The sequence below is a fragment of the Mixophyes fleayi genome, chromosome 5 (assembly GCF_038048845.1).
Source record: "Mixophyes fleayi isolate aMixFle1 chromosome 5, aMixFle1.hap1, whole genome shotgun sequence".
Taxonomy (NCBI): Eukaryota; Metazoa; Chordata; class Amphibia; order Anura; family Limnodynastidae; genus Mixophyes; species Mixophyes fleayi.
Window position 1 is genome coordinate 279,038,625 of NC_134406.1, and position 144,179 is coordinate 279,182,803.

Below are 144,179 nucleotides of genomic sequence, written 5' to 3' on the forward strand. Positions count from 1 at the left end.
GAGTGGGGGGAGGGGCTATAGATTAGTCCAGGACTTAAGGGGAATTAATAAAGTTGTTGAGAGCCAATTCCCCGTAGTGCCCAATCCAGCTATCACCCTCATGCAGATTCCACCGTCTGCTAGTCATTTCACTGTCATTGAGCTGTGTTCTGCTTTCTTCTCAGTCCCTCTTCACCCTGACTGCCAATACCTTTTTGCATTCTCCTACCGGGGGGTGCAATATACCTGGACTAGACTACCCCAGGAGTTCATTGACAGCCCCAGTATTTTCTCCCAAGCCTTACATGACTGTTTACAATCCTTTCAACCTAGCAATGGGTCTGTTCTGATTCAATATGTGGACGATTTGTTGTTGTGCTCTGATTCTTTTATGTCATGTTTACATGATACTAAATTGCTGTTGCTCCATCTCTTGCAAACAGGGCACAAGGTGGTAAAGGACAAGTTACAGCCATGTCAGACTAAGATCAAATAATTAGGACACTGTCTCACCCAAGGGCTAAGACACTTGACGACCAACAGAATTGAGGCCATACAACACATGACTCTGCCGCAGAGCCAGAAGCAAATCCGTAACTTCTTGGGGATGTGTGGATACTGTAGATCCTGGATCCCAGGTTTTTCTATTCTGGCATTACCATTGCAGAAGCTAGTCTCTTTCTCAAAACCAGAATGTGTCGTACACACTTAGGAGTCAGAGCAAGCGTTCTTTAATCTTAAAGATAGTCTGACTAAAGCACCTGCATTGGGAATACCTGATTATGAAAAGCCTTTTGAGCTATACTGTACGGAAGCTGATGGTTGTGCAGCAGGTGTCCTCACTCAGAAACATGGTGACGCTAACAGACCGGTAGCATACTACAGTGCACAATTGGACACTGTGGCAAGATCACTCCCAACATGTCTCAGAAGTGTAGCAGCAACTGCTCTTCTGGTAAGTAAGAGCGAGGACGTAGTATTATAACATGATTCAACGTCAATACACCCCATGCAGTATCAGCTCTGTTAAATTCAGCTCAAACCAGACATGTCTCTTCAGCTAGATTCACATAATGGGAACTAGCTTTGATGGCACCCTCATCACCATCAAACGATGTAGCACCTTAAATCCAGCTACATACCTTCCATATGTGTCTCAAGAGACACAAAGGGTGGGAGGTGAGGAGACCCTGGCCCTGAGTGGTGATGAGTTTGGCAAGACTACTGATATGCATGACTGTATGGAATACCTGAACCAGACCTTTACTGCAAGGCCCGACATACGTGACATCCCCTTAGAAAATGTAGATTTTACGCTTTATACAGATGGGAGTTATCATAGACAGATGGAGACGGGAGAACTATGTACTGGTTATGCTGTTGTAGATGATCAGGACGTTGTAGAACCTGAACCCCTTGGCCCACCTCACTCAGCTCAAGTGGCCGAACTAGTAGCATTAAGGAGAGCTTGTGAGTTGGCAGAGGGTAAGTCAGCTAATATATATATTGACTCTAGGTACGCCTTTGGGGTAGTGCATGATATTGGGGCCCTTTGGCGTCTTAGAAATTTTACAACAGCAGCAGGCACACCAGTGGCACATTCACAACACTTAAAAAGGATATTTGACAGCGATACAGTTACCCAGGACAGTAGCCATCATAAAATGTAAAGCCCATACCTCTGAAGAAGACCCCGTGTCATGGGGCAAAAATAGGGCGGACAAAGCTGCCTCAAAGGGCAGCAGGGCAACCTATGACTGTATCGACCGAGACTATGATGGTTTTTCAGACATAGACATGCAGAAATTAACTGAAATGCAAGATTTGTGTTCCCTCCAGGAAAAGGCAGTCTGGAAGGCAAAGGGATGTGGTCAAGAGTCCTCAGGACTCTGGAGAGATGGACAAGGTAAGCCTGTAGCTCCCAGAACATACTATCCAAACCTGGCTGAAGTAGCACACGGTCTGACTCACCTGGGTAAAGAAGGTTTGTGCAAACTGGTGAGAGCATACTGGTGTGCACCTGGATTTTACTCTCAAGCTGGTAAGAAGGCAATGTCATGTCTTACTCGTTTGAGGAAAAATGTCGGGAAAACTATTCCAATTGAGCCATCCCATATCTCTCCTACAGACGGACCTCTTCAGGTAATACAAATTGACTATATCCAATTACCACCTTGCAGGAATCTAAAGTATGTGTTAGTATTGATGTGTTTTCTGGTTGGGTAGAAGCATATCCAGCAGCCACTAATACTGCTGTGTTCACTGCAAAGAAAGTTGTACAATAGTTTGTGTGTAGATTCGGTATCCCTGGAATCAACGAAAGTGATAGGGGTACCCACTTTACTGGTGATATCTTCTAGAACATGTGTAAGCTCATGGGAATCAGTAGCAGACTTCACACCCCTTACCGACCACAAGCCAGTGGTAAGGTGGAAAGAGTAAACGGTACTATTAAGAACAAGCTTGGTAAGATAATGGCTGAAACTGGGTTGGCGTGGCCTGAAGCTTTGCCTCTAGTCCTCCATAGCATCCAAACCACTCCTAGACCTCCTCTTAATCTGTCCCCCTTTGAGATTCTGTTTGGCCGACAGCCTCATTTTATCGTGAGTCCACAAGACGACTTGAAGTGTAACAATGAAGTCACTGTACAATATCTTATAAAAATGAGCAGAAAGCTAAAGCAACAACAGCAAAAACTAAAAATGCTGTCACCTGGTATGCCAGAGACGAACTGTCATGATGTTGAACCTGGGGACTATGTTATGATCCGCAATTTCTTACACTCAGGTTGTTTAACAGACCGTTGGGAAGGCCCCTACCAAGTGCTGCTGACCAGTACTACATCACTGAAGGTTGCAGAGAGAGACACTTGGGTCCATTCCACCCACTGCAGGAAAGTCAGTAACCCGGAGAAAGTGCGAGATACTGAGACTGACGACACCGATCTGTCACTCGTAAACCTGTTCCGGGAGACCTAAAACCTGCAGTCAAGACACCTGAGCCAGAGACGTTGCCCCAAAACTATCTTTCCAGCGATGGAGTGGCGGTTTTTGTTTTTCTTTTGTTCCAGGATTTTTCTTGTTTTACGTTTTATAGGACACTCTATTTTTGTGAAGGAGGATGGAAAACAGAAGCAGGATCTGGTAGTCATACCGATGAGATGGATGTCGAGGAAAAGTTATTAGAATACCCAAAGCAGCCCATTACCAAGCTTGGTCCAGGGGTTATGAAAAGGTCTGCTAGCCCTGGAACTCGGAGACAGTGTGAGGGGCTATTGTCTGATGAATATTGTACTTGTAAGTACTGTGACTCCCTAGTTGAAGATAAATGCATCCAGCGATGCCAGTCTACTGGTAATCTGGATTGGGGCGGACATCCTCTGGAGGATTATCACTCCTTAGTGGCTAAGGTTCTAAACCAAACTGAATTTGGGGTGTGCTCTTATGTGCCTCAGGGACAGCATAACATAGGAACAGTGCCGTTCCCACTAAACATCTCTGAGGTGCTCGAATTAAGGGGAGGGAGGTCCATAGAAGGGAAGTACAATAACACTAGGTCCCCTAGTTTGAAGCTTCGACAATACTCCTTAGACAGATCTTTACAGTGCCTAAATATCTCTCATGCAAAACGTCTGGAGAATTGGGAAGCTGATCTATCATCAGATCAGACAATGGCTCGCCACACTCATTTTGGAGGGAGAATTACAAGGTCACCAATAGGCAGGAATGTTGATGGACACCATAAATTAGGACGTGTAACCAAACATAAGACAGTATCCATTAGGAAGGTCTCCATAGGTAATTGTAAGAATGTTATCCATGCTGACACGTGTCTTGAACAAATGAAGACACTAGGCATGCGTAGTTTTGTCAAAACCCTATGTGATATAATTAATGGTCATACTGTTCCTTATGTTCTCCCTGTGTACTGTTTGTGGGAAAAAAGCTTATTCCTGGGTGACTCCGAGTTCCAAGGGTCTGTGTTTCTTAGGTAAACTGGTTCCTGAAATCATGACTATTACTCATGAAGAAATAGTTGGTATTCACAAGACTACATCCCCACCATACATACACACACACAGTATGAACACCAGGGCAAGAGAAATATGATTCCTGGTTTTCAAGTTATGGTTGCTCTAGATCTCACCAGGACCGCTCGGGGAACTTTACATTTTAAATATATTCAAAACCTACCTAAATTGATGGACAATATTACTGAGATGTATGGTGACACTTTCAGGTATACGGGAAGGGAGCTACAAGCGTACAAGAAGGAGTTGGTGCAACATAGGCTGGTACTGAATTATCTCACCTCTATTACTGGTGGATACTGTGTGACTTTGGCCACCCAGTTCGGTGTCAAATGTTGCACGTACATCACCAATAATACAGATGACCCCAATGAAGTTATAGACTGGAAGATGGATGAAATTCTGCAACTTAAATGGGAATTTCGAAGGAACCATAATTCTTCGTTACATGAGGTCGGGGAACAGGTGGCAGTTTGGTTCTCATGGTTGAACCCTGTAAAATGGTTCTCTGGTCTGGGGGAGTGGGTACAAGAAATGGTTGCTAGTGTAGGTAAGCTCCTTCTCCTTATACTTGGTGTCATCTTAGCAATTGGTTTATGTGTCAAATGTGTTCCTACTGTGTTGAGATGTGGAAAGCAGTCGTCTGAGGGAAACACTGCAAACGAGACTGAAATGGTGGTGAGGGATACCGAGATCATGGTCTGTGAAGAAGTGTTGTACAATCCTGAACTTGAAACGGTGATTTTGTGATAGTCTATTACACTATCAAAGGGTGGAGCTGTCGAAGTCAGCAAATTGGATAAAGTCATTTCAATTAATATCGAGCAAACTTGGTTGTCTTTGTCTGAAAATATGCGTAGAGCACGCTACGGCGTGGAAGGGCGTACCCAGCCGCAACCCGTGGCAGTAACAGTTTTGTTACACTTTTACACACAATCCCACAAACGCACACATTTGTAAATAGTACACCTTAATTGTAGTTGCAACACATAATTATTTGTCGAAATATAGTAGTATTCGGGGCATATTCAATTACCATTCCGGGCCACGAACTTAATCCACGTTACCGCAATAACGTGGATTTTAGTTCGCAGCCCATAAGGTTGCATACGAAAATCTGCGTTATTGCAGTACCGTAATACCGGCAATAACGCGCACTTTCCACAGTAACGCGTGCTACCGCAAACCGGAACCCTAATTGAATATGCCCCTTCATGTTTAATATTATAAGTTATATGTTAGTAAAACATATGGTTCAGGTTAAAGGAAATGTGTCATGTCTGGTATCATTTTAATCCCCTATTTATCAGCAGTTGTTCGGTTCCTTCACCGAAGAGATCGCACATTGCGTACTCTAGTTAGCGATGTTAGGGAATAAATGTTTAAGGTAATACTGACTATAAAATGCTAATAGACTAGTTGAGACTGGATTCTTGGCGGGAAAGTCGGAGCACATCCCCTGGAGAGATGACCCCCACCTTTAGATATTTTGGTTTGAACTGGCCTATGATCTGCAACATCCTGGACCTTCCTGAAACCTGGACCAATAGAAGCAAGCCACATCATCTGCATTGTTTTACTGTATTTCTGACTGCATATAAGCAGGAGCTCTTCATCTAGTGAGCAGTCTTCTTTGACCACAGACTTCAGACCTGAATGACTGTTCACTGGATCCAGGGCGCCTGCGATAAGTAACTTATTATTTCGCTTGAATTACTCTGCTACTTTTTGAGAATAAATATTTGTGCGTTGGCAACACAAATCGAGATTCTACAATCGTTATTGAATAGCGACAAAACGTGCATAACAACCCTTACAAGCTCTTGTCACCAGAAACATCCACCCACCTCTACTCGAACTGCTGCAGCTCGTTGGCAAATTCCTCATGGCTGAAGAGACTGCCTTAAAGTTCCAAAACTTTTGACCAGGAGCGTTCGGGGGTAATAGCTTACAGGTTTAGGAGAGCTCTTTTTACTACTTTATAGGGGCCACTCAACTGCGTATCGTTGCAGTGTATGGACCAAAATATTTGACCTACTCCTTCCTGGGTAAATAATGGAGTTTACAGATCATTTCAAATACCTGCAAATGTAAATCAATAGCATCAACACTGTACTCAAACGTGGTAAAGTGAAGGAATCGTTCTATCTCAGCACAGCAGTTAGTGAATGTTCACTGAGCGCTGCAGACTGTGGCTCCCTCTTATTTCTCCATATGTTGATAATGAGTTTGAACTCTGCCTCAATCACCTTTTCTCCTAAGGACACCAGCTGCGTCATTAACACAACAGTTTTGCAATTGCCATGGAGTTGAGGAGCTGGTAGTGGCTATTCATGCTGTGGAGTAGGGCAGCTGCTGGGAGCAGGCAATGGGCAAAGAGATTCTCACAAGTAGCTCTGGCTTTTCTGTCGGGCTATCCTCTCGGTCACTGTCAGCTGATCTATCTTGTTCAGCACCTTTTTCATGTCTTCTCTTTGTCGCTGTAAAATGGGATGCCAACACTTTTTGCTTGACACAGAATTTCGAGATCTGCTTTGAACATTGCACTGTACTTAGCCACACTGCAGTGTGTACTCTTCAGCTGAGTAACTCGGCTTTCCCAAACTGGTCCACCAGGAATTATCCTACCACTTATCACCAGAACCTGTGACAGAATGTGCTTATTCTGTCACCGTCTTTTCTCTGTCCACAGTATAGTTACGATTCCCTCTTACCGTCTGTAGCCCATCGTTACAGAACACTTCTTAGAGACCAGTTACTAATTGCGAGTGCCATCTACACACTAGTTGAAGGGGAGTAGTTTCTGCCACCATCAGACTCCTTCGCCGGCACCTGGAACCGCTTACTTCTGGATGTAGTGTTTAGCAGTTTCAGAGCCTCTCTGCTGGTGATTGACTGGTTCTTCCTGATCGCTTACTTAGAATAAGGACTGTAGATAGCAAGCAGAGGGTTGACACAGGATGTTAAGTTCAACACAGGACTGCCAGAGAATAAATAGATGAGCGTTTAGCTCTTATCTGTAGGTCACAAGGTACAGCAGGCAATAAATGACATGCAGGATCCTGAAAGCAAAGGACTGGTTTATTGTTCTCAAATGGTCCTTATAAGGACCATAACACTCCAGTGTGAGGTACTAGTGATCATTCAGTAGTACCTATGGAATACACTTTACATGGACAATACAGCTCTTTTTGTAGTTTCTCACAAATGCAGCAGGAGGTAATCAGCCTCCTGTCTCTTTAACCAATCCAGGCAATTCCTGCAGCTAGCAAGTCTTTCACACCTGAGTTGCTATTGCCATGGTCAGTGTATTTCCCTTCTGACCATTTATTTTAACTACATTTCAAAATTAATTTCAATATATTAGCCACTCAGTATCCCAATTTAACCTTTTAGGTGCCGCAGTATTGGGCATTAACCCTTCCCGTGGTGCGGTGGTCATTTTCTTAAACCACTTGGGCTATAAGGAAGACCCGGCCACAGGGGGACATTATGGTGTTTGCTGGTATTGGGGGACACTGTGGTGTATGACGGTATGGGAGGGGGACACACTGTAATGTGTATAGGTATTGGGGGGCACTGTGGTGAATGTCAGCATAGGGGGACACTCTGTGGTGTTTGGCAGTATGGGCGGGACACTGTGGTGAATGTTAGTATGGGGGGACACTGTGGAGAATGTCAGTATTGGGGGACACTGTGGTGTTTGTCAGTTTTGGGGGACACTGGTGAATGTCACTATGGGGGGACACTCTGTGGTGTTTGGCAGTATGGGAGGAGATTCTGTGGTAAATGTCAGTATTGGGGGTCACCCTGTGGTGAATGTCAGTATTGGAGGTCACCCTGTGGTGAATGTCAGTATTGGGGGACACTGTCAGTATTGGGGGACACTCTGTGGTAAATGTCAGTATTGGAGGTCACCCTGTGGTAAATGTCAGTATTGGGGGACACTGTCAGTATTGGGGGACACTCTGTGGTAAATGTCAGTATTGGAGGTCACCCTGTGGTGAATGTCAGTATTGGGGGACACTGTCAGTATGGGGGGACACTCTGTGGTAAATGTCAGTATTGGAGGTCACCCTGTGGTGAATGTCAGTATTGGGGGACACTGTCAGTATGGGGGGACACTCTGTGGTAAATGTCAGTATGGGAGGTCACCCTGTGGTGAATGTCAGTATTGGGGGACACTGTCAGTATGGGGGGACACTCTGTGGTAAATGTCAGTATTGGGGGGACACTCTGTGGTAAATGTCAGTATTGGGGGACACCCTGTGGTGAATGTCAGTATTGGGGGACACTGTCAGTATTGGGGGACACTCTGTGGTAAATGTCAGTATTGGGGGGACACTATGTGGTGAATGTCAGTATTGGGGGGACACTATGTGGTGAATGTCAGTATTGGGGGGACACTCTGTGGTAAATGTCAGTATTGGGGGACACTGTCAGTATTGGAGGTCACCCTGTGGTAAATGTCAGTATTGGGGGACACTCTGTGGTGAATGTCAGTATTGGGGTTACCCTGTCAGTATTGGGGTCACCCTGTGGTAAATGGGGGACACTGTCAGTATTGGGGGTCACCCTGTGGTGAATGTCAGTATTGGGGGGACACTGTCAGTATTGGGGGTCACCCTGTGGTGAATGTCAGTATTGGGGTCACCCTGTCAGTATTGGGGTCACCCTGTGGTGATTGGTTTGGTGGTCTGACCTCAGTCACCGGGGGCAGCGCCATATTTCCCGGCGGGTGAGGGGGGTACTCGGTGACCGCGGGTTCCTGTGACGGGGGCGCTGGAGTGAAGTCCGGGGGTCCCTGTACCAGGGGCGGGGGTCTTGGTGACCGGAAGTGGCGCTGTGAGCTGGGGGGTGCTGGTGACGCAGGCCGTGACGCAGCCGGTTTCGTGCCCGCGCTCTGTGTGTGGGAGTGCGCGCTCCCGGGTACCGCTCCGTTATTATCAGTCAGAGAGCGGCGGAGACCGGACACCACCCACCCCGGGACCCCCCCCATGTCCCGGGTCTGTTCCTGATCCCCCGTGTGCCGCCCCCCGGCAGTATCTGCCCCCATTCATCCCTCCCCCATCTAACCATCCAGCTCTCACTGGGTGTAATTACCTCCATCACCATTATTGCTTATTCATTTTATTTATTTACCTCCTCGTCCCTCCAGATCTGCCTCTTCATTCAATCGTCATCTGGTTTATTTACCAACAACCCCTCCACCCCAGTATCTGCCCTTCATTCACCCCCTCCACCCTGGTATCTGCCCCTCATTCACCCCCTCCACCCTGGTATCTGCCCCTCATTCACCCCCTCCCCCCTGATATCTGCCCCTCATTCACCCCCTCCACCCTGGTATCTGCCCCTCATTCACCCCCTCCCCCCTAGTATCTGCCCCTCATTCACCCCCTCCCCCCTGATATCTGCCCCTCATTCACTCCCTCCACCCTGATATCTGCCCCTCATTCACCCCCTCCACCCTGGTATCTGCCCCTCATTCACCCCCTCCCCCCTAGTATCTGCCCCTCATTCACCCCCTCCCCCCTGATATCTGCCCCTCATTCACCCCCTCCACCCTGGTATCTGCCCCTCATTCACCCCCTCCACCCTGGTATCTGCCCCTCATTCACCCCCTCCCCCCTGGTATCTTCAGCTTATTCAACCCCTCCACCCTGGTATCTGCCCCTTATATTATCTATCATCTGGTTTCTTTCCCTCATCATTTCCATCGCCCCCCTCCCCCCCCACCCCCCAATTAACCCTTTTTCCATTCTGCCCAACTCCCTTTCAATCACATCATGAATTTCCCCCCTTCTGGCCTGTCGGGGAGCCCTCAGTCTTCCCTCACTTCCCAGGTGTCCGTCTCCGGTGCCTCTGTCTCATCCCAATTTGGGACAGGACCCCAATTTGGCTCTGGACAAGTGGCAGCACCCCAGGCAGCTGGAGCACCTCCTTATGTCTTGTCCAACTCGGTGGCTATTAGGGCAGAAATTCAGCGGTTTGAGTCTGTGCACCCCAATATTTACGCCATTTATGATCTCATTGAGCGAGTAGATGACTTGGCACTGCAGAATCAAATCCGAGAGCATGTCATCTCCATTGAAGGTGAGTGTAATTGGTGAAGGGGGGCTGAGGAACAATGTTTGGGGGGGGTTTACACCTGGGCACTGAGTGCTGGGAAGATCTGTATATGGAGATGAGTAACACTGGTGTGTGGGAAGGCAGTATGGGGGAGTGTGTCTGGGGGTGGGAAGCTGTCCTACCATCCCTTACTCTGCAGAATTGTGATGCACCTCTTTTATGTCTTTGCACTTTATTATATTATCTGATGTTGCTTCATGTATAATTATGCGTCATGCGTAGCAGCTCTGTGTAAATAAAACCCTAACATGCAGACATGTGCTCCCGTCTGGGGACGTGATTGTGACGTAAAGCATCCTTGCATCCTCTTGTCGAAATCAGAGGGATTTCTGGCCAAGAGTCTTCAGCACCTCAAATGATGAACAGTAATTGTATGAGAGAGAGGGAAGCTGAGCCCCTGTGCCCGTAGTGAGAGGGAGGGAATCTGAGCCCCCGTGCCCCTAGTGAGAGAGAGGGGAGCTGAGTGCCCCTAGTGAGAGAGAGGGGAGCTGAGCCCCCGTGCCCCTAGTGAGAGAGAGGGGAGCTGAGCCCCCGTGCCCCTAGTGAGAGAGAGGGGAGCTGAGCCCCCGTGCCCCTAGTGAGAGAGAGGGGAGCTGAGCCCCCGTGCCCCTAGTGAGAGAGAGGGGAGCTGAGCCCCCGTGCCCCTAGTGAGAGAGAGGGGAGCTGAGCCCCCGTGCCCCTAGTGAGAGAGAGGGGAGCTGAGCCCCCGTGCCCCTAGTGAGAGAGAGGGGAGCTGAGCCCCCGTGCCCCTAGTGAGAGAGAGGGGAGCTGAGCCCCCGTGCCCCTAGTGAGAGAGAGGGGAGCTGAGCCCCCGTGCCCCTAGTGAGAGAGAGGGGAGCTGAGCCCCCGTGCCCCTAGTGAGAGAGAGGGGAGCTGAGCCCCCGTGCCCCTAGTGAGAGAGAGGGGAGCTGAGCCCCCGTGCCCCTAGTGAGAGAGAGGGGAGCTGAGCCCCCGTGCCCCTAGTGAGAGAGAGGGGAGCTGAGCCCCCGTGCCCCTAGTGAGAGAGAGGGGAGCTGAGCCCCCGTGCCCCTAGTAGAGAGAGGGGAGCTGAGCCCCCGTGCCCCTAGTGAGAGAGAGGGGAGCTGAGCCCCCGTGCCCCTAGTGAGAGAGAGGGGAGCTGAGCCCCCGTGCCCCTAGTGAGAGAGAGGGGAGCTGAGCCCCCCGTGCCCCTAGTGAGAGAGAGGGGAGCTGAGCCCCCCGTGCCCCTAGTGAGAGAGAGGGAGCTGAGCCCCCCGTGCCCCTAGTGAGAGAGAGGGGAGCTGAGCCCCCCCCGTGCCCCTAGTGAGAGAGAGGGGAGCTGAGCCCCCCCCCGTGCCCCTAGTGAGAGAGAGGGGAGCTGAGCCCCCCCGTGCCCCTAGTGAGAGAGAGGGGAGCTGAGCCCCCCCGTGCCCCTAGTGAGAGAGAGGGGAGCTGAGCCCCCCCGTGCCCCTAGTGAGAGAGAGGGGAGCTGAGCCCCCCCGTGCCCCTAGTGAGAGAGAGGGGAGCTGAGCCCCCCCGTGCCCCTAGTGAGAGAGAGGGGAGCTGAGCCCCCCCGTGCCCCTAGTGAGAGAGAGGGGAGCTGAGCCCCCCCGTGCCCCTAGTGAGAGAGAGGGGAGCTGAGCCCCCCCGTGCCCCTAGTGAGAGAGAGGGGAGCTGAGCCCCCCCGTGCCCCTAGTGAGAGAGAGGGGAGCTGAGCCCCCCCGTGCCCCTAGTGAGAGAGAGGGGAGCTGAGCCCCCCGTGCCCCTAGTGAGAGAGAGGGGAGCTGAGCCCCCCCGTGCCCCTAGTGAGAGAGAGGGGAGCTGAGCCCCCCCGTGCCCCTAGTGAGAGAGAGGGGAGCTGAGCCCCCCCGTGCCCCTAGTGAGAGGGGAGCTGAGCCCCCCCGTGCCCCTAGTGAGAGAGAGGGGAGCTGAGCCCCCCCGTGCCCCTAGTGAGAGAGAGGGGAGCTGAGCCCCCCCCGTGCCCCTAGTGAGAGGGGAGCTGAGCCCCCCCGTGCCCCTAGTGAGAGGGGAGCTGAGCCCCCCGTGCCCGTAGTGAGAGAGAGGGGAGCTGAGCCCCCCCGTGCCCGTAGTGAGAGAGAGGGTTGAGTGCCCGTAGTGAGAGAGAGGGGAGCTGAGCCCCCCCCGTGCCCCTAGTGAGAGAGAGAGCTGAGCTGAGCCCCCCCCGTGCCCCTAGTGAGAGAGAGGTGAGCTGAGCCCCCCGTGCCCCTAGTGAGAGAGAGGTGAGCTGAGCCCCCCCGTGCCCCTAGTGAGAGAGAGGGGAGCTGAGCCCCCGTGCCCCCCCTAGTGAGAGAGAGGGGAGCTGAGTGCCCGTAGTGAGAGAGAGGGGAGCTGAGCCCCCCGTGCCGTAGTGAGAGAGAGGGGAGCTGAGTGCCCGTAGTGAGAGAGAGGGGAGCTGAGCCCCCCCCCCGTGCCCGTAGTGAGAGAGAGGGGAGCTGAGTGCCCGTAGTGAGAGAGAGGGAGCTGAGCCCCCCCCGTGCCCCCTAGTGAGAGAGGTGAGCTGAGCCCCCCGTGCCCCTAGTGAGAGAGAGGTGAGCTGAGCCCCCCCGTGCCCCTAGTGAGAGAGAGGTGAGCTGAGCACCCCCGTGCCCCTAGTGAGAGAGAGGTGAGCTGAGCCCCCCCGTGCCCCTAGTGAGAGAGAGGGAGCTGAGCCCCCCGTGCCCTAGTGAGAGAGAGGGGAGCTGAGCCCCCCGTGCCCCTAGTGAGAGAGAGGGGAGCTGAGCTGCCCGCTAGTGAGAGAGAGGGGAGCTGAGCCCCCCGTGCCCGTAGTGAGAGAGAGGGAGCTGAGTGCCCTAGTGAGAGAGGGGAGCTGAGCCCCCCGTGCCCTAGTGAGAGAGAGGGGTGCTGAGTGCCCGTAGTGAGAGAGAGGGGAGCTGAGTGCCCGTAGTGAGAGAGAGGGGAGCTGAGCCCCCCCGTGCCCCTAGTGAGAGAGAGGTGAGCTGAGCCCCCCCGTGCCCCTAGTGAGAGAGAGGTGAGCTGAGCCCCTCCGTGCCCCTAGTGAGAGAGAGGTGAGCTGAGCCCCTCCGTGCCCTAGTGAGAGAGAGGTGAGCTGAGCCCCCCCGTGCCCTAGTGAGAGAGAGGGTGAGCTGAGCCCCCCCGTGCCCCTAGTGAGAGGGGAGCTGAGCCCCCGTGCCCGTAGTGAGAGAGAGGGGAGCTGAGCCCCCCCGTGCCCGTAGTGAGAGAGAGGGGAGCTGAGTGCCCCGTAGTGAGAGAGAGGGGAGCTGAGCCCCCCCCGTGCCCCTAGTGAGAGAGAGGTGAGCTGAGCCCCCCGTGCCCCTAGTGAGAGAGAGGTGAGCTGAGCCCCCCCGTGCCCCTAGTGAGAGAGAGGTGAGCTGAGCCCCCCGTGCCCCTAGTGAGAGAGAGGTGAGCTGAGCCCCCCCGTGCCCCTAGTGAGAGAGAGGGAGCTGAGCCCCCCGTGCCCCTAGTGAGAGAGAGGGGAGCTGAGTGCCCGTAGTGAGAGAGAGGGGAGCTGAGCCCCCCGTGCCCGTAGTGAGAGAGAGGGGAGCTGAGTGCCCATAGTGAGAGAGAGGGGAGCTGAGCCCCCCGTGCCCGTAGTGAGAGAGAGGGGAGCTGAGTGCCCGTAGTGAGAGAGAGGGAGCTGAGCCCCCCCGTGCCCCTAGTGAGAGAGAGGTGAGCTGAGCCCCCCCGTGCCCCTAGTGAGAGAGAGGTGAGCTGAGCCCCCCCGTGCCCCTAGTGAGAGAGAGGGCGCTGAGCCCCCCGTGCCCCTAGTGAGAGAGAGGGAGCTGAGCCCCCCCGTGCCCCTAGTGAGAGAGAGGGAGCTGAGCCCCCCGTGCCCTAGTGAGAGAGAGGGGAGCTGAGTGCCCCGTAGTGAGAGAGAGGGGAGCTGAGCCCCCCGTGCCCGTAGTGAGAGAGAGGGGAGCTGAGTGCCCCTAGTGAGAGAGAGGGAGCTGAGCCCCCGTGCCCCTAGTGAGAGAGAGGGGAGCTGAGTGCCCGTAGTGAGAGAGAGGGGAGCTGAGTGCCCGTAGTGAGAGAGAGGGGAGCTGAGCCCCTCCGTGCCCCTAGTGAGAGAGAGGTGAGCTGAGCCCCCCCGTGCCCCTAGTGAGAGAGAGTGAGCTGAGCCCCCCCGTGCCCTAGTGAGAGAGAGGTGAGCTGAGCCCCCCCGTGCCCCTAGTGAGAGAGAGGTGAGCTGAGCCCCCCGTGCCCCTAGTGAGAGAGAGGTGAGCTGAGCCCCCCCGTGCCCCTAGTGAGAGAGAGGTGAGCTGAGCCCCCCCGTGCCCCTAGTGAGAGAGAGGGGAGCTGAGTGCCCCGTCAGTGAGAGAGAGGGGAGCTGAGCCCCCGTGCCCGTAGTGAGAGAGAGGGAGCTGAGTGCCCCGTAGTGAGAGAGAGGGGAGCTGAGCCCCCCGTGCCCGTAGTGAGAGAGAGGGAGCTGAGTGCCCGTAGTGAGAGAGAGGGGAGCTGAGCCCCCCGTGCCCGTAGTGAGAGAGAGGGAGCTGAGTGCCCGTAGTGAGAGAGAGGGGAGCTGAGCCCCCCGTGCCCCTAGTGAGAGAGAGGTGAGCTGAGCCCCCCCGTGCCCCTAGTGAGAGAGAGGTGAGCTGAGCCCTCCCCGTGCCCCTAGTGAGAGAGAGGGGAGCTGAGCCCCCCCGTGCCCCTAGTGAGAGAGAGGGGAGCTGAGCCCCCCGTGCCCCTAGTGAGAGAGAGGGGAGCTGAGCCCCCGTGCCCCTAGTGAGAGAGGGGAGCTGAGCCCCCGTGCCCCTAGTGAGAGAGAGGGGAGCTGAGCCCCCGTGCCCCTAGTGAGAGAGAGGGGAGCTGAGCCCCGTGCCCTAGTGAGAGAGAGGGGAGCTGAGCCCCCGTGCCCCTAGTGAGAGAGAGGGGAGCTGAGCCCCCGTGCCCCTAGTGAGAGAGAGGGGAGCTGAGCCCCCGTGCCCCTAGTGAGAGAGAGGGGAGCTGAGCCCCCGTGCCCCTAGTGAGAGAGAGGGGAGCTGAGCCCCCGTGCCCCTAGTGAGAGAGAGGGAGCTGAGCCCCCCGTGCCCCTAGTGAGAGAGAGGGAGCTGAGCCCCCGTGCCCCTAGTGAGAGAGAGGTGAGCTGAGCCCCCCCGTGCCCTAGTGAGAGAGAGGTGAGCTGAGTGCCCGTAGTGAGAGAGAGGGAGCTGAGCCCCCCGTGCCCGTAGTGAGAGAGAGGGGAGCTGAGTGCCCGTAGTGAGAGAGAGGGGAGCTGAGCCCCCCGTGCCCGTAGTGAGAGAGAGGGGAGCTGAGTGCCCGTAGTGAGAGAGAGGGGAGCTGAGCCCCCCCGTGCCCGTAGTGAGAGAGAGGGGAGCTGAGTGCCCCTAGTAGAGAGGGGCTGAGCCCCTCCGGTGAGAGAGGGAGCTGAGCCCCCCGTGCCCCTAGTGAGAGAGAGGGGAGCTGAGCCCCCCCGTGGCCCCTAGTGAGAGAGAGGGGAGCTGAGCCCCCACCGTGCCCCTAGTGAGAGAGAGGGGAGCTGAGCCCCCCGTGCCCCTAGTGAGAGAGAGGGAGCTGAGCCCCCCGTGCCCCTAGTGAGAGAGAGGGGAGCTGAGCCCCCCCGTGCCCCTAGTGAGAGAGAGGGGAGCTGAGCCCCCCCGTGCCCCTAGTGAGAGAGAGGGGAGCTGAGCCCCCCCGTGCCCCTAGTGAGAGAGAGGGGAGCTGAGCCCCCCCGTGCCCTAGTGAGAGAGAGGGGAGCTGAGCCCCCCCGTGCCCCTAGTGAGAGAGAGGGGAGCTGAGCCCCCCCGTGGCCCGTAGTGAGAGAGAGGGAGCTGAGCCCCCCGTGCCCGTAGTGAGAGAGAGGGGAGCTGAGTGCCCGTAGTGAGAGAGAGGGGAGCTGAGCCCCCCGTGCCCCTAGTGAGAGAGAGGTGAGCTGAGCTCCCCCGTGCCCCTAGTGAGAGAGAGGGGAGCTGAGCCCCCCGTGCCCCTAGTGAGAGAGAGGGGAGCTGAGCCCCCCGTGCCCCTAGTGAGAGAGAGGGGAGCTGAGTGCCCGTAGTGAGAGAGAGGGGAGCTGAGCCCCCCGTTACCGTAGTGAGAGAGAGGGGAGCGGAGTGCCCGTAGTGAGAGAGAGGGGAGCTGAGCCCCCCGTGCCCGTAGTGAGAGGGGAGCTGAGTGCCCGTAGTGAGAGAGAGGGGAGCTGAGCCCCCCCGTGCCCCTAGTGAGAGAGAGGTGAGCTGAGCCCCCCCGTGCCCCTAGTGAGAGAGAGGGGAGCTGAGCCCCCCGTGCCCCTAGTGAGAGAGAGGGGAGCTGAGCCCCCCGTGCCCCTAGTGAGAGAGAGGGGAGCTGAGTGCCCGTAGTGAGAGAGAGGGGAGCTGAGCCCCCCGTGCCCGTAGTGAGAGAGAGGGGAGCTGAGTGCCCGTAGTGAGAGAGAGGGAGCTGAGCCCCCGTGCCCCTAGTGAGAGAGAGGGGAGCTGAGTGCCCGTAGTGAGAGAGAGGGGAGCCTGAGTGCCCGTAGTGAGAGAGAGGGGAGCTGAGCCCCCCGTGCCCCTAGTGAGAGAGAGGTGAGCTGAGCCCCCCCGTGCCCCTAGTGAGAGAGAGGTGAGCTGAGCCCCTCCGTGCCCCTAGTGAGAGAGAGGTGAGCTGAGCCCCCCCGTGCCCCTAGTGAGAGAGAGTGAGCTGAGCCCCCCCGTGCCCCTAGTGAGAGAGAGGTGAGCTGAGCCCCCCCGTGCCCCTAGTGAGAGAGAGGGGAGCTGAGTGCCCGTCAGTGAGAGAGAGGGGAGCTGAGCCCCCCGTGCCCGTAGTGAGAGAGAGGGGAGCTGAGTGGCCCGTAGCTGAGAGAGAGGGGAGCTGAGCCCCCCGTGCCCCTAGTGAGAGAGAGGTGAGCTGAGCCCCCCCGTGCCCCTAGTGAGAGAGAGGTGAGCTGAGCCCCCCCGTGCCCCTAGTGAGAGAGAGGTGAGCTGAGCCCCCCCGTGCCCCTAGTGAGAGAGAGGGGAGCTGAGCCCCCCGTGCCCCTAGTGAGAGAGAGGGAGCTGAGCCCCCCGTGCCCCTAGTGAGAGAGAGGGGAGCTGAGCCCCCCGTGCCCCTAGTGAGAGAGAGGGGAGCTGAGCCCCCCGTGCCCCTAGTGAGAGAGAGGGGAGCTGAGTGCCCGTAGTGAGAGAGAGGGGAGCTGAGCCCCCCGTGCCCGTAGTGAGAGAGAGGGGAGCTGAGTGCCCGTAGTGAGAGAGAGGGGAGCTGAGCCCCCCGTGCCCCTAGTGAGAGAGATCTCCCAGCCGGGGCCCCGGATGAGCAGTGAGAGGGAGCGTGAGTGCCCGAGGTGAGAGAGAGGAGCTGAGCCCCCGCTGCGAGCGCGCGTGAGAGTGAGGGAGAGCGAGTGCCCCGAGGAAGAGAGGAGCTGAGCCCCCCGTGCCCCTAGTGAGAGAGAGGTGAGCTGAGCCCCCCCGTGCCCTCGAGTCAGAGAGAGGGAGCTGAGCCCCCCGCGCCCCTGAGAGAGAGGTGAGCTGAGCCCCCCCGTGCCCCTAGTGAGAGAGAGGTGAGCTGAGCCCCCCCGTGCCCCTAGTGAGAGAGAGGTGAGCTGAGCCCCCCCGTGCCCCTAGTGAGAGAGAGTGAGCTGAGCCCCCCCCGTGCCCCTAGTGAGAGAGAGGTGAGCTGAGCCCCCCCGTGCCCCTAGTGAGAGAGAGGTGAGCTGAGCCCCCCGTGCCCCTAGTGAGAGAGGTGACTGAGCCGCCCCCGTGCCCCTAGTGAGAGAGAGGTGAGCTGAGCCCCCCGTGCCCCTAGTGAGAGAGAGGTGAGCTGAGCCCCCCCGAGCCCTAGTAGAGAGAGGTGAGCTGAGCCCCCCGTGCCCCTATGAGAGAGAGGTGAGCTGAGCCCCCCCGTGCCCCTAGTGAGAGAGAGGTGAGCTGAGCCCCCCGTGCCCTAGTGAGAGAGAGTGAGCTGAGCCCCCCCGTGCCCCTAGTGAGAGAGAGGTGAGCTGAGCCCCCCCGTGCCCCTAGTGAGAGAGAGTGAGCTGAGCCCCCCGTGCCCCGAGTGAGAGAGGTGAGCTGAGCCCCCCGTGCCCCTAGTGAGAGAGAGGTGAGCTGAGCCCCCCCGTGCCCCTAGTGAGAGAGGTGAGCTGAGCCCCCCCGTGCCCCTAGTGAGAGAGAGGTGAGCTGAGCCCCCCCGTGCCCCTAGTGAGAGAGGTGAGCTAGCGCCCCCCGTGCCCCTAGTGAGAGAGAGGTGAGCTGAGCCCCCCGTGCCCCTAGTGAGAGAGGAGCTGAGCCCCCCGTGCCCCTAGGAGAGAGAGGTGAGCTGAGCCCCCCGTGCCCCTAGTGAGAGAGAGGTGAGCTGAGCCCCCCGTGCCCCTAGTGAGAGAGAGGTGAGCTGAGCCCCCCCGTGCCCCTAGTGAGAGAGAGTGAGCTGAGCCCCCCCGTGCCCCTAGTGAGAGAGAGGTGAGCTGAGCCCCCCGTGCCCCTAGTGAGAGAGAGGTGAGCTGAGCCCCCCGTGCCCCTAGTGAGAGAGAGGTGAGCTGAGCCCCCCGTGCCCCTAGTGAGAGAGAGGTGAGCTGAGCCCCCCGTGCCCTAGTGAGAGAGAGGTGAGCTGAGCCCCCCGTGCCCTAGTGAGAGAGAGGTGAGCTGAGCCCCCCGTGCCCCTAGTGAGAGAGAGGTGAGCTGAGCCCCCCGTGCCCCTAGTGAGAGAGAGGTGAGCTGAGCCCCCGTGCCCCTAGTGAGAGAGAGGTGAGCTGAGCCCCCCGTGCCCCTAGTGAGAGAGAGGTGAGCTGAGCCCCCCGTGCCCCTAGTGAGAGAGAGGTGAGCTGAGCCCCCCGTGCCCCTAGTGAGAGAGAGGTGAGCTGAGCCCCCCGTGCCCCTAGTGAGAGAGAGGTGAGCTGAGCCCCCGTGCCCTAGTGAGAGAGAGGTGAGCTGAGCCCCCCGTGCCCCTAGTGAGAGAGAGGTGAGCTGAGCCCCCCGTGCCCCTAGTGAGAGAGAGGTGAGCTGAGCCCCCCGTGCCCCTAGTGAGAGAGAGGTGAGCTGAGCCCCCCGTGCCCCTAGTGAGAGAGAGGTGAGCTGAGCCCCCCGTGCCCCTAGTGAGAGAGAGGTGAGCTGAGCCCCCCGTGCCCCTAGTGAGAGAGAGGTGAGCTGAGCCCCCCGTGCCCCTAGTGAGAGAGAGGTGAGCTGAGCCCCCCGTGCCCCTAGTGAGAGAGAGGTGAGCTGAGCCCCCCGTGCCCCTAGTGAGAGAGAGGTGAGCTGAGCCCCCCGTGCCCCTAGTGAGAGAGAGGTGAGCTGAGCCCCCCGTGCCCCTAGTGAGAGAGAGGTGAGCTGAGCCCCCCGTGCCCCTAGTGAGAGAGAGGTGAGCTGAGCCCCCCGTGCCCCTAGTGAGAGAGAGGTGAGCTGAGCCCCCCGTGCCCCTAGTGAGAGAGAGGTGAGCTGAGCCCCCCGTGCCCCTAGTGAGAGAGAGGTGAGCTGAGCCCCCCGTGCCCCTAGTGAGAGAGAGGTGAGCTGAGCCCCCCGTGCCCCTAGTGAGAGAGAGGTGAGCTGAGCCCCCCGTGCCCCTAGTGAGAGAGAGGTGAGCTGAGCCCCCCGTGCCCCTAGTGAGAGAGAGAGAGGTGAGCTGAGCCCCCCGTGCCCCTAGTGAGAGAGAGAGAGGGGAGCTGAGCCCCCCGTGCCCCTAGTGAGAGAGAGAGGGGAGCTGAGCCCCCCGTGCCCCTTGTGAGAGAGAGAGGGGAGCTGAGCCCCCCGTGCCCCTAGTGAGAGAGAGAGGGGAGCTGAGCCCCCCGTGCCCCTAGTGAGAGAGAGAGGGGAGCTGAGCCCCCCGTGCCCCTAGTGAGAGAGAGAGGGGAGCTGAGCCCCCCGTGCCCCTAGTGAGAGAGAGAGGTGAGCTGAGCCCCCCGTGCCCCTAGTGAGAGAGAGGTGAGCTGAGCCCCCGTGCCCCTAGTGAGAGAGAGGTGAGCTGAGCCCCCCGTGCCCCTAGTGAGAGAGAGGGGAGCTGAGCCCCCCGTGCCCCTAGTGAGAGAGAGGGGAGCTGAGCCCCCCGTGCCCCTAGTGAGAGAGGTGAGCTGAGCCCCCCCGTGCCCCTAGTGAGAGAGAGGTGAGCTGAGCCCCCCCGTGCCCCTAGTGAGAGAGAGGTGAGCTGAGCCCCCCGTGCCCCTAGTGAGAGAGAGGTGAGCTGAGCCCCCCGTGCCCCTAGTGAGAGAGAGGTGAGCTGAGCCCCCCGTGCCCCTAGTGAGAGAGAGGTGAGCTGAGCCCCCCGTGCCCCTAGTGAGAGAGAGGTGAGCTGAGCCCCCCGTGCCCCTAGTGAGAGAGAGGTGAGCTGAGCCCCCCGTGCCCCTAGTGAGAGAGAGGTGAGCTGAGCCCCCCGTGCCCCTAGTGAGAGAGAGGTGAGCTGAGCCCCCCGTGCCCCTAGTGAGAGAGAGGTGAGCTGAGCCCCCCGTGCCCCTAGTGAGAGAGAGGTGAGCTGAGCCCCCCGTGCCCCTAGTGAGAGAGAGGTGAGCTGAGCCCCCCGTGCCCCTAGTGAGAGAGAGGTGAGCTGAGCCCCCCGTGCCCCTAGTGAGAGAGAGGTGAGCTGAGCCCCCCGTGCCCCTAGTGAGAGAGAGGTGAGCTGAGCCCCCCGTGCCCCTAGTGAGAGAGAGGTGAGCTGAGCCCCCCGTGCCCCTAGTGAGAGAGAGGTGAGCTGAGCCCCCCGTGCCCCTAGTGAGAGAGAGGTGAGCTGAGCCCCCCGTGCCCCTAGTGAGAGAGAGGTGAGCTGAGCCCCCCGTGCCCCTAGTGAGAGAGAGGTGAGCTGAGCCCCCCGTGCCCCTAGTGAGAGAGAGGTGAGCTGAGCCCCCCGTGCCCCTAGTGAGAGAGAGGTGAGCTGAGCCCCCCGTGCCCCTAGTGAGAGAGAGGTGAGCTGAGCCCCCCGTGCCCCTAGTGAGAGAGAGGTGAGCTGAGCCCCCCGTGCCCCTAGTGAGAGAGAGGTGAGCTGAGCCCCCCGTGCCCCTAGTGAGAGAGAGGTGAGCTGAGCCCCCCGTGCCCCTAGTGAGAGAGAGGTGAGCTGAGCCCCCCGTGCCCCTAGTGAGAGAGAGGTGAGCTGAGCCCCCCGTGCCCCTAGTGAGAGAGAGGGGAGCTGAGCCCCCCGTGCCCCTAGTGAGAGAGAGGGGAGCTGAGCCCCCCGTGCCCCTAGTGAGAGAGGTGAGCTGAGCCCCCCCGTGCCCCTAGTGAGAGAGAGGTGAGCTGAGCCCCCCCGTGCCCCTAGTGAGAGAGAGGTGAGCTGAGCCCCCCCGTGCCCCTAGTGAGAGAGAGGTGAGCTGAGCCCCCCGTGCCCCTAGTGAGAGAGAGGTGAGCTGAGCCCCCCGTGCCCCTAGTGAGAGAGAGGTGAGCTGAGCCCCCCGTGCCCCTAGTGAGAGAGAGGTGAGCTGAGCCCCCCGTGCCCCTAGTGAGAGAGAGGTGAGCTGAGCCCCCCGTGCCCCTAGTGAGAGAGAGGTGAGCTGAGCCCCCCGTGCCCCTAGTGAGAGAGAGGTGAGCTGAGCCCCCCGTGCCCCTAGTGAGAGAGAGGTGAGCTGAGCCCCCCGTGCCCCTAGTGAGAGAGAGGTGAGCTGAGCCCCCCGTGCCCCTAGTGAGAGAGAGGTGAGCTGAGCCCCCCGTGCCCCTAGTGAGAGAGAGGTGAGCTGAGCCCCCCGTGCCCCTAGTGAGAGAGAGGTGAGCTGAGCCCCCCGTGCCCCTAGTGAGAGAGAGGTGAGCTGAGCCCCCCGTGCCCCTAGTGAGAGAGAGGTGAGCTGAGCCCCCCGTGCCCCTAGTGAGAGAGAGGTGAGCTGAGCCCCCCGTGCCCCTAGTGAGAGAGAGGTGAGCTGAGCCCCCCGTGCCCCTAGTGAGAGAGAGGTGAGCTGAGCCCCCCGTGCCCCTAGTGAGAGAGAGGTGAGCTGAGCCCCCCGTGCCCCTAGTGAGAGAGAGAGAGGTGAGCTGAGCCCCCCGTGCCCCTAGTGAGAGAGAGAGAGGGGAGCTGAGCCCCCCGTGCCCCTAGTGAGAGAGAGAGGGGAGCTGAGCCCCCCGTGCCCCTAGTGAGAGAGAGAGGGGAGCTGAGCCCCCCGTGCCCCTAGTGAGAGAGAGAGGTGAGCTGAGCCCCCCGTGCCCCTAGTGAGAGAGAGAGGTGAGCTGAGCCCCCCCCGTGCCCCTAGTGAGAGAGAGGGGAGCTGAGCCCCCCCCCGTGCCCCTAGTGAGAGAGAGGGGAGCTGAGCCCCCCCCCGTGCCCCTAGTGAGAGAGAGGGGAGCTGAGCCCCCCCCCGTGCCCCTAGTGAGAGAGAGGGGAGCTGAGCCCCCCCCCGTGCCCCTAGTGAGAGAGAGGGGAGCTGAGCCCCCCCCGTGCCCCTAGTGAGAGAGAGGGGAGCTGAGCCCCCCCCGTGCCCCTAGTGAGAGAGAGGGGAGCTGAGCCCCCCCCCGTGCCCCTAGTGAGAGAGAGGGGAGCTGAGCCCCCCGTGCCCCTAGTGAGAGAGAGGGGAGCTGAGTGCCCCTAGTGAGAGAGAGGGGAGCTGAGCCCCCCGTGCCCCTAGTGAGAGGGAGGGAATCTGAGCCCCCGTGCCCCTAGTGAGAGAGAGGGGAGCTGAGTGCCCGTAGTGAGAGAGAGGGGAGCTGAGCCCCCGTGCCCCTAGTGAGAGAGAGAGAGGGGAGCTGAGCCCCCCGTGCCCCTAGTGAGAGTGAGAGAGGGGAGCTGAGCCCCTCGTGCCCCTAGTGAGAGAGAGAGGGGGAGCTGAGTCCCCCGTGCCCCTAGTGAGAGAGAGGGGGGAGCTGAGCCCCCCGTGCCCCTAGTGAGAGAGAGGGGGGGAGCTGAGCCCCCGTGCCCCTAGTGAGAGAGAGGGAAGCTGAGCCCTCCGTGCCCCTAGTGAGAGAGAGAGGGAAGCTGAGCCCCCCGTGCCCCTAGTGAGAGAGGCAGAGGAGCAGAGCCCCCGTGCCCATAGTGAGAGGCAGAGGATCAGCAACCCATCCCCCCCATGTGTCATACAAAAGAGAAATGGAGGTGAACTGGGCCCTCTCTACCTTCTCTCACGTCAGCACCTAGTTTGTCAACTTGTAAGTTTGTTCTGTTTTTTAAAGCGATTTGTATGATTTGCCATTGTTCCTAGCTGGAGCCATTACAAATAAATTGGGAAAATAGTAAAGGACCTATCAGATTCTAGGTGTGTGTGGGGAGGGGGACGGGGGTCAGGGTTAGTGTGATAGATGACCAGTCAGTGTGTCAAATTATGTAACAATGTGGTGCCCATCCTTTAATGGCTTCCATATCAGTTTTTACAGTGGAAGCTTATTTGGAAGAGGACCAGTGAAATGGTCAAATAATATGTGCCAAACATAGTGTCACTCAAAGTGCTTGTGTTAATGGTCACCTTTACTAGAACAAATGACCAGTGTGGAAGTTGATAGAGATAAAGTCGTTATACAAGGTATAACGTACAATGAGGGGAATTCAATCGGCCTGCGCACTATTACCGATATTACAGTAATAGTGCGCATTATTACCGTTAATCTTTAACGCTGGTTTTTGCTTGCAGCTCAGGGAGAGGGCGACAGGAGCAGAAATCGGGCTTAAAATTACCGTATTAAGGGTTATACAATGCCACGTTGAGAGCGGACGAATTGAATTCCCCCCAATGAATATAATTCCATATTTATATATTGTGCATATAATGTGTACTAACTGCAAATTATTGGATAAATCTCAATAGAAAGAATGTAAAGTAAAACTGATAGAAGATAAGTTGTTGCGGATTAAGTACGACAGATGCGCAGCCAGTCCCTTTGTGGCATTGATGTTTTATATAGAGTCATTGTTGACACCGTGAACCACCCCCTCCTGCTGCAAACTCTTCTCTCTCTTCTCTCTCTTGGCCTCTCTGGTTCTGTCCATACCTGGTTCACCTCATACCTTGCTAACCGCTCCTTCTCTGTATCCACGTCTGGTTCTTCCTCCACCCCCTCCCCTCTCCCTGTAGGAGTCCCCCAGGGCTCTGTTCTCGGCCCTCTACTCTTCTCGCTCTATACTTCTCCCTTGGTGCTCCTCGTTTGGTCTTCAGTATCACCTTTATGCTGATGATATTCAGCTCTACATCTCGTCTCCCGATCTTTCCTCCTCCCTCCTCTCTCGTGTGACTGACTGCCTCTCAGTTATCTCCTCCTGGATGTCCTCACGCTTTCTTAAAATTAACATCTCAAAAACTGAGCTCATTGTTTTTCCCCCGCCCAGACTCCCATCCCACCATGACCTCTCTATCATTGTCAATAACTCCACTATCTCCTCTGTCACCCAACTCCGCTGCCTGGGTGTCACTCTTGACTCCTCTCTCTCTTTTGCACCCCACATTCAATCCCTCGCCCTAGCCTGTCGCTTCCAACTCCGTGAAATTGCCCGCATCCGTCCCTTTCTCTCTCAGGATGCCACCAAAACGATCATCCACTCTCTCATCATCTCCCACCTCGATTACTGCAACCTTCTCCTTACTGGCCTCCCCCACTCCCACCTTGCCCCCCTCCGCTCTATACTCAATGCGGCTGCAAGACTCATCTCGTTTTCGAGCATACATTACAGGTCATGGAGGACAAGAAGCAGTTCTAACCAGTGCTCGAAGCAGCGGTATGTGTCGGTAACATGTGGATTATATTCATATAGTTCCTCCCATGTACAAGGTAACATGGGGATAATATTCATAAAGTACCTAATGTGCTAGCCGGATCCCTGTTGTATCCCTGTCTCCTAAATAGGGGTGAAGAATCCTGGGGTCCAATAAGGAATCTGGTTGGGATAACGGTATATCTATGTCCGTAGGTGTCTGTTGCAGATGCCTGTTACTCTGTTACTATGTTATTCTCACTACCTTCTCTTATTGACCACTCTCCCTTTTATCTATTCTCTACAACTTCTCTCTCCCTTTTCTGCTAGGTACCATCTAATTTACTCTAAATTATCCCGTAAGACCTCTTTCCTAGACAACATCCAGCAGTAAAGTCTATCTCTTAATCTCTCTCACTGCTTACCTTACTCCCACTCTCTATCTATCTTGTATGCCTTCCTCTATGGCTTGAAGCATATATTTTGCATATATATTTTTCTTTAATGTTATGGTACAGTAAAATGATGAAATTCATTACTAATATTCTCTCTAATGAAGTCCCCATCCGAAAAAGGACCTTCTTCCAAAGTACAAATAACTTGTACACTGTTACTTTTCCCTTTTTTTGGATCACCACTTTCTCAGTCTTCTCTACTGTGTACTGAACACCCCAAGACTCCTATTCATCTGATGCTCTCTGTCATATTAAACAACTATTCTTGCAATATTCTCTTTTTCTTCTGATGTAATCTAACTAGTTAACATAAGTCTGCTCTTGTTCATCGTACTCCACAACTGTTAAACAATCCCGTATACATTCTGCCTCTGCCATGTGGCCCTGATTGTCTGACATTATGGTTTATGATGTGTGATGAATCATAGGGTGTAATATTTATCTTTATTGAACTGTATATATATATATAATTTGGGAGCAGCTTTTATCATGTTAGGGTGTTAGAGGTCTCTTGTGTCCTGCGTAAGAGGAAGGGAACCCTGCAGCACATAAATGTTGCAGTTAATTAGTCATTAAATCTAGTAAGATCAGTAGTAGAGGCCTGAGGACAGAATGTTGATTAGAGGAAACTAGGACACTGTCAGAATTTTGTTGCTACCCCATACTTTATAGACTTTGTTTTGTATCAACTTTTCTTTTTAGACCTTTAAATGACACTAAATATAACATTGAAGTTGCTAGATGTAAATTAGCTGCTAATAACCATTCCACATCTATAGGTAAAAGCTCTGGAAATGATCTGAACTGAATATATTTACGATAAAGTTCTGATCCTGATTGTAGAGATATATTCCTATGCACAGATGTCCTATCAGTAATTGTAATTATTATTATCATTTATAGGGCGCCTCAAAATTTTGCAGCACTGTACAGAACAGCAGTAGAACATGGGTAAACACAACTAGCATAACATAACACAAGTAGTATAATAGTACAAGGGTAAACATAACACACAGCAAGGGAGACATAATACCGTGAGCATTAAAAAAGGCAATCCACAATGATTACATGGTTAGCAGAAAACCAATTCCGTAGTAGATATGGACTTAGCAGAGGACATAATGCTGTAAAACTTGAGGAGGATAACAGAATAAGAGCAGAAGCTTGTAAACAAGAGGGATGGTAAAACAATAGGAAAGAGAGCTCAGCTAGTGAGAGCTTGCATTCCAAAAGGAGGGGGTTGGAGGGGAAACTTGGGAGGGAGATGGAGAGGGGAAGTATGTAAGGGGTGCAGGTGGTGAGGGGTTAGCCAGAGATGGGTAGCAGCATGTGAGAAATCTTGGAGGGGAGACTTTGGTCATAGATTGAGTGGAGAGGGAGATGATATTGGACATATAGGGGTAGAGGAGAGGGCAAGGGATTTATGTGAGGGTGAGGAGTTTAAGTGGGACTCTATAGGGGATAGGGAGCCAGTGTAGAGATTGACAGAGGAGAGAGGCAGAAGTGTGGCAGCGAGAGAGGAAGATCACTCATGTTGCAGTGGTAAGGAGAAATTGAAGAGCGAGATAGGTGATGAGAAGGCCAGAAATCAAGCGGTTGAAATAGTTGAGAAGCAAGATGGAGAGTGGCTATATATTTTGGTGCCATCGGGCTAGAGCAATGGTCTGATCCTGGCAATGTTGTGAAGATGAAAGTGTCCCCAATGGGCGAGGAGCCAGATGTGGGAAGTGATTTGGGTGTCTTAGGCATATAGTTGGTATTGGAGACCGAAGTAACTGATTCGTTCACCAAGGATGGAGGTGTACAAAAACAGCAGGCCGAGGACTGAGCCTGAGGGATCCCCACAGCAGGTCGGGAGGGGAAGGAGGAACCATCAGGAGAGGATGGTGTCATGAAGACCAGGGAAGTGCTGGGACAGCAGTAAGAGAGAGTGGCCAACAGTGTCTGAAGACTTCACAAGGTCCTGATGGATTAGCATGGAGAAATGAACCCTGGAATATCCTTGGTGACTTCAGTCAAGAGGTTTCTTTGGAGTGGAGGGGTGTAAGACAAATTGGAAAGAGTCAAGGAGGAAGTTGTCAGGGAGAAAGGTAGTAAAGAAGCTATGTACAAGTCACTCAAGTATTTTTGAGGAGAAGAGGAGTAGGGCGTTTGGGCACTAGTTAGAAAGAGGATAAGGTCGAGAGACTGTTTTTGGAGAATGGATGAGCTGAGAGCGTGTTTGAAAGAGGAGGTGGAGAGGAATAGTTTGAAGAAGGTGGGTGAGGTTTCAGCAGACTTTTGGAGAGGAGTGGACAAGGGAAAGGGGTAGGGTCAAGGGGGTTGTCGGCCAAATAAGTGATGGCATATTGTATTGAAGAGGAGGTTTCATAGTGTCTGGGTCCAGGGAACCCATATGCTTGTATAGTGACATATTCTATAGATAATGGAGGGTTATTGTATTTTTTTTTTTGTTTTTGTAACAATAAAAGATATTTGTTGAATTTTTTTACAGGGTAAAACACAAGAAACAGGAATTGAACTAAGAGGGAGGGAAGAGAACAGGGAGGAGGAATAAATAACATGTTGCTATTCAAGTACAACTGAAAAATGTAGACATTAAACATATAATACAGTTTCAATCACAGGGTGGAGGAGGAAGCTGACGAGGTTAAGTGCTCCGTGTAATAATTGCTTGAGCCATTACTATGCGAGCAGTCAAGCTATTTGATTAGGGGAGATGAGGAAGAGGTTAAGTACGGGAACTCAATGGTTTCCATATCAAAGCTTTTTTGAATTTCAGCTAGTATCACAGCAGAGTTCTCCCCAGCACCTATTTTCCAGGTGCTCCACCCAGCTGTTTTTACTTGCCACACGGCTCTTGAAGCCCAGCAGTGTTCTATTATGGCTCCCTTTGTACCTGAGTTTTGTTCACCCTCCCTTAGGATGTAAGCTCATGTGAGCAGGGCCCTCTTCCCTCCTGTGTCCATCTCCTCTTCCTCTTTTCTCTCCTACCTTTGCATTTTACTCACCTCTTGTGCTCTCACCATTTCCTCACTCCTCTTGTAAGCCCTTACCATTCTTGATTTCTGAATTCTTTCAACTGTCTATTCCACACCTTCTTTAGCTTTATCATGATTTACTCCTCTTAAATTCTGTCCCCTCCCTTTATCCCCGTGCTTCCCATGTCCAACCTTTCCATATTCTTCCTCCTCCTCACTCCCCCCTCTCACTTCCCACCCCCCTCCCTATTTCACTTCTCTCATCTCTTCTGTGCCTCTGGGCCCCTGATTTAACACGCTGCCCTCTCTTCAATCTTTTTCTCTCTTCTCCCCTTCCCCACTCACTCCCTTTCCCTCTTGTCCCCTTCGCTGCTCTTCTCTCAGCGTCGGTCAACTCCTACCTACCACCTCCCTCTCTTTCCCCCCAGGTAATCTCCCTCACGTCACTCCTACCTTCTGCCTCTCCCATTCTTAAACCCCCTTATCTGCCCCATCTCCACTCCTCCCCTACCTTTGCTCCCCCTGCCCCTCGTCTCCTGTCTGCTGACATATCCCCTCTTATTTCTGCTTCTCGTCCAATTCCAATCCTCTCTTCCTGTCATTCCCCTCGCTCAATATCATACTCACCCTTGCAGACGAGCAACCCCAACAATCTCATCCACATCTCTCCTCTTCCCTCTCTTCCACTATCCTGTGGTCTCTGGAATGCCAGATCAGTCTGTAACAAATTGACCTCTATACATGATCTCTTTATCTCTAGATCCTTCAACCTGCTTGCCATCACTGAAACCTGGCTATACACTGAGGACACTACCTCTCCTGCTGCTCTCTCTTTTGGGGGCTTGTCCTTCTCCCACACACCCAGACCTGGGGAACGGCAAGGTGGTGGCGTCGGCATACTTCTCTCCTCCTGCTGTTCTTTTTGGGTTCTTCCCCCTGAACCCTCCCTCTCTTTTTCCTCCTTTGAGGTACACTCTATCCGCCTATTCCACCCAGTTCACCTCCGTGTTGCGGTTATATACCGTCCTCCCGGTCCTGTCTCCCAATTTCTTGATCACTTTGCCACCTGGCTCCCTCATTTTCTCTCCTCTGACCTTCCCACCCTCATCTTGGGGGACTTTAATATCCCTATAGACAATTCCTCAGACCCTGCTGCCTCCAATATTCTCTCCCTCTCTTCCTCCCTTGGTCTCTGTCAATGGACCTTCTCTCCCTCGCACCACAGTGGCCACTCTCTAGATCTGTTTTTTTTCACACCTCAGTACTGTTTCTGATCTCATTAATTCTCATTTTCTTCTCTCGGACCACCATCTCCTCTTTTTTAACATCTCTCCACCCCTCTCATCGTCCCCATCCCCCAAGGTTACTCTCACCAGGCGTAATCTTGACACAGTTGATCCTACCAGTTTCTCCTCCCTGGGCTCGCTCCTCTCCCCCATCACCACTCTTTCTTGCCCCCATAAGGCTGTCTCCTTTTACAGTCGCACTCTTACTGCTGCTCTTGACTCTGTCGTCCCGGCTGTCACCGTCAAGCTTTGTTGGTCCCCGCCGCAACCGTGGCACACTAAACTTACCCGCTATCTTCAAAAATGCTCCTGCAGTGCAGAACGGCTTTGGAGAAAGTCACGCACTCATGCTGACTTCCTCCACTTCAAGTTCATGCTTGCCTCCCACAGTTTGGCCCTATCCCTCTCTAAACAATCTTTCTTTAAAGCTCTCATTTCTTCCCAATCCTCCATCCCCCGTTGGCTTTTTGCCACCTTCAACTCCCTCCTCTCCCCTCTCCCACCCCCACGCTCTCTCCTGTCGACTTTGCCACCCACTTTACCTCCAAGATTGAGTCTATACGTCATGACATCTCGCCACCGTTCCTTCAGCAGAATTTCTATACAGTAGCATAAATTTGTGCAGTCTCTCAGGTGTTAAATACATTTTATGGATCAGCTGAACCAGCATTTTGGAGGGAGTGATGCATTTCGACATTTTTAAAAATATTTTGAAAAATTCGAATACAGTTATCGTCCAACAGAGATAGCTGAAGAGCAGACTCCCATTGAAGTTGAATAGACAGTTTACAGGTATCTACAAAGTATAGAAGAAGCTGGTACCAGGAAGAGATACCACCCGAGTGTTTGTTGGAAGATAAACAGAGACTGGAGGTGGGGGTTTCAGGGTCAGTGTCTCCAATGGCAATTTGACATTTAAAATATGCACTATCAATTTTTGGGTGTGCTTTGGTATTCCTGGTATGGTCCTTGACAATAAACAATATAAGGGAGAAATTGGAAGGTGAAAATGTGCTATTTTTGTAACAAGATGAAGCTCTTTCCAAAGAGAAGCCATTTGAGTCCTACCTCCATTTGTGCTCATGTTGGTTGATTAAGTGAATTATGCATCATTAGGAGGAGATGTGAAAATAGTCCTTTAGAGAATGATCTACAGTGTTATAATGATCATAGTGGGAGGGTTGCATGATGGTATCAGAGGTGTGCAAGGAGGAGTAGAGATGTTTGATTTTAAGCTATTGGTAGAAACAGCTTTTGGGAATAGAAATAGATATACAGAGACAACGTAAGTGACGATTTTGTCACCGTTCTCTTTCGTTATCCCAAATGCTCCCACTTGCTGCAGTAGGAGGGGCTTACAAATGCTGCCACCACTGGACTCCTTATCGGCATCCAGTACCGTGTTTCTTCTGGGTAACTGATGCCGCTAGTGTACCCCGTTACTGGTGTACCTGGGCTAGTACCCCTGACCTCTTACTATGGATCAGGGTTGCTGTGGATGGATCCGGAAAGCTGGGTCCAATCCTCAGAACAGCCGGAAACGGATTAGCGTTGGGTCTAATCTGTAGGTCACAGGGATAGATAAGTTTCCAAGAAGGTCTTTGAAGCAAGTTATGTTTATTTGCTCACACTGGTTGAAGGTACTAGTGAGCAGGTCAGATGAAACAAGAAGGGTAACTGACACTGCGAGTGTACCCTGTTACTGGCGTACCTGGGCTGGTACTCCTGACCTCTTACTATGGATCAGGGGTGCTGTGGATGGATCCCTCCTGGCCTATCACACTGACCAGAGCTGCAGGGTAGCAGGCAGAGCGGTGGTTCCGGAAAGCTGGGTCCAACCTTAGAAACAGCCGGAGAACGGATTAGATTTAGGGTCTAATCTGCAGGTCACAGGAATACAGCAATATTGAGGATGTTTTCAAGCAGGTTTTTGAAGCTAGATGTTTATTTGCTCTCACACTGGTTGAAGGTACCAGTGATCAGGTCAGATGAAACAAGAAGTACACTGAAGTGTACAAGACAGTGCTTTTTATACTGATTTGGACACAGGCTATTTTTAGAATCGGGATGCAATGTGTTTACACAAACATGGATTTACATGCATTGCAAAGCCAACAATATTTACACTTATCTATGAAATTCTAGAAATCCTGTGATGTCCTGCAACTTGTTTTCAGATGCAGAGAATCTAGGAGCCAGTCTTCATTAAAAGTTCCTGCCTTCAATGTTGGACCTTCACACATCAAAATATCTAATTAGCATTTGGCCCCTTTTCAGACAGTCCAGAATATACATTCCCAAAGAAAGGTACAAACCCCAAACAAGCCACTTCTCCACATCACAGCACACAAAAGACTTCCATCCACAAAGGCTTATATCAGATCTATACCTTAAGAAATAATGCATCTCCTCTAGCAAGGTTAAACAGGAAACTAATTTCTGAGACCAGGGGAAGAAATTCAAGATTTCCCTTACCAAAATATACACAATATCAAAAATAAGTGCATGTGCAATTATATAAATAAGCGCCCTGCACTATTTCCTTTAAATAAATTTATACCAAAAGTTATTTATCAGTGACCCAGTCACAATACTGTTTTAGGAAATCTTAGATCCCAAAACTCCCTGACTAGAATGCATATATGAACGATGGGTCTTATGACTAACCAAATTATTTCAGAAATAGATTGGAGATTTCTAAGAATATCTGTAGGTAGCTGAACCTGGAGAGTTTGAAAGAGAGATTAAAATTGAAGAAGCATACTCATTTTGACCTCTATAATAGGGTAATGCCTCGATATGAGGAACTGTGACAGGATGGACCTTGTATGCCACCCTGTAGTTTTGCTTGAGACTGGCTGGGCCTGCCTTGCCATCGTCCCCCCTTTTTTTTTTTTCCTCCAAATTGCGCCCCTTTTGAACACTATAGGAAGTGCTGTGCTGCTACCACCAGGCTCCTTCATCGACACCTGGAACCACTTCCTTCTGGGTAACTCTTGCTGCTAATGCATGTCTTGCTGGGCACTTGGGCTGGTACCCCTGTCTTCTTCCTTCAGGTCAGGGTTGCTGTGGAGGGTTCCCCCTAGCTTCTCACAATGGCCAGAGCTGCACGGTAGTGAGCTGGGTCCCAAATCTCAGAACAGCCAGATAACTGATTAGAATGGTCTAATCTGTAGTTCACAGGAATTACAGCAGGTAAGTAGGTGTCAAAGCAGGATATTGAAGCAGTGATGTTTATTGCTAAAGCTGGGTACACACTACAGAAATTTCGACCAACTTTTTATGCCGAGGGATTTTACATGCGACCGATGGTCCGATCGCTCAGTCCATGGACTGCATACACGCTAGCCTTGTTTAGGTTGATAAAGGGAAGAGCGGACGTCCCTTTAGCGACTTTTTACAGCCATGTTGTCGTAAACAATGATTTAAATTTCGTACACACTAAAGCGACATTTGCGGGAAATGTACGAGATACCAAAGACATTAGCATAAAGAGGCAGAGCTTTCACTATAGTTAACTCCCAAAACAGCTTAAAAACAGAAGGCTACACTGTCCCTTCATTCATTCCTATTTGTAAACCTACAATGGCTACAGAAGTACAAGAACAAGCAACTGCACTTCTCCTGCTTGCTGTGGCAAGAAGACTGCTGGTACGGAACCAAAGAGAAAGAATAGATCTTGTTGGAGCAAAGATTGGTTCAAGAGGAGAGACACGTTCTCTCATATGCCTTGCTACAGGAGATACGGGACAACAACAGCTTTATACACGTGTAACGGTCTGCAGCCAGACAGGTGCAATAATACACCTATACAAAACACGAGCCTCTGAAGTGTGGATTCCGCACCACGTTTTACTGGGATTGACATAAAAAATTAACATACACACGCCCCCCAGGTCGAGGAAGTATCGGAGGATTGTCGTGGTTCGGTTGGAAGTTTGTACACACTACACAGCGGAAACGAGATTGGAACGAAAATATTAAACGGTACAACCAACCAAATGAGGCGACAATCGTCCATTTGGGCAGACTTTTGACCATCGTGTCACTGCACACACTGACCCGACTTTTGAACGAGTGGTCGCATGTCGGCTGTTTGAGCCGATTATTGGACGAAAACAGTGTAGTGTGTACCCAGCTTTAGAAAGGATCCTTAGAAGGATTGTTACACATTGGTTAGAGGTACTAGTGATAATCCAGAAGTACAAATGGTATAAAGTTGTTGAAATACAAAATACAGCTCTTTTTATATACCGTTTCTGGTTTATACACAGGTTTGCAGGGGGGTAAACCAGCCCTCTGCCCATACCTGGCCCAGCAAAATCTGAGATATGGCATTTAATGTATAGAATCGGACTGCAATATATTCTCTTAAATTGTGTTAAATCCCAAGTTTAATGTAACAAAATTTACATCAATCTGTGATTTCCCAAATTACTTGCTGTTTCTTTATTCAGATAGGTGAACTATCTTTTTAACAGGATAAAAAGTTAATGACCCCCTGCTGTGTATTCAGGCTGAATAGATTTGTTTGTCACTCTCAGATGAAAGGGCATAATTAGCATGGGATTTCTTTTCTTCAGAAAAGTTACAGAACCAAGTTGCCTCCCAAATGGTATACGAACTCGTAAATCTATACATGAACAATAAGAAAATAAATACATTTACGCTCCCAGCGCCGGTGGTTTACCCTTTTGGTGCTATTTATTAACCGGCACCACAGCGCCCATACATTAAATATATGCTTTTAAAAATATAAACATTCCTTTTAATACATTTTACATCCACTTAGCCCTGGGGGTCTAACCCGTTCGGCAAAGCAGCATTGGGTATTAACCCATTCATGCTCCAGTAGCCATCTTGACCATGTGTGAGGTGAGGAAGACCCAGCCACAGGAACTTATCCCAGTCTTATTTAATTTAGTGAGGTATCATTGGTTATAATTTTGGTCAGGTAGATACCAAGATATTTAAAGTTATGGAGTTGATACTAAAATTTGACGTTCTTTTTGCACGCTTTGTTGGCGTATTCAGGTCTAGGACTTCTGCTTTGTATACAGTCATGGCCAAAAGTTTTGAGAATGACACAAGTAATGGTTTTCACAAAGTTTGCTGCTTCAGTGTTTTTAGACCTTTTTGTCAGATGTTGCTGGTATACTGAAGTAAAATTACAAGCATTTCATAAGTGTCAATTGCTTTTATTGACAAATACATTAAGTTCATGCAAAGAGTCAATATTTGCACTGTTGACTTCTTCTTCTTTTTGAAGACCTACAATTCGCCCTGGCATGCTGTCAATCAACTTTTGGGCCACATACTGACTGATGGCCGCCCATTCTTGAAGAGAAAGAGAAATATTTGTTCTATCGCACAGATTTATAAGGCAATTGCCTTCTTTAATAATCTTTAACAGAAAGTTCTGTACAATAACAGAGAGGTGTGCTACCATTAACTATTTCAGAATACAAAAGATGAGAGGACTAGGACTTAATTGGGAGGTGCACTATATTCCCCAAATCACAATATAATCATAATGGATAAGATAAAACATAACTTTTATTCAGGAAAAATAAAATAATGTAAAATTAGTGAAATAATTATAGTGAGGAAGTGAAGTTAAAACTTGGATGCTACTATCATTATACTTCTATAGTCTCATGCAAGGATAATATCAGTAGGTAATTCCTTTGTAGAGTACATATAAAATACTCTGCAATGCGCAATGGATGAACATATGTGAACTTTCATATATCTACCAAGGTCTAATAAGGATGTGATAAAATAATCTTGATTATCTTGCTGATGGGGTGCCTTTTGGTGCGCTGAAATATATTATTAATGAGCGCTAGATAAAATTATTAGCGCCACGATGAATGGATTTCTCAAATATATATCTTATAATCCTATATCTTGATAGTAATATACAGGCTATCCAAAGACTGAATTTAATAATGGTGATATTGGATATATTCAAGATGAATGTCCACCTCAATAAATAATTCTAATGTTAGAATAATAAATAGTTCTGAGCGCTATTGAATGAGTCTACATGTATGCGCGCTTCTGTATTCACAGGAATCTATAATTCCTATGATGATTATAACCTTAAATGGTACACTGCCTAGATATCCTGTAAAGAGCTGATGTATATTATGTGCTCTCTAAATAGAGATCACTGCGCTATACTGACTAATGGTCTGCATAGTCTTGATAGTATTTGCAGCATGGTAGCTATGTAGAAATTTTCAGGATCTAGGTCTAGTGATAATAAGATTTTAATTAAGTAAAGGCGAGCATCCAATAACCACCGACGCGCGTTTCGCTAAGCTTTTTCAAGGACTAACGGATTGTAAGACCAGACAAGGGTTTTATACTCTGACACTCCCACTCTCAGACGTAACAAGTTTGGATGGGTGTTGATTGACATCTCTTTAGAACCATGATGGATCAGCAGTCACACAGAACTGCCTTCCTATGTATTACTATTGGACAGAATACGAGCCTGTTTATATGAACAATTTTCATTAATTTTACATGTTGAAAATAAACGTTCATCAACACTCTTGTTTCGATATTCTAATAAGACCTCATACTGCTTTAGCAATAAGTGTATGGATCTTTAAAAGGTAAGTATGATGTTGTCATGTTTAGATTAATATATTAGTCATGGATTATTAGGTCTTCGTTTTAAAATACAGATTTATAAATCTATACAGAGTGGCTGCCCATTCTTGCCTGATCAATGCTTGGAGTTTGTCAGAATTTGTGGGTTTTTGTTTGTCCACCCGCCTCTTAAGGATTGACCACAAGTTCTCAATGGGATTAAGGTCTGGGGAGTGTCCTGGCCATGGACCCAAAATTTAGATGTTTTGATCCCTGAGCCACTTGGTTATTACTTTTGCCTTATGGCAAGGTGCTCCATCATGCTGGAAAAGGCATTGTTCGTCACCAAACTATTCTTGGATGGTTGGGAGACGCTTCTCTTGGAGGATGTTTTGATACCATTCTTTATTCATGGCTGTGTTCTTAGGCAAAATTGTGACTGAGCCCACTCCCTTGGCTGAGAAGCAACAACACACATGAATAGTCTCGGGATGCTTTACTTTTGGCATGACACAGGACTGATGGTAGCATCACCTTTCCTTCGTTTTTCCAGATGGTCCAAACAAAGGGGATTCATCAGAGGAAATGACTTTAACCCAGTCCTCAGCAGTCCAATCTCAGTACCTTTTGCAGAATATCAGTCTGTCCCTCATGTTTTCCTGGAGAGAAGTGGCTTCTTTGCTGGCCTTCTTGACACTAGACCATCCTCCAAAAGTCTTCGCTTCACTGTGCATGCAGATGCACTCACACCTGACTGCTGCCATTCCTGAGCAAGCTCTGCTCTGGTGGTGCCCCGATCCCGCAGCTGAATCAAATTTAGGTGACGGTCCTGGCTGTGCTGGACGTTCTTGGGGACCCTGAAACCTTCTTCACATCTATTGAACCTCTCTCCTTGAAGTTCTTGATGATCTGATAAATGGTTGATTTAGGTGCAATCTTGCTAGCAGCAGTATCCTTGCCTATGAAGCCATTTTTGTGCAAAGCAATGATGACTGCACTTGTTTCCTTGCAGGTAACCATGGTTAACAGAGGAAGAACCATGATTTCAAGCACCACCCTCCTTTTAAAGCTTCCAGTCTGTTATTCTAACTCAATCAGCATGACAGAGTGATCTCCAGCCTTGTCCTCGTCAACACTCTCACCTGTGTTATCAAGAGAATCACTGACCTAATAGCTGGTCCTATTGTGGCAGGGCTGAAATGCAATGGATATGTTGTTTTTGGAATAAAGTTCATTGTCACGGAAAAGAGTGACTTTGAAATGAATTGCAATTTATCTGATCACTCTTCATGGTATTCTGGAGCATGTGCAAATTGCCATCATAAAAACTGAGGGTGAGGCTGAAAATAATATTTGAGTCATTTTCAAAACTTTGGCCATGACTGTACATCTGGCTCTATTACCAAAGCAAAGATGAGGGCTACCCTGTCTAGTGCCTTTTCTGATTTAAAAGGCAGGTAAGGAGAAGCTGTGAACCAATACTTTTGGTTTGTAGTAGAGGGCAGCAATGTCCCGGAAGAAAGCACCCTTAATTCCCATGTTGGATTGAGTTTGCTGCAACTCTATCAAAAGCCTTTTTTGTGTCCAAGACCAGAGTAGTGAGCACCCATATGCTGGATTTGTAGATCAGATTAATGGTCCTCCTTTTCTGAAGCTTAGTGACCAGTAATAATTACCTGGACAGGGCGAACCAAGGAGGTTATGACTGAGCCCAATCTAGTTGGCAGAATCTTAAAACGCAATTTCAAGTCAACATTGAGGAGAAAAGTCTGCTACAGACACAAGGGTACGGCCTGATTTTGGAATAGCCATGATCTATGCTTTGGTTGAGACCCTGTCAAGGGAGAGAGTGCCATTGTGAATTCTTTATAATAGAAAGCAGTGAAGCCATCAGGGGCCGGTGCTGCTGAGCTCTTTTATAGCGAACTTGGGATTGTGTTAGTCATGGAAGGTGGCAGGAGTGCAAAAGGCTTGAATTTTAAATTTAAACTGCCAGGATGAGCTTTCCCTGCCATCCTGTCTTTTCTCTCATTAGTTTGTCTTTATTGGCTTCAGTAACTTCCTGTTACTGACTACTCCTTCTCGACCACCAGACACTTGCTGTGCACTAGTTGTCGGCGAGTAGTCTCTGCCACCAGCACCTGGAACCACTTACTTCTGGGTGGTGTATAGCTGCTGTAGCACCTCATTTATGACTGGTTGGTTCCTTCTGACCATAGTTCTGAACCGCTGGTAGTGGGGCAGAACTTTGGCACAGAACAGCTGGGGAACGGATAAGAGTTTTAGCTCTTATCTGTAGATTATAATAGGCGTCATGCAGGATCTTGGAAGCAGAGTGGTGTTTTATTGCTTCTAAATAGTTTTTTCTCTTTCATCCTATCTAACTGCTACCATGGGTTGTGGAGATGGAGTTGGCACTTTAAATAGTTAACTTGTTAATGTATCATGCTGACAAACCCCTCCCCTCTTGCAAGCCCCTGTAGCCTCTTCAGTCTTCGTTAAGTGCCCAAGGAAGTTGGGCTTACTTTAATGCTAGGAAGAATTTTTTTCCTTTTAATTGTTTCTAATTTAACTTATTCTTTTTCAATCGCAGTATGTTCTACTAATACAAAGCACACGAACAGCTGTCAGATAGTGAGTGCCGGACGGCTCTTGCTAACAGCAATGGAAAGTCTTAAATTTTTATTTATACTTTCACCTCTCACTCAGCGCTGACGAGCAACTTAGAAAAGCCGCTGTCGCTCTGCTACAAGACTGCTGTACCGCTGGCAAAGAGCGCAGGTAATCGAAACGCCGAGGGACGCCATGTTGGATCTTACCAAGTTCCGTCCTAAGCAAATGAGGGGGGGGGGGGGCACTTGTCTACTGACTAAAGTGTGTTTTGGGCGACTGCTGCATATAATAGATGCAGCAGATCGCCATGGGCAGCAGAGGACATCATTATGGGCAAGAGAATACAGGGCAGAACAGGGGGTGCTAAAGAGAAGAAAACCTGCAGTCTGGATCTGTTGAACTACTCCAATGCGCCAAAACATTACCCTGGAAAAGCAGCAGCCACTCCTCAGGGACACAGCTACTGACAGACCTCTTCTGCTCCAGACACTTTAGCCTGATTGGAAGGCTAAGTACCACATTTCTTTCTACACTCTATAAGATAGATAAGGGTATATTGAAACAACATTTTTATTGCAATACCATTTTAAATAAATATAGAATTCTATTGCATAAATACATAATCTTCACAGGGATACTACCTTTTGACTTGTGTCATAGACTAGTTAGTATCTTTCTGTTTATTGTTGGGTAATTGCCTGTATTGCATTTTATTGCTGTGACACAGTTTTCCTTATAAAATGCCTGATCAGGGGAAAGCACCCAGGGCAAAATATAATATACTTGTTCCAAGTGTAAAGAAAAGTTACCCATTGGACTACAGGACCTGGGGCGCTTTTTACTGACTGCAGTGGGGGTACCCTAGCCGTGCAGGCTCAGATTAGCGCAGAGACACCAGTATGAGCAACTGCCCTGGCGCAGGGGGTTGAGACATTAGTACAACTGCTCTCTATACCAGCAGAGATTCCAGTTGTTGCTGCAGTTCTCCATTCTACATCAGTAGTGATTGGCTCCTTCACAACAGGCAGGACCACAGGGACCGCTGAATCCATTAGCTTAGGACAGACTGGGGCTCTATCCGTCCTTGCCACACAAGGCCCTCTTACAGGAGAACCGGCTTGGTCCGCATCCTTAGTTAGAGGTTGTGACAGGATGGACCGCTTATGCCACCCTGTCTTGTTGCTGGGAACCGGCTGGGCTTACTGTGCCACCGTTTCCTTTCGTTATCCCAAATGCGCCCTGTCACTGCAGTAGGGGGGCTGACAAATGCTGCCACCACTGGACTCCTTTACCGGCATCCAGAACCGGGTTTCTTCTGGATAACTGACGCTACGAGTGTACCACGTTACTGGTGTACCTGTGCTGGTACCCCTGACCTCTTCCCGTAGATCAGGGTTGATATGGATGGGTCCCCCCTGGCCTATCACAGAGCGGTGGTACCGGAAAGCTGGGTCCAAACCTCAGAAACAGCCGGGAATGGATTAGAGTTGGGTCTAATCTGTAGGTCACCGGAATTTCAGCATGGAAGAAGTTGTCAAGCAGGTCTTTGAAGCAAGTGATGTTTATTTGCTCAAGTGCACTGAAGAACAGTTCACACTGATTGAAGAGGTCAGAAGAAACAGAATGATACATTTCAGTACAAACCAGTGCTGTTTTATACAGTTTTGGACACAGCCTCGCAGGGGGTAAGCCAGCCCCCTGAAGTCTGAATTATTTTTAATATCGGTATGCAATGTGTTTCCCCAAACATGGATTTAAATGCAATTTATGCTTTGCAAAATTTGCAGTAATCTGTGATATCCTAAATCACATTGAACAGAGATTTCCTTTCACTCTAACCAGAATACAGGTAACGGCTCCCTGCTGGATCTTAAGGCCAGAGCAGGTATTTGACACTTCACATCAAAAGACTTAGATAGCATTTCCTGCTATCAGCAAAACAGACTCCCTCCCCACATATGCCTAGTTGGAAACGACTCTGGCCTTCCGCAGACAGTCGCTCCACGTATGCATGCGCCTATTAGGAAAGATGGTGTCGACCTTCGAGATCATGCCTTATAGTCGACTTCACTAACGCTGCTTCCAATGGGATCTCTTAATGGAGTGTTCAGGATCCCATCTCAAATTAGAGTGCCAACTGATATGATTGTCACCAGAGGCGAAGGCTTCCCTCAGATGGTGGACGGTCCAGGGCAATTTGGCTGTCGGATGGTCCAGGATCTTAGTATTCACAGATGCCAGCCTAAAGAGATCGGGGTCTGTGGTCCTTCATTTCCGGCTCCAGGGACTCTGGCCCACTCGGTATACCTCTCTTCCCATCAACATTCTGCAACTAAAGGCCATGCTAGTGGCCTTACAGGGCACCCAGAAGATTCTTCATGGATACCCAGTCCGTCTGCAGTCTGACAATGCCACGGCAGTGTCTTATGTCAACAGACTGGGGGTACCAGTAGTGCAGGATCATTGAGGGTCGCGGCTCAGCTCTTGACCTGGGCTGAAATCCACCTTCCCTCTATCTCAGCAGTTTTTATTCCAAGCATTCAAAACTGGGAAGCAGACTATCTCAGCCGGCATACGATACTGCGGGGCAAGTGGTCGCTCCATCCAAAGGTCTTCCAGCCACTGGTCCTAGGTGGGGAATCCCAGAACGGAACTTAATGTCATCACGTCATAACCGAAAACTAACACAATTTTGCTCAAGTGCAAGAGACCTCTTGGCGGTGGCCATCGACATAATGACAATGCCGTGGGACTTCAGGTTGGAGTACCTGTTTCCTTCCATTCCCATGATTCCCAGCATCCTTCAAAGAGTCTAACAAGGGGGACTCCCAGTCATACTAATGGCTCCCACTCGGCCACAGCGAGTTTGGTATGCAGAAATTCTATGGCTGGTCTGGGTCTGAGGTTATCTCTTCGAAAAGACCTTCAACAAGGACAATTCAGACATCAGGACTTGTCTTGGCTGAATTTAATGACATGGCTGTTGAAGCCAACCTTTTGGAGGTCTAGAGGTTTCCCTCCACGGGTAGTAAACACCGTTCTTCGGGCTAGAAAACCAGTTTCGGCTCGTATTTACCACTGCATCTGGCATATCTACAGTAGATGGTGTGAGAGCCAGCCATGCCACATGGCTTCCCTTCGCCTTCCATGTTTTCTGGCTTTTCTCCTGGATGCGGGCCTTCCTCTAGGTTCCTTGAAAGTACAGATCTCTGTGTTTTTTTCACCTTCGCCTGGCAGGCATTCCAGACGTCAGGACCTTCTTGCAAGGACTCCTGTATATCCAGCCTCCATATATTCAGCCCATGGCACCCTGGGATCTCAACCTGGTACTTAATATGCTTCAAGGGTCTCCTTTTGAACGTTACATACTGCAGTTCTTAACAATGAAGGTTGTAGTTCTGCTAGCTATTGCATCAGCTCATAGAGTTTCCAAGTTGGGTGCTAACTCGTGTCACGAACCATATCTTATTTTTCACAATGATTGGGCGGTTCTCAGAACAGTTCCTGCTTTGCTACCAAAGGTGGTTTCCAGTTTTCATGTGAACCAAGAAATAGTGGTTCTGGTGTAACTTTGTGATGCCTAAGGAAGCAGCTGTTCTTGTCTCGGTATAAGGAGATCCTCTCTAAGAATACTCGAATACTGGCAATGTGGGAGGCATCTAACCATTTGTCCCTTCGCTGCAGGGGCTTTGTTCTTTCTCTGGGCTGCTAGTGAAGAGAAGGTTGGTGTATCGTCCATGATACCATCTCTGGTGTCTTGAGTGATTTCTACCCTCGTGTCACAATAATCTGGAAGGGGAAGACCCACTTGTTTGTGATCATGTGATTTCAGAGCGTCTGGTTACAGTAACAAGGTCAATTGTTTGTTTTATGAAGGTAGATTGTGTCAGATCTTGATATATTTGAAGATTGTATTATTCAGATTTCTGTACCATAATATAGATTGAGTTACCTGAGTGATGAAATGACAAAGTAGAAGTGTAAGGAAAGTCTGGGATAGACATGGGAAGGTTATCTATAATATAAATGTCTAGTGGCGTCTGTCTGTGTGTGTGTGTGGTAAAAAAAAAAACCAAGCTGCAGCGCCACCTGCTGGGCAGAGTTATACACTGACCTATATATTTCTTGAAGGAGAAGTGACAGTTGGGAGTGGTTGGTGGTTGCCGGGGGTGACAGTGGGGAGTGGTTGGTGGTTGCCGGGGGTGACAGTGGGGAGTGGTTGGTGGTTGAGACCTGGGCTATGGCCCAAATGCATGACAAGAACCTTTTTAACACCTTAAGTAGCTTGATTTGACATGCGCGGGTTAACTTGTGTGTGTGTGTGTATATATGTATATGTATGTGTGTATATATATATATATGTGTATATATATATATATAAATATATATATTATATACACACACACACACACACACACACACACACACACACACACACACACACACACACACACACACACACACACACACGTTGTCCCACAATAGCATTGCTTGCCTGGGACATGAGTCAGAATCCAACCAGAGCAATCGAAAGAAATACTGGTAGGTTTAAATGGCTTCTGATGAAATGAACGTAGTGTGTTTTTGTGTGACTGAGAACTTGGACTGTGAATGAAATGAATGGTTGGTCAGTCTTCTGTCAGTCTGAGTAATATGTTGCACTATATAAAGGATAGTAATAATCTATAGCACAGCCCAGTGGTCTTCTGTAGCCGATCCACTTTCACTGAAATGAAGAAAACAAGAAGTGATATATCTATAAATAGAGACTGGGCTGTTACAAGCACTTTTGGTTGTTTTGCTCCTTATTTAAATATCTGTCCTAATGAATGTAAGACTGAAGGCTTTGTGGAGCCGCTGGAACAGGCTTACAGAGCATCAGAGCTACAGGGCTGTTTATCTGCCCCTATTTGTTTTTCTGTATTATTGCATATATTGATTATTGGATGAAATGGACCTTGAGGGGCTGCCTGGCTCTCTGGCGTGGCTGCATCTCAGATAATGCAAGCATCAAGTTTTAGCACATAACAAAGTAGTGTAAGTATTGTTAACTTTACATTGCATGTAAATCCATGTTTGGAAACATATATCGTATCCTGATACTAAAAATAACTGAGACCTCAGGGGGGGCTAGCTTACCCTGCGAGGCTGTGTCCAAAATGTATAAAGAGAGACCTTGTACACTGAAATGTATCATCATTCTTGTTCCATCTGACCTGAGCACTGATACCTTCAATCAGTGTGACTGCAAATAAACATCACTTTCTTCAAAGACCTGCTTGAAAACGTCTTCCATGCTAAAAATTCTGTGACCTACAGATTAGACTCAAAATGTAATACGTTTACGTCTGTCTGAGGCTTGGACCCAGCACCACCACTCTGCCCGTTACCCAGCAGCTCTGGCCAGTGTGATAGGCCAAGGGGGATCCATCCACAGCAACACTGATCCATAATAACCGGTCAGAGGTACCAGCCTAGATGTACCAGTGCGGGGGTACCCTAGCAGTAACAGTTACCCAGAAGGAACCCTGTACTGGATGTTGATAAGGAGTCCAGTGGTGGCAGCATTTCTAAGCCTTTCCTACTGTGGTTAGAGGGCGCATTTGGGATAACTAAAGGGAACGGTGGCATAGTAAGCCCAGCCAGTTCCCAGCGGTCCATCCTGTCACAGCCATTGTCTAATATTGATGCAAGAATGGCCACTCATTAGCCACCAGGAGAGACTTTTATCTTTTAGGAATGGAAGGCTTCCAAGGTAACCCTAGTTATCTGTTTATGCCTCTTATTTATGATGAAAGAGAATTAGTAATATCGGCATAAAGGAGATATAGTACCCTTCTAGAACAGGAGACCATACTCTGAAATTAGAGGCTGAAAGGGGACAGAAGCAAGTCCCGATTTCCAAAAAGGACAATATACATAACGGTGGTGGGGCCTGTACAGTTAAACAAGTTTAAAAACAAAAAAAAAAAAGTGTGACAAGCTAAAGATTATTGTCAGGATTTAAAATGAGTAAAATGGAAGTAAAAAAACAAAACAAAAAAAAAACAATCCAAATGAATCTAAGCATTAAAATGGTCTGACTAAATATGCATATTAATTATTCTGTGTTTCTTTATAAATGTTATATAGTATGCATCTTTCAATATTATATATTAGACATCTGGGTTCCAGATCTTGTTAAATCTGAATATCCCATAGATGGTTACATATTCTCCTCCTAGTGTTGCCTTCCCTATTCGGGATGTCATAGGTGTCAGTCTGATTATCAGAAGTTCGAACACACATGTTAAACAAAGGATTCATAAAATAAAGCTGAGTGTTTGTACAGGTGATGATCATTCACTGTTCCGTTAGTACGAAGCACCTCCTGCCTGAACACGGTTCTGTGTACGGTGGGTATTATCGGATTGTATCAGTACTCTGCGTCTCCCTAGCCTCTCCCTGTTGAACCTGTTATTGTCACACATGTTCCAACACGCTGCAGTAGCAGGACAGTGAGCAAAAGAGGCTGTGAATCTTCAAGAGGCGTGCCTCCACTCCCTGACTCCTGTCAGTGTTCCGCTCCCAATTTTATGTGGGTCACCTCTCTTCTAAGGCCTGTGCAGCAGCCTGTCTTCTGCCAGGAGAGGTCCAGGAGTTAAATGACTTCTAGGCCTGTGTGATGCTTCCCATCACTGAACTGGAGAACACTGTTCATCTTGTACATCATGAGAACTTACAGGAGTGTGGAACTAAGACATGCTTGTCCTCTGGAGAGAATGGAGCCCTCCACTCACCCTTTAAAGACCGTTCCTGAGCCTACAGCCAACCAGGCTGTCCAAGCTGCAATTCAGGCAGCCAAGCAGCAGAAGCGAAGGCCCAAAAGCCTTTGCTCAGTGGGGAATGGAGTCACAAGCACTAAAAGAGATACAAGTTCAAGCTCTTTTGGAGGGCTGCTGGACCTTTTAAAGCAGAGATCAGGAAGGAAGTGCCAGTCATTAGGAGGCATATGTGCTCAGGAGTACCCACCATATAATGGCACAAATTCATCTCGTCCTCTTAGCATGAGTGTCCTGGATCTAAACCGACTGAGCGGAGCACAAGGGGCAGCGTCCTCCAGGAGAGAGTTCAGCCGCAGCTCTGGGTTTCTGCGTGGAGCGTCTATGTTCAGCAGCCAGCGGTGGAATGTGTTTAGTAGCAAAACTTCAGAGCAGCAACCGAAGAAGAATCTGTCGTCTCTGCGTAAGAGCTTCAGTTTTCGACTGCGGCGGGGTGCGGAGTTCGGGAAGGAAGATGAGTGCTGTGAGAGCAGGTTGTGGGGTCGCAGTGAGGGAGACGCATGCTCCCTGCACACTACAACCTCTCGGAAGGATCTGCTCATTTCAGAAGTTCCAGTGGTTGAAAGCAAACAGAACAGACCTAGCCTGTGGCAGCTAATTACTGGCCCTTTCCGAAAGAAGGAATATGCCACTGGCAGTACCTGGCAAAGAGGTGACCATCTCGGAGGAATGGAGCCTATGCTGGTGGGAGTATCGTGCACCGAGGGTAAGGTTGGCATTATTATGTCTCTGAGTAAGGTGTTCACGTATTAGTGTTTTGTTCAAAGTGGTTAGTAATTATTTGGGGAAGTGTCTGTCTGGAAAGGTCCAACATTGAATCTGTAGGACTTTAAATGTCCTTGTCCTGCATCGGGATCCATCAACTTCTCTCTCTTTCTCTCTCATTCCACATAGGAAATTTCCTTCCTGTTATACATGTGATGTAAAGGTGACTTCTTGTCCTATAAATGCAGCACAGTGTGTGGCTTTGAGTATATTTGTGTGGTTGAATGTAAATATTTGTTTTTGTGTAGAAGAGATTTTGCTGCAACTGTGCGTTTTGTTTTTGTTTTTTATTGTGATTGCATTGAGGGATACTACGGAAATTATAATCTGCAGATCTTACATACTGAAAATGAAGTTAATTGGTTTCAGCTAATAAACAGAATGTCCCAGCCCCCCATATAATACTTCCTGGAAACACCCACAAACTGTATAATTTATTATTAGCCAGCTTATGTCTGTGTATATGTCACATGCCTTATACTGGGATTTGCTTAATGTACAGGTAGGCTTTGGGTTTTTTATTCTATTAAAGGTTTACCAGTTTCTTTAAAACAAAAAAGAATGTTTATAGTAGTTTCTTAAATCTTACTATTCTGCTAGGGAAATGCTTAAGGATCAAGTTATCTGTGTGACGATCCAGCTATGAGGGGGGGTCATATCTGTGTGACCGTCCAGTTGTGAGGGGAGGTGGGATTGGGGGGATGGATCTGAAGGGTGGGGGACTGCGAGGGTCCGTATAAGTATATGGCTGTCAGGATTGGTTGGGATTTTATATTTATTTTAGTGCTATAATGAATATTTTGGTAAATAAACTGCTAGATTTTCAATTTTCAAGAGGAACATTATCCATCTCTCAACATAATGCACAGAACTGAGTATATAAAATAATCAGCCAACCATTTAGTAGAAAGTCAAAGCATAAATGCAGATATGGGGCCTGATTCATTAAGGATCTTAACTGAAGAAACTTCTTATTTCAGTATCCTGGACAAAACCATGTTACAATGCAAGGGGTGTTAATTACTGACTGTTTTTCCATGTAGCACACAAATACTTGATCGCTTATTTGTACACTGAAATTTAAAGTTGATATTTTTGTGCTACATGAAAAGACAGTCAGTATTTAACTTATGTGCAAAACACAATGCTAATTTGCACCCCTTGCAGTGTAAGATGGTTTTGTCCAGGAGACTGAAATAAGAAGTTTCTTCAGTTAAGATCCTTGGTTCGGAGGTTCAGAATGTGTCTCGGTGACTTTGACCGTGAAGTAATTGTGCGCAGACAGGATGGTCTCAGACACTGGTCATCTCCTGGGATTCTTATGCACAGTAGATTGTAGTTTGCATGCAAAACAAAAAGTCCAATAAGCAGCACTGTGGGTGACTGCACCTTGGTAATGAGTGAAGCCAGAGAGCGGCTGACATTAAATAACTCTGTTACTCCTCGGGATGTTACTGTTGTATCTGAGCGCACAGATACAATAGTAATGGGCTACATCAGTGGAGGCCACCCTAGGATCTCCTCCTGTCATTAAAGAACAGGAAATATGGGCACAGTCTTTCCAAGACTGGACAGAATAGAAGATTAGTAATGTGTCACCTGGTATGAATAATTGTAATTTCGGCTGCAACACACGGATAGTTGGGTCAGGATTTGCCATAAACAGCATGAATTGATTGTCACAATACATGAAGAAGGTTTAGGATGCAGTACAGTTCGTCCTATTTAGCTCTACCTTCGGGGAGGTACGGAGTCTATTGTGGGACAGGTGTTCACCAAGAACCTCTGCAACACAGCTCACAGCCCTCCAAGCAGGTATTGGGCGAGAAGTGAGGTGCAGGGATGGTCAGGTAAGCTAGGGGTCGATACATGGTCACAAAGCACAGTAGCAAAATCATAATTCAAGGAGAATAGTCAGAGACGCCAGCCAAAGTCACCACCTGGAATCCACCAAATACACTACAAGGTAAGTAATAAAGGGGATGGGAGCCAAGGTAGCGTACAGCTTCACCGACACAAACTACATATTTAACAAACTGTGTGCGTATATATTTGTAGATGTTAGAACTTTAGCCTCTATTTATTTATTAAAAGCAAAAAAATTAAGCTGAATAGGCTACATGATCGTCACTTTTACAATACATTTACTATGGTTTCCGGCTTCTTCCCTCTTCTCAAATCCAGTGCTCTGAGTGACATTATACTGACTGGTGGCTTCTAAATGGGTGGAATATTGTTTCTGGTGTTCCAGTATCTATTGGTGGTTTGCGTGCGTTGCATTGAGGTAGCATGTTATCTATCTGTTGTGTTTATCACATGTAAATGCAGCAGAAAGCCTACAGCAATCTCTAAAACGCTAGTGGCAATGTATATGAAAGTCCAGTGGGTGTCGGGCCGAACCGTGTTATGTCTCCTACTGAAATCAGAACTGGAGCTGCTGTGCGTTGTGCTCATCAATGACCTAATACTGAATATCATTTCTTTCAGACTCGTTTGTGAACAGCCAGGAGTGGACTCTGAGCCGTTCTGTGCCCGAGCTTAAAGTGGTAATAATATATTATCATTTATTCTTAGAGTGCTGAAGGTATTATGCAGCGCTGTGAGACAGTAATCTATTTCTGTTGTACATTGTCCTACTGGGACAGTCTAAGAGCCGCTTAGAAACTGTATGTAAGGTGCAGAGTGCAGCTAATACAACAGGAATCGTATGGAGCTTAAGAGTGACATCTGGAAAATGGAATCAATTGTCTTGTGATGCTAAATGTGGGGGGAAAAATATTTTATTTTGTTACTGCTAATTTCCAATATCCCACTAATCACTGCAGTCATTAGATTTAGATGTATTTTGTAGTGGTGACGCCAGGTCCTAGTGCTCCGCATACCGGTCAGCTCAAGCTGTTGCTGTTCACTATTAAGGATTTGGTCGCGTGTCAGCACTCTGCCTCCCAATCATCACAACTATATAAATATAATTATGTGGCAAAACCATTACAACATGTTATTCACCATAGATGCTTTTGGGTATAAAAAAAGGCTAAAAAAATATATATTATGACCTTTAGGGTTCAAAGTAGGAAATTAATGTAAACAATCAGATTCCTTATTCACACAGTAAAGGCTGCAATCTGCAAGTTTCTATATAGTATATAAATACCAGCCAACATATTATCCGTGTTGTAGTAGTATGTATAGCAGTGTTGATGCTGTTACTAATGTAACGTATAGATACCGTCCATTGTCCAGTTAGATGTTATGGACACCACATCCCACATAATTGCCCCCGGACAATGCCCTCTACATCTTGTCCTGGCCACATTCTCATTACTGCTTTAGTTTCCTTAGTACAAAATCAAGGTGGTAGTGGAATACACCAGACAACAAACCACCATTACATGACCTCTAGCAGCATTAGAGCGGCAATAGCACGTTCCAGGTGTGGAGAGGTTCTACATTGTGACAGGATGGGGGTCACTTCAACCCGTCGGGGGGGTTGGTTTTACAGAATTGTGTTGGAATTCTGCTTGTCATCAGTAACTTGTATTACTGACCACCCCTACAGGTGTCACTTTTCCACCAAACACTCACTCACTGCAGGTGTTAACTGCACGCACCCTGGCGCCCCCATTTGTAGCTGAGTAGTCTCTGACAGCACCCAGCTCCTCCATAAACACCTGGAGCATTTACTTCTGGGTGGTATGTAGCTGCTGCAGCACCTCTTTGCTGGATCCTGCTGAACACTTTTTATGGATCAGAACTGCTGAATAGAAGGCAGAGTGCAGTCTCTGGGTACTGCCGGGAACAGATTAGATACAAATTTTAAGTATTCTGTGATTCATATCTTCTTCTGCTTCCTGTGCAAATAGCAAATATGTAATTACCATGTAGCATGCTATGGAAAGTACATCTAAGAACAGTCACTGGTACCATTTAGCAGTCATAGAGACAGCTCCTTCCATTCATAATGGTAACCATACATCAGAAATATGTCCATATACACAAGGATCATTGGGAACACAAACAACAATCCCCCTTATTCTGTTCACATAGTGAGTGGTGCTCTAGCACTGCATGTGTAGGATGGACTAATAGTGACTAGTGCTGTGTCTAATGATCATAGTATGTAGTTATTACAGTATACTCCATAATGTAATAAACAGTGTTCAGGTTATTAGATGCTCTTTTACAATAATCCTGACATGGCATAATAAATACAATGTGCATTATAAAACATATCTATTACAATTTGTTGCAGGGTATTGTGGGTAATCTTTCCAGCGGGAAATCCGCATTGGTTCATCGATACCTTACAGGAACATATGTTCAGGAAGAATCTCCTGAAGGTAAGTAGTCTACCACCAGCTTCCTCTACGTCATTGTATCACCATGTACATCATTGTTTATCCTATGTTGGAGAAGGTCCTGGTCCCCGGCAACGGGATTTGTAGTCCTCATTGTGCAGCTTGTGAAGGAAGCTGATAATCTCACCCATAGGGGCATATTCAATTCTTGGCGGAAATGGCAAAAATCTCGCGGCGCGCGCACTATTACCGTTATTACGGTAGTTTTCTCGCTGGATTTCAGCTCGCAGCTCCCTGAGCCGCGAGCTGAAATCCAGCTTACTATTACCGTAATAACATTAGTTTTAACGCCGCGGAAAACGGCGAGAATTGAATATGCCCCATAATGTCTGACTGCAGTGTCAGATGTGTAATCCATAGGCTATGTCCACCATTTGTACTATTTCTTGGTGTTACAGCTTACACTTCTCCATAACTAGTTTCTAAGATGAATTGGACACAGGGCTCTTTCCATTGGTACTTTAATGCTGGAACTTGCTGTGTGTCGCATATACGGTAGAGTAGGGTTTCCATGATGGACATTAATATGTATAATATGTGTTCTGTCCTAGAGGTAATAGACGTCCTTATACATCTTATCTTCTCTATACTGTGTTTGTCTGCTCACACTGTCTATAATCTCCTCTGTGTGGTCTGTCTATAATCCCCCATGTGCGGTCTGTCTCTCTAATCTTCCATGTGCGGTCTGTCTCTCTAATCTTCCATGTGCGGTCTGTCTCTATAATCTTCCATGTACGGTCTGTCTCTATAATCTTCCATGTGCGGTCTGTCTCTATAATCTTCCATGTGCGGTCTGTCCTTGTGTTCTCTATACATTGTCCCTCTGTATAATCTCCTGTGATCGGCTGTCTCTTCCTCTGTACACTTCTCCAGGAACTGATGTTATTTGACCCAATTTTCTCATTTTTAGGGGGAAGGTTTAAGAAGGAAATTGTGGTTGATGGACAGAGTTACCTTCTGCTGATAAGAGATGAAGGAGGACCCCCGGAGATGCAGGTATGTAACAATATGTCCAGAATGTAAGCTTCATCTGCATCCCAGAGACCACCAGTCTAATGCTGAGTAGCACCATGGCCTTTTCCTGTACCCTTGGACTTCAGGTTAATAGTATTATAAAAAATGGCAACTGTGCCAGCCCATTGGTCCCAGCTATTGCAGCACTACAAGTCCCAGAGCAGCCACTGACTGTAAGTGCATGGAACTTGTTGATCCATAAGCACCAGCATACCTAGGGCTGCCATTGTGCGCCATGGAACACGCGGTTCAACAGTAGCTGCAATTAAAAGAAAGTAAGTCACAAAGGGTTGAATACACTTTGATGAAGTAACTGGAGTACGGGAAGGACCCTACGCGGCTCTTTGTAGGTTTACTTTTGCTTTAATTAATTTGCATGTAAATACGGACACATTAAAAATAATCTTTTTCTACAGTGTAATCTATTTGTAAATAAAAAAACATAATAAATGACGTATCTGCTCGCAGTACTCTGCGCATAATTACATTTATTTAGTCGCAATGTCTTTACTGGTCAGCCAATCACAAAGCTTGTATATTGTATTAAAGTTCATTTTTCATCATTTTACATTTATACCGTGTGTGTGTGTGTGTGTGTGTGTATGTATATACATATATATTGTTTTACAGTATAACTCGCCCTATTATTCTCTCTATTCTAACCAATAATGGGTAAGCACCTTACTTGGCCGGACAGATTTTAAAGGATGTGTGGATGCATGTACATTTATTGGTCACATTGACCTGGAAAATAAATTCCTCCCGAAAGCTCAACCGTGGATCATATAGTTCAATAAACAACCGTCATCTGGTGCCAATCTCGTTCCTCTTCCCTAATGTCTCTCTCGCCTCACAGGGTCGTCTGTCCATAATCTCCTGGCGCCAGCAATCTCTATATTCGTACCTTCTTTCCGTCTCTCCTGTGTGCTCTCCGTTCAATGTCGTCTTTCTCTTGCAGTTTGCCGCCTGGGTCGATGCCGTTGTCTTTGTGTTCAGTCTTGAGGATGAGATCAGTTTCCAGACTGTATTTAATTATTATGCTCGCCTGTCCAGTTACCGCAATACAGCTGATGTCCCCATGGTGCTTGTAGGAACACAAGGTAGGAAACCGAGTGTGCGCTCCTACTTTACAGGGGTTTTACAGGCTGTGTGGTGTTGTATGCCCAGTAACAGAAACCAAGGATCTGCTTTGTTGTGTTGAGTGTATATTTTGCAAAGAACATAAGATTATTGTCATCCAGCAAATGATGAGTCTTGTATCAGAAATACAAATGGCAGAAAATAGGGATAAAACGGGGTTTTAATTGTCCAACAGATCGATGAAATTCTCCCCCTCAGGTCACTTTACTAACAGACCAGTATAGTAATGGGCACAGTCACATAGGAGAGGGGATCTGGTATGTAACACTGGTGAGGAGGAGTAAATCTAATGCTGGTAGTACGGCCTATGAATAAAGTGGTGCCGGTAGACCAGGTAGACAAGGTGTAGCAGTGTTTCAGTATCTAGTATGTAAAAAGTTTTCTGTCAAAGTTTTTATTAATGACCCTGAAGCTGCTGTCTCCAGTTTTGTTTGAACCCACTAAGATGTCTCCTGAATCTGCCTTCTCTTAGTTTCCAGAAGAAATCCATTACTTGTGGGCTGTATATGTAATATTGTGTCAGATGTTTCTCCATCTAACAAGAACTATGATTGTCCCAGATGCCATCAGTGCCACCAACCCCCGCGTTATCGATGACTCCCGAGCACGGAAACTGTCCAATGACTTGAAGCGCTGCACTTACTATGAGACGTGTGCCACGTATGGGCTGAATGTGGAACGTGTGTTCCAGGACGGTGAGGACCGTGATGGGGGGGGATTAAAAGCAGTCCTTACATAATAATATAACATAATTATTCCTTTCTCTTTATGTTTGTTTTGGCTGGCTCAGTGGCTCAGAAAGTGGTAGCTATTCGGAAGAAGCAGCAGCTTTCCATTGGTCCGTGCAAGTCTTTGCCCAATTCTCCGAGCCATTCTTCAGTATCCACGGCCACCATTCCGTCCATGCACATTAATCAGGTAAGTGACTACCATACAATCACCTATTAGAAAGATGGTTTGTTGTGAAGATAAATGTTTCTTTTTAGGTGCTTGTGAGTTCTTCTTTGGACATATCTGTCTGAACATGCCATCATCTCAGGGTCTACACGTCCGCAGACCTGAACACGCTCTGTCACCATAATCTGATAAGTCGGTCAGGACTACAATTATCCCCAGAGAAGCAGAGATTGTGCAGAAGTAGTGACATTATGCACAGTATTACACCAGGAATGGACGTTTTGTTTTACAACAGGGATAAGTTGACATTTCATGGTTAATAAGTTTCACCTGTGCTTGGACCTTAGTCCAAATGTACTTATCTGGGCTAGAGGAAAAGAGAGTGATATCTGCGATGGTGGCTGCCCCGGCCCCCCCCCCTCCCCTATGTGCTGCAGGAACTGTTTTCTTCATATCTTGATTCAAAATGCAAGATATGAATAATAATTTAACCTAGCGATAGAAATCGCATGTTTTGAGTTAATCGGGTGGGGGGGTAAAGGGGAGAAGGGAAGCGAGCAATGTGACTAACCCTATGAGCATTAGGGATGGGGAAGGAAATGGAGAGGATTTGCCAGAAGATAAAATTTCACAGAAAGTCATGGCGTCGAGTAAATGGGGATTGAAAGCTAAAGAATGTTGACCAGACCCCAGATGATTTTCAGTATAATAGTCCTATATTTCATACGGGGAGTATGCCTAGTTCTAGCAATAATAGATTATATTGAGGGGGTATTGGACGGTTTCCACTATCACGTCTTACAACTTTACTTTGGTGGTGAGTCGCAGAAGGTACATCCAGAGGAAGAACTGGGGATCCATGGAAATATCATATTTAAGAATTGAAAATAATAAGCCAAAGACCAGAGAGTTTAAGGCATGTCCACCAAATGTGAAGGAATAAGCCCTTAGAGAAGCAGCCCCCCCATCAGCTATCAGAGGTGTCTGGGTGTATCCTTATTAAGTCTAGCTGGGGCGTAATACCACATGTACAGTAGATTGTATACGGAGCTGGAGGCAGCATTTCATCTCTGACCAATCCTCTTTCTTTCCAGTGTCTAACAACGTTCCGCTTCCCTTGATGATGGCGAGGGCATGAGGATGAGGACATGAGCTCTGAGTGTAGAGATTGGCCCTTTTGTGGATGCCTGTCTGAGACAGCATTTCAGCCATAGTTGGTGTTCTAGAGGGAAAACACAACTTGAGTTTTCTATGAAAATGTCTGGAAAAAGTATTTATTCGAATGTTAAATTTAGATTGAATATCTGTTAAGAGGGGGATAGTGTTATCTCTCTAATATCACACATGTATCTGATGCCACCCACAAGCCAGGGGAGACATACCTGGAGGGAAATCTGGGTTATTAAAGAGTGGCATTACCAGGGAGAGTTGAGAGGATATTGCTTGTGAGCACATGAAACTATCCTAAATTGTTAATGAATGGAAAATTACACCGTGTCGCAGCAGGCTTTGGTCACCGAGGCGGAGGGTGCTAGAGGAGGGAGGCAGATGAGAGTACCTCAAAGCCTTCTTCTTTTAATAGTGCCCATATTCTTGCACCTCTCGGACCATTCCATAGGATGCATTGAGCAAAGTGCGGTGCCACATAGTATTACTGGAAAGTCTGGCGTTCCCAGGCCTCCAATCTGTGAGGGTCTCTGTAGGACCCGAAGTCTGAATCAAGAATGCTTACTGCCATTATGAAATGGGGTAGCATAATGTTGTAGGAATTTAAAACCATGTGGAGTTAAGTGGATGGGAAAGGTTTGAAAGAGGTAGAGGAGTCTAGGGAGGACATTCTTTTTGATGGCCATAATTTGGCCAATTCAGAAAATAAAGTGATGTGACCAAAAGTCCAGGATGTAAATTTATCAAGCTGCGGAAATGTTGCCTATAGAACCAGTTCCTAGCTGTTATTTTGTAGAATGTACAGTCCATTAGGTAGAAGTTTGTCATAATTTTCAACATTAAGACAGGATATCGTCCTGTAATTTAAAGATTGAGTGAGTGGGGTTTCTGTCTGGCTTCAGGGTCACCACCATACTATCTATGGTGGTGACAGAATCGACGGAAGCACCTTCAAGTATTTTGTTATGGAAATCTGTCAGAAGAGGGACTAAGACCGCTGAGAATTTCTTGTAATATTGAGCGGTGAAGCCATCTGGGCCGATGGCTGAGGAAGATCTGAGGCCTCAACTGCTGCTAGTGTATCCTTATGGGTGATATCAGCATTTGGTGAGCAGAGTTTAGTCTCCATAATTTTTGGAAGGAGATTATTTCCAAAGAATGTATCGGGGTCATCGAGGTCTGCATCCACACTGGAGGGAGGCTCAGCAGGGTTGTATAGAGAATTGGAAAAATATCGACATTCTCCAACCATCTCTTTGGGATCATATGTTATAGATCATCCTTCTTTCTTTAATTTTGTCTTCTCGGACAGAGCGCCCTCTTTTGCCTTTGTTATTTCACCAGCATGGAGTCTGCTTTGATAGGCTTATCGTAAAGACTATGGGGACATTTTGTAAGGGTGTTGGCAGCTCTGTGAGATAGTAGGATATTAAGTTGGCCTTTGAGGGTCTCTACAGTCATGGCCAAAAGTTTTGAGAATGTGAAAAATATTATTTTTCGCAAAGTCTGCTGCCTGAGTTTTTATGATGGCAATTTGCATAGACTCCAGAATGTCATGAAGAGTGATCAGATGAATTGCAATTCATTTCAAAGTCTCTCTTTGCCATGACAGTCCTGCCACAAAAGGACCAGCTGACATCAGGTCAATGATTCTCTCGTTAACACAGGTGAGAGTGTTGACGAGGACAAGGCTGGAGATCACTCTGTCATGCTGATTAAGTTGAAATAACACACTGGAAGCTTTAAAAGGAGGGTGGTGCTTGAAATCATTGTTCTTCCTCTGTTAACCATGGTTATGTGCAAGGAAACGTGCAGTCATCTCTGCTTTGCACAAAAAGGGCATCACAGGCAAGGATACTGCTGCTAGTAAGATTGCACCTAGATCAACCATTTATCAGATCATCAAGAACTTCAAGGAGAGAGGTTGAATAATTGTGAAGAAGGCTTCAGGGCCCCCAAGAACGTCCAGGGAGCGCCAGGACCGTCTCCTAAAGTTGATTCAGCTGCGGGATTGGGGCACCACCAGTTCAGAGCTTGAATAAAGAATGGTACCAAAACTTCTTCCAAAAGCAACTTCTCCCAACCATTCAAGAACAGTTTGGTGACAAACACTGCCTTCTCCAGCATTATGGAGCACCTTGCTATAAGGCAAAAGTGATAACAGATGCTTGGGGTTACTGGGTTTTATATCCTTTATTTATTACCCTCATCCCAAGGTGTTCTGGTTGGTGGCGGTCAATCATAGAGCTGCTTTATAGATTGTAATCCGGGGACCTCTAGGTCTACTTGGGAACCTGACACATGGGTTGGGGTTGATTTGGCTTTCAGTTTTTAATAATTTAACTTTATGGTTTTCACCTTAAGGACTGTTTCTGAAAGCATTTTTAGTCTTCCTCTTTAAGTTAGATGTTTTGTGTATCAAATGACCTTCCTGAGGTCTGAGGTTTAGGTCCTGTGGATGGGCCCTGCATCTTTCACACAGCTCTTCCCCCGATGGGATAAATGTTTCATTGCATGTCAGACATACTTGGCAACTCGGTAATTTCAGTACGTCTTAAATCTTGATGCATATAGTATTTCTAAGTCCCAATGGATTGGATCCCAGCATGGGGGCAAGACAGGAAGCCCACACAACATCTCCCACAGTTACATATACTTGTTGGTCACCCACCACAAGCAGAAGACCTTCTGCTTCTTCTCATATAGTAGCTGTAGGATCATTAGAACGATGTAGCGCCTTGTTGCTCACGACCCGTAGATCCATTGAATTGTGAATTCTAGATAAAGTGATATATGATTAGTGATCTATTTATATACTGAGTGATATTATTGATTTCTTATTGCTCTTGTTTTGACCTTCTCTATGTCTGGTTTGTTTGTTCTGTGTCTATCTAGGCCACAAATGGTGGAGGAACATTCAGTGATTATTCCTCATCCGTTCCCTCCACACCCAGTATAAGCCAACGTGAACTACGTATTGAGACCATCGCAGCCTCCAGTACCCCAACACCAATTCGCAAGCAAAGCAAACGTCGCTCCAACATCTTTACAGTGAGTACTATGGCGCAAATCACTCATCTGTTTCCTCATGGGCGAGGGAGACTTTCAGGCCTGGTAATAACAGACTGACCGTAGGAAAATCATAGAGAACATATGTAAAGAAAGTACCATGGGAAGAATGGGAAATAATTGTAGGATAGTGCACAGATCGCTAGACGTCTGAGCGCAACGCATGACTAGACCGGAGACCTATACGATGTGACTGTTACTCATTGATAGACCTGAGAGTGGTGCCATGCTGGAGTTTAAGGTCCAACCAGACCTGAGAGAGAGACATAACTAGACCAGAGACCCATATGATATGACTGTAATTCACTGATTGCCCTGAGAGAGGTGCTATACTGAACTGTAAGGTATTTGGCAGATTGTAATAGGCTGACCTGATAGACAAACGAGACTAAAGTATAACACATAACTAAACCATAGAGACATACAAGATTATACTATGATGCACAGCCAAGTGTGAGGCATTATTGTAGATAGACCTGAGAGTGGTATGAGCCTGCAGTTTAATAAGTGTATAAACAATATCCGTCACTGGCGGCCCTGGTTCTGGGTGTTCCTCTTTCATGCCAGTCTGACATAGATAACAATATCCGTCACTGGCGGCCCTAGTTCCGAGTGTTCCTCTTTCATGCCAGTCTGACATGGATAACAATATCCTTCACTGGTGGCCCTAGTTCTGGGTGTTCCTCTTTCATGCCAGTCTGACATAGATAACAATATCCGTCACTGGCGGCCCTAGTTCCGAGTGTTCCTCTTTCATGCCAGTCTGACATAGATAACAATATCCGTCACTGGCGGCCCTAGTTCCGAGTGTTCCTCTTTCATGCCAGTCTGACATAGATAACAATATCCGTCACTGGCGGCCCTAGTTCCGAGTGTTCCTCTTTCATGCCAGTCTGACATAGATAACAATATCCGTCACTGGCGGCCCTGGTTCTGGGTGTTCCTCTTTCATGCCAGTCTGACATGGATAACAATATCCGTCACTGGCGGCCCTAGTTCCGGGTGTTCCTCTTTCATGCCAGTCTGACATAGATAACAATATCCGTCACTGGCGGCCCTAGTTCTGGGTGTTCCTCTTTCATGCCAGTCTGACATAGATAACAATATATTGGCACAGTACTTGCAGGTTATTGCAGTCAGATATGATAAAGACGTATGATCACCATGTCACAAATTGACAGGTTTCAGTTGTGAAAGTATTCTGTCAAAGAACAGACATAACTAAGCAGAAACCTAGGTATTCTTTACCAAAACATAATTTAATTCATCTATAGTATCAGCATGTTTTATTTCACATCAGAGAGGAGTATGTAGCTGTGTTACATATCATGGCCGGACCTGAGAGCACTAAGATACTGTAATGTGTGAGCACAGAACAAGGTATTTAGGTAGTTCCATAATGTACGACCACAGCCGTTACCCCTGGCTGTGCCACAATGGCAGATGTGACCTGTAATAGAACCGATAGCGATACGAGAACGTACTGTAACGCAGTATATAAGGCATATACTAACATTCTGAGAACAGACCACAGACAGATACAAGACTGGACTGCAGTACACGGCAGGTACCAGGCCACACAAACTGTAGGAATAGTTGAGACTGAGCTCCCAATGTGAGACCGACGCACACCTGAGAGCGGTATAAACTGGACCGTTATTATATAACGCAGGAGAACTAAGTGTGAGAGGTACAATAACTAGACCGTAGGGCAATACCAGATGACTGTTATATTGTTGTATTATACTGTACAATCAGACCTGAGCACACGACCGGACTGTCATGAATGAGGAGTGACAAAGACGGCAATTATATAGAATTAAGAAGAGCAAGGTCTTCACCAGAACATTTTAATTGGGTTATGTAATGGCATAAACCTTATCCCGTGAGAGTAATGACGGTAAACAGTTGGTACCTGAAAGCCTTCCGTGTTGTGTGTACTTACCCCTTAGAACCCCCCTAGCAGTCTGTGAGATAGAGCTTAACCCTTTGTCCATTCATCAGAGAGAGAGAGAGGAGATCCAGCTGCCCAGTTCCATTGATTATAGACGCGTCCATCTAACCAATCACAATAGGACCTGCCTTACATGTGACCTCTGTTCAAATGATCTTAATGTAATGACCTGAGCTTTACTAGATACATTGCGGTTTTACTTTTTGTCTTTCCTCCTCTGCTTTTCAGACATTTTTAAATATTACCTTTTATTTTTCTAGCGCCATTCTCTGTTCAGCGCTGTACAGACCATATATCTAATCCTTCACATCCGTCCCTGCCCCATGGGAGCTTACAGTCTAAATTCCACATGGACAGACGCACACACACTAGGGTCCATTGTCTCTGCAGCCAATTAACCTACCAGTATGGGAGGAAACCGGAGTACACGAGAACATACAAACCCGTGTCCCCTACTTGGCAGCAATGCTAACCTTTCTTTATTTTTATTGCTCTGATACGAGACATAGAGCTGTTCTCACAACGGAGTACAGAATCCCGCTGTCGCACCCAGAGGAACAATAGTAAACACTTCATGTAGAAACATAAAATAAACTTGAACATATATTTAATAAAAATATAATTATGTATGTGTAAGTATCTGGTAACATCTATATAAGACTCTACCACTCCAACATGACTCATGCTTAATACCCCCTAGTTATCCCATCCAAAAATCTCTTTACTCCACTGCCCAAGATATCTAAAGGCCTTCACTTCCCCACATGCCAGGACCCTCTTCTCCCTTAATATCATTGTCCTCGTCTGTCCTTCACATGTCTCCTGCTTCCCTTGAGATCCCGACATCCGCCTCCGTGTGGACCACATCCAGCTCACACTGTTGGTTGTAACTGGCTATGGAGGGTAGTACCATCGAGTAACATCTAAGAGATTACACAGATCATTAAGTCCAAAGGTTTTGGAGCCTTTACATATTTAGCCATATATAATTATCGGAGTTTTCCATGCAGGGTGCACAACCAAACTACAAAAAGGAGGAACACTGCTTGTCCCTAATCCACAGAGATGGCATCTAAGAAAGCATTTACTGGATTAACAAACATTTAATGAATAAAATAAGTGGTACTGTGCATACAAAGTAATAACAGATACTATACCTTACATCCACTATAGAGAATAAGCAGAGTTAGAATAATTCCAAGCATACAGAACAAGAGAAGTGGTACTGTGCAAGTTGTCCATATATACAGAATAAGAAGGGAAACTGAGAATTACATCCAGTATGCACATCCTCTCTCCCTCCCCCTTCAGTCCTCGCCCCCTCTCGTTTGCCCCCTCTCGTTTGCCCCCTCTCGCCCGCCCTCCCTCTCTCTCTCCACATCACAATTTTTTTTCTTTCTCTTCTAATGACCGCAGACAAGAGACTTAATCTCTTTTATGGGACACTAGTTAGGATTTCTCGTTCTAGCTCCTGGGCAGGGGGTTCTCCTGTCTCTCTTCTCTGATGTTGAGGATATTGGTGTTGTCCCTGTTTCAGTTCATAGACTGATGGTATTTCCTCGGATCATAGTCCATCCATTCTCACATAATCAGTAAATGATTTCCTTCATTTCACATCTCCATCCCTCATAGGTCACAGTGCTGGTCCCTGTTTTATGTCTCAATGTGAGAGTCTCCTCTCTCTCGTCCCTTTTCTGTACTGGAACCTTTCACCTTTTCTAGACTGGGACGTTTCAGAGGCTTCCGCTGGCTCCCCTGCCGCCTCCTCAGAGCCGTGTGTCTGTTCTCCGCAAGTATCTGACTTCTCACTCTACCAACTGCCCCTGAGTGGTGGCCTTACACCCCCATCTTTCCTCCTGCGGGGTAGTGACTGAACGGAATTATACGGGACGCCCCCTCCTCCTCCTCCGTGCCTGGGCAGGGGGCGCTCAGTGCTGGAGACCCTCTCAATTGGACAGCTGCTCTCCACCCTGCAGCCTGCACGGACCAACCTCTTCCTCACATAGCCCTGGATAACACATGGAGACTCGGATGTGGGGGATCCACGTGGGAACCCCCAAGCGCACCTTCCCCATCCTATTGACATGCTGCTGTTTCTTCCTGTCTGAATGTAACCCTTGTGCTGTGTATCTCCATGGGAAGCACTTTTCTGGAGCCAGCGTTTTGCGGATTGTAAATGTACTATTGTACTTTTCCTGCACCCTCACTTTATCTAGAACTCCGCCTGTATATAGAGAGATCTATCTCGGACTCGCCAGCCGTCTATAATGCTGTTTTGTACCAGATTTCTTTTCATTCCTCAATTCTGTTCTGGTGACAGTCTGTAACTAAATAAACTGGTTGGAATGGAGCCGTCTGCCTGTGTCTGTCCCCTTCATGCATGTAAACATTTCACGCCTGTCCCCATGCAGGATTCCTGCTGCCGCACAGGATAGGTGGGGAGTTACTAAGAATCTGTGTGGGTGGGAGGCGTGTGTGCTTTTCTGTACACAATTCTGTATATCTGTGTATCCTACCTTACCGCAGTCTTCTGTATGTATATACTGTACCTTCCCCCACCAATGTATAGCGCGTGTGCGTCTGTGTGTGTGTGTGTGCGTGCGCACCCCATGCTCCCTCCTGTACCATTGTAATGTGCGCCTGTATCTTGTTCTCTTCCAGTCTCGGAGGGGCGCAGAGGTGGACAGAGAGAAGAGGGCCCCGGAGTGTAAATCTGAGAGTGTTGGCAGTGGAAGAGCCATTCCTATCAAACAGGTGGGGCCCCCCCGAGTAGAGCGATTGTGAGAAGAGTTGTGTGCTTGTGGAATAGGGGGTGTAGTAGAGAGGGCAGGTAGCTAATCCCGCGGCGTCAGCCGGAATCCCGTCTGTCACTGCACACTCGCTGTGTATGTCGTTCTGTATCGTAATGCCTTGTACATCTCCACACTGCTTTGTGTAATGTGCTTTGTGTGTGGGGTGGGAGAAGGGGTTAACACATCCAATGCTAAAAAATGTTTTTCAAGGTTTGGAACACACTGGAGCAGTCACGAGTAGGTGCCCAATCAACGAGACTGATGATGGCAGCAGTATCGTCCTAGAATTTCCAGAATATTTCTCCTTGTCCCATATCACAATATAGGATATTTCCTGCCCAATAGAGGAAATGTACCTCCATTACCCATTGGGAAACTTTAAAAACTGACATTCCCCGGCTCATTTGGTAACAAAAACGACTGATATTCCCCGGCCCATTGGGTAACAATGACGACTACTGATATTCCCTGGCCCATTGGGTAACAAAAACGACTACTGATATTCCCCGGCCCATTGGGTAACAATGACGACAACTGATATTCCCCGGCCCATTGGGTAACAATGACGACTACTGATATTCCCCGGCCCATTGGGTAACAAAAACGACTACTGATATTCCCCGGCCCATTGGGTAACAATGACGACAACTGATATTCCCCGGCCCATTGGGTAACAATGACGACTACTGATATTCCCTGGCCCATTGGGTAAGAATAACGACTGATATTCCCCGGCCCATTGGGTAACAATGACGACTACTGATATTCCCTGGCCCATAGGGTAACAATGACGACTACTGATATTCCCCGGCCCATTGGGTAACAATGACGACAACTGATATTCCCCGGCCCATTGGGTAACAATGACGACAACTGATATTCCCCGGCCCATTGGGTAAGAATAACAACTGATATTCCCTGGCCCATAGGGTAACAATGACGACTACTGATATTCCCCGGCCCATTGGGTAACCATGAGGACTACTGATATTCCCCGTCCCGTTGGGTAACCATGAGGACTACTGATATTCCCCGTCCCGTTGGGTAACCATGAGGACTACTGATATTCCCCGTCCCGTTGGGTAACAATGACGACGACTGATATTCCCCGTCCCGTTGGGTAACAATGACGACTACTGATATTCCCCGGCATGTTGGGTAACAATGACGACTACTGATATTCTCCGGCCCGTTGGGTAACCATGACGACTACTGATATTCCCCGTCCCGTTGGGTAACCATGAGGACTACTGATATTCCCCGTCCCGTTGGGTAACCATGAGGACTACTGATATTCCCCGTCCCGTTGGGTAACAATGACGACGACTGATATTCCCCGTCCCGTTGGGTAACAATGACGACTACTGATATTCCCCGGCCCATTGGGTAACAATAACGACTGATATTGGGTAGCAGGTGTTTCTATACTGTGTACTTCTCAGCAGAGTTCTGTCAGCTTCCTTAAGGTCCCCCCACACGCTCTGATATCGATGGAATTGTTGGGCAATTGGCTGGATATTGCAGTGTGAGTGGGTGGAACGCTATGTCGCAGAAGTCAATAAGGACGTTATTGGGCATGCTGGCAGATAACTACAATCGGCCTGTGCCATCATCTTCCAACCATGAGAACAGGCTGCAACAGACCCAGAAGTATGGATGATCTGGACGCGCTGCGGCTCATATGTGTGTGGCCAGTGAAAGACACTCTGTTGGGAAAGTTTGCCTAGAAGGGAACTAAACACTTGATTTAAAGTTCCATGTTTGTAATGTGACAAGATAACTGCGGCTCTTTCACTGTATAATACTTTGCTTTTATTGTTTGTCTTTGTATACAGCTAAAGACGGTTAAACGTCTGATGCTGCTAGAGCTGTCTGGGGCTAATGGCATGATATATAGCAGCATGCAGTAAAGCATGTCTGATTACCTCTCTGGTTACCCAGAGCTGTCCTGAAGGCTCTAAGCTACTGACCGCTCTCTAGACGCTGCCATTGACTTGCATCAATAAGCTGCCCACTCAGAGAGCATCATGACTGCTGCATTGTACAATACCAGCGGGGTTTCCGGGGCCCCTGGACAATGCTAGATATTACTGTAAATAATACTAAGTACTGTTACTAGGAGATGCTACACTAATACTGAACAGTGACTCCAGAGGTTTGGCCCTGTGTATCCTCATGTGTGGCCCCAGCTTCTGAATCTGACAGTTAGAAGTGTTGCTGCCACTCTTCTAATAATTATGCTATCTGAGGCCCGGACTGAAACCTTACTCCCCAATTACAACTGCTGATGTCACAGGATCTATGTAGAGACATAAGAAATGTTGTTATATATGCAGATGACCATCACATTCACATTGCTAAGACTGTACAAAGCCATCAGCTCTTTGCTGGGCAATAGAAACATAAACTGACTGAACAGTGGAACAAAATGTAGCGTTGGAGATGAGCCGGTGCTACACAGTGACATTTCCTGCCCCTCCGGTGGTATATATGGGGGGAGGGCACTGTAAGTTTCCATATAACATAACCTGGGGGAGGGAGATACTTAAAGCTGACATAGAGGCTGGGGTTCAATTGTACCACCTAGTGGGCAGAGATTCTAGCCTTCGTTGTGGGTAGAGCTTACACCACCGTTCTGGGCTTGGGGGTATTGTTGTTATCATAGATTTGAAGGCGCCACAGTCTTCTGCAGCGCTGTACAGTAGGGAAAACAGTACATACATAAAACAGGACATATATAAAACAAAGACATACAAGGCAGACATAATAAATGCAGACATGAAAACAAAGGGTATGGAGGACCCTGCTCAGGTTGCAGTAGTCAAGACGGTCAATAACAAAAACTATTATCCATTCTCTCATCAGATGATAGTTTTTGTAGCATGTTGAGTAAGAAAAGGACGTATTCTGGCAATGATTTTTAAGGTGGAGTTGACAGGACAGGGAGAGAGTCTGGATGTGAGGAATAAAGCAGAGGGTGGAGTAAAGTGTGACACCAAGACAGCGGGATTGGCAGACTGAGGAAATTATGCTGTTATTGACAGTGAGGGAGATTTGAGGAGAGGTGGTGACTCTGGTAGGAGGGAAGATAATAAGCTCTGATTTAGGTAGTGTTGGGACATCCATTGGAGATAACAGAAAGACAGTTGGTTACAAAGATAGTATAGAAGGAGAAAGGTCAGGGGAAGAGAGATGAATTTGGGTGTCATCAGCGTAAAGGTGGTACTGGAGGCCGGATGAGCGAATTGGTGCCCCAAGAGAAGATGTGTATAATGAAATAAGTAAAGGGCCCAGAACAGAGCCTTGTGGGACCCAAGAAGACAGTGGGAGCGGAGGGGAGGATGTGCCAGAGGTAGAAACACTAAAGGAGCGGTTCGATAGGTAGGAAGTGAACCAAGAAAGAACTGTGTCATGAAGGCCAATGGAGTGAAGGGTGTGTAAGAGAAGAGGGTGATCAACAGTGAAGCATTGTACAATGCCAGCTGGGTTTCCGGGGCCCCTGGACAATGCAGCAGAGAGGTCATGTGACCCTTAGACTTTGCAGTAAGTAGATCATTGATCACTTTTGTGAGAGTAGTTTCAGTGGAATGTTGGGGGCAGGAGCCGGATTTCAGAGAGTGACATTGGCCATATGAGATGATTGCAGTCTACGGTCAGCTGACATAATGAATTCAGTGTGAGAAGATAGCACTAACTATACTATCGTCACAATGTAACTTAATATGACTACAAAGCAGCACTCCCGCACCATTCCCTGAACCATTCCCACCCTCCTCCATAATCTGCACTATTTGCCCCTGCACTCCCTCTCCCAACTGCAGATAGGATGTTACTTACCTATCAGACATTTTGCTTAGAGGAGTGGCAGGGAAAGAGCAGAGGGACCACCTAGGGCCTGAATACAGAAACACTGAGGATAGAGCTCTTTACATTCGGACAAGTGTTTGTCTAGGCGAGTACGGGGCTTAATGTATCAAGGCAAATATAAAGCCGATTCTCATTTGTATCCACATGTTTACCATTGCTTGGCTGTATGTTGGGCGCAGTCCCTCTCCTCTCCGGGCAATGAAAGCCACCGTCCGCACTGAGGTCTGATATGTTATATGTAGTACCTCAATATTCTATATGGTGTCGCTCCTGCCATCCTCTACATGTGAGATTTACAGGATATTTTCTGCTGTTAACTGATGACTAATTGACATGATGAACGAGGTGTCTGTGCCTCATTTTGCGCTGGGTGAGTCACATCAATGGGTGAGTAGAAGATGTCCTGCAGATTGTCCACTAGGTGGCAGTTGGGTATCACAGAAACTGCTGCAGAGAGCTCTGTTTAGCTTTCACATAGCATAGAACGGAGATTATCTGCCTTTCCATCCAGGATAAAGATGGGGGGACACTACAGGTTTTTCACCCGATTATCGTGCCAATCACCTAATAAATAATTGTTAGGTCCGATATTGCATTAGTGAGCACGCTCTAATGATCATGTTTTATAGTGCCGAAGCAGATGTTATTGTTTGATTTTATAAACTGATGAAAAATCTCTAAAAATAATGGAGCGATGTCAGGAAAATTCTGCATTGTACACGTACTCACAACCAGCAGTGTAGGCAGATCTCCATAGAGTGTATAGAGTCGTGGGGGTAAATTCATCAAGCTGCGGGTTTGAAAAAGTGGAGATGTTTCCTATAGAGGAAGAGCACATATCCGAAGTTAAATCGTGTGAAACCTGTATAATGTGCACGCATGAATCGTCTGCTGATCGGGGCTTTCGTTGGAATTCTAGTTACAGATAGTGCATCGTGAGAAAGTTTCTGCAGTGTGTCCCCAGCCTTAGAGTCTGTAGAATGATAAGTTTGTTACCTGATGGCATCAGAACAAGAATGGTAACTCTGGTCAGGTGCATTCTCTGCTCTGCGTGTTGCTGTGCTGCTCTGCCATCTGATGCTCCCTAGGCATTGCCCATTGCTCTGTGACACTCTGCTCCGCTGTGCTCTGCATTACTCTGACAATATCTTTACACTCTGTCTATTTGTGTGCTTCCCTGCAGTTTTCCCATAGTTGTGCTCCACTTCACGCTGCCAGTCTTTGGGTGCTCCGCTTCTCTCCTCCGGTCTCTGCGTGCTCCGCTTCTCTCCTCCGCTCTCTGCGTGCTCCGCTTCTCTCCTCCGCTCTCTGCGTGCTCCGCTTCTCTCCTCCGCTCTCTGCGTGCTCCGCTTCTCTCCTCCGCTCTCTGCGTGCTCCGCTTCTCTCCTCCGCTCTCTGCGCGCTCCGCTTCTCTCCTCCGCTCTCTGCGCGCTCCGCTTCTCTCCTCCGCTCTCTGCGCGCTCCGCTTCTCTCCTCCGCTCTCTGCGCGCTCCGCTTCTCTCCTCCGCTCTCTGCGCGCTCCGCTTCTCTCCTCCGCTCTCTGCGCGCTCCGCTTCTCTCCTCCGCTCTCTGCGCGCTCCGCTTCTCTCCTCCGCTCTCTGCGCGCTCCGCTTCTCTCCTCCGCTCTCTGCGCGCTCCGCTTCTCTCCTCCGCTCTCTGCGCGCTCCGCTTCTCTCCTCCGCTCTCTGCGCGCTCCGCTTCTCTCCTCCGCTCTCTGCGCGCTCCGCTTCTCTCCTCCGCTCTCTGCGCGCTCCGCTTCTCTCCTCCGCTCTCTGCGCGCTCCGCTTCTCTCCTCCGCTCTCTGCGCGCTCCGCTTCTCTCCTCCGCTCTCTGCGCGCTCCGCTTCTCTCCTCCGCTCTCTGCGCGCTCCGCTTCTCTCCTCCGCTCTCTGCGCGCTCCGCTTCTCTCCTCCGCTCTCTGCGCGCTCCGCTTCTCTCCTCCGCTCTCTGCGCGCTCCGCTTCTCTCCTCCGCTCTCTGCGCGCTCCGCTTCTCTCCTCCGCTCTCTGCGCGCTCCGCTTCTCTCCTCCGCTCTCTGCGCGCTCCGCTTCTCTCCTCCGCTCTCTGCGCGCTCCGCTTCTCTCCTCCGCTCTCTGCGCGCTCCGCTTCTCTCCTCCGCTCTCTGCGCGCTCCGCTTCTCTCCTCCGCTCTCTGCGCGCTCCGCTTCTCTCCTCCGCTCTCTGCGCGCTCCGCTTCTCTCCTCCGCTCTCTGCGCGCTCCGCTTCTCTCCTCCGCTCTCTGCGCGCTCCGCTTCTCTCCTCCGCTCTCTGCGCGCTCCGCTTCTCTCCTCCGCTCTCTGCGCGCTCCGCTTCTCTCCTCCGCTCTCTGCGCGCTCCGCTTCTCTCCTCCGCTCTCTGCGCGCTCCGCTTCTCTCCTCCGCTCTCTGCGCGCTCCGCTTCTCTCCTCCGCTCTCTGCGCGCTCCGCTTCTCTCCTCCGTTTGTGTGTTGCACCTGTATGGATGCTGAACACATGTAGTGCAGTAAACACACTGGGCAAGAAAGGTGAGAGTAAATGAGTGTAACATTTAATGTGAAGAAACTGGTTAGGTTTGAGGCACCTGTCTCAATGGTCGGTAAGTGCACTTCTCATGTTCATGTTGGAGATGGTGTTGATCGTCTGTGTGAGAACCTGGGAATGATTGAATTGACACCATGTATTTCTCTGAGAGAGACAGAATGCCGGTGACCAGCTCCGTCTACTGCAATGCTGCCAGGTATGAATGGGTGTGTGCGTGTCCCACAATGGTGTGAGGTTGTGTGTGTCCGAGGGTTGCGCTGTGTCTGCCGCAGAGTGAGGGTTGCGCTGTGTCTGCTGCAGAGTGAGGGTTGCGCTGTGTCTGCTGCAGAGTGAGGGTTGCGCTGTGTCTGCCGCAGAGCGAGGGTTGCGCTGTGTCTGCCGCAGAGTGAGGGTTGCGCTGTGTCTGCCGCAGAGTGAGGGTTGCGCTGTGTCTGCCGCAGAGCGAGGGTTGCGCTGTGTCTGCCGCAGAGCGAGGGTTGCGCTGTGTCTGCCGCAGAGCGAGGGTTGCGCTGTGCCTGCCGCAGAGCGAGGGTTGCGCTGTGCCTGCCGCAGAGCGAGGGTTGCGCTGTGCCTGCCGCAGAGCGAGGGTTTGTGCTCTGCTGCTTTGACGTCTCTTTTTCCTGCAGGGAGTTCTCCTGAAGCGAAGTGGGAAATCTCTTAATAAAGAATGGAAGAAGAAGTATGTGACTCTCTGTGATAATGGCGTGTTAACCTATCACCCAAGTCTTCACGTGAGTTATCGTCAAACTCTGTCTCCCTGTCTCCTTTATATATCACAGACTGAATCCTCAATTTTGTCTCTTCCTTTATGTTGTCCAAAAAGCTGCTTCCACCTCATCTTCTTCTATCTTATCCACTAACATGGCCTGAGGTGCAGTCTGTAGTGGGATCAGTGTCTATCCTGCACCATTGTATGAGTGAGAGATCCTTGTGTCATCTGCAGATACATTATAATGACCCCGGGATAATCTGCTGATGTAACATCAAGGTTTGAGGTTGTTGTAACTTGTTATTGGGGATCTGTTACTTCTCAGTACAGCGAGTACAGTACTCCTTCCATCTCTCATCATTCATGGCTCATCAGGATTTACTCACCAACTTACTGCTCTCTGACTGCTGTGATCAGGTAGGGAGTAATGTCAGTCCCTCTGTGCCAGTCTGTGTGTGTTTATCAAATTAGCCCGGCACCTGTTTATCTTTAGTTCCAAAAGAAGTGACCACCAACTAAACCAAAACAGTAAGATTAGAGTTGTTCTGTCAGGGATGTGACTGACATTTACGTTTTCATTATAAGCGCAAGAAGCGTAAAATTTTATGGACGTTCATTATCAACCAAATATGCAAAGTTACCATCAAAATGCAAATTATTACCAATTAATTTGTTAGCTTTTCCATTTAAAATCATATTCATTATATAGTCATAAAAACTCTCATTATAATCCTTTCATAAACATAAGACAGGACCTGTGATGATTTGTTCATTAGTCAGTATGATTTGGTAAAATGAATAACCATTAACAGGTTAACAGGTTACATGCAATAACTATGACCCATGTTTAATTGATTATTACAACATATGGTATTACAGAGCAGTTTCACCAGTGTCTGTCATCTTCTGTTAATTGTCTGCTTGGCATCAATTAGCTTGTTTAGAGAATTTAATTGAATGTGTGTTAATGATGTGCGTTAATAGCTGCTCCAGTGAAATCTACTCTGAGCAGGAAATAAGATGAACGAATTACTAACTATGAGGATCAGTGATTGCATCTCTGCATGTAAATAAATGTTTGGTGGGTTCTGCACCTCCGAGGGGCCCAGCCCCCGCTGAGCCCGGCCTCGGGCCCTGTTCCCCGGCCCCCGCTGAGCCCGGCCTCGGGCCCTGCTCCCTGCCCCTGCTCCGCCTAGAATGTGTACATTCAGCCACAGGCCTTTGTTTTACTTACATTCTGTTTGTCTGTGCTGCAGGATTACATGCAGAACATACATGGTAAGCAGATTGATTTGCTTCGAACCACAGTGAAAGTTCCAGGGAAAAGGCCACCCAGAGCAACTAGTGGAATCCCCAACACCCAACTTGCTACACAAACAGGTAATGTGCTACCATTGACTCACCCCTCTGACAGGTAACGCTATACTACAACTGGGTCAGTCCACACACACACAGGGCTCCATCCACACGCACAGGTAACGCCGTTCTACACCCGACTCCATCCACACGCACAGGTAACCACGTTCCTACACTACACTGTTGCAAAATGAGCGAATGGCCTCCTCTCTGCTGACTGTCATGTCTACATGCTCATCGTGGACCTCTCTGCCAGATCTGTCTCCTGCAGGCCCTTCACTCCATTACCTATGTTGGCTTCGTTCTCTCCTGGTTCACACCCGACCTCTCCTCCAGTGTCTCTTCCACCAGCTTCTCCTCTCCTCGGCTCCCTCTACCTGCTGGGGTTCCACAAGACTCTCTATCCTTTCCTCTTTTCCTTGTACACCTCATACCATACAGAACTGATTTTACCCCTCTTCCCTTGACCTCTCCCCTTCTCTCACTTCTCCTGTACCCCAGCTGTCTCTCTGCTATCGCCTCCTGGATGTTCCAGCGGCACCGAAAACTAAACATTAGTTACATCATCTTCTTTCCTCCTAAAATCACTGCCGGGGACAACACCACCCTCTCCGTGTCCCTGCTCAACTAGATCCCTGACCTCATCTCACTTCACGCTCCCTCCGCACTGCCAGTAACTTGCACCTCAAAACCCTACTGTTATTCCCACTTCCACCTCCAGGCCTTGTCCCCAGTCCTCACCCATGAAAGACCCTTTCATGACCAGTCTCCACCAGCCCCCAGACTGACCTAAATATATAAACTAGCCTGTTCACCCTAAGTCTACTCTTACTGACCCAACCTCCCCTACCCATGTTCTCTTTCCATGTGTCCTCAGCCTCACCTCTCCCTGTTATATTGTCGCTCTGTTTTCCTTCTGCTCCCACCTCACCCACCTCCTGCCTATAATGTTGTCATTTCTTCTTACTATTGCGCTTGCTTGTTGGACCCTTATGTTCTATGTTCTGTTCTATTTCCCCACTGTAAGGTGTTGCGGAACTTTGAAGCATCATATAAACCATAGTGATAATACACCTAATATTGCTGCATATAGGCAGGATTTACCACAGAGCTTGCTGGGCCACGTACGGGGGGCGGCATCACAATGCAGCATTTAGTCCTATTCCTTGTAGGAAATGTGTACAGAATGATACTATATAGATCTACACTGCTCTATGTGACCCGCTGCAGAATTCTGGGGTCTCCACCCCTCACCCACTCTCCGATGCAGGATGTTAACAGCTCGTTATGTCTGTTCCTGTAATTACATTACCCGCAGCTTTATGCAGAATTATTCTCCCAGGACTAATTGATGGCACATGTTTAATTCATTAATCATTAGCATCAAATTCGACAATTACACAGGCGCTGATTGTACGATCTAGAGTATAATGAGGTCCCATTACCTGACAGCCTCACCCACCCTCCCAAATGTTTGTGAGACAGTCTTACAGCCTTTTTATATCCTTCATAAACAAAAGTAGAAAGCGAACAACCAGGCGCTCTGCACAAAATAAAATCCTATACCAATAAGCAAAAATATAATAATATTGATTACTTCTCAATGGTATCTGTAAGAGCAGTATAAGAAATAAATTATAACATTATAAAATTAACACTTTATGACACAGCCCATATAGAATGATGTCTTCTGCTTGGATGCAGGGCCATATTTTCCATTGGGCACGATGGGCAGCTGCCCGGGGGCCCCACAGGCAAGGGGGCCCCATAGGCTCTTAATGAGAATAAATAATCCTGCAAAAGAAAAAAACCTGCAAAAAAAACCTTCAAGGGTCACTGAGCAAGTACATCTATCTATCTCTATCTCTATATATCTATATCCTGTATCTGTATACATCTATATATCTATATCTAGGGGCCCCAGTGCACTGCTTTGCCCGGGGGCCCATAATGTTGTTAAGATGGCCCTGCTTGGATGGTCCTTGTACTTGCGCTTTATGGATCCAAGATGCGCACAAAAAATAAACAAGAGATAATAGTGTAATAGGCCTTGATAAAACAGTGGACACCTAAACCATGCACAGACAGTATGGCCTCTTCCCAGATCCAGAAAACCAAAGGACAACAGAGTGTTAAGGAAGTAGAGAATAATATTAAAGAGGGTCTCCTCACCTGTTTTACGAGCCCATCATCTGATTACACTTACCGGTACACAAATTAGCTCAGATCAAAGCCTTCAGATATATACAGCCGCAATTCTCCAACGATCCAATATCAGCAGTATACATAGAAATGGGAATTAAGGCAAAAAAAGGGACATTGGGCCTGATCCATTAAGGACAGTAAGGCAAAAAATCTTTCTCCCGGACAAACTATGTTACAGTGCAGTTTTAAAAATTTGCACATAAGGTAAATACTGGCTGTTTTTTCATGTAACACACAAATACTTATATAGCTTATTTGTACACTGAAATATAAAGATGATCTAGGACATGCCCGACCCCAACTATAAATCTGCCGTCACATTTTAAATTTACCCCCCCCCCCTCCAATGCAACATGGTTTTGCGAAGGTGCAAAGTTACTCATTATTTTTGCCTTACTTTCCTTAATGAATTATTCCCATAGTGTTTTTTACCTTTTACTGTACATAAATTGCTTAAAAATGATGATCCCCATTATAAAAATATTAAAAGAAATAGCACTCATGCTGGGGTTTTGCAGTTGAGCCTACCACAATCCCAAAGCCCTGGCCCTGCAACACCTCCATATGACTGACTCCTAATTTACTCTCTATCCCTGGCTCTATAACCAGTCCCGAGGCCTCTCCAACAATGTTATACGTAATCATTAGCGGCTCAGCCATCTTGTATAGTCATTGAGGAGAACACATTGCGAATCCTGAGGATGAGTTATATAATACTACCGTATCCCTAGAACCCTCCCATCGCACCTTATCCCTAGAACTCCTCCTCCCGTCGCACCTTATCCCAAGAACTCCTCCTCCCGTCGCACCTTATCCCTAGAACTCCTCCTCCCGTCGCACCTTATCCCAAGAACTCCTCCTCCCGTCGCACCTTATCCCTAGAACTCCTCCTCCCGTCGCACCTTATCCTTAGAACTCCTCCTCCCGTCGCACCTTATCCTTAGAACTCCTCCTCCCGTCGCACCTTATCCCTAGAACTCCTCCTCCCGTCGCACCTTATCCCAAGAACTCCTCCTCCCGTCGCACCTTATCCCAAGAACTCCTCCTCCCGTCGCACCTTATCCCTAGAACTCCTCCTCCCGTCGCACCTTATCCCTAGAACTCCTCCTCCCGTCGCACCTTATCCCTAGTACTCCTCCTCCCGTCGCACCTTATCCCTAGAACTCCTCCTCCCGTCGCACCTTATCCCTAGAACTCCTCCTCCCGTCGCACCTTATCCCTAGAACTCCTCCTCCCGTCGCACCTTATCCCTAGAACTCCTCCTCCCGTCGCACCTTATCCCAAGAACTCCTCCTCCCGTCGCACCTTATCCCTAGAACTCCTCCTCCCGTCGCACCTTATCCCTAGAACTCCTCCTCCCGTCGCACCTTATCCCTAGAACTCCTCCTCCCGTCGCACCTTATCCCTAGAACTCCTCCTCCCGTCGCACCTTATCCCTAGAACTCCTCCTCCCGTCGCACCTTATCCCTAGAACTCCTCCTCCCGTCGCACCTTATCCCTAGAACTCCTCCTCCCGTCGCACCTTATCCCTAGAACTCCTCCTCCCGTCGCACCTTATCCCTAGAACTCCTCCTCCCGTCGCACCTTATCCCTAGAACTCCTCCTCCCGTCGCACCTTATCCCTAGAACTCCTCCTCCCGTCGCACCTTATCCCTAGAACTTCTCCTCCCGTCGCACCTTATCCCTAGAACTCCTCCTCCCGTCGCACCTTATCCCTAGAACTCCTCCTCCCGTCGCACCTTATCCCTAGAACTCCTCCTCCCGTCGCACCTTATCCCTAGAACTCCTCCTCCCGTCGCACCTTATCCCAAGAACTCCTCCTCCCGTCGCACCTTATCCCTAGTACTCCTCCTCCCGTCGCACCTTATCCCTAGAACTCCTCCTCCCGTCGCACCTTATCCCTAGAACTCCTCCTCCCGTCGCACCTTATCCCTAGAACTCCTCCTCCCGTCGCACCTTATCCCTAGAACTCCTCCTCCCGTCGCACCTTATCCCTAGAACTCCTCCTCCCGTCGCACCTTATCCCTAGAACTCCTCCTCCCGTCGCACCTTATCCCTAGAACTCCTCCTCCCGTCGCACCTTATCCCTAGAACTCCTCCTCCCGTCGCACCTTATCCCTAGAACTCCTCCTCCCGTCGCACCTTATCCCTAGAACTCCTCCTCCCGTCGCACCTTATCCCTAGAACTCCTCCTCCCGTCGCACCTTATCCCTAGAACTCCTCCTCCCGTCGCACCTTATCCCTAGAACTCCTCCTCCCGTCGCACCTTATCCCTAGAACTCCTCCTCCCGTCGCACCTTATCCCTAGAACTCCTCCTCCCGTCGCACCTTATCCCTAGAACTCCTCCTCCCGTCGCACCTTATCCCTAGAACTCCTCCTCCCGTCGCACCTTATCCCTAGAACTCCTCCTCCCGTCGCACCTTATCCCTAGTACTCCTCCTCCCGTCGCACCTTATCCCTAGTACTCCTCCTCCCGTCGCACCTTATCCCTAGAACTCCTCCTCCCGTCGCACCTTATCCCTAGAACTCCTCCTCCCGTCGCACCTTATCCCTAGAACTCCTCCTCCCGTCGCACCTTATCCCTAGAACTCCTCCTCCCGTCGCACCTTATCCCTAGAACTCCTCCTCCCGTCGCACCTTATCCCTAGAACTCCTCCTCCCGTCGCACCTTATCCCTAGAACTCCTCCTCCCGTCGCACCTTATCCCTAGAACTCCTCCTCCCGTCGCACCTTATCCCTAGAACTCCTCCTCCCGTCGCACCTTATCCCTAGAACTCCTCCTCCCGTCGCACCTTATCCCTAGAACTCCTCCTCCCGTCGCACCTTATCCCTAGAACTCCTCCTCCCGTCGCACCTTATCCCTAGAACTCCTCCTCCCGTCGCACCTTATCCCTAGAACTCCTCCTCCCGTCGCACCTTATAACCCCTCCCTATTACTCATCCAGTTACTCCATAACACACTTAGTCCTGTATATATGTCCCCCTCCTTATCGTCTTATTACTTATAATATCTGTTATTCTGTATGCCCTATAGTCCCTCCTAATACTCCATATAAAGCCACCAAATAACTCCTCCTGTTACTCCATGTAATTTAACTTTATACAGCTCTTAATATTACTCTATATAACTCTATAACTGTAGATAACTCCTCCTATCTCTGAACATCGCCTTGATGTTGGGATACACATATTTACGCTAAGAAATCTCCGCTCGTTTTTCTGCAAAGCTCTATGGACACAAGGAGAAATGTAAAACATTTCAGTCAGAACCTTGAAAGGACGTGCCCCCTTGGACTGTTCTGTAGACTCATCGCACTGAATTCATTCCCCCCCCCTCTGAAGCCTCCTAAAATCATCTAACACATTGGGGCTGATGCAGAGTCTGTTGGAGGGGGTGGCCCGGCCTGTGGGGGGGTGGCCTGGCCCGTTGGTTGGGCAGTTACATGGGATAGTTGCAGACTCTAATAATCGGTAGTGCAGATTCCATAACCAACAGCAGACTGCACTCGTTGTGGAATAAGAGGAACAGATAATCCACTCAGTGAGTTGAAGGATGAAAGCGGATGGGTAAAACGTATAATCCCCAAAATCAGAAGTCTTAGTCCACACAGCAGAGCACATTATAACGCCCTCCAGCATTCCTCCTGTCTGCTCTACATACTGAGTATATGGGACCCTTCTGGGATGCCAGGCTTTGTGTCTTCCCCCAGATATTTAAGTTGAACAGTACATTGTGTGTTTAGTGGGATCACCAAGAAAGTCATTTTCAGCATTTGTGTCACAGTGTCTTTCATTTGTAATCCTCAAGGTGGTGCCCACTCCAGCAGCTCTCTGTCCTCGGAGCGCTCAGTCAGCGGCCTCAGCCTGTCCGCTTTCAGCGGGAAGAGTGACGGCGTGGGGCTGACGCAGAGATCCTTCTCCGTCTGCAGTGGGGAACAGTGGGGGGAGACAGGTGAGATGTCTGCGTCATCTGGATAATGATAGGTAGTAGGGTCATTGTGATACCATCATCGTGCACCATTCTCTCGCTCTCCTCATATATATATATATATATATATATCTCCTTTCTCCCCCTCACCTCTCTCTTCACTCGCCCCCCTCCGCGTTTACTGTACCCTTACGTTTTCTGTCTTCTATATATTTTTCCCCTTTCTAATGGTTAATGAATGTTGCTTGCTTATATTTAGGTGTGTCTCCCAGTGACTCTCTTAATCCATCTTCAAATATTGGGGGCACAGCAAGCCCCAAATTAGATCCTCCACCTTCTCCTCATGCGAACCGCAAAAAACACAGGCGGAAAAAGAGCAGCGGCCCCCAGCGTCCTGAGGGCATCCCCACTGCAGGAGAGGGTAATCAGAAGTTATGGTTGTGATGGTTGGGGACAAGGACATAACATGTGATACAGAGGGAAGGACACAAGTGAGATCTGGGTGGTTGGAGAGGATAATGTACCGTTATGTAGTATTCCCAACACCCCTTCTCTTTGCAGAACCCGAGGAGTCGTACGGCTTTGTGATTGTGTCGCTCACTGGTCAGAGCTGGCACTTTGAGGCTTCTCTGTATGAGGATCGGGAGCTCTGGGTTCAGGCCATTGAGAGCCAGATCTTGGCGAGTCTACAGGGCTGCGAGAGTACAAAAAATAAGGTGCAGTAAACCAAATGTACTATACAGTGATGTCCTGACCTGCCCATCACAGAGTCCCTACTATGAACCCCTCTACTCTTGTTCCAGACACGTCTCGGCAGTCAGAGCGACGCTCTCGCCATTCAGTCTATCCGGAGTGTGAGGGGAAACAGCATGTGTGTAGATTGTGACACCGCCAGTGAGTATTCAGTCTACCCCTCTGTTGCTGCTGTATCCCCTCTGTTGCTGCTGTACCCCCTCTGTTGCTGCTGTACCCCCTCTGTTGCTGCTGTACCCCCTCTGTTGCTGCTGTACCCCCTCTGTTGCTGCTGTACCCCCTCTGTTGCTGCTGTATCCCCTCTGTTGCTGCTGTATCCCCTCTGTTGCTGCTGTATCCCCTCTGTTGCTGCTGTATCCCCTCTGTTGCTGCTGTATCCCCTCTGTTGCTGCTGTATCCCCCTCTGTTGCTGCTGTATCCCCTCTCCTGTATCGCCTACTCACCAGCTCTGCACTTACCTGGTGATATCTCTTCCTCTATACACTCAGTTATCCTGGATCACACTACCTAGACTATAGACATTACTATCAGATAATTAGTATAATACAGCCACCAATTGTGTCTACAAGAGCCCTGTATAGCAGTCAAACTTGGTTATACCTCTTAAGCTGGGTACACACTACACAGTTTTCATCCAATAATTTGCTAAATCAGCCGACATACGACCGCTCGTTCAAAAGTCGGGTCAGTGTGTGCAGTGACACGATGGTCGAAAGTCTGCCCAAATGGACGATTGCCGCCTCCTTTGGTTGGTCGTACCGTTTAATATTTTCGTTCCAATCTCGTTTCCGCTGTGTAGTGTGTATAAACTTCCGACCGATCCACAACAGTGGGTACGAAATTACAGTCATTGCTCACGACAACATGGCTGTAAAAAGTCGCTAAAGGGACGTCCGCTCTTCCCTTTATCGTCCTAAACGAGGCTGTGTGTATGCAGTCCATGGACCGAGCAATCGGAACATCGATCGCATGTAAAATCGATCGGCATAAAAAGTTGGTGGAAAATTCTGTAGTGTGTACCCAGCTTTACTCCATTCACTCAAGGGATCTGCTGCAGATTTTAGTAGCTAAAAGAGAATATAGCAGGGTAATTAATGCAGACACCTAATGTGCAAGTTAGGACATTGAGACTGGTGGATAAAAACTGCAGCTAGACCATATCACATAGTACATCTGTCACACTAGGCACTGAGTTCTGTTGGAAATGGGTTAGGTTCATTTAGGGATGGAGCGGTGAGAAGTAAAAGATAATGAAGGCGTTTCAAGGTATTTCAAATTTGGACATGTTGGAGGGAGGAGGACCAGTCAGAGGACCTAACATGTTAACAGACAACAGGATAGGAGTCAGAGGAGAAGAGCATAATCTGTATGGAAGACACCAACAAGGACAGGAAAAGGAACATGGGGCAGAATTTGTAAATACAGGTACAAATTAGAACATAATCAGAATAGAAGATACAGATAAGGACAGGAAAACGGTTAGGATAGAAGACGAGTACAGTAACAGAGTTGGGCTGGGAGATGCAGTCAGTTGAGGACAGGAACAGGGTCGGGCTGGGAGATGCAGACGAAGACAGGAGCAGGGTGGGGCTGGCAGATGCAGCCACGGTTGAGGACAGGAGCAGGGTCGGGCTGGGAGATGCAGCCACGGTTGAGGACAGGAGCAGGGTCGGGCTGGGAGATGCAGTCAGTTGAGGACAGGAGCAGGGTTGGGCTGGGAGATGCAGTCAGTTGAGGACAGGAACAGGGTCGGGCTGGGAGATGCAGACGAAGACAGGAGCAGGGTCGGGCTGGGAGATGCAGCCACGGTTGAGGACAGGAGCAGGGTGGGGCTGGGAGATGCAGCCACGGTTGAGGACAGGAGCAGGGTGGGGCTGGGAGATGCAGCCACGGTTGAGGACAGGAGCAGGGTGGGGCTGGGAGATGCAGCCACGGTTGAGGACAGGAGCAGGGTCGGGCTGGGAGATGCAGTCAGTTGAGCACAGGAGCAGGGTCGGGCTGGGAGATGCAGTCAGTTGAGGACAGGAGCAGGGTCGGGCTGGGAGATGCAGTCAGTTGAGCACAGGAGCAGGGTCGGGCTGGGAGATGCAGCCACGGTTGAGGACAGGAGCAGGGTGGGGCTGGGAGATGCAGCCACGGTTGAGGACAGGAGCAGGGTGGGGCTGGGAGATGCAGCCACGGTTGAGGACAGGAGCAGGGTGGGGCTGGGAGATGCAGCCACGGTTGAGGACAGGAGCAGGGTGGGGCTGGGAGATGCAGCCACGGTTGAGGACAGGAGCAGGGTGGGGCTGGGAGATGCAGTCAGTTGAGGACAGGAGCAGGGTCGGGCTGGGAGATGCAGTCAGTTGAGCACAGGAGCAGGGTCGGGCTGGGAGATGCAGCCACGGTTGAGGACAGGAGCAGGGTGGGGCTGGGAGATGCAGCCACGGTTGAGGACAGGAGCAGGGTGGGGCTGGGAGATGCAGCCATGGTTGAGGACAGGAGCAGGGTGGGGCTGGGAGATGCAGCCACGGTTGAGGACAGGAGCAGGGTGGGGCTGGGAGATGCAGCCACGGTTGAGGACAGGAGCAGGGTGGGGCTGGGAGATGCAGCCACGGTTGAGGACAGGAGCAGGGTGGGGCTGGGAGATGCAGCCACGGTTGAGGACAGGAGCAGGGTGGGGCTGGGAGATGCAGCCACGGTTGAGGACAGGGTCGGGCTGGGAGATGCAGTCAGTTGAGGACAGGAGCAGGGTCGGGCTGGGAGATGCAGTCAGTTGAGCACAGGAGCAGGGTCGGGCTGGGAGATGCAGCCACGGTTGAGGACAGGAGCAGGGTGGGGCTGGGAGATGCAGCCACGGTTGAGGACAGGAGCAGGGTGGGGCTGGGAGATGCAGCCATGGTTGAGGACAGGAGCAGGGTGGGGCTGGGAGATGCAGCCACGGTTGAGGACAGGAGCAGGGTGGGGCTGGGAGATGCAGCCACGGTTGAGGACAGGAGCAGGGTGGGGCTGGGAGATGCAGCCACGGTTGAGGACAGGAGCAGGGTGGGGCTGGGAGATGCAGCCACGGTTGAGGACAGGAGCAGGGTGGGGCTGGGAGATGCAGCCACGGTTGAGGACAGGAGCAGGGTGGGGCTGGGAGATGCAGCCACGGTTGAGGACAGGAGCAGGGTCGGGCTGTTGAGATGCAGCCACGGTTGAGGACAGGAGCAGGGTCGGGCTGGGAGATGCAGTCAGTTGAGGACATGAGCAGGGTCGGGCTGGGAGATGCAGTCAGTTGAGCATAGGAGCAGGGTCGGGCTGGGAGATGCAGTCAGTTGAGGACAGGAGCAGGGTCGGGCTGTTGAGATGCAGTCAGTTGAGCACAGGAGCAGGGTCGGGCTGGGAGATGCAGTCAGTTGAGCACAGGAGCAGGGTCGGGCTGTTGAGATGCAGGCGAGGACAGGAGCACGGCCATGGGAAAAGGTGGACGGCACAGATTTGATCATGATAGTGTTAGAACTAATTTGTGTAAAGCAGTAGATAGAGCCTAGTATGTGGCGACAGAGTCTGTGAGGTCCAGATATAGAACTGGAAGCTACTGGTATTAAGTTGTAACTACAGAGACCGGCCAGGAAGGGTAATGGTCTACAGAACAGTCCAAAGAGGATAAGTAACAGGGACCATAAGAATCAGGTCTAGATTCACCTCTTACAGCGATAACATAATTTGATCTGCTGATATTGTTTACAAATACACACTCCTTAATTTTGTGTGTAAATGTAAAATGTACAGAGTTTTGTTTGTGCCAGCGAGGACCACTTGTTATAGGCTGTAAAGATCCTGGGATCTGGTAAAGAGGTCGGAAGGTTTTCCACGTTCCAGGGTTGTGTCGCTGTCACATAGCCGTTATTCTCTCCTTCTGTATTCCAGATCCAGACTGGGCTAGTCTAAACCTTGGAGCTTTGATGTGTATAGAATGCTCCGGCATTCACCGCAATCTCGGGACACACTTATCTCGTGTACGATCTCTCGATTTGGATGACTGGCCAGTGGAACTCACAATGGTCATGATGGCGATCGGAAACAGTTTGGCCAATATTGTCTGGGAGCACTGTATAGAAGGTTATAACAAGCCAGGTCCAGAGAGCTCCAGGTAAATAGCATCTCTCAGACTGCCCTGTGTAAAATACAGTCCAGCAAGGGGTACTAGAGCGGGAGTATTCTGAGAGAACGTTATGTGTCCTGACAGGATACAGTGGGCTATCACAGAGCAGGTTCTGCCACCTTCTGACTGAGAGAGGTCTCCTGAGATTCTCCGTTACTCAGTGAGATTGGATCTGTGGATCTATTCTGTCCTGTGTCCGTTTTATTACCCAGAAAAACCTTAAAATGGATCTATCACTCTCCATTCACTACATAAAAATAATATCTTTGTGTAGTAATCCCCTAGATGTCTACATTATTTTGTTATATGTAGCGTTCCTTGTACACATGAACAATGTATGACATGATTTTCTTAAGAGCTGCTCCCACCCAAGAAATACAGGTATGAACGTGCCCCTAACTCTGTGTCCTGTTATTGTAGATGGATTTATGCGCACTCTGTCAGAGCAAACAAACAGTGCTTTAAATATGGAAAAATATATGTAGTGTTCGCTAAGGTATTAATAAAATAAAGATAAATATATATTCTCTCAAAACTCCCCTCTTCCCTGTAGCCTATCGTACCCCCCACCTGCCGGTAGTCTATGGAACAGAGCAGTCAGTCAGTGAGACCATCTGTTTCCGCTCCGGTTTCTCTGACTGTCTTTTGTTGTGGTGCAGGGAGGAGAAGGAATGTTGGATCCGTGCAAAGTACGAGCAGAAGCTGTTTTTGTGCCCTCTGCCAGCATCTGATGTGCCCCTTGGACAACAGCTGTTACGGGCTGTTGTGGAGGACGATTTACAAATGGTGGTTACTTTACTCGCCCACGGTACCAAGGAGGAGGTTAACGAAACTTATGGTGATGGAGATGGCCGATCAGCTCTTCATCTCTCGGCAGCAATGGCCAATGTTGTGTGCACACAGCTGCTGATTTGGGTGAGAGGCTGTGACATTTAGGGTAGTCTAGAACAGTAAATATTGTCTTATTGTAATACCTATCTTTTCTCTCTCTGTAGTACGGTGTTGATGTGAAGTGCTGTGATGCCCGCGGTCTCTCTCCGCTTTCATACGCTCGTAGAGCCGGGAGCACAGAGTGTACGGATATTCTCCTCCAGTATGGCTGCCCTAGCGACGGCTGCAGCCCAACCCCTGGTCTGTGACCTCAGTGACCAGGGACATCCTCCGTTCGTGACCTGGCTCTGGCAGCCATTTTAACTCCTTTTTAAAAATCCTATTCAATTCTCAGGATACAGGATTATACCTCCCTAGTCCCTGTGCTTGTCCCTTTACAAACGTTAACGCTGCTCGATTCTGGAGGCCTCTCCCTTACCGAGCGGTATGTGTAACACTAGTATATATACATGTATGATACTGATATTTAATGTACAGACTGTGCCGACACCCTCTGTGTCCCTGGTATCAGAGACAATGGACACAGAGTATATAGGAGTTAGAGAACAATGTTTTTTATTTCTTCTTCGTATCTGATCCTGCGACTTGCTCTTCTTGTAACGAAACTGGAATGTGTGTGTATATTGTCCCACGTACCCTTGGGATCCTGGTACTTAAAGCAGTCTACGTCTAGAGTGTGAATATTTCCATAATCTGTACATTCCTCTGGTATGTGAATATTCATCTTTACAAGGTACCTATAGCTATGTTGGGCTCATATGTATCTATGTATTTTGTGTGGGGTATATATATGTATATATGTAATATATGTACAAGATTCTGTGCTGTTAGTTTGTGGGGGACTCCTCAGTCTATTCATAAAAATGAAGCTAATTGTGTTTACATACTATGCAGTCTTATGTCTTGTGAGCCATATTCATGACTGAGCTCTGGGAGTGTCGGTGGTAGAGAGCTGATGAGTGACGGAGCTTTGGGGAAAATTGAGCAGAACTATAGTGGAATAATTACCAAATGAACGGACTCCAGTACAATAGGTAGTGGAGGAGGGATTGGAAGAAGGTAAACTCTCTTACAGAGCAATCTATGTAACACTGGTGTAAATTATTATATGGTGCTGATACTTCATTTACAAAGTGAACAGATAAGATTCCCAAACTCCCCAACAGTTTAGTGCTACGTTACCTCAGTGTTATAGAGATGAAGGACAGAAGCACCATAGTGCAAAGTGTGCAAATGTCTGAGACGGAAGAACTAGGAGGGTCTGAGCTGCAGGACAGCGAGGACAGAATGAAATAGAGGCAGGTGCGGCTACACTGGACATGAATGTCCTGAACACTAAACTACGTACTTCGATAATGGGATTATAAACTAATGTTGAACTAGATGTTTGTAATGTGTGAAAGTTGACGCAGATCATGGCGGGATGTAGTTACCTACTGGATCACGGTTTGTTCTTAAATAAAAGGAGAATGTGAGTAAGATGAAGGTCCACACTACAAGCGAAACTGAGCTGTACAAGAATCTGATATGCTGGAAAGCCTAGGTTATATGGTGGTCTGCTCTACTAGTGAACTTGGATATTGGATGGTCCGTAGAAATTTACACACCTCAGGATATGGGTCTTAGATAATGGTGAGATTGGCCTGTATGATGGTCTGAGATGATGGTGAATTTGGGGTATTTGAAGGTCTGCGATGATGGTGGGATTGGGGTGTGTGAAGGTCTGAGATGATTGGGATTATTGGGGTATATGAAGGTGTGAGATTGGGGTGTATGATGGTCTGAGATGATTGGGGTATATGACGGTCTGAGATGATTGGGATTATTGGGGTATATGAAGGTGTGAGATTGGGGTGTATGATGGTCTGAGATGATTGGGGTATATGAAAGTGGGAGATTGGGGTATATGACGGTCTGAGATGATTGGGATTATTGGGGTATATGAAAGTGGGAGATTGGGGTATATGACGGTCTGAGATGATTGGGATTATTGGGGTATATGAAGGTGTATGATGGCCAGATAATGGTAAGCCTAGAATGTAGCTATGTGCTGTGAAGTATGATTTGATTTTCTGAAGCACCTGGATTATCATTGTGTCCACACTTACTGGGGAGTCTGAAGTTTATGATGATTTGAGATGACTGAATTTAAAGGTCTTATTTATTGTTGGGCATTTAGGAAACGCAGGGCTGAGGCAATAGTTTCTCATGGGGGGTAGAGTAGATGCTGGTCTGAGATAACTGTACAGTGTGCCCAAATGACAGCCAGATGATGAGCTATGAGAGTCATAGTCTTGAGAATATTGAAATCTGGTCAAAATAAATATACTGTAACTTAGAGAAGAGTCTGTAAGAGGGACAGTAGAAATGAAGCATCAGCCTAGATGATGGTCTACAATACAGTGGCCAATATATTTAAATTTCAAGTAGAGGACAATCATGGCTGGTTGATTGCCTGAGCTACATAAGCTGCTGAAAATGGATCTGTGGTTTGGAAATATTACTGGATCTGGGTTTAAAGGACCACATTACATAAAGTTCAAATCATTCTAAATAATAGACCTACTAATTATATGTACAGGTATATATGTAAAAGTTTTTAGCTTATCACAACTGAAAATATTTGAGATAAAGTTGTGATTGTGGTGGGAGAGATTTACCCGCAGTTGTCATGTCCGTAATCACATTGTAGGACATTGCAACTTCTCCTCAGCAGGGGAGAACTGATAACAGAAAACAATAACTTTTAGTCAATGGAAATGCAATGGAAAACATCTCAAGTTCTTTCAGGGTATGGAAACTTTTACATATCTATATGTGCTTTTCATTATGTAAGACATATTGTGTTTGGCTCCATAGCTCTGAGCTCAGGAGAGTTTACGCTTTCAGTGTATACATTGTATAGTATAAATATTTATATCGCTCTGTAAATACAGTGAGCTGTTTTGTGTATGTGCTGTGGAATAAAAACTGATCTTGTCTGTCTGTTTTGATGCAGATTCATTGGAGTACTCTCTGTTATAGAGGTATTCAGCGCAGTATAAACCTCCCCAGGGTAATACACACAAATTCAAACCTGTTGTAGATATTATATATTAATGGACAGAAGCTCTAGCATCTCTAACAGTAATACATATTAGGATGAGGGATTGGCTCCCTCCCCTTCAGCCTTTCCACAGCGCTAAGGGTGTTATAAAAATGGTGTCGGTAATGGCGGCATGTCTTCGTTCCAGAGTGGTGCAAATAATACCCTATCTGGACGGCTTCTTCTCAAGGCCGCACCAGCTCGTCTTTCACAACAGCACCTAGCACTTACCATCAAGATCCTGGAGTAGCACTGCTGGTTATTAAAATGATCCACTGCCAGCAGATGACCTTCCTGGGGCTTATCATAGATGCCAGCAAACAAAGTATTCCTCCCGGAAGACAAGACCCGATCATTGCAGGATACAACACGAGTTCTGACCTGCAGCAGACCATCCATCCACCTATGCGTGCGGCTTCTAGGGAAAATTGTGTCGTCCTTCAAGACAATTCCTTACGCTTCATTCCATTCCAGCTGCTTTCATTGGGACCTCTTAACAAAGTGGTCAGGATTCCATCTGCACCAACTGGTCTGGTTGTCACTCGAAGCGAGAGTGTCCTTCAGTGGTGGATGGTCTAGGACCACCTGATGGGAGGCAGGTCTTTTGTCCCATGGTCCTGGATCATAGTGACCACAGACGCCAGCCTGCAGGGGTGGGGGGCTTTGGCCCTTCTTTTACAACTTCAGGGTCTTTGTTCAATGGCAGGGAATTCTCTCGAATCGACCATTCTGGAATTGAAGGCCATGCCAATGGCCCTACAGAGCGCCCAGACCCTCCTTCAGGGTTCCGCAGTCCATCTGCAACATAACAATGCCACAGCAGTGGCTTTTGTCAACAGACAGGGCTGAACTAGATGTGCAGGAGCAATGAGGGTGGTAGCAGAAATCTTGGCCTGGGCGGGACACCACAGTCCCTCAATCTCAGCAGTGTTCATCCCAGGCATTCAGAACTGGGAGGCAGACTATCTGAGTCGACATGCTGGGGGAGTGAGTAGTCACTCCATCCGGAGGTCTTCCAGTTGCTGGTCCTATGGTGGGGTGACCTGGACCTTGGCCTCATGGCGTCGAGGCACAACTGGAGAGTACCCATATTCTGCTCAAAGGCAAGGGACAACCTGGCGATGGCAGTCATGACAATGCCATGAGACTTCCGGTTGCGGTATCTGTGCCCCCCACCCCCACAAAATTCCATGATTCATGCTTTTTTTTTTTTTTTCCTGCTGAACCATTCTGTCTCTATGTTGTTCGCCTGTTTTTTTTTTACCAAATCCAATATAAAATGTTTCTACTAACATACAAGGGCATCAGCAAAACTGCACCAATATGCATCTGCTTACTTGTCTTAAAATATCTCCCAACTCAACACCTCCGTTCTGCATCTCTCATTCATTCTAATCACATCCTCCCATTGTCCATCACAGGATATTTTTTGTACTGCACCCGCTCTGTGGAATTCCCTCACTCACACAATAAGACTTTCCTCAAGTCTTCGAACCTTCAAGTATTCTCTAAAAACCCACCTCTTCAGGCAACCTTATAATATTCCTCAACCACCCTCTTAATCTCTCTAGGTTACCCTATTGCAACCAAGACAGCAACCCTCTGACCCCCTCACCAACACGGTTGTGTGGCTGGATCATACAGCCCACTACTTTTTAACTTTGCAATCTGGTTGGACCAATATGTAATATGTGGCACTTATCCTCCTGTATCAAACTCCCATTGTCCCATAAATTGTAAGTTTGTGAGCAGGGACCTCTTACCTCTCTGTCTGTATGTATTACACAGTATTATTTTATTATTGTGTTTGTTCCGTAATGTAAAGCGCTACGGAATATGCTGGTGCTATAGAAATAAACGTTGAGGGGGAGTGAGAACAATCATTCAGCTCTCTCCCCCACCCATGTCCAGATTACTCAGTTCCCTTTGATGTCCAAGTCACTTGATTGTTCTCCCCCCCATTACTCTGTTCCCTCTCCCCCCCCCCCATCACTCTGTTCTCTCTCCCCCCCCATCACTCTGTTCTCTCTCCCCCCCATCACTCTGTTCTCTCTCCCACCCCCCCCCATCACTCTGTTCTCTCTCCCACCCCCCCATCACTCTGTTCTCTCTCCCACCCCCCCCATCACTCTGTTCTCTCTCCCACCCCCCCATCACTCTGTTCTCTCTCCCACCCCCCCCCATCACTCTGTTCTCTCTCCCACCCCCCCATCACTCTGTTCTCTCTCCCACCCCCCCATCACTCTGTTCTCTCTCCCCCCCCATCACTCTGTTCTCTCTCCCCCCCCCCCATCACTCTGTTCTCTCTCCCCCCCCCCCATCACTCTGTTCTCTCTCTCCCCCCCATCACTCTGTTCTCTCTCTCCCCCCCATCACTCTGTTCTCTCTCTCCCCCCCCATCACTCTGTTCTCTCTCTCCCCCCCCATCACTCTGTTCTCTCTCTCCCCCATCACTCTGTTCTCTCTCCCACCCCCCCATCACTCTGTTCTCTCTCCCACCCCCCCCCCATCACTCTGTTCTCTCTAATCACTCACCCCCCCATCACTCTGTTCTCTCTAATCACTCACCCCCCCATCACTCTGTTCTCTCTAATCACTCACCCCCCCATCACTCTGTTCTCTCTCCCACCCCCCCATCACTCTGTTCTCTCTCCCACCCCCCCATCACTCTGTTCTCTCTCCTCCCCATCACTCTGTTCTCTCTCCTCCCCATCACTCTGTTCTCTCTCCTCCCCATCACTCTGTTCTCTCTCTCCCCCCCATCACTCTGTTCTCTCTCTCCCCCCATCACTCTGTTCTCTCTCTCCCCCATCACTCTGTTCTCTCTCCCCCCCATCACTCTGTTCCCTCTCCCCCCCATCACTCTGTTCTCTCTCTCCCCCCCATCACTCTGTTCTCTCTCTCCCCCCCATCACTCTGTTCTCTCTCCCCCCCCATCACTCTGTTCTCTCTCCCCCCCCATCACTCTGTTCTCTCTCCCCCCCCCATCACTCTGTTCTCTCTCCCCCCCCATCACTCTGTTCTCTCTCCCCCCCCCCCATCACTCTGTTCTCTCTCCCCCCCCATCACTCTGTTCTCTCTCCCCCCCCCATCACTCTGTTCTCTCTCCCCCCCCATCACTCTGTTCTCTCTCCCCCCCCCCCATCACTCTGTTCTCTCTCCCCCCCCATCACTCTGTTCTCTCTCCCCCCCCATCACTCTGTTCTCTCTCCCCCCCCATCACTCTATTCTCTCTCCCACCCCCCCATCACACTGTTCTCTCTCCCACCCCCCCATCACTCTGTTCTCTCTCCCACCCCCCCATCACTCTGTTCTCTCTCCCACCCCCCCATCACTCTGTTCTCTCTCCCACCCCCCCATCACTCTGTTCTCTCTCCCACCCCCCCATCACTCTGTTCTCTCTCCCACCCCCCCCATCACTCTGTTCTCTCTCCCACCCCCCCATCACTCTGTTCTCTCTCCCACCCCCCCATCACTCTGTTCTCTCTCCCACCCCCCCATCACTCTGTTCTCTCTCTCCCCCCCATCATCACTCTGTTCTCTCTCTCCCCCCCATCATCACTCTGTTCTCTCTCTCCCCCCCATCATCACTCTGTTCTCTCTCTCCCCCCCATCATCACTCTGTTCTCTCTCTCCCCCCCATCATCACTCTGTTCTCTCTCTCCCCCCCATCATCACTCTGTTCTCTCCCCCCCCCCTTCCCCCATCACTCTGTTCTCTCCCCCCCCCCTCCCCCCCATCACTCTGTTCTCTCCCCCCCCCCTCCCCCCCATCACTCTGTTCTCTCCCCCCCCCTCCCCCCCATCACTCTGTTCTCTCCCCCCCCCCCCCTCCCCCCCATCACTCTGTTCTCTCCCCCCCCCCCCTCCCCCCCATCACTCTGTTCTCTGTGTTTGTTACAAGACTTCACACATTTTGTTTAATTTGATACATTTTATTACTTGACAGTTTGTGTTGTGGTGAAGTTGCCCCCTCCCTGTTGCTTTGGTGCAGAAGTAGAGAGAGGAAGCAGCCGCTGGGAAACCCCTGGGGGGCTGTTTAATCACCCTACAGACAGATTGCCTTGATTACAAGTACCATGAAATTCATTAGCACCTTCAGCTATGACAAGTGGTAGCAGCAGAGAGATGTGGCTCATTACACAGCCAGATGAACGCATCCCCCCCCCCCCCCCCCCTGTATACCCGGCACATCCTGCACTGCGTCTCTATATCCAGATATGTTCCCGATCACTGAATATGAGGGTATCTGTTGTATATATCCTCATTCTTCTACAGGACATTCTCTGTACAGATAACATAAATATAGTGTGTACTTAACCCTTGTCATTCACGCACGATGGAAGCAGCCGTTCACTAGTATGTGACTGATCACTTCACAGGGCTTCGTACATATTGGTTAGACATCAAGGGCCTGATTCATGTGTAGATGCAACTTGCATTTTAAATAAAGTGCTCTGACCTTGAGCGTAGTTCTGATAGTATTCATATCCAAACGTATCTCACAATACTTTTCCAGTTGAATCTGGGTGTAAGTATGCTCTGCTGTTATGGTACTTGCCTTATGTAGATGCACATAACAACAGACTGCAGTATACACACCAGCGTCTGTTCCATAAAAGATCATATCAAAACACACAAAAACAATTAAATTATAAAATAAATGAAAAACTGGACAGTATAATCATCAGTAAAAATATGGATTTTAAAATGCTAGCTCACCACACCATCCCTGCAGTGACAGACCCCTCTGCATCCTGCCCAGGGTGGGGATCACTAACTGTGGGGTTTCTGGGACACGACTAGTTTAAGGCTTCTACTGGTTTCTTTGTCGTGTTTTATTTTTCACCCCATTGAATTCTGTTATTGTTCCCAAACACATCTACACCCTCAATTTTCCTTGTCCAAGCACTGGAAACTTCAAGAAATATCTCATATGTGTGAAGTTCAGGTCTAAGTTACTTCCCTAACTCTTGTACCAGATTGTGTCCACCTGAAAATCCCTTTCTCCAGTTCTCTCCCAACTCGCTGTCTCTCTTAATCCAAGTAAAAGTAGACCTCAAAAGCCTGCCCCTTACAATTCCCATCACATGACGTGGTTTGACCTCATTGGTCTTCACAGACATACAGTTGTTTAGAATACAGGGAACATATTCCTGGATGGTAGTAAACATGTAGATCACCTCCCCATGTATACAGTTCCTGGTGTCCACCATGGAGCTCACATTGGACTTCACACTGTCAGCAAACCTTGCTGCTTCTTCCTTACAAACATCATCCCTTCCCTATATAGCCCTGAGAATGTTTCATATCTTCACCTAACGTCGTCTGCAAGTTCTGCAGACTTAGGAAGAGGTTCCGTTTAGTGACCGCTAAGCCTGGCTGCTGTGATTCTCACTTTTTCTATTTAGCTGAGAACAATCTACTTCAGAGATAAATCATATCGGGCCTTGTTCACCCCGAAATGTAAATGCAGATTTTGTGTGTATAATTTGCTAATTTTATCTGCTTATACCCTGAACCAGACGATACGCAGCCACATACATTTCATATTCGTACGCCAAGGTCACTTACTACAGCTTACGATTTCTGGCAGGGAAGGGGTGTTCGCCCGTAGTCTGTGTACAGTCAGGACGTGCCAAACTCAAGCGCACGCAGCCATGTCCGAATCCAGCTTTGGGCATCTCAAAGTAATTGTTTTTCTGCTCTAGCTTTTGCTCCATCTCCGGGACTAGTCTAAGTCCTGATCAATAGTAATGACCGTCTGGTATGTAGCTGTAACGTGTGGGAGCAACTGTAAAAATGTATTTTATGTTCAGTAGACATTATGGGGCATATTCACTTGTTAGTATTCCGCGCTGCGGAAAAACTAGTACAGTTAATACGGTGATATGTAGCTGGATTTCAGGGAGCTGCGAGCTGAAATCCAGCGAGTAAATTACTGTATTAACTGTTTTTCCGCGCACGATTACCGTAATAACGTTAATTGTGCGCGGACGGCGAGATTTTCGGCGTTTCCGCCGAGAATTGAATATGCCCCTAACAACAAGTAACGGGTGACATTTAATGGAGTAGTGGTTTTTTTCTGTGCTTTTTTTTTGCAAACTTATATTCCACAAAGGTATTGGACGTATCCTGCAGCGTCTTGTGTACTAGAGATAAGCGGACTTACACCCAAATTCATCAGCGCACGTATATTCAGATCCGCTCCTTGTTTAGTCTAGTCATGTGCATGCCTGAATTTTAAAACAAATGCATGTTGCGTTCAGTATGCGTGTCTGGATGAGTCAGGCCCCTCTTCTCTATCTCCTAATGTCTAGACCTCAGCCCTCCTCACTTGTGGTAGCTGTCAGATCTCCTAGTTGTTGAGAGCTTCCACGGTCTCTGGGTTCAAACCCCACATTAGAAAACAAGAAGCTGCTTCTATAGGTCTCCTTTGCTATATATGGTGTAAGTTCTATGAGAGAGGGAATCTCACCAGTAGTGTTCACCACTTACTGTCTCTTTCTTTCAACACCCCTAATAATTGTCTTTATAGTTTTTCAACCAATCTTTATAGTCTTTTTTTTACCTATGGATAACAAACATGCAGATACTGAACATACATTATATATTCTTGTGTTGGGAAAGATGCAGGTTAAATGTACAGTTCATTGGATCTTGTACAAAACAGAGATGCCTGTAGCAGATGAAAATACGATTCTCAGCATTACTGGAAGAATTTGTGTGACCTAATTTCAGCGATTGTTATACATTATCCTCAGACTTTTCCCTACATCACTTGTGGAATTGGTACTTCTCAAGATATGTTTGTCAACCATTGCACAACATCAAGATTGTACAGCCACGAACATCATCTATCTACTCCACCCATCGCAGTGGTCTTATGTGTCGCCAAGCTCAGTCCATCACACTTCAGTGCATTCTGCCACACTGTTCCAGGACAGGGCACAAGAGTTAATGATTTGTACTTTAATTATATGTCACTCATCAAAGCAAATTGTCCACCATGTGGACAGTCAGAGTCCGTCTTTTAGTTCCGGTTCTTGTATTCTTTCACCTGTAACCATTAGAGAATTTTTAACCAACTTCTATTCCATCATGACCCTTTTACCCATCTATGGTCGGGCCCCATCCACCTGTTGTGTCCTGACGGTGAAACGGTTGACGTGCACTGGGATGGGCACCACAATTTTCGGATTTCGGACAGGCTCACCAGCGCGGGCCTGCTGATATTCCCCGCTTTGATGCGTTTCCATTTGGCTCTGCGGTTCTGGAACCAAATTTTCACTTGTACTTCGCTGAGTTTAAGAGTGTGGGCTATTTGAGACCTCTCTGTAAGAGACAGGTACTTCTTACAGTGAAATTCTTTCTCAAGCTCCAGTAGCTGCTCACTCGTGAATGCTGTCCTGCGTCTACGACTTTTCCCTGGATTACCTGCTCCAGTTCTCGCTTGGTCCTGAACGCCATTTTTTCCCTTAACCCTGGCCCCTTGTCGGGCTATGGCCATGATCCAGAAGATTATCATCACAACTATCCTCCGAGCTGTTGTCTTCATCATGGTCACTACAGCCAGATCGGAGGTTTTCCCTTCCATCTTCTCCTCGTCTGAACTGTACAACTTGCCATCTCCTGGAGGAACATTGGAGGAACAAGCAGCACAAAAATCAAATTAGAAGTATGTTCAGATCAATCCATATAAGGCAGTGCATCTACAGTATAGAGGAACACCATCTACTTGTTGTTATATCTACCATTGTCTAGAGAGGAAGACCTATGCAGTTGTCTCAATAACACTACTAAGTTAGATCTTGGTTATAAGAATGGAAGAAGTTGTGCAGTAGAGAGAAGTGTGGTAATGGATAATGGAGCATTGTAACACTGTATAGGAAGTGAAATGCTACTGTATAGGTTATAATGTGGTAATACATAGGTGGTATGAGATCACTTATAAATAACTTATTTTATAAATGTATTTTAATTAGTGGCACGGTGCGTCGCTGTATATCATTGCAAATGTACCAATTTTTTTCTATTGGAAATGTATTGGTTTCTGAGGCAGTATGCTAATTAGGCCTTTTCATCTGTGAATATACAGTATGGTGTCGTTACCTTTCTATCCTGTGGATTCTGTCCTGTTAAAAAGATAGGGGATTATGTGAATAATGTAACAATAAGTAATTTGGAAACTCACATATTAATGTAAGTTTTCCAAGTTTAAATTGTGTTAAATACAAGTTTACAGATGCATCAATATGCAATATATTCTCTAATATCTAAGACTTTGTGGTGCCAGCTAGGATCATGTAGTTCGGTTAGCCCCTGCCAACATGTGTCTAAGAAACAGCATATAAAGAGCTGTATTTTGTCGTTTAACTGTAGTATACCATCTCTACTTCTGTATGATCAGTAGTACCTACACCTAGGTGTAAAGGTCTTTTTAAGGTCCCGTGAGCAATAAACATCACTGCTGTATCCAGTGATCTGCAGTGAAGAGCTTACACTCTAATCCGTTCCCCAGCTGTCCTGTGTTGAACCCGACATCTCTGTGTCAACGCTCTGCCCACTACTCAACAGTCCTGATTTATATTAAGGGGTCAGGAGGTACCAGCCAGCCCTCAGCAAGGAGTGAGTGTCTGGTGCCAGGTGACACCATTAGGAGTGGTCAGTGAGTGTGGTGCCAGGTGACACCGGTAGGAGTGGTCAGTAACAGTCAGTGAGTGTCTGGTGACAGGTGACACTGGTAGGAGTGGTCAGTGAGTGTGGTGCCAGGTGACACTGGTAGGAGTGGTCAGTAACAGTCAGTGTCTGGTGACAGTGTTGGCGATGCGCATGTGCAGCTAGTGTTGGCAATGCGCATGTGCAGTTAATGATTTGCCTTGTGAGGGATCCAGTGAAACAGGATATTTTACGCTTGCATTTTGGCTCTTTACCGCTTGTTAAATAAACCCCCTACAATGAACCGCAAACAAATTGGACCCAAATCACGTGCGTAGTGGCGACAAGTTTTCAATGGACACAGTTCATTTGAATTTCAAATTCGCTGAAACATGTGATACGTATGTGACGTTTGGTCCCATCTCTGGGGTAACAGTGTTGAATCCGGCAGGGCAGGGAGATTTAGGGACATCGCCCCAGTGTCTCCACCTGGTATGAGCTTGTGTGTTGCCTGCTGGGTGTACATCCAGGTGTCAATCTATAATGCACACCAGGTACAATACAGAAAACTGATACTAATCAAACACTTGGGGAATTACAGTAACAAACAACAGCTGTGCAATATCTGCATTTATAAACCATTAAAGCCTGTTCCATTACAAATAACTGTGCCTAGGTACATCATCATGTGAGCCAACGGGCGACATTGAGCAGCACAGGAGGGCTTAATAGACCAGGGGGTAAATGTATCAAGCTGAGAGTTTTCCAGCGGGTTTGAAAAACCAATCAGATTCTAGCTGTCATTTATTTAGTACATTCTACAAAATGACAGCTAGAATCTGATTGGTTGCTATAGGCAACATCTCCACTTTTCAAACCCGCCGGCAAACTCTCAGCTTGATACATTTACCCCCAGGTCTAATTGTGGAAAAGTATTAGACGTGGGTAGTACAGGATAATGTCAGCACTATCCAGAAGATCAGAGAATCCTATGCCGGTTTTCTGGGCATAGTAAAGTCCTGTGGTGACTATTGCTGGGATTGTGCAGAGCAGAGAGATTCTAATGAATGAGGGCACGAAAATACACAATATGACCAGTGTGTGAACAGGGACAGCTGCATGGGGCTATATTGCTGCTAATGGGGTTCTCCAGAGAGATTGGGAGGAGTTCACTTATAAGGTTACTCAAGTGCCTAATATTGTTATATGCCGCTAATAGGAAGAAAATATAAAACTTTGTTTTCTACACAAAACAACTTATTTATTCATTATACTGATTTCTTTAATACTGCTATTTATACAAATGTAAAACATGTTTTTTTAAATATTAAATGAAAAAAATATATTACAAATTACAATTGGGAGATAGTATAAGACAGTTATGGGGTGTAGCCCCTCCCCCGTCCTGCTTTTGTCGGGAGCCGCCGCGGGCACCGCCGCGACTATCCTCTCTGTACTGATGTCCCCGGCCGTCGCATGACGAACGGGGAGTCATTTCCGGTTACTCTGGCCCAACCGTTGCCAAGGCAACGACCGGACGCCGAGGGCGTTAAGCGCTGCGCTCCGGCAAGTGCTGCAGCCAGGCGCATGCGCTAAATACAGCCTGTGGGCTGATTAATAAAGCAATCAATTAAGCAGCCAGGGCCTGAGGTTTGTTACAGGGCTAAGCCCTGATTGACTACTTTTGGTATATAAGCAAGAGAGGACTTAGCCTCCCTGCCGGTTATAGCGTCCTAGTGTGTTACTTGTGCTGACCTGCTCTGATATTCTGCTGGATTCCTGTTTTGACCCTTTTGCCTGTTTACTGGATTTTGCCTTATTACCTGTGACCCAGACCCTTTGGCCTGAACCTTGAATTCTGCTGATTTGCTCGTGACCCCGACCCTTGGCATGTTTTCTGACTATTCTACCTTGCAAGTGACCCCTGACCTTGGCTTTCATCTGACCATCCTTTACCATCTGTACTGTCTCCAGGCCTGCGCTGCGGTTAGTATAACGAACCTATACTACATTGGAGTTCAGTCCTGGGGGCATCCGAGTACCTGTGAACACATCTAGCTCTACGGAAAAAGTGGCTGCTATAGGCTAAGACCTCCGCCAGTCCGTTCTGCAGGTTCGTTATCTGACCACTAGCAGCCTAACATTATAACCAGCCAGTGAATTCTGGGGAGGATTCTTCATGAAAAGTAACGGGACGAACCCCTCTACAGCTCATGTCTTTGCAGGAGAGATCCAAACACTGTCCCAGATGGTCCAAGGACTTTCGCACCGGCTATCTGCTCAAGAGGAAGCCACAAGTTCTTCGCAAGCCCAACAGGGTTCCTCGGCATCCGTTCCGGAACCTAAGTTTAATCTGCCTGACCGTTTCTCCGGGGAAAGGTCACTGTTCCACAATTTCAAGGAAAGCTGTAAACTTTATTTTCATCTGAGACCTCGCTCTTCTGGGTCAGAACAGCAACGGGTCGGTATTATTATATCCCTCCTCCAAGGTGATCCCCAGTTCTGGGCATTTAACCTTCCTCCGACAAGCCCATCACTACTCTCTGTTGATGCGTTCTTTAATGCTTTAGGCCTATTGTATGATGATGCTGATAGGGTGGCTTCAGCCGAGGCTCACCTCCAGGCTCTAAAACAGGGCCGGCGCTGTGCTAAAGACTTCTGTGCCGAATTCAGGTGCTGGTCCACCGTCAGCGAATGGAATGATCCTGCGTTACGCAGCCAACTCTCTCAGAACAGATCAAGGATGCATTGGTTCAGTATCCTTCGCCAACGTCGTTGGAAGACCTCATGCAACTCGCCATTAAAATCGATAGGCGAATCAGGGCGAGGAAGGCGTAGAGAGAGATGCCGTCTGGTCTACCGCCAGTACTTCTGCACCATTGGATCCAGAAGAACCTATGCAATTAGGAGCGTACCGCCTCTCAGCAGAGGAATAGGCCAGAAGACGGACTCATGGCTTGTGTCTCTACTGTTGTATCAAGGGACATTTTTCTCGTTCCTGCCCTGCCAAGTCGGGAAAAGATTTGTCCTAGGAGATAGAGAGGGGGTTCACCTAGGTCTTCAGATCATCTCCTCTAAAAATGCTTTTTTTATTCCCGCCCACATCACCTGTGGGGCTCATTCTGTTAACATTTCAACTTTTGTTGATAGCGGTGCTGTTGGGAACTTTCTTGATATGGAATTCGTTAAGTCTTCTGGAATTCCCCTCTGCAGTATCAAGACAGTTATCACTGTTTGTGGTCTAGATGGAGAATCTCTTCCAGGTGGCAATGTCCTGTATGAAACCCCACCATTACATCTAACTGTGGGAACCCTCCATTCAGAATTCCTGACCTTCTACGTGATTAACTGTTCATCTGTACCAGTAATCTTAGGACATCCCTGGCTGCAACTTCATAACCCGGTAATTGATTGGACACAAGGGGAGATTACCCAGTGGAGGTCTCCTTGTTCGCAGACTTGTTTGAAGTTGACTCTCCGGATGTTGCAGCCTGTTTCACCGCTACTACCTCTTCAATACCAAGAATTCTGGGACGTTTTCTCTAAGAAAGCAGCCGACACCTTGCCTCCTCATAGGGAATACGATTGTGCCATTGAATTAATTCCGGGCGCTAAATTACCTAAGGGGAGGCTATAGTCCCTCTCCAGTCCTGAAACCCAAGCCATGCAGGATTATGTCAAAGAAAACCTTCAGAAAGGCTTCATTAGGCCTTCAAAATCCCCAGTGGGAGCTGGTTGCTTCTTTGTTTCCAAGAAGGATGTTGGACTCCATCCCTGCATAGACTATAGAGGCCTTAATAAGATCACTGTTTAAAAATACGTACCTACTTCTCATCTCGGTCCTGTTTGACCAACTCAGAGGTGCTACCATCTTTACCAAAATCGACCATCGCGGGGCATACAATCTCATCCGCATCAGAAAAGGAGATGAGTGGAAGACTGCCTTCAATACTCAATCTGGCCACTATGAGTATCTAATTATGCCATTCGGTCTCTGTAACACACCAGCAGTTTTCCAGGATCTTATTAATGATGTTCTTCGGGAGTTCTTGGGTCAGTTTGTGGTGGTATACTTGGATGACATTCTAATATATTTGCAGTACAGGTCGCAACATTGACTCCACGTTCAACAAGTACTCTGTAAATTACGCGATCATTACTTGTTCGCCAAGCTGGAGAAATGCGAGTTTGAAGTCTAAAGTTTATCGTTCCCTGGGTATATCATATCTTTGTCTGACTTTTCTATGGACCCCAAGAAAGTACAAGCTATCCTTGACTTGGTGCAACCTGTTAATCTAAAGGCTGTACAAAGGTTCCTGGGCTTTGCTAATTGTTACTGAAGATTTATTCAAAGTTTCAATGATTTGGTAGCCCCCATTGTTGCCCTCACTAGAAAAGGGGCAGATTCAGGCAACTGGTCTCCGGAAGCTATCAGTTCCTTTGAGGCTTTGAAACAGGCATTCATCTCCGCTCCTGTCTTAAGGCATCCTAATCCTGACTTGCCTTTTGTTCTAGAAGTTGATGCCTCTGACGTTGGTGCAGGTGCTGTACTCTCTCAAAGGGATCTTGTTAACCAGCGATTGTTCCCTTGTGCATTCTTCTCTCTGAAATTCTTTTCTGTAGAGGCCAACTATGATGTTGGTAATCGAGAACTCTTGGCCATCAAATGGCCTTTTGAAGAATGGCGTCATTGGCTAGAAGGAGCAATCCATGTTATCTTAGTTATTACCGATCATAAGAATCTGCAATATATTGAAACAGCAAAGCGACTGTATCCAAGACAAGCTCGTTGGTCAGTGTTCTTTACCCGCTTTCGCTTTATCACTTACAGACCAGGATCTAAGAACACTAAAGCTGATGCGTTGTCCAGAAGCTTTGCTGCTCATCATTCATCAGTTACTAAACCACTACCTATTTTACCACCTTCACTTATTCATGCCGGTCTAGCTCAGGACTTAGGGGTAACCCTCCTCAGATTCCAGATATTGGAACCTTTGGAGACCCCTGCTAACCGCTTATTTGTACCAGTTCATCTCCGGAAGGCTGTCCTCTCTGAGGCCCACGACCACAAAACCGCTGGACATCCGGGTATCAGTAGGACCACAGAAAATCTCTCACGCTCTGTGGGGTAGCCCACCATGTCTTTGGATGTTCGAGATTTTGTTTTGTCATGTGAGATTTGCGCTAAGAACAAGACCCCGAAGAGTCGTCCGTCCGGCCAGGTTATGCCTTTGTCTGTCCCTACTAGACTGTGGACTCGCTTGTCGATGGACTTTATTGTGGAACTCCCTTCTTCAGCAGGCCACATTTGGGTAGTGATCGACCGCTTCAGTAAAATGGCCCATTTCATACCTCTAACCAGACTCCCTAGTGCACAGACCTTGGCCTCACTTTTTGTTCAACACATCTTTCGACTCCATGGTCTACGGTTGGATATTGTCTCTGGGCTGATTGCTTTATTAATCAATTAAGCAGCCAGGGCCTGAGGTTTGTTACAGGGCTAAGCCCTGATTGGCTACTTTTGGTATAGAAGGCAGGGAGGGCTTAGCCTGCCTGCCGGTTATAGTGTCCTAGTGTGTTACTTGCTCTGATATTCTGCTGGATTCCTGTTTTGACCCTTTTGCCTGTTTACTGGATTTTGCTTTATTGCCTGTGACCCTGACCTTTTGGCCTGAACCTTGGATTCTGCTGATTTGCTCATGACTGCGACCCTTGGCGTGTTTTCTGACTATTCTACCTTGCAAGTGACCCCTGACCTTGGCTTTCGTCTGACCATCCCTTACCATCAGTACTGTCTCCAGGCCTGCGCTGCGCTTAGTATAACAAACCTACACTACATTGGAGTTCAGTCCTGGGGGCATCGGAGTACCTGTGTGCGTGTCTAGCTCTACGGGAAAGGCGGCTGCTATAGGCGAAGACCTCCGCCAGTCCGTTCTGCAGGTTCGTTATCTGACCACTAGCAGCCTAACAGCTCTATTGTCAGTTTTGTTTGTTATTGAGTGTAACAAGTGTATTAAATGCTGCTACTATGTAATTACAGATAGGTGTCTTTCATTAAATAGATGTATAGTCTTAACTTATTACTGAGATTAAAGGTGATGTCCAGCCCTTGTGAATTTCAGTGGGTCGCCCAGCAGCTGTGGTCTGCACCCACAGGTGGGAAGTAGTTATATTCTATTATAAATTATTTATTTACGATGTAAAAACTTAATTGGTAAAAAAATATTTTTTTTCTCTGATTTTTCAGGAATTAATTTTACTCTTCATGTTAAACTGATTCCGAAAAATACATAAAAGACAACAACTACATAACTTGTATTGTATAAGGGTGGAGACAGCGTTATTGTCACGAGCCGCGGCGGTACTCACAGCCGCCGCGGCTCGCTTCCTGTCTGCCCCAGCGCCCCGGCCGTCACCATGACGACTGGGACGTCACTTCCCTCAAACTCCCGACCGTTGCCAAGGCAACGGCCGGACGCTACTCCAGCGCGGCAGCCCGGCGCGCACGCGCTTACTGTGATTATTAGATTCAGCTTGTAGGACTGAATTAGCAGGCAATTAGCCTGCAGGTGTGCACTGTCCAGGGGCAAGCTCTGATTGGTCCATCTAGGTATTTAAGGCAATGAGGTCTGCTGCCTCACTGCCGGTTATAGCTTCTGTGCTCCAGTCTGCTGACCTGCTTGTTCCTGTATTCTGATACTGCTTCTGATTTCCCGTGTATGACCCTTGGCTTTGAATTGGACTTCGCTTGTGTTTCCTGTGACCCTGATCTCTGGCCTGTTTACCGATTCTGCTATCCGCCTGTGACCCCTGACCTCAGCTTGTTTACCTATACTGTTGTCTGCTGCCGGCCCTTGACCTCTGCGTGGACCTCACTCCGCTTGCCTGGGTTCTCCCCAGCCGGTACACACTTTACGACCCTCTGTCAGTCTGCGGCCCAGTCTGTCCCCACCATCAGGGGCTCCAGTGAACACTTGATTGGCAGAGTAGATTCCGGGTTGTGTTGTGCCGGCTGGAGGGGTTCCTAACATTATAACCGGCCCACACACTGAGACGAGGTTGCGATGGATGAAAGCGGATCCACACCGTCTCCGGCACAAGCCTTAGCAGGCCATGTTGAGTCCCTGTACCAGATGATCCAGGGATTGGCTGAGCGGTTATCCGTTCAAGAGGAAGCCGCGAAAACTTCACAACCCACTCCGAGTTCCACCTGTGAACCTAAGGTGAATTTACCGGATCGGTTTACTGGAAATAGATCCCTGTTTCGGAATTTCAGGGAAAGCTGCAAGCTCTATTTCCGGTTAAGACCCCGCTCCTCTGGTACAGAGCAACAAAGAGTCGGGATTATCATTTCCCTCCTACAAGGTGACCCCCAGTCCTGGGCTTTTTCCTTTCCACAGACCAGTCCTGCCATGCAGTCCATAGACGCTTTCTTTGAGGCATTAGGTCTACTATATGATGACCCGGATCGAATGGCCTCTGCAGAAGCTCATCTACGGGCCTTGAAACAAGGCCGGCGGTCAGCAGAGGAATATTGCGCTGAATTCCGTAGATGGTCACCTGATAGTGGATGGAATGACCCTGCCTTACGTGGCCAGTTCCGTCTCGGCCTGTCGGAACAGATTAAAGACTCTCTGGTGCAATACCCATCTCCTACCTCTCTGGAGGATCTGATGCACCTCTCCATTAAAATCGATAGGAGATTTAAAGAGCGGAAAACCGAGAAGGAGGCATCTTCACCTCCATCCGCCTTCATTCCTGTTTCCACGGATGGTGAGGAACCCATGCAATTAGGAGCGTATCGTCTCTCCCCTGAGGAAAGAGACAGGAGACGATCACGGGGCTTATGTCTCTATTGCGGCACTAAAGGCCACTTCTCCCGTTCTTGCCCAAATAAATCGGGAAAAGAGCATGCCTAGGGAACGAGGGGAGAGTTCACCTAGGTCTGCAGATTGTTTCCCCGAAAAATGCTGTTTTGATTCCTGCACAGCTCACCTTCTGTGCCCGTTCTGTGAAACGATCGGCCTTCATCGACCGTGGAGCTGCTGGCAACTTCCTTGACATCGAGTTTGCTCGTTCTGCTGGGATTCCGCGGATTAAACTCCAATCTGCCATTACGGTATGTGGTTTAGATGGTAGTCCGTTGCCAGGCGGCAAGATTACATGGGAGACCCCACCGCTACAGTTGAACATTGGCGCTCTCCATTCGGAATCCATAGTCTTCCGTCTTATCGAATGTCCATCAGTTCCTTTAATTCTGTGCCACCCCTGGCTATCCCGTCATAAACCCGTCATGGATTGGGTAAAAGGAGAAATTGTCCAGTGGAGCCCTCATTGTACACAGTCTTGCTTGACACTACCTCTGCATATGGTTCAGTCTACTCCAGAGCAGCTCCCCTCACAGTATCATGACTACCGGGATGTTTTCTCTAAAAATGCTGCTGACACTATCACCGCACCGGGACTTCAACTGTGCAATTGAGCTCATTCCGGGCTCTAAATTACCTAAGGGACGCTTGTACTCTCTCTCCGGTCCTGAGACCAAATCCATGCAAGAGTATATTGATGAAAACTTGGAGAAAGGCTTCATCAGGCCATCCAAGTCCCCAGTAGGAGCAGGGTGCTTCTTTGTGTCCAAGAAGGACGGCGGACTCAGACCCTGTATCGATTATCGAGGGCTGAACCTTATTACGGTTAAGAACACCTATCCCCTTCCCCTCATCTCCGTACTTTTTGATCAACTGAGAGGGGCAACAGTCTTCACAAAAATTGATCTTCGTGGTGCCTATAATCTCATACGTATTAGAGCTGGTGATGAGTGGAAGGCGGCATTCAACACGCTCTTGGGCCACTACGAATATCTGGTCATGCCGTTTGGCCTTAGTAATGCTCCTGCTGTATTCCAGGATTTGATTAATGAGGTGTTACATGAGTTCCTGGGCCACTTTGTTGTTGTCTACTTAGATGACATTCTCATATATTCCAAATCATTGTCTGTGCACCAGGGTCATGTCAGACAAGTCTTACAGAAATTACGGGAACATCACCTCTACGTTAAACTCGAGAAATGCGAGTTCCAGGTTCAGAAGGTATCCTTCTTGGGCTATATAATCTCCTCAGAAGGTTTCTCCATGGACCCAACCAAGGTCCAGGCAATCCTGGATTGGGTACAACTCAATAACCTCAAGGCGGTCCAGAGATTCCTGGGATTCGCCAATTATTACAGGAGATTTATTGGCGGTTTCGCTGACATTGTGGCTCCTATCGTCACCTTGACCCGCAAAGGAGGTGATCCAGCTGTTTGGTCACAACAGGCAATAACTGCATTCAAAACCCTGAAGAAAGCTTTTGTGTCCACTCAAGTCCTCAGACACCCGGACCCTAAGGTACCGTTTATTCTTGAGGTAGATGCCTCTGACGTCGGTGCTGGAGCCATCTTGTCACAAAAAGATCCTCAGACCCACCGCTTGCATCCATGTGCCTTTTTTTCCCGTCAGTTCTCCTCAGCGGAAACCAACTATGACGTGGGAAACCGAGAATTGTTGGCAATTAAATGGGCCTTTGAGGAATGGCAACACTGGTTGGAAGGCGCTGCACACCAGATCTCCGTCATAGCGGATCATAAGAATCTGCAGTATATACAGTCAGCCAAGCGTCTGAACCCCCGACAGGCTCGTTGGTCGCTGTTCTTCACTCGGTTTAACTTTATTATCACCTATCGTCCTGGTTCTAAAAATATTCAAGCGGACGCCCTGTCCAGAAGTTTCCTGGCAGATCATGCTCCGGTCACTAGCCCAGAACCTATTGTTCCTGTGTCTATGATCCACGTCGGATTAACTCAAGATTTGAGCTGTACCTTACAAAGGTTCCAGAGGTTGGCTCCTGATAACACTCCGGTAGGATGCTTGTTTATTCCTGTTCATTTAAGAAAGGCAGTCCTTACCGAAGCACACAATAGTCAGTCTGCTGGACATCCGGGAGTTTTCAAGACATTAGAAATCCTTTCACGTCCTGTCTTGTGAAGTCTGTGCCAGGAACAAAGTTCCCAGGACTCGCCCGGTAGGTCAGTTGGTTCCGTTGGCCGCTCCTGCAAAACCTTGGACACATTTGTCCATGGACTTCATTGTCGATTTACCACCTTCTGCGGGACACAATACCATCTGGGTCGTGGTAGACCGCTTCAGCAAAATGGCACATTTCATTCCACTAACCCGTCTTCCCACTGCTCGAGATCTAGCCATTCTCTTCATACAACATATTTTCCGTCTCCATGGACTTCCTTCTGATATCATTTCTGATCGTGGATCAAAATTCATTGCACAATTCTGGAAATCCTTCTGTACCCTACTCGGAATTAAAATCCGTTTGTCATCTGCATACCACCCTCAGTCAAACGGGCAAACGGAAAGGGTTAACCAGGCCTTAGAGCAATTTTTAAGATGCTACACATCGGAATTTCATGATAACTGGTCCTCCTTGTTACCCTGGGCGGAATTTGCTTGTAGTAATTCGTGCCACTCATCCACCAAAACCTCTCTGTTTTTTTGCAATTATGGCTTTCACCCCAGAGCCAACTCCTTATACTCTCTCAAATCTGCTGGTATCCAGGAGATCCGCTCCATTGCCAGGGATCTCAGATTTATCTGGACAAAGGTACACTCATCTTTGAGACAAGCTTCATTTGCTGCGAAAAAAAAATCTGACCGCCACCGTACCATCTGCTCTCTCAAGGTGGGCCAGAAAGTATGGCTCTCTACTAAAAATATCAGGCTCAGACAGCCTTGCAAAAAGTTGGGCCCTAAGTTCATCGGGCCATTCCCCATTATCAAGAAGGTTAATTCCGTAGCATTCAGGTTAAAAATTCCAGTCTCGTTAATTATCCCCAACACTTTTCATTGTTCATTGTTGAAGCCGGTACTGTATCCTAGCCAATCTTCAAGCGTGCCTGGGGGAGATTCAAATAAACCACTAAGATATATGGTTCAAAGGATCCTGGATTCCAAAAAAGTGCTAGGGCAGGTGCACTTCCTAGTGCAGTGGAGGAACCGCGGGTTAGAAGAGCGGTCTTGGGTTCCACGGAGACAACTCCATGCCCCTAAACAATTGAAGGAGTTCTTCAAAAAAATTCCAAGGAAACCTGGATGTCGGGGTTCCTTAACCCCTCCTCAAGCCGCATCGGTACTCACAGCCGCCGCGGCTCGCTTCCTGTCTGCCCCAGCACCCCGGCCGTCACCATGACGACCGGGACATCACTTCCCTCCAACTCCCGACCGTTGGCAAGGCAACGGCCGGACGCTACTCCAGCGCGGCATCCCGGCAGCCAGGCGCGCGCATACTGTGATTATTAGATTCAGCTTGTAGGACTGAATTAGCAGGCAATTAGCCTGCAGATGTGCACTGTCCAGGGGCAAGCTCTGATTGGTCCATCTAGGTATTTAAGGCAATGAGGTCTGCTGCCTCATTGCCGGTTATAGCTTCTGTGCTCCAGTCTGCTGGCCTGCTTGTTCCTGTTCCTGTATTCTGATACTGCTTCTGATTTCCCGTGTATGACCCTTGGCTTTGAATTGGACTTCGCTTGTGTTTCCTGTGACCCTGATCTCTGGCCTGTTTACCGATTCTGCTATCCGCCTGTGACCCCTGACCTCAGCTTGTTTACCGATACTGTTGTCTGCTGCCGGCCCTTGACCTCTGCGTGGACCTCACTCCGCTTGCCTGGGTTCTCCCCAGCCGGTACACACTTCACGACCCTCTGTCAGTCTGCGGCCCAGTCTGTCCCCGCCATCAGGGGCTCCAGTGAACACCTGATTGGCAGAGTAGATTCCGGGTTGTGTTGTGCTGGCTGGAGGGGTTCCTAACATTTATACAACATGGAGAACAAAGAAGGACAATCCTTGAGCCTTCCATTCCTATGCTCTTATAGACTATTCCTACTGAGGACGCTAAGAGATACTAATAGATACTATAAATACGAAGGGATACATAAGAGATACTGAGGATAGTAAGAGATTTGTGTGAGGTCTAATGATAAGAACATAGAACATACAATTTCCTTGTGTGGAACCTGTCGACATCTAGTAATGATTATTCACAGGATTATTGATTCTTGCAATGCTGTGAGTGCAGTTATGGATATTCTTTTAATGGATTCCTAAGCTTATTGTAAGTGATGATGGATCACAATTACTCTGAAGTAAGAGAAGTGATACTAGGAATAATATCAATCATACAAAAAAGAGAAGTGGTACTATGAATTGTCCATACTGTAACCAGCGGAGATAGTAGTTAACAGCAGCAGTCACACAAATCTATGGGTATTGGTACAACTGGCCTCAGCCAGTTCTATTAAACAGAAAAAACAAAGAAAATGTCACCTTGCCGGTTCGGCTCTATCATCATCAACATTTTTTTTTGTATAATGCTAACAGTAATAACACAATACTGGATAATACAGACAGTGAGGTAAGAGGACCCTGCCCGCAAGCTTACAATCTAACTAAACACGCAGGAAGGACCTCGCCTCACTCTTGTGATGGACGTTGTGTCCCAAACACATACAAAACATAGAGGTAATTGCTCAGCATTTGCAGAGTCTCTCGGGAGGCATCCGACCTCCTCCCCAGGTCTGAGAGACTGCATGTCCAGCGTGGCTGCTTTTTTAAACACACACACACACACACAAGTGCAGTTGCAAATCAGCCTACACTTAGGTTGGAGGCCCATAAGACCCGGAATGGGCCTGATGAATGGAGCACGTCCTCTCTCCATTTATAACCCCAGGGACCTTACCATATTTTCCTACAGCTGGGAAACACACTTTGGGAATCTTTTCCCACACACACGCAAACAAATATATCTCTGTCATCCAGCACTTTCCCAGTGCTTCTGTCACAATACTCACAGAATAAGAACAGATACTGTGAATTACATCCAACATACAGTACAAGAGAAGTGGTACTGTGCATTGTCCATACTTACAGAATAAGAACAGATATTGTGTCTTTGTGATTGATGCCACCGACAATTTTTACAACTCCATACTCAGCACCTTCTCCAAAAGAAATTAGAGAATCAATAAAAGGTAGAGCCAAAATACTTTAGACTGATATCTACACAAGACATCCACTATGTGTTACTAACACCCGGAATGTACTGTGGCTTGATAAGAATATTAGGCGTTAAGCATCCAAACACCAATGTTTACTGGAAGGTAACCATGGACCTTGTAGACAAGATATTCACAGCACTCACCATCACCATATTATCAGATCACTGTGAACAACTCCACAAAAGCCATGTAATGCCCCAATCCACCGTCGGCCCAGTTAGGTAACCGCTGTTCTTCACACTATTTCACGCCAAAACTTACATTCACAGATGCACCTATGAACAGCTGTAGTGCACAGTATGTACACCCATTGTAAGCATCCAAGAAGTGGGACCACACTGAAGACCTGCATTAGACAAGGACTCGCCCATCAAATGTCAAGTGACCTAATAAAGACTAAGAGTAGCCGTGTTAACTGGAAGTACAAAGAAGTTCAAAGTCCTCCACAGTAAACGCTTTTGTTTAGACAGAAGAACATTATGAGGGTTGTAGCAACCTCAGTACCAAGAACAGTAAAAAACGTCATGGGCCTTGCCAGCTTATCTGCTGCTACCGGTAGGACAATGCCAAACTCTGACAAAAGCCTGCAAACATGTTAAGGTCTCCAGTCTGTATCCCTAGGATGAAGAACCTGCAGGATACCAAAAAAAGAAAGTAATTTAGGTAATGACAAACTTGCCTGTTGCCAAATTCCGTAAAAGTCACCAATGCAAGAAGGAGCAAAAACCCCAGACAGGCAGCAGGAGAGCGCATAGCTGTCGGGGAGGCATCGGTCAACATACTACTAACTCTAAAACTTACACCCAAGCAGACAAAAGATGAGGACTGTACGCAGAGCAACATGAGTGTGGGCTCTATATTGGCCTTGGCAAGTAATACCATTTTTCTGAACTTCCTCATCATGGACTTAACATTGTCAAAGGATATGTACACCACAGGACATAGGTAAGGGTCATTCTAAAATCCAGAATAGGAAGAAATGAGAAGGGGCCAATATGCAACCAAAAGACACTTCATGTAACAATTTCTAATGAAACAAGAACTGACAAAAATTTCTTCTCCCTTCTAGCAGGACCAACCTGCCCCCAGGAATTACAAAGTTGGAATAAAGGCTCCAACAGCAAAAGAGCCATATGTTTGTTAGAATTTTGTGCGAGCCAAGATGCCATCCTTTGAACCCTTACTGACATTGATGCCCTTAACCTCAGTATTCTCCTGGTGACCCCCTTTTAAAACACTGGTTGGCTAAGTGGGTACCTTTGCTTTATGCACATGCATGTAAAAAGTGTCCCCACACACATGACATATCATTAAAGGACTAAAAGACAGGGACCCCCACAAGGGAAGTCTTCAGGTTGCTGCCCTCAGATATGCCCCTTGATGTATCAAGCTGATAGCCCAGGAAAGTGTTGTAGCGAATCAATAAGCAAAAGACTGTCTGCCATAGAATGCACAATAAACTTGGGCCTTATTCGATGTTTTATGAACAAAGCCTTCAATGCATGCAATGACTCCATTATAGATTCTGTAGTGACAGATAATAGACTCATCAGGACCTGTGATGCCAGCCACTAACGGGGCACTGTATGCCAATGTCGGTGTATTCTGCACACAGGATGATCCAGATGTGGATTGTCTGCGTAGAAGAACTAGTGGAGGCTGAAGGAGTCTAATACTTCACCAAAAGAATTGGTATAGAGATGAAAAATCAGAAGGCAAAGAACAGAGACTTGAGGGACCCCATCATATAGGAGGTAGAGGGGAGGCTGCGCAGGAGAAGCTGGGAAGCTAAGGAAGGGAGGAGCGATCCTTCAACTTAGGTACCAGGATCATTGGTCACTTTAGTAATGGCAGTTTCATATACTAGAGAAAGTGAGAGGATTTAATAAGGTAGTGAGGGAGTTAATATCGCACCATATGCTGGAGCCAGTGAAGGGGTTAATTATGCAATGATTTGGTACAAAGTTCTTAAAGGGGTTAATAAAGAAGCGTACAAAAGTAGCAGTGAGAGGGTAATTAAGAAGCATATAATAGTGGTAGTGAGGGGGTAATAAAGAAACAAAGTCCTAGCCAAAAGCGTTGAGAATGACACAAATATTGGTTTTCACAAAGTTGCTGCTTCAGTGTTTTTAGACCTTTTTGTCAGATGTTACTATGGTATACTGAAGTAACATTACAAGCATTTCATAAGTATCAAATGCTTTTATTGACAATGATTTTAAGTTTATGTAAAGAGTCAATATTTGCAGTGTTGACCCTTCTTTTTGAAGACCTACAAGTCACCCTGGCAGCTGTCAATCAACTTCTGGGCCACATACTGACTGATGGCCGCCCATTCTTGTCTAATCAATGCTTGGAGTTTGTCAGAATTTGTGGTATTTTGTTTGTCCACCGTCTCTTGAGGATTGACCACAAGTTCACACTGGGATTAAGGTCTGGGGAGTTTCCTGGCCATGGACCCAAAATGTTGATGTTTTCATCCCCGAGCCACTTAGTCACCACTTTTGCCTTATGGCAAGGTGCTCCATCATGCTGGAAAATACATTGTTCATAACCAAACTGTTCTTGGATGGTTGGGAGAAGTTGCTCTTGGAGGATGTTTTGGTACCATTCTTTATTCATGGCTGTGTTTTTAGGCAAAATTGTGAGTAAGCCCCATCCCTTGGCTGAGAAGCACCCCACACATGAATGGTCTCAGGATGCTTTACTGCTGGCATGACACAGGACTGATGGTAGCGCTCACCTTTCCATCTCCAGACAAGCGTTTTTCCAGATACCCCAAAGAATCTAAAAGGGGATTCATCAGAGAAAATGACTTTACCCCAGTTCTCCGCAGTCCAATCCCTGTACATTTTGCAGAATATCAGATTGTCCCTGTTTTTCCTGGAGAGAAGTGGCTTCTTTGCTGGCCTTCTTGACACCAGGCCATCCTCCAAAAGTCTTCACCTCACTGTGCATGTAGATGTACTCACACCTGCCTGCTGCCATTCCTGAGCAAGCTCTGCACTGGTGGTGCCCCGATCCCGCAGCTGAATCAACTTTAGGAGACGATCCTGGCGCTTGCTGGACGTTCTTGGGGGCCCTGAAGCCTTCTTCACAACTATTGAACCTCTCTCCTTGAACTTCTTGATGATCCGATAAGTGGTTGATTTAGGTGCAATCTTACTAGCAGCAATATCCTTGCCTATGAAGCCCTTTTGGTGTAAAGCAATGATGACTGCAACTGTTTCCTTGCAGATAACCATGGCTAACAGAGGAAGAACAATGATTTCAAGCACCACCATGCTTTTAAAGCTTCCAGTCTGTTGTTCTACTCAATCAGCATGACAGAGTGATCTCCAGCCTTGTCCTCATCAACACTCTCACCTGTGTTAACTAGGGAATCACTGACCTGATGTCAGCTGGTCCTTTTGTGGCAAGGCTGAAATGCAGTGGAAATGTTGTTTTTGAGATAAAGATCATTGTCATGGCAAAGAGGGACTTTGAAATTAATTTCAATTCATCTGATCACTCTTCATGACATTCTGGAGTATATGCAAATTGTCATTATAAAAACTGAGGCAGCAGTCTTTGTGAAAAATAGAATTTGTGTCATTCTCAAAACTTTTGGCCATGACTGTATAACTGTGGCAGGGTGGTGGGTTCCATGTGAATTTGATCAGATTTGAAACCTGAGAGATGATTTACATAACAGCCTCTCGTTCACATTGGAACCCAACCTCATTGTACAATTTCCATAATTCTGTACATGGTTTACTTTTCATTATTCTTCTAGTCTTTATTTTCTATAGGTTTATAGAAGTGATAGCTGATCCCCTAATGTACATTTTAAGTATAATAGAAGTCAGCTTAGAGTTCTGTGATCATATAAAGATTTCTATACAGGTCATGGATCTCCTGGAGAATTATAGTGGGAGATAGAATTGGCCGCTTTGTACTGCCGGATAGCACCACGTTGTCTGGATGCACACATCGCCAGCCATTACTGTAAGGACGGGATTTCAGCCCCAACATCAGCGCAATGTTTCTCCGTGACCTGTTCCAGTGACACATCGTGCTTAAGAGTATCTCCCCCTTAATATTCTTATGACAACAACTGACATGTCAGCTCCTGTAATACCAAGATGGGAATTCATCATGGGGAAATCTGGTTGCACACGTAGTTTTGTGGTTTTGTCTTGTGGTTCGGAAAATTGGGAGGTATGTCCCGCTCACCCTCCCTTTCCATGAAAAGACCCATTTATTGCTGGAGCTTTTTAAAATGGAATATGCATCCTCAGTAATTCGGAGATGGGGTAACGGAACAATAAGTAAATCATTATTACTTCTTATTTCACAGAATAGGTAAATTCTATAACTGAGGAAAGGTGGAGACGGGATATAGGTGGGGGACAGTGTAATTTATAGTGAGTAAGAACAGAAACTTTAGCATCACTAGTCCATATATATATATATAACTCTTCTCACTCTGGATATTAGGGGTAAGCTGGGTACATACTACAGTGTTTTCAGTCAATTATGGGGCCAATGAAACGATAAACACCAGTTCCCCACAATATCGTATTAGTTAGAGTCGCTCAGCTGCTTGGCAATAAATGATGTTACATTGCAGCGATTAGAGACTATAAGACCTTTGTGTTATTTTCTGGAGGGCTAAGATTGCCCCACAGATGTATGAGGTCCAATCTGCAGTGGTCTCAGATATGTTTCTGATGGCTATCCTGATGGATTTCTTCATCATGAGTTCATAGTTCCCTGAATATCTGGCATAATCCTCTTTTCCTACCTTGGCCCCAACATCTCACGGTAGTGAGGAGAACATATGTAAGGATGCCTTAGTTGAATCCATTCTTTCCCCCACCTGCATAGTCTTTCCTGTGGCTGCAATACAACTTCAAAGCATAATAGACCCATACAAGTGTTGGAACTACGGAGCTGACGGACAATTTCCATAAGAGCAGAGTGGGGGTCTCTGAGCTTGTGCAGGACGAGAAGACCCAGTGGGTTCAGAAGAAGTCCCTGCTCTGCTCGTTTGAGAACTGAACAGGTGCCTGGAGTGACATTGCTGGGCCCTGTGGTCGGTGATGCACTGTCCCCCCCCCCCCCCCCCCACCCTCTGGGTGCCTAGGGGTGACAGAGGCTGAGAAGCAGCTTGATCGCTATACAGGAATGTAGATAAATATATAAAATATATAGTAATACACCAGGCTAGGTTGTGAAACGTTCTATATACAAGGGGTGTGGAATATGGTGATAAAAATAATACATTACACAGCAGCTGTTCCAGCAAAAATGGCCTGGACCAAAAAAAGTTATGTACTAGTCTCCTGTAGTGACTCACCGGACATTCACCTGCACATTGAAACTGCTGATTATTACATACCTGACATTCACCTGCCCACTGAGACTGCTGATTATTACATACCTGGCACTCACCTGCCCCCTGAGACTGCTGATTATTACATACCTGGCACTCACCTGCCCCCTGAGACTGCTGATTATTACATACCTGGCACTCACCTGCCGCATGAGACTGCTGATTATTACATACCTGGCACTCACCTGCCCCCTGAGACTGCTGATTATTACATACCTGACATTCACCTGCCGCATGAGACTGCTGATTATTACATACCTGACATTCACCTGCCCCCTGAGATTGCTGATTATTACATACCTGACATTCACCTGCCCCCTGAGATTGCTGATTATTACATACCTGACATTAACCTGCCCCCTGAGACTGCTGATTCTTACATATCTGGCACTCACCTGCCGCATGAGACTGCTGATTATTACATATCTGGCACTAACCTAACCCCTGAGACTGCTGATTATTACATACCTGACATTCACCTGCCCCCTGAGACTGCTGATTATTACATATCTGGCACTAACCTAACCCCTGAGACTGCTTATTATTATCATCATCATCATCAATTATTTATATACATTACATACCTAACATTCACCTGCCCCCTGAGACATCTGATTATTACAAATTTTGCACTCACCTGTTCCCTGAGACTGCTGATTATTACATACCTGGCACTCACATATCCCCTGATATTGCTGATTATTACATACCTGACATTCACCTGCCCCCTGAAAAAGTTGATTATTACATACTTGGCACTCATCTGCCCCATGAAACTGCTGATCACTACATACCTGACATTCATTTGCCTCCTGAGATTGCTGATTATTACATATCTGGCACTCACTGCCCCATGAAACTGCTGAATATTACATATCTGGCAATCATCTGCCCTCTGAGACTGCTGATTAATACATACCTGACACTCACCTGCCCCATAAGACTGCTGATTATTATATACCTGGCACTCATCTGCCTCATGATACTGCTGATTATTACATACCTGGCACTCACATACCCCCTGATATTCCCATCCCATCCCACCATGACCTCTCTATTGTCGTCAATAACACCACCATCTCCTCTGTCACCCAACTTCGCTGCCTGGGTGTCACCCTCAACTCCTCTCTCGCTTTTGCCCTCCACATTCATTCCCTTGCCCAAGCCTGTTGCTTCCAACTACGCAACATCGCCCGCATCCGTCCTTTTCTCTCTCAGGATGCCACCAAAACTATCATCCACGCACTCATCATCTCCCGCCTCGATTATTGTAACCTCCTCCTCACTGGCCTTCCCCCCTTCTCCCTTCCCCTTCCTCCGCTCTATACTCAATGCCGCTGCAGGACTCATCTTCCTCTCACGCCGCTCCTCCTCTGCCTCCCCTCTCTGCTTTGCCTTACACTGGCTCCCCTTCCCCTACAGAATTATTTTAAAACTCCTCACCACCACTTACAAGGCTCTCTCCCAGTCTACTGCCCCTTATATCTCTAATCTCCTCTCCATTCACACTCCTGCCCGCTCCCTGCGCTCGGCCAACGAATGCCGCCTCTCCTCCACTCTTATCACCTCTTCCCATTCCAGAATCCAAGACTTTTCCAGTGCAGCCCCCCTTCTCTGGAACGACCTCCCTCGCTCCATCTGTCTCTCTCCTACTCTGTGCTCCTTCAAACGTGCACTCAAAACTCACCTCTTCCTCAAAGCCTACCAACCATCTACTTAACCCCCATCTCCTCCCTTTAGCTCGTCCTCCCTTCTCTCCTCTTGCCTCAACTGGCTCCTCTTGTGCCTGGTCTGTTTACCCTCCCTTAGGATGTAAGCTCGTATGAGCAGGGCCCCCTCCCCTCCTGTCTCCATACCTGTTCTTCCGCTCCGTCTTTACTGTATATGACTGGCCGGAGTTTCTGAAGTATTGGTACTTTTTGTTCATTGTTCTGTATGGTTTCACCCTGTATAGTCTACTGTTATTTCTGTGTGCGGCGCTGCGGATACCTTGTGGCGCCTAACAAATAAATGATAATAATAATAATAATAATAATATTGCTGATTATTACATACCTGGCACTCACCAGCCCCCTGAGACTGCTGATTATTACATACCTGACATTCACCTGCCCCCTGAAAAAGTTGATTATTACATACTTGACACTCATCTGCCCCCAGATACTGCTGATCACTACATACCTGACATTCATCTGCCCCCCTGAAAAAGTTGATTATTACATACTTGGCACTCATCTGCCCCCTGAGACTGCTGATTAATAGATACCTGGCACTCACCTACCCCATGAGACTGCTGATTATTATATACCTAACATTCACCTGCCCCCTGAGACGTCTGATTATTACAAATCTTGCACTCACTTGCCCCATGAGACTACTGATTATTCCATACCTGACAATCACCTGCCCCCTGAAAAAGTTGATTATTACATACTTGGCACTCATCTGCCCCATGAATCTGCTGACCACTACAAACCTGACATTCATCTGCCCCCTGAGACTGCTGATTATTACATATCTGGCACTCACCTGCCCCATGAGACTGCTGATTAGTAGATACCTGGTAATCACCTGCCCCCTGAGACTGCTGATTACTAGATACCTGGCACTTCTCCTGCCCCCTGAGACTGCTGATTATTACATACCGTGCACACACCTGCCCCCTGAGACTACTGATTGTCAGATACCTGGCACTCACCTTCCCCTGAAACTTCCGATTATTAGATACCGGATGTTCACCTGTCCACTGAGACAACTGATTATTACATACCTGACACTCTCCTGTCTCATGATACTGCTGATTATTACATACCTAGCACTCACCTGCCCAATGAGACTGCTGATTATTACATGCCTGGCACTCACCTGCCCAATGAGACTGCTGATTATTACATACCTAGCACTCACCGGCCCCCGAGACTGCTGATCACTACATACCTGACATTCATCTACCCCCTGAGACTGGTGATTATTACATACCTGGCACTCACCTGCCCCCTGAGACTGCTGAATATTACATACCTGGCACTCACCTGCCCCCTGAGACTGCTGAATATTATATACGTGGCACTCACCTGCCTCATGAACCTGCTGATTATTACATACCTGGCACTCACTTGCCCTCTGAGATTGTTGATTATTACATACCTGACATTCACCTTCCCCCTGAAAAAGTTGAATATTACATACCTGGCATTAACCTGCCCTATGAGACTGCTGATCAATATTTAGCTGTTATTCATCTGCCCCATGAGACTGCTGATTATTACATACCTGGCATTCACCTGCCCCCTGAGACTGCTGTTTATTACATATCTGGCACTAATCTGCCCCATGAAACTGCTGATTATTACATACCTATCACTCACCTGCCCCCAGAGACTCCTGATTATTACATACCTGGCACTTACCTGCCCCATGAGATTGCTGAATATTGCATACCTGGCACTCACCTTCCCTCTGAGAATACTGATTATTAAATACCTTGCACTCACCTGCCCCCTGAGACTGCTAATTTTTACATACCTGACACTCACCTGCCCCCTGACACTGCTGATTATTACTTAATTGGCACTCACCTGCCCCATGAGTCTGCTGATCAGTACATACCTGACATTCATCTGCCCCCTGAGACTGCTGATTATTACATACCTGGCACTCTCCTGCCCCCTGAGACTGCTGATTATTACATACCTGGCACTCTCTTGCCTCCTGAGACTGCTTATTATTACTTACCTCGCACTCACCTGCCCCATGAGATTGCTTATTATTACATACCTGGCACTCACCTGCCTCCTGAGATTGCTCATTATTACATACTTGGCACTCACCTGCCCACTGAGACTACTGATTATTACATACCTGACATTCATCTAACCCCCGAGACTGCGGATTATTACATACCTGGCACTCACCTGCCCCTGAGACTGCTGATTATTACATACCTGGCACTCACCTGCCCCCTGAGAATGCTGATTATTACATACCTGACATTCAACTACCCCCTGAGACTGCTGATTATTACATACCTAGCACTCACCTGCCCCTCGAGACTGCTGATTATTACATACCTGGCACTCTCCTGCCCCCTGAGACTGCTGATTATTACATACCTGGCACTCTCCTGCCCCCTGAGACTGCTGATTATTACATACCTGGCACTCTCTTGCCTCCTGAGACTGCTTATTATTACTTACCTCGCACTCACCTGCCCCATGAGACTGCTGATTATTACATACCTGGCACTCACCTGCCCCATGAGATTGCTGAATATTACATACCTGGCACTCACCTGCCCCTGAGACTGCTGATTATTACATACCTGGCACTCACCTGCCCCCTGAGACTGCTGAATATTACATACCTGGCACTCACCTGCCCCTGAGACTGCTGATTATTACATACCTGGCACTCACCTGCCCCCTGAGAATGCTGATTATTACATACCTGACATTTAACTACCCCCTGAGACTGCTGATTATTACATGCCTGACACATATTACATACTCGGACCTCCTTCCTGCACCTACGTCAATGTCAGGCTGCCTGTATTTGGGCTGTAAAAATTATTTGCCTTTATTTCAATCATATTATTGCCAGAGTGTAGACTTATTTGCCTGCATGGTCCTGTCTATAACAACTAGCATGTTCCTGTGCCACTTACCTGACAGATTGGGGTAGGTCTCAGCTGTCTCGGAACTTTTCTCCTCCGTCTTGTGCACTTCCAGCTGTCTGTTCCCTTCCATTGAGTCTGGGGATTCACCTCGGGGCTCCTGAGCGTAGAAGCCATCAGACAAGTCTCTAAAACTGGGGAGGGCTGTTGTCAGGGTCATCATAGAAGGAAGCCCCTGACCCAGGCTGGCACAAAAAGTGTTGTTCAGGCGTCCAGTGAAGGAGGTCATTGGACCAGTGGGGGGAAGCGGGGATGGAGGCAAACTTTGAGGGATAACCAGTGGTCTATATGGCATGAACATGGGGTATCCAGTGTAGAGAACATGCCCCGGCTGAGCTGATGGGGTCCCAATGAGAGAGTCTATAGAAAAGGTGCTGCCCACCCCACTGGGTCGATGCATTGTCCTTGTTGCCCCTCCAGTGGGCAGCAGACACACAGAAGGTCTCTGGCTTTGAGAGTAACTGTCAGCATGTGAGCGGCTCAGTGTCACATCAGGAGGAGGGGGATGCTGGGGGAGGCTCATTTATCTTCACTCCTTCCGCATCACTTCTTCATTCAACCTCCTGTGATCTCTCACTGCCTTTTGGCCAAGGAGGAGAGAGGGGAGAGAAAGGGAGAGGAAGGGGCTGCAAAGGGACAATGAGAGAGTAGGAGAGAGGAACTAATGCAGACTGAGAACTCATTTCACATCGTCTCTAACTATTGTGGTCAAACTGAAAGTCTCAAGATGGGAAAGAGTGAGACCCCCTGTTCTGTGGGGAGTGAGACCCCCTGTTCTGTGGGCAACGTAACCCCCTGATGTGGGGAGTGAGACCCTTGCGCTGTGATGAGCGACTCCCCCTGTTCTGTGGGTAGCAAGACCCCCTGTTATGTGGGGAGTGAGAGGGAGGGAGGGAGAGAGAGGCAGAGAGTAAGACATGGATGGAGATGGAGGGAGAGAGGGAGGGAGAGAGAAGGGGGAAGTGGAAGAGGGAGAGAGAGAGAGATAGGTAGTTAGAGAGAGAGGGAGAGGAAGAGAGAGAGGGGAGAGAGGGAGGGAGATTGAGAGAGAGAGAGGGGGGGAGAGAAGAGGGGAGTGGAAGAAGGAGAGAGAAAGAGATGGAGAGAGGGAGTGAGAGAGACAGGACATTTCAGAGATCTGGCTTGTTTTGAACTTTTGTTTCACTGCTAGAACTAAAAAAATAAAAATAAACATTTAGAATTTTTTAAAAAACAAACAAACATTTTTGAACAAAAATATACTGTAGTTATAACATATAAGTTTTATAACTATACTTTCCTACTCTCCCGGAATCTTCTGTAGACTCCCGAAAAGCAGGTCTCCCTCCTGAAGTGCATTATTTAAGTGAGTGGAGGTTGGGCTTTAAGACGAGATTGCAGAAATTGATAAATTGATGAGAAATGTACATTTAATTTCATATTCCAATAAAGTGGTGAAGTTAACTTTGCATAGTTTGCCATCATTTCTGGTTCAGAAACCCCATTAGATATAATTTTATGGAGTTACCCTCCAGCAAGCTGATTCGTTGTGGTCTAGAGCCTGTGATCTATCTGTATTAACATTCCATAAGCTTCAATCTCTTTAGACAAATTGGGTAATGACGTTAATGGCCAAGTGACCGTCAGGATGTTGTCTGTATACAGAACCATTATGTTGTCTTTGGACTCCACGTTTTTGCTGTATAACATTAGTATTGGCCCAAATTAGCACTGCTAGAGGTCATAGGCTGGTTACCTCTAATGCGGGAAGACAGCGCGGGGCCCCTCTGAACAAGCCGCATCCAGTCTATGACAGACTGGGGTGCTCACACTACAAGAGGGAAACCAGCAGAATGAGGCAGTGGCGCACGCAGGGGGGGTTTCTGGGTCTCTGGAAACCCCCCCCCCCCCTCCGCTGAAAAAGTGCCCTGCATATCGGCACTGTGGTATACAGCACCGCTGCGGACGCTTCTTTGACAGCGCCGCGGCTCCTGTATACTACAGTGCAGACGAAACGGAGCTGCAGGTGTCTATTTATTTTTTTTCCCCGGGGGTGGAGGAAACCCCCCCAGACAAATCCTCCGTGCGCCCCTCAGAGGGTCCCCTGTCACAGAGCATAGATGAATCGGGCTTGCAAAAAATGACACACCCCACCTAGGGAAAACCAGCGCCAGGTTGATAGCACTAGAGCTTATCCTTGGCAATGTGTGTTGGGGTAAATATAGCAAAAAATTGTAATTTAATATGTGACACTACTGGTGCAAGACCTGGCAGTCATAAACTGCTTGTGTATGCTGGCGCATGTAGAACTACAAGGGTCAGCATGCCCTGGAATCCCAAACCTACTGCAACCTGTAGTGCCACGTAGTAAAGTATTAAAACAAACAAACATCAAATTAACAATTATTTAATTAAAAGAAACATTCCCCCAATCCCTCATTCTCCACTTTATTATACTCCTAAATCCTAATGGATGGTCTTCATTCTTCTTTCTTCTTTCTTCTCCAGTAATCCAAAAGTTACAACTTTTAAAACCCTTAAAAATGAGCTGTGATAGGGGCGATAAAACCACTTCTAGTGGGACGAATAATAGAAAAAAGTTCTTAAACCAAACAGTTGTCCTAGGCTGTCGGGAAGACGTTATTAGGTAGCTGCTTATTACCATTAGGGAGGTTCACCTGACCCTGCTCTGATGTTCTAATAGGTAACAATCCCCTATCTCAGAATACATGCACTTGAAAGGGGAAACCCCAGCAGTCCTTGTAACTATGAGCTCTAAAACTGTGTGCAACTCATTGAGGTCTCTTTACTTTCCGGCATTATTGTGGCCACGTTACTGCTGAAAGTAACGCAACCTGCACAGTATTACCGATACTATAGTAATAGTTTGCATTATTACCATTAATACTGTAATCTTTAATGCTGTTTTTTGCTTGCAACTTAGGGACCCGCAAGCAGAAATCAGGGTTAAAATTACCATATTAATGGTAATAGATTTAGCGCCGCGTTACTGGCGGCAGAATAGAATTCCCCCCTAAGGGTGTTAAGTCATTGAATGCCTGAAGGTTAGCGCCTAGTAGGCAATGATCTTTTCAGATAGCCGGGATCATAGTAACATAGTTGATAAGGTTGAGTATTAATTAATGATACCGTTGCATTTCCATTATGTATTACTCCTACCATTTGTTCCTCTCTAGTAAATACAAAAGAAAAGAACGTGTTTAATACCTCTGCTTTTTCCTTAGTATCATTTATCAATTCACCCATCTCACTTCTTAGGGGTCCTATATTATCTTTTTTAATCCTTTTGCCTTTATATACTTAAAAAACTTTTTTGGGTTTGTCTTACTTTATTTTGCAACTTGCCTTTCATTTTCTAATTTAGCCAATCTAATTTCCTTTTTGCATGTTTTATTACATTCCTTGTACCTACGGAAGGACTCCTCTGACCCTTCAGACTTAAACAATTTAAATGCACGCTTCTTCCTTTGCATTTCTTCCCTTACCTTTTTATTTAGCCACATTGGTTTAGACTTAATTCTTTTACATTTATTTCCCATAGGAAAGAACTTATACGTGTATGTTTCCAACAACATTTTAAAGACAGCCCACTTTTGTTCCATATTTTTTCCTTCAAAGGCTTAGTCCCACTCTCTTTGTTTTGTTTTATAATAATAAAGGTGGAGAACAATATCCAACATGAAATTATGTTCTTTTCCTTGACAACCACAAACTCAATTCCTTCCCAGCACCCTCTGACACCTTCTCTTCATATGATCCCACTAATGAAGATGAAGCATCTACTCCCCTCTTTCCTTCCTACTCCACCTCATGTCATCTTGATCCTATACCCTCACAAATCAGCCCATCCCTGTCTCCTGTGTTCATCCCAAACATAACAAAAATCTGAAATCTCTCTCTCTCTCTCTCTCTACTAATATCTTTCAATCATTATACCAGCACGCAGTGATTACTCCTGTTCTAAAAAAACAAAATTCTGACCCAAACATTCCCTCAGATTACTCCCCCTTCTCTCAGCTCCCATGCCCCTCCAAACCTCTAGAGACAAATTGCCTACTTGCCTACGTTCACCGCACACGCTTTCTTTCCATACCCAATCTTGAACCCTCTTTGGTCAGGCTTTCGTTCCCAAGACAGCACAGAGACTGCATTGACCAAGGTTGTCAGTGATTTGATCACTGCTAAAACTAAAGCCCATTATTCTCTTCTAATTCTCCTGGATCTCTCTGCTACATGTGACACAGTTGACTATTCTTTGCTCATACAGACACTACAATCCCTTGGTCTTGAAGGCACTGTCCTATCCTGGTGCTCACCCTACCTATCTAATCGCTCTTTCAGTGTTGATTCCCCAGTGTTTGGGAGCTGTGATGTCAGCTTTAGTCTTCCATGGTGCTGAGGATCTCTGTTTAACAGTTAGGTTGACCTCCTGCATAAGTCAGACCTCTGGGAAGCAGGCAAAACTTGCTCTTTCTCTTGGGGATCTGGGTTAGGTGAATCTCACACGGCTCTTTCTCCGAGATCCCACCCAGCTCCTAGTGAGGTGGGTGGGATTGTGGCATCAGTGATGTGATTAGCAGAGATTCTCCTAATGTTGTCTCACACAATTGCGTCATCTTATCAGAGGGTTGGGGCCTAAATGATGCAATTTGGTGCATCACAGCCACTCTTGCTATCTTATCTCCTGTGACAGGATGGACCTCCTATGCCACCCTCTCCGTGCTTGCTGGGGACGGCTGGGCTTACCTTGTCACCATCACCTTTCTTTATCCCAAATTGTGCCCCTCCAATCGCAGTCTGAGCTTCTGTTGCTACCATTAAGCTCCTTCGCCGGCACATAGACCTGTTTCCTTCTGGGTAACTCTCGCTGCTACTGTACCCCCTCATTGGGCACCTGAGCTGGTACCCCTGAACTCTACCTGTAGATCAGGGTTGTTGTGGATGGTTCCTCCCTGGCCTATCACACTGGCCAGAGCTGCTGGTAGTGGGCAGAGCGGTGGTGCTGGATGCTGGGTCCCAACCTCAGAACAGCTGGATAAGGGATTCGATTTTTCTAATCTGTAGGTCCCAGGAATTACAGCAGGTAAGTAGTCATCAAAGCAGGATCTTGAAGCAAATGATGTTTTATTACCTCAAATAGTCCTTATAAGGACAGTTACACTAGTTTGTGATACTAGTAGTGATCTTTCAAGAGTCTGTCAGTCTCTACATTGGCTGCCTGTATTTCAACGAATCCAATATAAAATTCTTCTACTAACATATAAGGCCATCAACAGAATTGCACCGACATACATCTCCTCACTTGTCTCGAAATATCTCCCGACTCAACACCTCCGTTCTGCACAAGATCTACGTCTCTCTTCCACTCTCATCACATCCTCCCATTCTCGGTTACAGGATTTTTTCCGGGCTGCACCCACGTTGTGGAATTCCCTCCACGCACAGTAAGACTTTCCTCTAGTCTTCAAAACTTCAAGCGTTCACTAAAAACCCACCTCTCCAGACAAGATTATGATATTCCTCAACCATCATCTTAATTTCCCTAGATTACCCTCATACCACCCTCTACACAGCTAACGCAAAACAACAACCCTCTGACCAACATTGCCACACACACCCCCCACTCAATACTTTTACCTTCGCATTCTAGCTGGTCCATTGTGCAATATGATGTAGCACATGCCCTTGTGTTTCTAACTCCCATTGTCCTATAGATTGTAAGCTTGTGAGCAGGGTTCTCTTACCTCTCTGTCTGTATGTATTACCCAGTATTGTCTTATCAATGTTTGTTCCCAATTGTAAAGCGCTACGGAATCTGCTGGCGCTATATAAATAAATGTTGATGATGATGATGAGTTACAGATGGAATAATGCTACATGGTCAAACAGTGCTTTTGTATACCGATTTACACAAATACCCTGGCAGGAAGGCAGCCTCCTGCCCCTTTTACCAATCCAGGATGCTTCATGCAGCCTGCACATAAATCAACTTGGGGGGGTTTAACACCTTTTGACATTGAATGTTTATCATTCAGGATGTAATATTCTCTCGTCTTGCATTTAACACAGTTTAACTTACAAAACTCACAGCAATCTGTGATATCCTAATTTACTTGTATCCTGAGTCTACATTGTTCAGACAGGTTCTAAGATACAGGAAGAAAACCTTCACAGGACCGAAAGGTAACGGCCTCCTGCTTTGTTGGTCACTTCACAAGAAAAGACTTCATTTGCATGATTATTCTGACTTAAAAAGGTGTAGTACGTCTTAACGGTGCTGTATACACCAACAGTGATCATAGCGACAAAAAGAATCCAAAAAATAACTCACCGCCCTGTCAAAAACACAGACTTAAGTATACACAGACACAGACAGTTCCGATCTGAGGAGAGCCTGATTATGTCAGTTGTAAGTGCAACTTTCATATTTAAAGCGACAATGCAACAGACTCGGTGCAGGATCATGTAATGTGAGTATGAACTTGAATCTTAATCATAACCCTAACCCTGAACCTAACCCTAATGGTATGTTAAAGATCCATTATAATTACCCTCATACTTACATTACATGATCGTACGCCGGCTTGCTGTCCATTCATTAATCGCCGGTGCGCACCAGCGGTGAAACTGTTCTTGGCACTTTAGATCTATTACCTCCTCCACGGTCTGGGCACCAGCTCCGTGCACCCACTTTTGGCGACTCCCGCAGCAGGTTGGCAAACTCCTCATGGGTGAATTGGAGGTTCTTGGCAACGTCCCGGAACTTCCGACGATAGGTCTCAGGGGTAATAAGTGTACTGTTTAAGGAGAGCCCTCTCGTAGTCTGCACAGTCCTCTGAGGGCACGGACAGTAGGCCTCCACTGCACGTCCTGGCAGTGTGGGCACCAAATGCTTGACCCATTCCACCATGAGTACAGTGTGTAGTGTGCAGGTTCTTTCAAATACCTGCAGGTGCTCATCAATATTCCCAACATTGTCCTCAAATTTAAGGCAAGGTAAAGATGCCCTGAGGTGCTCCCAAAAGTGATCCCCTAGGGAGCACCTCGCCCCTTGGCTGCATGGCTGGAGCCCTTCCCTCTTGGCGCCATGTCTCGATGACCTGTGCCCACTCAGCTTCTGTTGCCTTGTCCCCTAAGAAGTTACAAAGCGAATTTCCTCCAACATTTCCCTATTGTATCAGAAATCAGTACATTTCTAATACAATCATATAACACAGTATCGAAAATCAGTACATTTGCAATGATATACAGAGGTCCATTGCACTCCTAATTAAAATAAATATCTACAATAAGTTATTGTGTATGTGATCCAGTCACACATTTCCTGTGGGATTTCCCAGAGGGGAGAGTGCAAAGATTGGTAAGTATGACATTACATCCACTGAGGGCTATACCTCTCATACTTATGCCCTGGCCAGGGGAAACCGTCATGACTACATGACTCAATGCCCTCTATCTCATAGTGCAGGCCTGGCCAACCTGTGGCTCTATAGGTGTTAGAGCCACAGGTTGTTGTGAAACTACGAGCCCCAGCATATGTTGTCAGCCGATAGTTGGCAGGGTTGGCTGGGACTTGTAGTTTCACAACAACTAGAGAGCCACAGCTTGGCCAGTCCTGTCATTCGCTAGTGGATAAGAACTGAGATAGTTGATGATATTCTGCAAACTCTCTTGATCACATATGAAATCATCTTGTTTATATTTTAATAGGATCATTATTGAACTTGTATTGATCATTTCTGATTACCTTATTACCTAATTTCTTAACATTATAATCCTGTCTAATTTATGAAGTATTCCTAAAATCAATATTCCCTGCTCATTCTCTTGGCTCCCAAAAATAAATGACATTCCTTTAAAAGTGCAAGTTCTTCAGGGTCTTGTTCTGATTTGGGTCTTGTTCTGGTTGGGTTCTCGTTCTGATTGGATTCTCTTTCTGGTTGGGTTCTCGTTCTGATTGGGATCTCGTGCTGGTTGGGGTCTCGTTCTGGTTGGAGTCTCCTTCTGGTTGGGTCTCGTTCTGGTTGGGGTCTCGTTCTGTTTGGGGTCTCCTTCTAGTTGGGGTCTCATTCTGGTTGGGGTCTCCTTCTGGTTGGGGTCTCCTTCTGGTTGGGTTCTCCATCTGGTTGGGATCTCGTTCTGGTTGGGTTCTCCTTCTGGTTGGGGTCTCGTTCTGGTTGGGGGTCTCCTTCTGGTTGGGGTCTCGTTCTGGTTGGGGTCTCCTTCTAGTTAGGGTGTCATTCTGGTTGGGTTCTCCTTCTGGTTGGGTTCTCCTTCTGGTTGGGGTCTCCTTCTGGTTGAGGTATCCTTCTGGTTGGGGTCTCGTTCTGGTTGGGGTCTCGTTCTGGTTGGGGTCTCCTTCTGGTTGGGTTCTCGTTCTGGTTAGGTTCTCATTCTGGTTGGGGTCTCCTTCTGGTTGGGTTCTCCTTCTGGTTGGTACTCCTTCTGGTTGGGTTCTCCTTCTGGTTGGGTCCTCCTTCTAGTTGTTCTCTACTTCTGACTGGTGTCTCACAGGGGGACTTTATAAGATAAATATTGTTCTACATACAACACAGAGAAGTTGGTGAGTTTAGTAGAGTAGAATCATAGAAAAAAAAGCCAACTACAGGTACCAGGCTAGAGGCAGAGAGACACCTAGTGGAGCACTGCCGAACTACAGAGAGCACTGTAAGGTCCTGGATCAGTATTCCAAAAAGCCACAGTTTTTTCATAGGATACTGGATATCATTGGCCGGACAGATAAGTGTTGGTCCTATAAACACTGTAATTTAGATGTTTCTTATTAAAACTCTACAGACCAGTTTTACCTAAAGGCTCCAGAACAACACTAGAGAAATATTAAAGTTAAGAACACGCCAAGACTCAGACTCTCTTAATTGTGCACTAGGTCTGAACTGTTTATTGTTTGCTGGACTTAAACCCTTAAATGGAATTGTTAAACTAAAAGAGACTATTTAATAAGTATTTAATTTTTAGAGGGAATTGTTTAGAGACAGAAGAACTTAATCTCTCTGACAGCAATTTTTTATTATTTCCAAATGTTACTTACGGTCATTGATAATCGCATAAAATATCATTGGACTATTGTTACACAGTAGAACTATCCCAGTTCCATTCTTCCTATTATTTGCTGTAATAACCCACTAAAGATACTGTTTCTCGGGGTAGTATTGTGGGTGGGGGGGTCTCTCTCTGTGTTAGGATTGGCAGCTCTCTCCTACTCTGTCCCCAAGGATCAGTAATATCTACCACACTGAGTCCGGCAAGTGACATTTGCTCCATCAAGCTCCAGAAAATGAGCACCCAAGTCCACTCCATCTGTACACAAACTAACATAGAAACATTAACCGTTACTTCTACTCAAATCCCAATATTTGAGATTCCCATCACAATGTATCCACTTTACAGCATGATCTATATGTAATGATAACTTTACCCATTATCCCAGCACAGCATGGGTTAAGTTATAGGGTGACACATTGGGTGAGGCAGGGTCAGGTTTAGTGTTGACAGGAATAATTTCAACATACTCAGGTGAATTGGGTAAGGGTTGGAGGGGCTGCAGCCTGCTGTGTGCATCTGGGATGAGCACTGATATTTCTCACTTATTAGGATGTGATGCAAAGCAAATTACATTCTACATTGTGGGGTTAATAATTGCTGGATGTTAAGCCCAGTGCATAATAGCATCAGAGTCATCGGTAATGCAGGTGTTACTAATGTGGCATCACCCCCCCCCCCTCCGCCATCGCTCACCCCCCATCTCTGTGCTGATTTGTGTCTTCCTGCCTCTGATTATACCTATTCAACTGTCCCTCTGATTACTGAGAGGGGCTCTGCTGATTAGCACAGAGGGTCAGAGATGCTAATTACTGCCGTAATTACTGACAAGTCTTCTCGGCCTCACAGGACCTATGTCTGCCTGACCCTGCCCTGGTTAAATGTCAGCACGATGCATGGTCTCTGGAGGAGAGAAGAGGAGGGTGCACGGTGCAGGGGCTCTCGGGGGAGAAGAGAATGGTGTACAGTTGACGGGATGTCGGCGGAGATGTTAAGGGTGCACAGAACAGGGGCTCTGGGGGGGAGATGAGGAAGGTGCACAGAGCAGGGGCTCTGGGGGGGAGATGAGGAAGGTGCACAGAGCAGGGGCTCTGGGGGGGAGATGAGGAAGGTGCACAGAGCAGGGGCTCTGGGGGGGACATGAGGTAGGTGCACAGAGCAGGGGCTCTGGGGGGGACATGAGGAAGGTGCACAGAGCAGGGGCTCTGGGGGGAGATGAGGAAGGTGCACAGAGCAGGGGCTCTGGGGGGGGAGATGAGGAAGGTGCACAGAGCAGGGGCTCTGGAGGGGAGATGAGGAAGGTGCACAGAGCAGGGGCTCTGGGGGGACATGAGGAAGGTGCACAGAGCAGGGGCTCTGGGGGGAGATGAGGAAGGTGCACAGAGCAGGGGCTCTGGGGGGGGAGATGAGGAAGGTGCACAGAGCAGGGGCTCTGGGGGGGAGATGAGGAAGGTGCACAGAGCAGGGGCTCTGGGGGGGGAGATGAGGAAGGTGCACAGAGCAGGGGCTCTGGGGGGGGAGATGAGGAAGGTGCACAGAGCAGGGGCTCTGGGGGGGGAGATGAGGAAGGTGCACAGAGCAGGGGCTCTGGGGGGGGGAGATGAGGAAGGTGCACAGAGCAGGGGCTCTGGGGGGGAGATGAGGAAGGTGCACAGAGCAGGGGCTCTGGGGGGGAGATGAGGAAGGTGCACAGAGCAGGGGCTCTGGGGGGGGACATGAGGAAGGTGCAGAGAGCAGGGGCTCTGGGGGGGGGAGATGAGGAAGGTGCACATAGCAGGGGCTCTGGGGGGGGAGATGAGGAAGGTGCACAGAGCAGGGGCTCTGGGGGGGGAGATGAGGAAGGTGCACAGAGCAGGGGCTCTGGGGGGGAGATGAGGAAGGTGCACAGAGCAGGGGCTCTGGGGGGGGGGGGAGATGAGGAAGGTGCACAGAGCAGGGGCTCTGGGGGGGAGATGAGGAAGGTGCACAGAGCAGGGGCTCTGGGGGGGAGATGAGGAAGGTGCACAGAGCAGGGGCTCTGGGGGGGAGATGAGGAAGGTGCACAGAGCAGGGGCTCTGGGGGGGAGATGAGGAAGGTGCACAGAGCAGGGGCTCTGGGGGGACATGAGGAAGGTGCACAGAGCAGGGGCTCTGGGGGGAGATGAGGCGGGTACACAGAGCAGGGGCTCTGGGGGGAGATGAGGAAGGTGCACAGAGCAGGGGCTCTGGGGGGAGATGAGGAAGGTGCACAGAGCAGGGGCTCTGGGGGGAGATGAGGAAGGTGCACAGAGCAGGGGCTCTGGGGGGAGATGAGGCGGGTGCACAGAGCAGGGGCTCTGGGGGGGAGATGAGGAAGGTGCACAGAGCAGGGGCTCTGGGGGGGAGATGAGAAAGGTGCACAGAGCAGGGGCTCTGGGGGGGAGATGAGGAAGGTGCACAGAGCAGGGGCTCTGGGGGGGAGATGAGGAAGGTGCACAGAGCAGGGGCTCTGGGGGGGAGATGAGGAAGGTGCACAGAGCAGGGGCTCTGGGGGGAGATGAGGAAGGTGCACAGAGCAGGGGCTCTGGGGGGGAGATGAGGAAGGTGCACAGAGCAGGGGCTCTGGGGGGGAGATGAGGAAGGTACACAGAGCAGGGGCTCTGGGGGGGAGATGAGGAAGGTACACAGAGCAGGGGCTCTGGGGGGGAGATGAGGAAGGTGCACAGAGCAGGGGCTCTGGGGGGGAGATGAGGCGGGTGCACAGAGCAGGGGCTCTGGGGGGAGATGAGGAAGGTGCACAGAGCAGGGGCTCTGGGGGGAGATGAGGCGGGTGCACAGAGCAGGGGCTCTGGGGGGGAGATGAGGAAGGTGCACAGAGCAGGGGCTCTGGGGGGGGACATGAGGAAGGTGCACAGAGCAGGGGCTCTGGGGGGGAGATGAGGAAGGTGCACAGAGCAGGGGCTCTAGGGGGACATGAGGAAGGTGCACAGAGCAGGGGCTCTGGGGGGGAGATGAGGAAGGTGCACAGAGCAGGGGCTCTGGGGGGGACATGAGGAAGGTGCACAGAGCAGGGGCTCTGGGGGGAGATGAGGAAGGTGCACAGAGCAGGGGCTCTGGGGGGGGAGATGAGGAAGGTGCACAGAGCAGGGGCTCTGGGGGTGAGATGAGGAAGGTGCACAGAGCAGGGGCTCTGGGGGGGAGATGAGGAAGGTGCACAGAGCAGGGGCTCTGGGGGGGAGATGAGAAAGGTGCACAGAGCAGGGGCTCTGGGGGGGAGATGAGAAAGGTGCACAGAGCAGGGGCTCTGGGGGGGAGATGAGGAAGGTGCACAGAGCAGGGGCTCTGGGGGGAGATGAGGAAGGTGCACAGAGCAGGGGCTCTGGGGGGGAGATGAGGAAGGTGCACAGAGCAGGGGCTCTGGGGGGGAGATGAGGCGGGTGCACAGAGCAGGGGTTCTCTGGGAGAGATGAGGCGGGTGCACAGAGCAGGGGCTCTGGGGGGGAGATGAGGAAGGTGCAGAGAGCAGGGGCTCTGGGGGGGGAGATGAGGAAGGTGCACAGAGCAGGGGCTCTGGGGGGGAGATGAGGAAGGTGCACAGAGCAGGGGCTCTGGGGGGGAGATGAGGAAGGTGCACAGAGCAGGGGCTCTGGGGGGGAGATGAGGAAGGTGCACAGAGCAGGGGCTCTGGGGGGGAGATGAGGAAGGTGCACAGAGCAGGGGCTCTGGGGGGGGAGATGAGGAAGGTGCACAGAGCAGGGGCTCTGGGGGGGAGATGAGGAAGGTGCACAGAGCAGGGGCTCTGGGGGGGAGATGAGGAAGGTGCACAGAGCAGGGGCTCTGGGGGGGAGATGAGGAAGGTGCACAGAGCAGGGGCTCTGGGGGGGAGATGAGGAAGGTGCACAGAGCAGGGGCTCTGGGGGGGAGATGAGGAAGGTGCACAGAGCAGGGGCTCTGGGGGGGAGATGAGGAAGGTGCACAGAGCAGGGGCTCTGGGGGGACATGAGGAAGGTGCACAGAGCAGGGGCTCTGGGGGGAGATGAGGCGGGTACACAGAGCAGGGGCTCTGGGGGGAGATGAGGAAGGTGCACAGAGCAGGGGCTCTGGGGGGGAGATGAGGAAGGTGCACAGAGCAGGGGCTCTGGGGGGGAGATGAGGAAGGTGCACAGAGCAGGGGCTCTGGGGGGACATGAGGAAGGTGCACAGAGCAGGGGCTCTGGGGGGAGATGAGGAAGGTGCACAGAGCAGGGGCTCTGGGGGGGAGATGAGGAAGGTGCACAGAGCAGGGGCTCTGGGGGGGGACTTGAGGAAGGTGCAGAGAGCAGGGGCTCTGGGGGGGGGAGATGAGGAAGGTGCACAGAGCAGGGGCTCTGGGGGGGAGATGAGGAAGGTGCACAGAGCAGGGGCTCTGGGGGGGAGATGAGGAAGGTGCACAGAGCAGGGGCTCTGGGGGGAGATGAGGAAGGTGCACAGAGCAGGGGCTCTGGGGGGGAGATGAGGAAGGTGCACAGAGCAGGGGCTCTGGGGGGGAGATGAGGAAGGTGCACAGAGCAGGGGCTCTGGGGGGGAGATGAGGAAGGTGCACAGAGCAGGGGCTCTGGGGGGGAGATGAGGAAGGTGCACAGAGCAGGGGCTCTGGGGGGGAGATGAGGAAGGTGCACAGAGCAGGGGCTCTGGGGGGGAGATGAGGAAGGTGCACAGAGCAGGGGCTCTGGGGGGGAGATGAGGAAGGTGCACAGAGCAGGGGCTCTGGGGGGGAGATGAAGAAGGTGCACAGAGCAGGGGCTCTGGGGGGACATGAGAAAGGTGCACAGAGCAGGGGCTCTGGGGGGAGATGAGGCGGGTACACAGAGCAGGGGCTCTGGGGGGAGATGAGGAAGGTGCACAGAGCAGGGGCTCTGGGGGGAGATGAGGAAGGTGCACAGAGCAGGGGCTCTGGGGGGGAGATGAGGAAGGTGCACAGAGCAGGGGCTCTGGGGGGACATGAGGAAGGTGCACAGAGCAGGGGCTCTGGGGGGAGATGAGGCGGGTACACAGAGCAGGGGCTCTGGGGGGGAGATGAGGAAGGTGCACAGAGCAGGGGCTCTGGGGGGAGATGAGGAAGGTGCACAGAGCAGGGGCTCTGGGGGGACATGAGGAAGGTGCACAGAGCAGGGGCTCTGGGGGGGAGATGAGGAAGGTACACAGAGCAGGGGCACTGGGGGGGAGATGAGGAAGGTGCACAGAGCAGGGGCTCTGGGGGGGAGATGAGGCGGGTGCACAGAGCAGGGGCTCTGGGGGGAGATGAGGAAGGTGCACAGAGCAGGGGCTCTGGGGGGAGATGAGGCGGGTGCACAGAGCAGGGGCTCTGGGGGGGGACATGAGGAAGGTGCACAGAGCAGGGGCTCTGGGGGGGAGATGAGGAAGGTGCACAGAGCAGGGGCTCTGAGGGGACATGAGGAAGGTGCACAGAGCAGGGGCTCTGGGGGGGAGATGAGGAAGGTGCACAGAGCAGGGGCTCTGGGGGGACATGAGGAAGGTGCACAGAGCAGGGGCTCTGGAGGGAGATGAGGAAGGTGCACAGAGCAGGGGCTCTGGGGGGAGATGAGGAAGGTGCACAGAGCAGGGGCTCTGGGGGGGGACATGAGGAAGGTGCACAGAGCAGGGGCTCTGGGGGGGAGATGAGGAAGGTGCACAGAGCAGGGGCTCTGAGGGGACATGAGGAAGGTGCACAGAGCAGGGGCTCTGGGGGGGAGATGAGGAAGGTGCACAGAGCAGGGGCTCTGGGGGGACATGAGGAAGGTGCACAGAGCAGGGGCTCTGGGGGGAGATGAGGAAGGTGCACAGAGCAGGGGCTCTGGGGGGAGATGAGGAAGGTGCACAGAGCAGGGGCTCTGGGGGGGAGATGAGGAAGGTGCACAGAGCAGGGGCTCTGGGGGGAGATGAGGAAGGTGCACAGAGCAGGGGCTCTGGGGGGGGAGATGAGGAAGGTGCACAGAGCAGGGGCTCTGGGGGTGAGATGAGGAAGGTGCACAGAGCAGGGGCTCTGGGGGGGAGATGAGAAAGGTGCACAGAGCAGGGGCTCTGGGGGGGAGATGAGAAAGGTGCACAGAGCAGGGGTTCTCTGGGAGAGATGAGGCGGGTGCACAGAGCAGGGGCTCTGGGGGGGAGATGAGGAAGGTGCACAGAGCAGGGGCTCTGGGGGGAGATGAGGAAGGTGCACAGAGCAGGGGCTCTGGGGGGGAGATGAGGAAGGTGCACAGAGCAGGGGCTCTGTGGGGGGAGATGAGAAAGGTGCACAGAGCAGGGGTTCTCTGGGAGAGATGAGGCGGGTGCACAGAGCAGGGGCTCTGGGGGGGAGATGAGGAAGGTGCACAGAGCAGGGGCTCTGGGGGGGAGATGAGGAAGGTGCACAGAGCAGGGGCTCTGGGGGGGAGATGAGGAAGGTGCACAGAGCAGGGGCTCTGGGGGGGACATGAGGAAGGTGCAGAGAGCAGGGGCTCTGGGGGGAGATGAGGCAGGTGCACAGAGCAGGGGCTCTGGGGGGAGATGAGGAAGGTGCAGAGAGCAGGGGCTCTGGGGGGACATGAGGAAGGTGCACAGAGCATGGGCTCTGGGGGGGGAGATGAGGAAGGTGCACAGAGCAGGGGCTCTGGGGGGGAGATGAGGAAGGTGCACAGAGCAGGGGCTCTGGGGGGGAGATGAGGAAGGTGCACAGAGCAGGGGCTCTGGGGGGGGAGATGAGGAAGGTGCACAGAGCAGGGGCTCTGGGGGGGAGATGAGGAAGGTGCACAGAGCAGGGGCTCTGGGGGGAGATGAGGAAGGTGCAGAGAGCAGGGGCTCTGGGGGGACATGAGGAAGGTGCACAGAGCAGGGGCTCTGGGGGGGGGAGATGAGGAAGGTGCACAGAGCAGGGGCTCTGGGGGGGAGATGAGGAAGGTGCAGAGAGCAGGGGCTCTGGGGGGAGATGAGGCGGGTGCACAGAGCAGGGGCTCTGGGGATGAGATGAGGAAGGTGCACAGAGCAGGGGCTCTGGGGGGGAGATGAGGAAGGTGCACAGAGCAGGGGCTCTGGGGGGGGAGATGAGGAAGGTGCACAGAGCAGGGGCTCTGGGGGGGAGATGAGGAAGGTGCACAGAGCAGGGGCTCTGGGGGAGATGAGGAAGGTGCAGAGAGCAGGGGCTCTGGGGGGACATGAGGAAGGTGCACAGAGCAGGGGCTCTGGGGGGGGAGATGAGGAAGGTGCACAGAGCAGGGGCTCTGGGGGGGAGATGAGGAAGGTGCAGAGAGCAGGGCTCTCGGGGGAGATGAGGCGGGTGCACAGAGCAGGGGCTCTGGGGATGAGATGAGGAAGGTGCACAGAGCAGGGGCTCTGGGGGGGAGATGAGAAAGGTGCACAGAGCAGGGGTTCTCTGGGAGAGATGAGGCGGGTGCACGGTACAGGGGCTTTCAGGTTGAGTTTAGGATGTTGTACGGTTCAGGGGCTCTGGGGGAGAGATGAGGAGGGTGCACAGTTGATGGGATCTTGGGGGAGATGTTACGGGTGCACGGTGCAGAGGATTTTGGGGGAGATTAGGAGCGTCGACGGTGCAGGGGCTCTCTTGGAGAGATGAGGAGGGTACACAGTGCAGGGGCTCTTGGGGGGAGATGAGGAGGGTGCACAGTGCAGGGGCTCTTGGGGGGAGATGAGGAGGGTGCACAGTTGACAGAATCTTGGGGGAGATGTTAAGGGTACACGGTGCAGGGGCTCTTGGGGTAGATTAGAAGGGTGGTCGGTGCAGGGTCTCTGGGGGGGAGATGAATTTATATGAAATATGTGAGTGGGCAGCTCAATGTAAGCTGGAGGTTGCAACAATGACTGAAATGTTTCTTAAAGCTGTATATATATATAATAGTTTTTTATGTATTAAAATAAACAGTAGAGATAATCTATGGGTTATCTTATATCTACCTGCTCCCTCAAAAAACTCATTCAATTTAAAAATGTTTTTATTGTATGAATACATTTTTTTGGCATTCTCTCCATGAATGCCATAGTGAGATGGTGATAACAGAACAGGTATTGTGGCGCTATATGATACTTGTACTTGAATTATCACCAATGTTAACCCCATTAAAAAATTGGAGAAAGCAAAAAGAGGCTCTTTGCCTTTTGATATATATTCCTCAGTCTCTGTGAGGGTAAACTGTGGGGCCATATGCGACCAGCTCTTTTGGTGGTGATGAGGGCATATCCAGAACATTTGTACAATGAATAGAGAGCCTTCCTCAATTTTATAGAGACTTGCAAACTCTATGTAAGGTCTCTTCCAGGATGTATGATATCTGTAAAGCAACGGGTATGGTGTATAGAACCAGTGTTACAGCGCCTTATTCTAATCCATACCTGAACTGCACTTTTTAGCCATGTTGTTATCAGGAAGTATCAGGGATGGAACTGTAAAATCTCCTTGGAAAAGTACTTTAGGGATTAAATTCCACGTCCACATGGAACTCTCAGCAGTTGAGTGAATTAAGCTACCATTGTTATTTCTGTTTGCTCCATATTGTCCACTAGTGAGCTCTACAGCCAGCCAGGAGCCGGACCCAGCAGGGGTCACCTGAGGGAGTACACCTGGGGAGGTAGGGCAGGGGGCTGGATAGTGTAAGCAGCCCACCAATCGAGACCTTTTGCAACTTCCCTGGGCAGGCACTTCCCAAGGTGGGATTAGGAGGTGATAAAAGAGGCTACCCTGGGAGCTGAACACGTATGTGACTGACTTTTGGCCAAGAGATGATGCTCTGCCAGAGATATGCTGTGGAACATATTTCACTGGAAGCAGTTGAACTGATTTCCTCACTTGTTGGACCTGCTGTCGTTACAGGGCTGTGCTGTATTTAATCCTGTTCTGCAGAATAAATCATCCTTCTATTTTTCCTCTAATACAGTGTCTGAGTGATTTGGGAACCACGTATCTTCACAATATCATTCCTACAGGGAGATCCCCAAACTTCGGCTTTTGTTTAGCCCCTGCTAATCCTGTGCTGTTCATTAATTTTTTGTGCCTTGGGTCTGATATATTTTTTAGTGGCAGAGACACATCGTCATTCACTAAAACATTAATGCAGAACATCTAAGGGTTACTGCAGGGTCATCTATCTGTGAATGGCCTATGCAGCCAATTCTCGCTGGGTCTGTCTGAACAGATTAAAGATGCCTTGGTGCAATTCCATGTCCTGATACCTTGGAAAACGAATGAAAATCACCATTAAGATTAACAGGTGGATTAAAGAAAAGAAACAAGAGTGAGATCTCTCCTCCTTTAGCATACCTCCTGCGTCTCTTACCTGAAGAACCTTTTCAGCTGAGGGCCTTCAGGATCCCTGCTGAAGAAGAATCTAGGAGACGCAGTCAAGATCATTGTCTATATTGCGATGGCAGATGCCATATTTCACGGTATTGTCGTACAAACCAGGAAATGACCCAGGGGATAGGGGGAGGTCTACCTAGGCTTGAAATTAACCTCCTTTGAGAAATCTCTCTTATTGCGAGATCAAATTTCTTTTGGTGCCACTTTCCTTGATTTTACTGCTTTCTTTGACTGTGGAGCTGTGCGTCATTTTGCTGACAGTGAAGACCTTGGAAATTCCATTTGTATCTATGGACAAAGCCTTCCCAGTGTGTAGTTTGGATGGTAATCGTCTTCCAGGCAGCCTGATTCAAATGAAAACTCCAGAAGCATTTTTGTCTATTGGAAGCTTATATTCTGAACTGTTATCCCTGTTTTTAATCCCATCACCCACTTTTCCACGTATCTTGGGACACCTATGGTTGGTTAAGCATAACCGGCATATTGATTGGACTCACAGAGAAATATCTCAGTGAAGTGAAGCTTGTGTTGAACATTGTCTTTCAATGTCACTACAGATGCTTCAACCTGCACCCAAAGCCCTTCCACCCTTCCACTTCCTTATCAGGAATTACTTGATGTATTTTCTAAGAAAGCTGTGGACCCCCGGCCTTCTCACAGGAGGTACTACTGATATAATGTAGACTGATAGACTGGTGTGACACTGCCTAAAAGTGAACTTTATGTATCGTTCTCTCCAGAAGCAAAAGTCGTGGGGGAGTATATCAATGAAAAGCTCCTAAGGGTTTATTAGATCTTCTAAGTCAGCTGTAGCACTGGGTTCCTTTGTTCTGAAAATTATGGTGGCCTGCAACATTGTATCGGTTACAGGAGTCTGAATAAGGTCACTGTGAAAAATAAGTACCCACTGCTACTTATTTCTGAGCTTTATGACCAGCTGGAAAGAAATACACATTTTCCTAATATCAATCTTCATGTGCCTTATAATTTAGTTTGAATTCAAAGTGGTGATGAGTGGAACACTGCCGTCAACACACATTCTGGACACTAGGAATATCTTGTGGTGCCCTTTGGTTTATACAATGACCTTACATTCATTCAATATTTGATTAGCAATGTATTTTGAGAATTCCCTGGCAGATTTTTTGTAGTGTATCTTTGTGTACTCTTAGAAAAACACAGATGATTAAATGTTATAACAGTTGTGCAGAAACTTAGGGAACATCATTTATACAACAAGTTTGAAAAATGTGAATGTGAGGTATCTAGAATTTCATTTTTAGGTTACATAATTACCTAATAGATCCAAGTCATATCCTTCATTGGCTTCTGTCTACTAACTTTAAGGCAATTCAAAGATTCCTCGGCTTTGCCAATTATTATAGAAGATTATTTAGTTTATTCTCAGCAGTAGCTGCTCCTATCACCGGTATGATCAAGAAGGGGTTAGAACCAACCGTATAGTCTCCTCAGGCCCTGGAAACTTTTGGTGCTCTAGAAAATGTGTTTATTTTTGTACTTGTCCTCCATCACCCAAATACAGAATGACCCTTTGACACCTTTGATGTGGGTGAAAGAGCCATTCTTTCCCAAAGAGCTATAGCCTTGTGCATTCTTCAAAAGTTTTCCACTACCAAACCCAATTACGATGTAAGAACCTGGGAGCTTCTTGCCATCAACTGGGCCTTGAAAGAGTGGAGACATTGGCTGGAATGAGCTAGGCATGTTATAATGGCATGTTATAATGGTATTCACAGATCACAAAAATTATTATTATTATTATTATTATTATTATTAATTTTTATTTATAGGGCGCCACAAAGTATCCGTAGCACCGTACAAGGACAAACAATGGCACAGTACAAGGTGAAACAGCACAGTACAAGTAACAGTAAGCACTATAACTCTGGGGGCTCAGGCACAGCATGAAAGAGAGGGAGGGAGGGGAAAAGTGAGTACAGGCAGGTAACTATGGCCCAAGAGGGTGGGCACGGATGACAGGTTGAGAGTCACTGAGGGGAGCGGAGAGAAGCGAGAGGAGACAGAGGGCAGAGGGACTGAGAGGAGGTGAGCTGAGTAGCTGGAGAGCGCAGTTAAAAGTGATGGAAACAGAAGGTAGGAGAGCCCTGCTCAAAGGAGCGAACAATCTAAAGGGAGGGGAAGACAGACAGACACATGGATGAGACGGAGAGACGGGAGAAACGGAGACGGAGTCGAGGAAGGGGGAGAAGGGAAGAAGGGATGAGAAAGAGAGGTAGCCGACCGGTGGGAGTTTAGGCATGAGACTGGAAGGCTTTAAGGAAAAGGTGGGTTTTTAATGTTCGTTTGAAAGAGGACAGATTAGGGGAAGTTCTGATGGAGCGGGGGAGCTTGTTCCAATGGAGGGGAGCGGCGTGGGAGAAGTCTTGGATACGTGCGTGAGAGGAGGTAATAAGAGGGGAAGAGAGGCGACGATCGTTGGACGATCGCAGTGAGCGGGAGGGAATGTGAATAGAGATAAGGTTAGAGATGTAGAGAGCAGTGGAGTTGGCGAGGGCCTTGTAAATCTGCAGAACATCGAATCTGCCAAAAGATTAAATTCCAGACAGGCCCACTGGGCTTTTTACTTTTCTCAATTCAACTTGTTCATTACCTATAGACCAGGATAAAAATATTAAAGTCAACACCTTGTTCAGAAGCCTCCTAAAGAAACATAACAAAGTTCCAACAGATACTCCAATCAGACCCTCCTCATTGGACTCAGGACCGTTTTTCTTAATTATCGCAGGTCCAGAAGAAGATTCCTGACGATACTCCTGATCATCTGTTTTATGTATACACAGCATTAAGACAGGTTTTTCCATCTCAACTTCATGTACATAAGGTCTTGGGCCATCCTGGTATATCAAGACCCTTAAACTTGTTTCGTGCTCAGTCTGGTGGTCTTTATTTAGGAACAATATAAGGGAATTTGTTCCATCCTGTGAAATAAGTGCCAGAAACAAAACCCCTAGAATATTTCTTACAGGCCAACTTCAACCACTGTCTGTGCCTGAAATACCTTAGACCCATATCGCCATGGATTTTATATTGATTTACCAGTTTTCAATGGACATAATATGATTTGTGTAATTGTTGACGGCTTCAGTAAAAATGTCTCACTTTGTTCTTCTAACCAGGCTTCCCACAATCAAATCTGTTGCTTCCTTTTTTATTCATTATGTCGTTAGACTTCGTGGACTTCCCTCTGATATTATTTCTGATAGAGGATCAAGATTTGCTGCTCAGTTCAGGAGCTCTTTTTGTTCTATGTTGGGAACTAGTTTGAGGATAAAACCCTCAGTCCAATGGACAGGCTGAAAGAATGAACCAAGCATTGGAACATCATCATCATCAACATTTATTTGTATAGCGCCTGCAAATTCCGTAGCCCTTAACAATTGGGGAACAATGCCTAAGGTGTTACATTTCTAAACTACATGATAATTGGCACAGAATCCTTACTCTTGGCTGCCTCGGCCTATAATAACTCCCGTTATGCCTCATCTAATACCTCTCCACATCTTAAAGCCAACTCTTTGTCTAGTCTCCCTACCTCCAAACTTATGGAAATCACAACAGCATCTTTACGTTTGAGTTCCATCTAGAAGAATATTCATGCAGCTTTGTTACGAGCTTCAATTCATTCCAATTTTTTTGCGGAATGGTATCGCTGAGTATGCACTTTTAAGGTCATTGGTCTATTTGTAATTATTAAGAAAGGGAACCCTGTTTCTTTCCAAGTAGATTTACCTAGGTGATGAAAAATGCGCAGGACCTTTCATTGCTCTTTATTTAACCAGTACACTTTTCTAGAACTGTTAGGTCAAACTTTCCTCCTAAACCCGTAATCATTGATGGCCATTAACAATTTATTGTGGGGAAGATCCTGGATTCTAAATGGCCCGAGGGATGAATCCATTACTCAGTCCAGGCTATGACCCTGAAGAGAGATCTTGGATTCCTGCCAGAGACCATCATGCTACAAGTTTGAGGAGGGCTTTTCATAAACAAATTACAAATAAGTCAGGTTTTAGGGTTTTTTCAACTGCTCCACTACTGTCAGTTATCCCTACAAATTGTAGAAATGAATCCACAATGGATAACTCCAAAATTGACTTCCTCAGGCAGGATTCACAAGAACAAAAAGTGGACTATGTAAAAAATGACTGTACCAAGATAGTAAGGAACATACACACAACATTTTTTCCCCAGCACACTGCTATAGCCAGCAACAGATCTGCCATTTCTACTGTAGATAAAAATGCAAAAGTCTTTGTTGCACACATTTGCAAATGTATGTTTAAGCCATCCGCCACGCTAAGGCGCTTTTGCTAATAGGATGGTCCTACTCTAAACAATGAGAGTCCCATATATTTGGGCCATACATATGTGTTTTTAAATGTTGTGTGTATGTTCCTTGCAGGATAACCCCACCCTTTCAAGCACCTGTTATGGCCTATAAATTGATTTAAGCAGCTTCCACTTTTGTATTTGTCTGAGAGGCATGTTGGTGTCAGTAGCTGAGAGGGGGTACTGGCACTGAATTGCTGTTTGGAGGCTTCTGGGGTACCTCTTTGGTAAGTTGGCTCTCAATTTAAAAACACATATGTATGGCCCAAATATATGGGACTCTTATTGTTTAGAGTAGGACCATCCTATTAACAAAAGCGCCTTGGCGTGGCGGATGGCTTAAACATACATTTGCAAATGTGTGCAACAAAGACTTTTGCATTTTTTTATCTACAGTAGAAATGGCAGATCTGTTGCTGACTATAGCAGTGTGCTGGGGAAAAAATGTTGTGTGTATGTTCCTTGCAGGATAACCCCACCCTTTCAAGCACCTGTTATGGCCTATAAATTGATTTGAGCAGCTTCCAATTTTGTATTTGTACCAAGATAGTAGTAACACTACATTGGAAAAAAAAAAATATTATGTGACAAGTAAACGTGAGTGTCCAAAATATGTTAACATAATTGCTTCATTTCCCAGCACAGAACACTTGAACAAAGGTAATTTTCAACACACAAAACTGCCAAGGAACGGTACAAAATCCTCTTGTGATCGCACATTCCTTGATATTCAAAACAAGACTTTCGCAGTGCACGATTACTAAAATGAGAAAAAGGGGTGTCAAGGACTCATTTTTAGGATTTTCCTTTCCTTGCTGATTTCCAAAAACACAATGAACCTGATTCATCAAGGGACGTAAATGGCGGTTTTGTGCGTATCATCCCCAAAATCACTGTATGGGGTAAATGTATCAACGTGCGAGTTTGCAACTCCAGCGTTTTTCTCAGGAGAGTTGAAACTCGCCGATGTATGAAGCTGAGATTTCATACAAAATCGCCAGAGTTCTGCTTCTGTCAAAATCGCTGTTTGCAAAATCGCCAGAGATCAAACTCACCACTGTTTGCCACTGCAGGTATACAAGTCTCCAATGTATGAAGCTGCGAATTAGCAAACTCAGGAGAGTTTGCTTCTAAACACACCAGATACAACACGCTGCTTGATAGCAGCGTGTTGTACAAACACATCACTGTTACACTGCCCTGGCAGTGTTAAAATGTTAAAGAACAGATAAAAGGTTTTTTTAAAAAAAAGCGTGGGGTCCCCCCGCTATTCATGCTTAACCCTAGTGCTGCCTGACTATTGCTGGTCCCGTGAAAATCGGGGAAAAAATTTGCGTGGGGTTCCCCCGATTTTCACTTTACCAGCACTAGGCAAACCAGCCATGGTTGGCGGCACTATAGCAGGGGGACGCGCGGCAGGGGTCCCCCTGCCATAATGACTAACCAACCCCAGACTGTTCAGCCCTGGGCTGGATTCCCTAGGGAGTGGGGTCCACCGAAAAAAACGAGCGGGCCCCCCCCTAGAAAGAACCAGCCCAGTGCTGGTAGCACTAGGGTTCTTCCTACTACCCCTGGGCTGTGGGTAGTAGGGTAATACGGCGTAAAGTAGTAAAAAAAACAAACTGACACCAATTTTGTTTGTGGAACTACAAGTCCCAGCCAGCCAGGTTGCCAAAAACAGTGTGGCCATGCTGGTGCTTGTATAACTACAAGCACCAGCATACCCACGGCAGCCAGGGCATGTTGGCACTTGGAGAACCACAAGTGCCAACATGCCCTGACGTCCCTGGCTTGCTGGGCCCTGTAGTTCCACAAAGAAAAAAGTTTACAAAGCCACAACACCCTCATACAAACCACACATATTTATTAAAAATAATAAAACCCACAATAAAGACACTAACCACCCTCTTTTAAACCACAAGTATTTATTAAAAATAATAAAACCCAAATACTTACCAATGATGTCTTCTTTCTTGATGGCTTGGTCCTGTCCTTAAGTATTTGTAAATCCATCTTGCCGGCTTGCCCCAGTCCCAGCCATTTATACCTCCATAAGGGAATCTTTTCCAACAGGAACTCTTCGCCCAGAAGGGGCACATATGTGTAACATCCCGACTCTTTAGGCTTGATTGAAGTTCTAAAAAAAAAAAACTTGAGGCGCCGCAAACACCTCCTACCTAGTAGGAGGTCCTAGCCGCAATGCTCTTACGCCGTTGGCGTAAGAGCTAACTACTGTATTATGGTATTTTCCCACGCTAGTGGGGAAATCACATAATACTGTATTTAGCGCTTACGCAGAGTAACGTAGCGCATTGCACATGCGCTACGCTACTTGCGTAACCTGAATTTATTATTGTCAATGGAAACTGCAATTTATAAAATTTGGCCTTGTGTCTGAAGCACCAACCCTGCACACAACAGTCTGTGGCATAGTTGCTTGGGTACCAGTAACCAGTAGTTGGGGGTTGCGAAAAGATCCAAGGGTGACAAGGGTACTGGCTGGTGGTCGGTGCGTTCACCCTCTGGGCAGTACAGAATAGTGGGCCGTATCCCACAAGGAGGATCACAGACAGGTGACCTCGGCATTAAGCTAGGATTACGGCCTAGATGCGAGATAAATGTGGCACAAGGGAAGGCCACTGTACAGGCTGGAGTAGGTCCGTATGCCCTCTCAGAGGTACTAAGTGAAGTGAGAGCAGGACAGATCCCTGCCGCAGATACTGTACAGGGCCCAGAAGCCCTTGGAGCAGATTGCGTGTAGTGGGTCCCAGCCCCATCGTGTATGAGAGTGGGTAGGAGCTCCACTGAGGAAGTGTAACGCCTGCAGTAGGTTGGAGCTACGGTCCAACTACAGAGCAGCCTGGCAGTGGGTCCATGCACCCAGCCAGCAGGGTGAGATTTTGGGCCAAGGCCCTGAGATTTGAGAGCGAGTAGTGGGTCTCAGAGCCACAGATTACGCACTTTTTTTAATTAGTGTCGCAGGCGCCAATTTATATCATTGCAAATGTACTGATTTTGATACTGTGTTGTAGTTCTGTATTAGCAATGTACTGATGTCTGAGGCCGTACCAGGAGATTAAATCTGGGTCTTTTATTCTATTACTGTCAAAGGCAGCTAAGTAGACCTTGTTAAACCCTAATTTGCGTTATCACCACGTTTAAAGGATATATTACATCCTAATTTTAATTATTGAATGTGATTTATTAGTCTTTGCTGATTCATATCGGATCAGGGGGCTGGTTTACCCCCTACCAGGATATGTGTCAAAATCTGAATAAAAACGAGCTCTGTTTCACAATGTAGTTTTATTTCATCTGTACCTTTCTGAATTCCACTAGTGGCTGTAACTGTCCTTATTAGGACACTTGAGCTAATAAAACATCACTGCTTCAAGAACCTGCTTTGACTCCTACTTACCTGCTGTAATTCCTGTGACCTACAGATTAGACCAATCTAATCTTTTATCCGGCTGTTCAGAGTTTGAGACCCAGCATCCAGTACCAACACTCTGCCCGCTACCTGCAGCTCTGATCAGTGTGATAGACCAGGGGGAACCGTCCACAGCAACCCTGATCTGAAGGCAAGAAGTCAGGGGTACCAGCCCAGGTGTCCAGCAAAGGGGTACATTAGCCGCGACAGTTACCCAGAAGTGCACAGTTCTACGTGCTGCTAAGGAGTTTAGTGGTGGCAGCAGCAAAAGCCCCTCTTACTGTGTTTAGAGGGCGCATTTGGGATAAGGAAGAAAAGG

The 144,179-nt window shown here is 48.4% G+C and overlaps 2 protein-coding genes across 5 annotated transcripts; one reads left to right on the forward strand and one right to left on the reverse strand.

The window, feature by feature from the left end:
* Positions 1 to 8,886: 8,886 nt before the first annotated feature.
* AGAP3 (ArfGAP with GTPase domain, ankyrin repeat and PH domain 3) lies at positions 8,887 to 85,801 on the forward strand. 4 transcript variants are annotated; one of them, XM_075214317.1, is made up of 18 exons: positions 8,887 to 10,102; positions 48,565 to 48,623; positions 50,330 to 50,417; positions 51,346 to 51,431; positions 52,408 to 52,549; positions 53,150 to 53,284; positions 53,380 to 53,507; positions 57,549 to 57,704; positions 62,338 to 62,430; positions 69,478 to 69,582; positions 70,817 to 70,940; positions 76,931 to 77,074; positions 77,310 to 77,471; positions 77,612 to 77,766; positions 77,854 to 77,944; positions 81,695 to 81,917; positions 82,589 to 82,844; positions 82,925 to 85,801. In XM_075214317.1, the coding sequence occupies exons 1-18, from the start codon at positions 9,796 to 9,798 to the stop codon at positions 83,066 to 83,068; spliced, it is 2,598 nt and encodes an 865-aa protein (XP_075070418.1). In that variant the 5' UTR covers positions 8,887 to 9,795; the 3' UTR covers positions 83,069 to 85,801. The 4 variants fall into 4 exon arrangements, with proteins under 4 accessions (XP_075070418.1, XP_075070419.1, XP_075070416.1 ...); XM_075214315.1 differs by lacking the exon at positions 8,887 to 10,102 and adding an exon at positions 45,047 to 46,018; XM_075214318.1 differs by lacking the exons at positions 76,931 to 77,074; positions 77,310 to 77,471 and having other exon boundaries at positions 8,888 to 10,102.
* Positions 85,802 to 91,874: 6,073 nt separating this feature from the next.
* GBX1 (gastrulation brain homeobox 1) lies at positions 91,875 to 118,520 on the reverse strand. The gene is given in 3 exon segments (XM_075214319.1): positions 91,875 to 93,130; positions 93,133 to 93,536; positions 117,708 to 118,520. Coding segments are annotated over 3 exon segments (1,044 nt in total). The 5' UTR covers positions 118,240 to 118,520; the 3' UTR covers positions 91,875 to 93,022.
* Between the last annotated feature and the right edge of the window lie 25,659 nt (positions 118,521 to 144,179).

Excerpts from the sequence above, each read along its gene's own strand:
- AGAP3 (XM_075214315.1), top strand. The coding sequence starts at position 45,202 with ATGAGAACTTACAGGAGTGTGGAACTAAGACATGCTTGTCCTCTGGAG. Across the intron at positions 53,285-53,379 it reads GGAACGTGTGTTCCAGGACG|TGGCTCAGAAAGTGGTAGCT; the intron begins GTGAGGACCGTG and ends TGGCTGGCTCAG. Across the intron at positions 62,431-69,477 it reads GAGCCATTCCTATCAAACAG|GGAGTTCTCCTGAAGCGAAG; the intron begins GTGGGGCCCCCC and ends TTTTTCCTGCAG.